The sequence below is a fragment of the Oryctolagus cuniculus genome, chromosome 19 (genome assembly GCF_964237555.1).
Source record: "Oryctolagus cuniculus chromosome 19, mOryCun1.1, whole genome shotgun sequence".
Taxonomy (NCBI): domain Eukaryota; kingdom Metazoa; phylum Chordata; class Mammalia; order Lagomorpha; family Leporidae; genus Oryctolagus; species Oryctolagus cuniculus.
The window spans coordinates 39,746,473-39,870,385 of NC_091450.1; the positions used below are offsets into that span (position 1 = coordinate 39,746,473).

General features: G+C 56.1%; 5 protein-coding genes, 2 long non-coding RNA genes and 1 pseudogene across 17 annotated transcripts; 3 read left to right on the top strand and 5 right to left on the bottom strand.

Annotated features, from left to right (window-relative positions):
- Nucleotides 1–11,793: 11,793 nt before the first annotated feature.
- LOC100343106 (RB-associated KRAB zinc finger protein) lies at nucleotides 11,794–26,348 on the bottom strand. 5 transcript variants are annotated; one of them, XM_070064345.1, is made up of 8 exons: nucleotides 26,274–26,348; nucleotides 25,993–26,055; nucleotides 25,671–25,710; nucleotides 23,480–23,606; nucleotides 23,299–23,394; nucleotides 12,456–20,405; nucleotides 12,209–12,362; nucleotides 11,794–12,121 (listed from the first exon to the last, which is right to left on the bottom strand). In XM_070064345.1, exons 3-6 carry the CDS (start codon nucleotides 25,683–25,685, stop codon nucleotides 18,697–18,699), a joined length of 1,947 nt encoding a protein of 648 aa, XP_069920446.1. In that variant the 5' UTR covers nucleotides 25,686–25,710; nucleotides 25,993–26,055; nucleotides 26,274–26,348; the 3' UTR covers nucleotides 11,794–12,121; nucleotides 12,209–12,362; nucleotides 12,456–18,696. The 5 variants fall into 5 exon arrangements, with proteins under 5 accessions (XP_069920446.1, XP_069920448.1, XP_008249477.1 ...); XM_070064347.1 differs by having other exon boundaries at nucleotides 25,989–26,055; nucleotides 26,274–26,336; XM_008251255.4 differs by lacking the exon at nucleotides 25,993–26,055 and having other exon boundaries at nucleotides 26,274–26,343.
- Nucleotides 26,349–31,226: 4,878 nt separating this feature from the next.
- LOC100343361 (speedy protein E4) lies at nucleotides 31,227–36,113 on the bottom strand. Of its 2 annotated transcripts, none has more exons than XM_002723093.5 (7): nucleotides 35,861–36,113; nucleotides 35,269–35,550; nucleotides 34,791–34,849; nucleotides 34,451–34,536; nucleotides 33,309–33,477; nucleotides 33,118–33,213; nucleotides 31,227–32,128 (listed from the first exon to the last, which is right to left on the bottom strand). In XM_002723093.5, the coding sequence occupies exons 1-6, from the start codon at nucleotides 35,967–35,969 to the stop codon at nucleotides 33,154–33,156; spliced, it is 765 nt and encodes a 254-aa protein (XP_002723139.2). In that variant the 5' UTR covers nucleotides 35,970–36,113; the 3' UTR covers nucleotides 31,227–32,128; nucleotides 33,118–33,153. The 2 variants fall into 2 exon arrangements, with proteins under 2 accessions (XP_002723139.2, XP_051695019.2); XM_051839059.2 differs by lacking the exon at nucleotides 31,227–32,128 and adding an exon at nucleotides 32,163–32,824.
- An 11,814-nt stretch (nucleotides 36,114–47,927) lies between these two features.
- On the top strand, nucleotides 47,928–61,465 carry ZNF12 (zinc finger protein 12). Of its 6 annotated transcripts, none has more exons than XM_051839052.2 (5): nucleotides 47,928–48,051; nucleotides 48,930–48,995; nucleotides 51,849–51,975; nucleotides 52,176–52,271; nucleotides 57,558–61,465. In XM_051839052.2, exons 1-5 carry the CDS (start codon nucleotides 47,938–47,940, stop codon nucleotides 59,408–59,410), a joined length of 2,256 nt encoding a protein of 751 aa, XP_051695012.1. In that variant the 5' UTR covers nucleotides 47,928–47,937; the 3' UTR covers nucleotides 59,411–61,465. The 6 variants fall into 6 exon arrangements, with proteins under 6 accessions (XP_051695012.1, XP_051695014.1, XP_069920442.1 ...); XM_051839054.2 differs by having other exon boundaries at nucleotides 52,176–52,268; XM_070064341.1 differs by having other exon boundaries at nucleotides 47,970–48,094.
- On the bottom strand, nucleotides 59,473–68,854 carry LOC138846976 (uncharacterized). The gene is made up of 2 exons (XR_011384528.1): nucleotides 67,340–68,854; nucleotides 59,473–62,002 (listed from the first exon to the last, which is right to left on the bottom strand). It is a non-coding gene; the product is annotated as an uncharacterized lncRNA (long non-coding RNA).
- A 1,895-nt stretch (nucleotides 68,855–70,749) lies between these two features.
- LOC100343865 (zinc finger protein 33B) lies at nucleotides 70,750–93,095 on the bottom strand. The gene is given in 7 exon segments (XM_051839049.2): nucleotides 70,750–74,082; nucleotides 76,095–77,041; nucleotides 77,043–79,672; nucleotides 84,025–84,120; nucleotides 84,354–84,495; nucleotides 91,994–92,134; nucleotides 92,616–93,095. Coding segments are annotated over 6 exon segments (3,147 nt in total). The 5' UTR covers nucleotides 92,679–93,095; the 3' UTR covers nucleotides 70,750–74,082; nucleotides 76,095–76,966.
- On the top strand, nucleotides 73,738–74,858 carry LOC103345910 (melanoma-associated antigen B1-like; annotated as a pseudogene).
- A 7,689-nt stretch (nucleotides 93,096–100,784) lies between the features above and the next one.
- ZNF316 (zinc finger protein 316) lies at nucleotides 100,785–117,626 on the bottom strand. The gene is made up of 7 exons (XM_051839050.2): nucleotides 117,471–117,626; nucleotides 114,507–114,649; nucleotides 113,880–114,148; nucleotides 113,568–113,680; nucleotides 112,756–112,882; nucleotides 112,227–112,340; nucleotides 100,785–104,460 (listed from the first exon to the last, which is right to left on the bottom strand). Exons 3-7 carry the CDS (start codon nucleotides 114,118–114,120, stop codon nucleotides 102,146–102,148), a joined length of 2,910 nt encoding a protein of 969 aa, XP_051695010.2. The 5' UTR covers nucleotides 114,121–114,148; nucleotides 114,507–114,649; nucleotides 117,471–117,626; the 3' UTR covers nucleotides 100,785–102,145.
- A 341-nt stretch (nucleotides 117,627–117,967) lies between these two features.
- Nucleotides 117,968–119,727, top strand: LOC138846978 (uncharacterized). The gene is made up of 2 exons (XR_011384529.1): nucleotides 117,968–119,052; nucleotides 119,350–119,727. It is a non-coding gene; the product is annotated as an uncharacterized lncRNA (long non-coding RNA).
- The last annotated feature ends 4,186 nt before the right edge of the window (nucleotides 119,728–123,913 follow it).

Genomic DNA, 123,913 nt, shown 5'->3' on the forward strand with positions numbered 1-123,913 from the left:
GCTCCTGGCTCCTGGCTTTGGATCTGTGCAGCTCTGGCCATTGTGGCCAATTGGGGAGTGAACTGGCGGATGGAAGACCTCTCTCTCTCTCTCTCTCTCTCTCTCTCTCTTTGCCTCTCCTCTCCCTGTGTAACTCTTTCAAATAAATAAATAAATCTTTCAAAAACAAATGAGTTTCAGACAGAAACCTCCCCATCAAGTGCCAACAGTGTAAAAATGCCGCGGCACCGCGGCTCACTAGGCTAATCCTCCGCCTTGCGGCACCGGCACACCGGGTTCTAGTCCCAGTCAGGGCGCCGGATTCTGTCCCGGTTACCCCTCTTCCAGGCCAGCTCTCTGCTGTGGCCCGGGAGTGCAGTGGAGGATGGCCCAAGTCCTTGGGCCCTGCACCCCATGGGAGACCAGGAGAAGCACCTGGCTCCTGCCTTCGGATCAGCGTGGTGCGCTGGCCGCGGCAGCCATTGGAGGGTGAACCAACGGCAAAGGGAGACCTTTCTCTCTGTCTCTCTCTCTCACTGCCCACTCTGCCTGTCAAAAAAAAAAAAAATATAGGGTAACTAGAAAAGCCTTTAAGGACCAAACATTATCCCCACAGGAAGTTATAGCTAATGGACCGGGAAATACGTACTGGACCACAGGCAAAAAAAGACAATTACAACTCTCACGAGGGATCAACTAACGTTTCTGTAAACTCAGGTGGAAACACGTACGGGACCAGGATCACCACCGCGCCCCAACCCGGACCCCTCAGCCGTCACCAGCTTCGTATAAACCATTACTGCCCTCGGATGGATTCCTCACAAGTACTGGGCGTTCCGCGAGTGTTCTGGACGACGGTCCTACCGCAGACGTTGACTGCGACACCACCGACACTGACACTGACTTAAATAATAACTACCTCCAGCACAGGACGCCAGCTTGCCTGTCCAACCCCGTAAAACCAGTTTCAAGGTTCATCAACACCGTCCTCCTTACGGTGCACCTAACCTGCCTGATTTTTACCACTGCCATCCTGTTTGGACGTTCTACTTCTTGTGGACAGCACATAGACAGCAGCGACTGGCAGACAAAGCTCATCACCAACGACACCTTCTGTTTGATTGAAGCCTTCAAAGAATCACAACCAATGGGAATGAATACCCAGACTGTAATCTCAACACACCCGTACTGATAGATGATAGAGCCACAGAGCCCAGACGGCGTTACACAGATTCCAGCCATCACCCTTCACATCAGATCAATTCCTGATCAGATACCAACCCAAGAATGTACAGAGCCAAGAGTGTATGGAAACAGATGAACAGATACAGATGCAATCCTTATGGATCAAACAGATAGCAATGATACAAACCAAGACACAGACGAAAACTATGATCAATGACAAAACTGACACTGAAGATTTAGTCCAGAAGAATATCTATGCACTAATAACTTCCTCGAGGACCTATTCCCACAATTAAGTGTTCACCAGCTCACTGATTTACACCAACTTGTGGCACAGTTAGTGAGGAAACCTGTGGACAAGATGATGGAGACGCAGTGTAATGGAAAACTAGTCAATCCCTTCGCCCTTGGCCCTGCCTTTCCGTCTACACTCCTAACTTCTGCTCAGGCCGCCGCACCTCCAACCGTAATACCTCACCCCATGGCAAAAGTCACAGGCTGGACCTACTTAGACAACACTACTCACGTGGCCGGACACTTTGATCATCTACAGCATCCCAAAAATATCTGCTACGGCATGAATAGCTTCTATGCCAAATATGTCTTCCGCTTCCATGTAAGCAAAAAATGTTCATACAGCCAGTGCGAAGAACACTACAAAGCAGATAAAAGACATAGTGTCTGGCACTCTACACATTTCCATATAACAAATGACCCACTGGTGGTAACTTCAGCCGACCCACATAGATGTCAAGAATCAGAAATATGGAGACAACTTACAGCATCCAGAGCGACATACCCGTCCTACGGGCAGCTATTAGGACGTGACGCAATATGAATATTACAGGGAAATGAAACCCACGGAAGTGCCACACAGATAGCCAGACTCTAGAAAGACATCATGGAGACCGATCGACAAGATACAGTGACACAACATGGCCAGTTCCATCGCCAAAACGCCATGAACTTGAAGTTCTCTCAGCCTGGAAGCAATTCTGGTACCAACCAGAGGTGGGGCACAACGAGGACTATGAGGACTATCCAATATCAGAACATAAACCAAGAGGAGGAAGAGGAGGAATCTACTCCTTCCACCCCTCCAACAACAGAGAACGTCAAGGTCCAAGGATGCCGGCGACACACCCTAGATTCACACACCAGGATCCCAACAGACCTGAAACCATTCCTGCACAGCCTTCCACGCCCACAAGATGTCAGAACAATGCACACAATGTGAACACCACAATCTCGTGTGTGGTAGATTTTCCAAACCTGCCACATTATGGAAAACTTAATATAAAAAATCATAGTAACAGCTGGGGCCTGACAGTAGCAAATATCTCACAGCCAGTGTAGAAGACTCATGGCAAATTACCGCACCAGGAACCGAATTTTGGACACACCCATTGGCACTAACGGAAACCATCCCACAAATCAGCAAACAAAGCTGTATTACGGACTAGATGCTAAGCAAATATATTAATGTACACAGATCACTGATGCCTGCTTTTTGGGGCTGGGTATACCAGGAATCATTAATAATCACCAGAACACCACAGATTGGATGCCATCCACTGCTGTTACTTGTTTCACAAACGAACATCCAATTGACAAAGATTCATAGCTGTAATCTCCAATATGTTAAATAGACAAACTACTTTGGACAAAACAATAAAATGGATTAACAAACACAGTATATATACAATCAAAGATAATAACATAGCTCTAAGTTACAAAATTGCAAAAAAATCACTAATTTTACATTTAATTCAACAAGACTTTGGAGAGCCAACTCCTCATATGTAGAACAACTAGAAATTAATATTAATAGTTTCACAGTCTTCTGGTTCCATAGGACAAGGGATCGATTCATCAAGGCTACAAAACCGAATTCTAAAACAGATGGGTTAAGCAGACTAGATACGTTTGGAAGATCATTCCCCGTTACAGATTCACTGACCGTCCATGGAGCCAGATCAGGTTACCAGACAGACACAGAGTGCCGACCACAAGGTAACTTCTTCGTCTGCGATGATACACTACATCAGAACTTACCCACGCTGGCCCTTCACATCCCACTGGATATAAAACCACACCCAGCCAAGTGCAGAAATGGATCATCTGTTACAACACGTGAAACTAACATCAAAGACTACAAAATCCCAAAGGTTCAGACAAGACACGTACAGCTAGTAAAATGTTCAGCCGAGAACCAAATCTCTCCTTGCAAACATACGATATCATCTAGAACACACAGATAACAAGGACTTGGACTTTTGGATAACACAGGGACAATGATTCCAAAGTTTCCTAACACAGGACATTTCAACACCACCATATTCCTTCCCGCTCCTACTGCCCCGTTATGGAAAATGGACATTGATGGACATGATGATCAAAGAAACTTCTCAGCCACACATTATCAGTAGGACATTGGCAAAGCTCCACCACCAAACGATTCGGATCTTCCCAATCTCCTTCGGAAAGTGTGATGTTAAACAGGGATCACGCACTACGGAAAGAGGCGACTTGAATTCAACACATACGTTAGTACTAAATGCACATTACAAACCAGACCACATAGCAACTCGATCGTCGGAGAATCACCAGTGATACCTCCCGGCTTCAACATTCCACTCACAGTCATCATGAATCCAAGTAACCAAAATAAAAACACCCTTTCCACTAAAGACATTAATCCTACAGGAAAACATAAATTACTGCCAAGAAGGACTCATAACTACCCCAATTCTACCACAAAAATTTAACAAACCACAAAGGCGATTCCTGGGAACCCACTAATGGCTCACCACAGGAGGCCTGGCTCTCGGAGAAATAGCAAATACGGCAAAAATTGAAGAAATCAGAACAGAGATACCGAAAGTCACAAAGGCACAACACGATCAAACAGTAGCAATCAGTGCACTATCCACTTCACTGGGCACAGTAACAACATTAATCAATAATCTGGAAACACAACACGAAATGCGCAGAGATGCTGTTAAGACGATGTGTGAAAACCAAGAGAAGATGAATGAAAAAAAAATCAATGCACGATGAACCATTGGGCACAGACCACCAGCCTACAATTACAACACCTCATGGACCAAGCAACCGGAGAAATTACGCAAATTTGCAGAACGGGAACAGCAGGACGTCAACGCCACAATTTCCGGCAAAAATAATACCAACCAACCAATCAGCATTGACAGCAAATGTATACGAGCCTTCCATGCGTGCCAAGTTCCCGTGAATAACCAATCTGAAATTTCCACTATCCTCACGTCAAGAAAAATAAGAGGACCAGCAGGCAGTCTAGGGACAGAACAGCTGTGGCCGTCCATACAAGAACACTAGAACATACTGAACCTGACCATATGTTTGACCTGCTCCAATACAAGAACTCCAAGCAAGTAAGGTCAACACAGGTCAACTTATAATAAGTTCAACCCTTTTTTTTTTTTTTTGTAATCAAAATCATTTTATCCTGATCGGGTCCGAGTACATCAAACAAATCGTTAAGCTGAGTTAGATAATTATGTTACGTATGCCCGGCTGACTTAAATGCGATGGGTCTACAGGACGTCTGTGTACAAGGTGTAGGGTTGTTACAGCAATTACAAGCGTGCTGTAGGATGTGTTGCCATACTGGACCAGGTATCCACACGGGCCTTGCTAGGTGGGTAACTTGCTGAACTGTTAAACTGCTAACTGATGAGCCAGCAAAAGCAGCTATGAGGTAGTTGGCTCAGACAAGGTGGTACCGCACTCCTTCAGCCCACACAATGTGTGAAACCCTGAGTCCAGGGGATGGACCGTAAGGAGCCGAATTAAACAGCTTCACCATCACATTAACAAGAAATAACGCAGGAGCTAAGCTGACCGCAGGAGATCCGCGTGCACCTGGTAAGAACCACCCGTGGCCTGCACACAGAACACCGAGGGGCCTATTTGCCAAAACTCAGGGGGGCCCTTGCCGAGTCTGACACGCTGTCTCTCTCTGTCACGTTGGCGCCAGATGTTGCTGTGGATTTGTCTGAGAGGAGGAGCGTGATGGGGCCAAGAGGCGCTGAGTCACCCCGGGAGTCCGGTGAAAGCAGGCCAGAGGCGAGCAGCCCGCAGACTCATTTATTTCAGCTGCTACAGCTGCTTATATAGCCAAGGCAGCCAATCCGGTCAAGGGGCAGTCTATGCCCTAACCAATCACAGCCTGTTGCCAGGCGGTTTCCGAAGCCATCCAATCACAGCCTGTTGCCAGGCAGGCTCCATTGTCATGTGGTTTCTGAAGCCGTCCAATCACAGCCTGTTGCCAGGCAGTTTCCGTTGCAAGCAGCCATATCCGCATGGCCTTCTCATTCCACCACACCCCGCTGGGGGCCGCATCGGCCCTACGCTGACCACCAGAAGTGCAAATAAACTGCAGGCTGGAGAGGCCCGGGGGGCTCTGCACAGACTCTCCTGAGAGAGCAGCGGAGCAAAAGCCCAGGGTGACCCCCGCACTCAGACCTCCCCGGGAGAGTTCCCCCAGCCAGCCCAGCACCTGCCCGACGCCCAGGCTCTGCTCCCGCTGCCTGCCTCCTTCGGCTCAGAGGCACCACCCGTGCGGACTGGGAGCATCCGCCCTCTGGGGCTTGCCCGGAGGAGCACCGGAGGGACCGTGGGAACTGTGGCTTAGGATCATCTCAGCTCCGGCCTTTGCGGTCCTTTGGGAGTGAACCAGCGGGTGGAAGACTTTCTCTCTCTCTGGCTCTACTTCTCCCTGTAACTCTTTCAAATAAATAAAATAAATCTTGGGGCCAGCACAATAGCACACTAGGTTAATCCTCCACCTGCGGCGCCAGCATCCCATATGGGCGCCCAGTTCTAGTCCCAGTTGCTCCTCTTCCAGTCCAGCTCTCTGCTGTGGCCCGGGAGTGCAGTGGAGGATGGCCCAAGTGCTTGGGCCCTGCACCCCATGGGAGACCAGGAGGGAGCACCTGGCTCCTGGCTTCGGATCGTCGCAGTGCACCGGCCGTAATGACCATTTGGGGGGTGAACCAACGGAAAAGGAAGACCTTCCTCTCCCTCTAACTCTACCTGTCAAATAAAAATAAATAAATAAAATCTTAAAAAAGAGAGAGAGACAGGTCTGCTCTCGCCATGCTGACTCAACACAGTACTGGAGTTCTCAGCGCAATCAGGCAAGGAAAGGATGGGCCCCTGGATTGCAAAGAAGTCGCAGTGTCTCTACTTGCAGATGACACGACTTCCTACGCAGGAAAACCTCAGCACTGCACCCAAACACTGTTGGAACTGATACATTCAGTAGATCTGCAGCATACAAATTAACGCACAAAAAAGCAGTAGCATTATAGAAGTTTCTTATTTGAAAGGCAGAGAGAGAGAGAGAGAGAGAGAGAGAGATGTTATCCATCTGGGGGTTCACTCCCAGTATGCCCACAACAAGCCTGGGTGGGTCAAGTCCAAGCCAGGAGCCAGGCTCACCTGAGTCTCCCGCACAGGTGGAGCCACCATCTGCCATCTGCCGTCTTCCCGGCCGCAGCTGGCTCAGAAGAGGAGGAGCCAGGACTCAAACACGGTGAAACGCTACACGGCCGTGTGCCACAGCGCCTTCCGCGGCATCAGTGTTTTCGTAGACCAATAGCAAACTTGCTGGGCAAGCCATCAAGAGAGCAATGCCCTGGGGCCAGCCTTGTGGCCTGATAGATTAAGCCTCCGCCTGCAGCGCCGGCATCCCATATGGGCACCGGATCTAGTCCCGGCTGCTCCACCTCCAATCCAGCTCCCTGCTAATGCGCCTGGGAAGGCAGCAGAGGATGGCCCAAGTGCTTGGGCCCCTGCACCCACGTGGGAGACCCAGAGGAAGCTCCCGGCTCTGGCCTCGTCCAGCCCTGGCCATTGGAGCCATTTGGGGAGTGAACCAGCAGATGCAAGATCTCTGTTTCTCTGTGTAACTATTGCACATAAATAAATCTTCAAAACAAACAAACAAGAAAGAAAGGAGTCCCATTCTCAACAGCAATAAACGAACATTAATCAAGTGCCCAGGGGTGTAAAAGGCAGAACAGATGAGAGACTCGACACAAACACTGACACTAGCTCTCACAGAGAAGCCAGTTCATGTTTGTGGAAGGGAAGAATTAGCATCGCTACGACGTCCCCGCTACCCAAAGTGAGCTGCAGAGTCAAGGCGGCCCTCAGCCGATCCGTGAGATTCTGTCACAGAATCAAACAGCTGCAAGATCCAAGCGGAACCCAAAGAGCCGCTCACCAGCCAGAGCGACCCTGAGCGAGGACGGCACAGCTGGAGGCGTCACAGCGCCCAGCTTCAGAACACACCACCAGCTGCGGTCACCCCACAGCGCGGCACCAGAGCCCCACGGGGCCAGCGCAGAGCCCAGAAACCCCCCCAGGAAAGGGCAGGGGAACCCGGATCCGCAGACCCCGCTCCCTCCCGCACAGAAAACTCAATGCAGAACGGATCCAAGGCCTAAATGGAAGACCCCAAACCATGAAAGTACTAGAAGAAAATGTGGTGGGGCCGGCGCCGTGGCTCACTAGGCTAACTCTCCACCTAGCGGCGCCAGCACACCGGGTTCTAGTCCCGGTTGGGGCACCAGTTCTGTCCCAGTTGCTCCTCTTCCAGGCCAGCTCTCTGCTGTGGCCAGGGAGTGCAGAGGAGGACGGCCCAAGTGCTTGGGCCCTACACCCACAAGGGGGACCAGGAGGAAGCACCTGGCTCCTGCCTTCGGATCAGCACTGTGCGCCAGCCATAGCAGCCATTTGGGAGGTGAACCAATGGAAGGAAGACCTTTCTCTGTCTCTCTCACTAACTCTGCCTCCAAAAAAAAAAAAAAAAAAAAGCAAAAAAACACCATGATGGAAACACGTCAAGACATTAATCCAGATGAAGACTTGTGGGCGTAAAACCCCGAAAGCCAGGGAACAAACAAACGGGATTCTAGCAAAAACAAAACAAAACAAAACAAAAAAACAACTCTCATATAGCAAAGGACAAAGAAACAACACACAGAATGAGAGACAACACTTGCACACTATTCATGTGACAAAGGACTAACACCTTGAATATATAAGGAACTCAAGCCAACAGAAAAACAATTTGAAAAAAGCTGGCACATGATCATTCAAATGGCCAATAAATATATGAAAAAATGGTCGAAGTTATTTATCACCAGGGAAACTCAGTCAATACCGCAATGAGATATCATCTCATCCCAGTTACAAGGGCTCTGACCCAGGGGCTGGTGCTGTAGCATAGTAGGCTAAGCCTCCACATCCCATATGGGCGCCAGTTCTAGTCCCTGCTCCTCCACTTCCAATCCAGCTCTCTGCTATGGCCTGGGAAAGCAGTGGAAGATGGCCCAGGTGCTTAGGCCCCTGCACTCACATGGGAGACCTGGAGGAGGCTCCTGGCTCCTGGCTTTGGTGCCGCCCAGGCCCAGCCATTATGGCTATTTGGGGAGTGAACCAGTGGATGGAAAAATCCTTCTCTCCTTCTCTCTGTATCTCCGCCTTTCAAATAAATAAATAGATATTTAAAAAAAAAAAAGGCAAAGAAAGGCTATGACCCAAAACAGCAAGTGCTGGTGAGCACACCGAGGACCAGAGCTCTCCAACACTGCTGATGGGAATCCGGATTACGGCAGCCGTCATGGGACATGCCACCGAGGATCCTCCACAGCTAGAAATGGAACTGCCCTGCGACCCGGCAGCCCCACTTCTGGGATACATTCAAAGGCAATGGAACCATCAAAACTACACCTGCACTCCCGGGTGAGTGGCAGTGCCAGTCCCAAGAGCCAGGACATAGGACCAGCCACCAAAGCCTCCACTGACGGAGCACACAGCTGTGGGACATGCGTGGAGATTTACGCTGCCCTGAGAAAGAAATCCCATCACCTGCAGCAGTGTGGACGTAACTGCAGGACATCGTGTCAGGTGACACAAGCCAGGCACAGACTAATACCCCACGTTCTCATTCCTGGAGGCGTAAAGCAAGTCGGTTCACGGTCCAGGGAACAGTGGTTACTGGAGACGAGGAAGGGGAGGCAGGGAGGGAGAGGGGCGAGGCGACGGGCACAGATGGGGGCATTCGTTCTGGTGCTCTTCAAGATATTTGATAGGCAGAGTTACAGAGAGAGGGAGAAACAGAGAGAGAGGCCCTCCGTCTGCTGGTTCGCTCCCCAGATGGCCGCAATGGCTGGAGCAGAGCCGATCTGAAGCCAGGAGCCAGGGACACTAACCGGCATCCGCAGGGATGCTGGTGCCACAGGCAGGGGCGTAACCTACCACGCCGCAGTGACGGCCCCTGGTTCTGGTGCTCTGTAACACCACACGATACACACAGCCCCACAACAACGTATATTTCGAAACAACTGCAGCCCACAGTGTGCCCACAGAGACTCCCCGATTGGACCATTACGTTACAGTAACTGTGCCCCCTAAGTGGGTACACCTCCTGTGGGGAACTCCCTGGTGATGCCTCCCTCCTCTCCCTGGGGACACAGGCAGGCGTCCTGGACAGTGGAGCAGGACACCGACTAGGAGGCTGGTACAACACCCGTGTGCCAGGGGTGCAGAGGGCCCCGAGCCCAGTCCTGCCACATAGGGTGGGCGTCCGCCTGTTGGCAGAAGGAGCTGCCCTGTTTGAGTGGGTGATTCCATCAGCCTGATGTCACTGAGGCCACCAAAGAGCAGTCTGAGCTTGGCTCTGGCTCCAGGGACAGGGACAGGGACAGGGTAGCCGCCCGTCTCCTCCAGCCGTGGGTCCTGCTGCCCGGGCACCCTGCTCTGCCAGCAGCCACCACAGCCCACATGCTCACCATGAGGTCCGTCCAGTCCACCGTCACCAGCTCTACTGTGGTGCAGCTCAGCCCCCACCCATTCCTCTACGTCCCTGCCTGCGCCTTGTCCACCACCTCACCTGCCCAAGGCCATGGCCCCCGGGGTCAGTGCCTCTGGCCCCACCTAGGGTGACAGACAGCAACCCTTGCAGGTTGGGGGTCCCCAACAACCCAATGCCTGTGGTCCGGGGGCTCCATCTCCGAACAGAGCTGCCCGATTGATCCATTTCTCCCTTTGCTGTCGAGCTGGGTGCCCCCAGCTGGGAGCCAGCCACCACTCACACTGTGAGTGCCAGCTTCCACACAGTCAGCCTCCCGCACTCTGGGGCCCGCCTCCCACCAGCAGAAGCCACTGTGGAAAAGCTGGGGTCCCAGGGCAGGAGCATAGCTCACATGGCGGACCCCCAACCCCACCCCTGCACCCTGGTTCTGAAAGCCACTGGCCAGGACCTTCCAGTATGGGGAAAGGCCAGGCGACCCGAGGCCACGGGGAGTCCGTCCTTGGCGCACCCCGGAACCCAGGCGAACGAGCTGTCCGTGTGGCGCAGCCTGGCCCCAGACCTGGGCACGCCCCAGGCTCTGAGCAGCCACCGGGAGTCCCTTGTCTGACCCACGTCCAGCTTCCGTGGACAGGCCGCCTCTGCCTAGGCAAACTCACATGGGAGACTTGGATGGAATTCCTGGTTCTTGGCTTCTGCTGGGCTGACACGCGCTTGCCGATGGACATTGGGGCTACTTCTCCACTTTGTCATTCCGAGTTCCTGACCAGGCCTGCAGGGGCCTGTGCCGACACTTCCCTCCCGGAAGCTCCCAGGGGTGAGGTGCCTGTGGCAGGTCCCACGAGTTGTAAAGCAGGCTCGTTATTTTAGTCGATCCTGGGGTGGGCAATATGATGCCGCACTGGGGGTAAGGCCCACGTGGGAAACCCGTGTCCTGGGTTCGAGGGCCTGCTCCCTTCGAATGCACCCTGGGAGGACAGTGGTCACGGCTTGCACAGGTGGGTCCCAGCCACTCGCGTGGGAGACACAGGAGGAGTTCCGGGCTCCTGGCTTCCGCCTCGCCTGCCCCTGGCTGTTGCAGAGATTTGGAAGGTGAACCAGGGAGTGGATGGGAAAATCTCTTGCTCTCTTTCAAATAAAAATAAATCTAGGGGCTGGTGCTGCGCGTAACATGTCAAGCTGCTGCCTGCAGTGCCAGCCTCCTGGCTGCTCCACTTCCGACCCAGCTTTCTGCTGTGGCCTGGGAGAGCAGCGGAAGATGGCCCAGGTCCTTGGGACCCTGCACCTGTGTGGGAGACCCAGAAAAAGCTCCTGGCTCCTGATCAGCCCAGCTCTGACCACTGCAGCCATTTGGGGAGTGAACCAGTGGATGGAAGACCTCTCTCTCTCTCTCTCTCTCTCTCTGCCTTTTTGTAGCTCTTTCAAATAAATAAATCTTTTTTAGAAAAATAAATTTGACACAGTGGCATGGGCAGGAGGCTCAGGTGGGGAGGGGGCAGGGGAGAGCAGGGAGGCTCTGGCTGAGTCCAACCCCCCACCCCCCCACTGCCCTCTGAGGTCAGAGGGGCCAGGGCCCAGGCTGCAGCGTCTGGGGGTGACAAGGGCACGAGCAGTGCTGGGGATGTCCCACAGGGGCTTGGGGGACCGAGCCAGTGCTCAGCAGACAGAGCCGGTGCCTGGATGGGAACTCGGCGACCAGGGGGCAACGTCGGGGGCCTCAGGGCCAGGCCCACGGCTGGGGGCGCCCAGCAGACAGCACCGCCAGCTCTAAAGAAATAACTTTATTTCCGAAGGGCGCGGGGGTGGGGTCTGGCGAGGGCACACCTGTCCCCTGCCAGGGCGGCGGCGTCCACCCCACCCCTGCGGCAGAGCGGGTGGGCCAGGGAAGTAAGAGAAGCGGGTCTTGGGAGCGGGATGGGGGTAGACCCGGGCGTCCCCGCCTCGGGCGAGGGTCCCAGGAGCCTGTCGCGGTGGCCGAGGGTCTCCATGGCGCTCAGGGCGCGCCGCCGCCTCACGAGCCTGGGAGACAGCCGGAGCCCGGGGCCGGGTGTGCTTCAGCCGGCAGCCCTCGGTTGCCGCCGGCCGGGGCTCCTTCTGCCGAGAGACCGGTGCGGCTTCGTCCCCGCGGGAAAGGCGGCCCCCGGCCCCTGGACTCCCCCGCCCGTCTTCTGCGTCCCTGACCTCCGTGCCCCCCCAGGGGCTGCAGGCCCGGGAGGCGGTCCCGCGAGGCGGCGTCCAGCAGCGGGGCGGCCTGCGCCGAAGGGCCGCGGGCGGCCGAGAGCAGCAGCAGCAGCAGCAGCACGAGCGGGGGCACCATGGCCGGCGGGGGGCGCGGCTGGCGAGGAGGGTGCGGTCAGAGGCCCCGCTCAGCCCCCCACCCTCTCGATCGCGCCCCCGCCAGCCGCCTGGCCCGCCCGCCCGTCCTCACTTCCGAGCCGCCCCACAGCCCGCTCAACGGCTTCTGGCTCCCCAGGGACGGTTGGATTCAGACGGTTGCGGCCCCGGGAGCTGCCCGGGAACTGGACCGCTAACTCCGAGAGCTCGGCCACGCCCCCTCTGGCCACGCCCCCGCTCCCGAGCCACGCCCCGCGCACTGTTACGTCTCAACGAACCCCTAGCGCAATGGCCACGCCCTGAGCACAGGCCACGCCCACCAGGGGGGACGCTCCAGTCATAGACCACGCCCCCCCTCCGCGGAAAGGGCCACGCCTTGTCGAGCCAGGCCCTGCGGCCCCGGCCCCGCCTGGCCCGGTTGCAGCACCCACGCGCACCTCAGCCCACGGAGACTTGGGGTGCCCGGCTCCCACGTGCTCCCTGCCCTCGGCCAGGGCGCCTTGCTCATCGGCCACGGGCTGACCCATTCCACTCTAACCTCATCACCGCTTTTCTCTTATTTCTACGGAACACCATCCATACTCTTCCTGCGAGGGTGTTTGCTCAGTACCGAGCGTCTGCTTTGCGGTTTCTTCGTTTAGCTGCTGTTTTTGGCGGGAAGACGCGGGGTTGATCGGGCCTGCGGCCGCTGGACAATCTGCTTCAGAGCGGGTTCCCCCACATCCCGCCTCCCGAGAGAGGCAGAGACAGCTCCCATTTGCTGCTCCACTCTCCGAGACTCTGTGATGGCTGGGGTGGGAGCCAGGGCCTAAGCCAGGAGCTGGGAACCGATCAGGACCCCCGGGGGTGGCAGGAGCTGTCACCGCTGCCTGCACAGCCAGAGGCCAGAGTCGGCAGCTGGGGCGGGGCTGGCAGCCGGGTTCTCTGACAGGTGTGGGTGGCCCCGCCCCGCCCCATGTGATCACCCAGAAAACCTTCGAGATCCTTTGCTGTAGACTTAGCTTTTGCAGCCAGGACCCTCCCAGCCCAGGACCCCCCCAGCCCAGGACCCCCCCAGCCCAGGACCCCAGTCAATGAGGGGAAACAGAATCAGAAGGGATGTTTTCAAAGTTTTTTCCTAATGCCCTTTGAGAACTCTGCGAAGTCCCCTCCCTGGGGGGCCGCGCTCCTGTGCCACTGGGCCACCCGGGGCCAGGTGTGGAGGGCAGGCGGCCCTGGGGAGCCCCACAGGACAGTCACATGGTGTCCTCCCGGCCCGGTCCAGCAGGGGCAGCGGTCTGACGGGGGTCTGTCTTCCCTCCTGTGAAAGGACCGCTTCCACAGCGGGACGAGGGACTGCCTCTGCCATCTTTGTGGCCTCCCGCATCCCAGCCCGAGGGACCACTGACGTCCCGCCCAGGTGCTGCTCTGAGGGCTGGGTTTCCCCGTGCCTGGGCGGCCTGGGGATGGAACGAGGCAGGAACGTGGGGATCGCCTAGCCTGGGACACACGAGTCTTGCATCAGCATCTGGCCATGGTTAGAAGGCATCACTAAGTTGTATGGACTCCTCGTGGAGCCGTGGTAAATGGGGGAGGGGGGAGTGGAGGGTGGCCAGCAGCCAAGGTCACCACGACCTGAGCTGGCCCTTGATGCTGGTGAAGGAATCGCCCTTGGCTGTGAGCTCGGTGGCTGTACCCCAGGAGCCAGGAGAACACAAAGCTACAGCCCATGGAATCCCACCTCCCTCCTCCCCCACCTGCTGGCCCCGCGGCACCGATCACCCTTCAAGCCGAGCCACCGAGCAAAGCGACAATGGAGGGCATGTGGCACCTGTGCCGTCACAGCTGCACCTGGTCTTTGCTGCACGCCGGAAGCTCAGCGCCAACCCCCCCACCCGGTTCTTTACCAAGTTGGAGTTACCTGTTCTTTTCCCCACCCACGTTTGTGCTGTGGAAATTTGACCTTGCTGAAAGGCCTAGCTGAGCACTTTTAAAATACAATTTTGCTCCAAACCAAACTCGCCGTGTTTTCTTTGCCACCTACAGTTAGCGCATCCTGAGCGGAGAAAGCGGAGAAGCGCCGAGCAGACGGGAAACATTGCCCGTCCGCTTCTTTACTCATGAGGCAGCTCAGAGCCGCTCGTCTGCGCCCAAGAGCGGGATGGTGGGACGTGGCGCCGGGGCCAACCTCCTCCAGCACAGGACGTTAAATGGACATCCTGTGGCATATGAGGACCCGGTGTAGGAAGTCGCTCACTGTGCTGTGAAGGGGCTGTGTCTCCTGCACACAACCACGAGCTCGAGGGGGCACGTCCATGTCCACGTCCACGTCCACCACCAGCACGGCCGGGTGCCAGGCAGTTAGCTGTTCCTAAGCTTTTTATGACACGCAGGCAAGGAACACATTAGGGGCTCAGCTCAGCACGCGGGTGGCTACCAGCACCAGCACTAGCTGGGCTGCACTTGGGCCATCCTTACACACACGTACGCACACGCGGTCACACGGCGCTCCCCATCCTGCTTCCTGTTGCTGACAGCAGCAGCACCGCGCAGAGTTCATTCTCCTGGCTGTATGACACTCTAAAAATTCACCTTTTTTCTTCCTTCTCCCGTGCACGCCCTAGCCTAGTCCTGGATTTTGCAGCTTCCTGCTCTGAGTGTCCTGGTGTTTCCCGTGGTGGACACACGCGTGCATCTCCACTACATCTGGGCATACACGGGCTCAGCTCCCCGGACAGTTTTCTTGTTGGGCAGTCCCAGCCATGCCGTTGGATCTTGTTGCTTAAACCCTTGCCAAACTCGATGCTCGGTTACTCAGCTTAACTCTATCAGAGGATGGGTAGAACTGAAACACTGCCTTCAATCGGGAGTCCCCCAATCACTGATATCCTTTGTTGTGAAGGGGATAGCCAACTCCATTGCCCATGCCCCCTCCTTGTTGATTGGCAGGTGTTGTTCATGTACCACAGGCCAGAGGCCAGAAAACTATTGGCTGCATGCAAAATGCAGACTGCCACCTGTGCCTAGGCGCCAGCCACCGCGGGCGACAGCGGGGCTTCCCTGCTCGCGCACTGCAGCGAGCGGCTTTTGCCCCACGACAGCCAAAGCTGAGCCCTGCGGCACACGGAGCCCCCAGTACGGACCATCCAGCCCTCACCAAGCAGTCGTCTACACTGAACGCTGCAGCCACGTCCATGAACTGCAAGTCTCCTCCCCTTCAGTGGGTTCCTGTTACATTCGATTGTTTTATGGTTCAGGGCTCTGCAGGCCTGGTTCAAGCAGCCTGTCCACAGGGGTTACAGAGCTTCCTAACGCTCCTTTGTTTTCTGTATCTGCGTTCGGCTGACTTCCCCACTAACTTAAGCAGCTCCATTACAAAGCCCACTTATCACAAACAGCACTGTTTCGCTCCCGCACTTGCTGACTGCACACACGGGGCTCTCCCGGGGACCCCTATTCTGTCCCACGCTCGTGTACCTTCCCACCACTGCCACAGCCTACTGATGGCCTTACCACGTGTCTGAGAACGCAAACTCTGTGGCTGTGTCCGTTCTACAAGAACATCGCTCCTCTTTGGAATGTTGAGACGAGTTTTAGGATTAGCTTGTAAATTCCCATTAAAGGATTCAGTGGGATCTTGAGATTGCATGGATTATATCGATTAATCCAGGGGAAAACGACATTTTAGCTAGCCCTCTGCTTTGTAATTTTTCTGGATACAGTTCCTAGAAATATTTTCTTCCCAGACACTTGAGGATGTTTGTAAATGTTATTGCTCTGAAAAAGTCACATCTCCTATTTTTTGTTTTTGCTGATTAAAAAAAAAAAAAAAAGGTTGCAGAGTGGCCGTGTGTGCAGGCATCTGCTAAATTCACGCACCAAGTCTCATTCTCTGTGTAGTCCTCAGAATAGGCTACCGCCAAAGGGTGTCCGATGCAAAGACTTTCCTCTCTCCCAGTCTCGTGCCCTTTGTCTTCCTGGCCGTCCTTCGGCTCCGTGCCGCACCCAGTGAGCCGAGCAGGTTGGCCTTGCCTGTGTCGTCTCTGGGGGATCACTCTCAACACTCCATTAATTCGACACTGTTCGTGCGGCTTGCTGCTCTGTGATTAATAAGGAGTTCCCTGTCATTTTTCAAGCTCATAAAAGGACTTCATTTTGCCACACAAACTTCCTGCCCATTGGACTTCTTTTCTCTCCATAGCTTATCTATGACCGACTTTTGAGTATTTAACTGCCCATGCATTCGCGGGGTTAAGACCCCTCTGATCCCTGCTTTGTCCTTTTCTAGAACAAACCTGTTTTGTTTTGGCCAGGATTGGGTCAAGGCCATCACAGACAAGCTGCAGTCATGTCGCCTTGTCCAGTTTCAGTTATGTGTGGTCAACTGTGCTGTGGTACAGTGGGTGAAGCCTCTACGTGCAATGCCAGTCTCCCACATGGGTCCCAGTTCGAGTCCCAGTTGCTCCACTTCCGATCCAGCTTCCTACTGACTTGACTGAGAACGCAGCAGAAGACCCCTGCACCCACCTGGGAGACCAGGAAGAAGCCCCTGGCTCCTGGCCCTGGCCTGACCCAGCCCTGGCTGATGTAGCCATTTAGGGAGTGAACCAGTGGATGGAAGATTGGTCTCTCACCTTCTCTTTCTGCTTTTCAAATACATCAATCTTTTTTAAATATAGAACTTAAAAACAAAACTGCACACCCTTCTGAGTAGCAGGGTGAAGCTGGGCCCACCCCACCAGGGGCATGAAGCCTCAGGGGCGCGGCATGTCCACGCTACGCCTGCTGCCTACCTACCAGCCACAGGGGCGCCATCTTGGTCATCAGATGGACCATGGAGGCTCTGTACAAGTACAGTCCAGTGGCTGGCGCTGGGGTGCAGCGGGTAAAGCCACAGACTGCAGTATCAGCATCCCATACGGGTGCTCCATCTCCCATCCAGCTCCCTGCTAATGCACCTGGAAAAGCACCAGTGACGGCCCAAGTCCCTCGGCCCCTGCAGCCATGTGAGACTGGAAGCAGCTCCTAGCTTCGGCTTGGCACACCCTAGCTGTTGTGAGCACTTGGGGACAAACCAGTGGATGGATGATCTCTCTGCCTCTCATTCTCTAATTCTACCTTTCAACTAAGTCAACCTTGGGGAAAAAAAGAAAGCTCAGTACCACCCATGGCTCAGGCGTCCCTCAGGGGTGTGGGATGTGCCCCACCAGGGTAAGGCAGGCGACGATTGCATTTGCAGGAAGACTGGAACTGGGGATACCGCCTGGGCCTCGTCGTGATTCACCAGCTCTGTGTTGTGAGAAGAAATGGTCAGTGTCCAAGCTCTCCCGGCAGGAACTGAGAAGCGAGGCGCAGAGTCTTCTAGAAACGGACTAGTGCGTTCCAAAATACCGGGGAGAAGGGGCAAAGAACAGAATAGCTTGGCATTTATAGAAAATAAAACTGCGCGTGACATCTCCAAGTTGTGTAATGCTGGCACTTTGTAGGCTCAAGCCTACGGTTTAAAAACAAGCGTGGGTGAGAGTTGGGGGCAGCTTGGAGAGTGTAAATAGTACACCTGTTCTCTTTCATCGAAACAGACGTACACAATTCCAAATTATGCTGTTTATCAAAATAGTATTTTTAACTTTTTAAAAATCTGTTTTTTGCTCAGGTGAAGTTTACACTTCACAGAAACCACTGCCTCGACTGATAAGTCATCCACTCAAAATCCACTTGGCACCTTCCTACCTAGACAATTATGTTTCACTATTTATCAACCCCTACCTCAGCACGAACCCGTTAGTGCCTGTTGCCCCCAGCAGTCGAGCAAGAATACTGCCTCTCCACAAATCACTCGAACCCTAACTTGCAGCGAATTGCATAGTTACAGTGAGACTGCACTCAAGGACGTGGGAAGGGCCGTAACCACCCAGCGCCCCACGGCTTCGGAACAAAGGCTTAGTGACCGTGACAGCTCTGCGCTCCCCTGTGCCTGTCCCACGTCATGTCAGAAATATGGCTTTTAGCATGAACGTGGCCCAGACAATATCCTCTGCACATTCATCAAACGGACAGACCTGGCCTGGAGTCCCTGATACAGAAATACAATCGGAATCCAAAATAAATATTAAATATCTATAGATCTTCTTTCCTGTATAAACTGTCTCGTGTCCAGCGAGCCGAGGCATTCGCGGCGCGCTCTGTGCAAGGCCGGACCAAGGCGAACCCGGCTCGCGGACACTGCTCCCCCGGGGACCCTGCTGGACGTCACGTCCCACTGCGTTCTCCGTGCAAGGCCGGACCGAGGGAAACCCAGTGCAGGGCGCCACTCCCCCGGGACCCGGACCCTGCTGGACCCCGCGTGGGTGCCGCCTTCACAGGCCTCCCGCGGCAAGCCCGCTCGCACTCCCGCGCCCGTGGATCCGCCGATGGCTGTTGAAGGCAGAGCGGTGGTGGAACCGCTTCCCGCACTCGCCGCACGCGTAGGGCTTCTCGCCCGAGTGCGTGCGGTAGTGCACGGTGAGGTAGGACTTCTGCGAGAAGACCTTGCCGCACGCGCTGCACTCGTACGGCTTCTCGCCCGAGTGGCTGCGGTAGTGCACCGTGAGGTTGGACATGCGAGAGAAGACCTTGCCGCAGGCGCTGCACGCGTACGGCTTCTCGCCCGAGTGGATGCGGTGGTGGATGGTGAGGTAGGACTTCTGCGAGAAGAACTTGCCGCACTGGTGGCACTCGAAGGGCTTCTCGCCCGTGTGCACGCGCTGGTGCCGGAAGAGCGAGGAGTTGTGCGAGAAGCTCTTGCCGCACTCGCGGCACCCGTACGGCTTCTCCTCCACGCGCGCCCCGCGGAGCGCGCCGCCGCACGCCGGCTCGGAGCAGGGCCGCCCGCACGCGCCGCACTCGGGCGCCCGGCCCTCGGCGTGCAGCTTCTGGTGCCTGAGGAAGGCCGAGCTCAGGTTGAAGGTCTTGCCGCACTCGGCGCACGCGTACGGCTTCTCCTCCAGGTGGCTGCGGTAGTGGATGGTGAGGTAGGACACGCGCGAGAAGCGCTTGCCGCACTCGCTGCACGTGTACGGCTTCTCGCCCGTGTGCGTGCGCTGGTGCGTGATGAGCGTGGACTTGCGGTAGTAGGCCTTGCCGCACTGCTCGCACTGGTACAGCTTCTCGCCCGTGTGCGTGCGCTGGTGGTCGCTGAGCGCCGACCTGCGGGAGAAGGACTTGCCGCACTCGCCGCACGGGTAGGGCCGCTCCCCCGAGTGGTTGCGCAGGTGCAGCGTGAGGTGCGTCTTCTGGCAGAAGGTCCTGCCGCACTGGCTGCAGGCGTAGGGCTTCTCCCCTGAGTGCGTGCGCAGGTGCTGCGTGAGGTGCAGCTTCTGGCAGAAGGTCCTGCCGCACTCCGCGCACTTGTAGGGCTTCTCCTGCAGGTGCGACCGGCGGTGCACCGTGAGCGTGCCCTTCTGGCTGAAGCGCTTGCCGCACACGCCGCACGCGTACGGCTTCTCGCCCGTGTGCGCCCGCTGGTGGATGATGAACTTGGACTTCTTGCAGAAGGACTTCCCGCACTCGGCGCACTCGAAGGGCTTCCCCTCTGCCGGCGCCCGCGGGAACGCGCCGAAGCCGCGCACGCCGAGCAGGTCCGCGCCGGCGCCGGCGCCGCCCCACGCGCCCACCTTCTCCACCGCGCACGCCCTCCCGTGCGTCAGGAACACGGCGTCACCGTCCAGGGCTCCCAAGTACTCGAAGGGCTTCTCCAAGAGGCCAGCTGCCTGCAGGACGCGGTCGTCCTCGGGCGCACTGGCGGCCCAGGGCGCGCCGCCGCCGGCACATGCACTCTCACGGCCCTCGCATGCGCCCGAGCGCGCTCCCGCATAGCGGCCATCACTGCTGATTAATTCCGAAGCAGACGTGAAGTCCTCTCCGCAGGAGACACGCTCGCGGCCCGCCACACTCGAGGGGGCCGGGTCGCTGCTTCCGCCGGGAGCCCCGCCAGCCGCGTTCTCCGCCTCTCTGGGCAGCCGCGCGCTGCGGGCGCCCCCCGCCGCTCGGACTCTCTCTGCCGGGGCACCAGCCTTCCAGGCCTCTTCTACAAAGAAAAAAATGAAATGACCTCGTGAGCCTGGAAGCACGCACGCCGAGGGCAGACCCAGGTGAGGCCAGGCTCCGCCGGCACGGAGAGGCTGGGCCGAGACCCGGCAGCAGGGGAAGGGGGACGCGAACTCGCACCGCACACAAACACCCTTGTTAACAGACAGGCGCAGGAGTGTGCGGAGGAGGGAGGTACGGCTCACTGCGCTGCAAAGCCTGCTGAAACGCACGGGCATCTTCCTGGATGTCCTGGGGGCCTCTCACAGGTCACCTCCACCAGGGCCAGGCAGCTCTGCGGGCCACGCCTACAGCAAGGGCTCCCCCCCACCCCCAGCCCAGACCTTCCCACAGTCCTGGTCTCCCTCTGGGCGTAAACCCAACTGCAGGCCCCTCGTCCTCCTGCTCAGACCCTCGCCCACGCCCCCGGGGGAGAGAAACAGGCGCACACACACACACACACACACACACAACGGAGAAGCAGAGCAGACCGGGCGATGCACAGGGCCAGGTGGTGGAGGGGCGGCGGCCATATTTCGTGCTGGGGCCGGCCGGTTCTGCAGCTCCCACCTGCACCAGGTCGCCCGGCGTCTAGGAGCCTGAAGGCGGGGCAGCTCCAGCACTCTTCACGGCTTCCCCACGCCACGGCACCACCCGTCTGCAGTGGGTCCCAGGGAAGAACCAGCTACAGTGTGGATGCCCATTCGCTGACCGCACGAGACTTTCCACTCCGAAATGACACCTCCTACACCCAGCCCGAGCCCATCACAGCGCCCTCACTCACCTTCAACACCAAGAGCACCGCCCTGCCGGGAGCTATCAAACACCCAGCGCCGCCCCCGCGACCTGAGCCTCTCCCACCTGGACCCTGGGTCACCGCCCGCTGCTCGCACCCACTGACCCCCAGTGCAATGCCGGCGGTGCCGACACGTGGGACCACCAGCACAAGCAGGATGCTCACAGTACTGCCCTCGCAGACCTGGACCACTGGCCCTGGAAGCTGACAGCCAGCCTTGCTGACGGGCGGCTTTGCACCGCTGAGCAACCTTCCCGGGTCCCCGACACTCTCCCCTCCACTCCAGCACGGCTCTAACACATGGGGGTATAACACACATTAGGCACAAATGCCCAGGGAGGGTGACTGCGCCAGGCCCTCATCTCCCGACTGACCCACGCGCCAGGAAGGTTCCTGCCCGCCCCAAGTCTCTCCGAGTACACGCGAGAACAGCAGCTCCCCTCACGAACCACACAGGTGCTCGGGGCTCCCAGCTCTCCCCGTCCCTGTCCCTCACCCCAAGGCTCGCCACCCGTGCCTCCTCGGCAGAGAACACGGCCGTCTCCGCTGAGCTGGCTCCCCGGTGACAAGCCCACAGCAGCCCGCCCCATTCCACTCCGCCGGATCACAGAGGAGTCTCGGCGCGGAGCCCCGCCCTGGCCCCGCAGTCACCGGGCAGACAGGGACAGAGGCGGTGGACAGTGAGGGCAACAGCCGGGAGCAGACACTTCCGCGCTCAAGTAGAAAGGCCAAGGTTCTGAAGATCTGTTACACGGGAATCTATTACACGCTGGAACACGGGCGAGGTGGTGAGTTACGTGTGTTTATTTTAAATTTTCCTTTAGGTTTTTCTTGGAGAGGCACCGACCAGAGACCTCCCATGTACTGGCTCACTCCCCAAACGCCTCCAACAGCCAAAGCCAGGAGCCCCGAACACCCAGGGCTCCCCCAAGGGCGGCAGGGACCCCAGAACCTGAGCCACCTCCTGCTGCCTCCTGGGAGCTCCTTCACAAGTGAGCGGCCAGGACGGGAACCGGGCACCCCGGTGTGTGACACGAGTGTCGCAAGCGACAACGTGACTGCTGTGTCACACGCCAGCTCCAGCTGCACTTTTTTTTTTTTTAACCACATTTTAAGCCAAACAACTGGATGAAAGGGCAGGAGGGGGGCACGTGCTCCCTGGGCACCCAAAGTGCACACGAAGCAGGGGCGGTGATCACCCAGGGGGACCAGAGGGAGGGGGACGCGAGCCTGAGGAAACAGGGGCCTCGTCGCCAGGCCTGGAAGCCACAGAACAGTCGGGCTCATCGTGGCCACAGCAGGCCACCGAGCACCAAACCTGGCAGTGTGCAGACCGGAGTCTCACACCGATGGCAGGAGAGGGAGATCACGTGGACAACCTGTGAGGCCTTCACACAGACACAATCTGGGAGGAGACCGGCACAGGCGGATGCGGGGAGACGGCAGGCCCACAGGCACCGAGAGAGACACGGGAGCGGGCCGTCCCCGTGCCGCCACCAAACAGCCCGCAGACCACAGGCGAGAGGGGTGGGGGTGCTCTGAAGTCCGCAGCAAGCCCCCGGCGGTTCAGCCACCGCCTGCCACGCCAGCATCCCCTATCCGAGCAACGGTTCGAGTCCCGGCTGCTCTGCTGCGGATCCGGCTCCTGCCGATGCAGCTCGGAAGACAGCACACGCCTCAAGAGCGTGGCCCTGCCACCCTGTGGGAGGCCCGGACGGAGTTCCTGGCTCCTCATGCTGGCCTGATCCAGCCATCTGGGGAGTGAACCAGGAGCTGGAAGATTTCTGTCTTTCCCTCCCTTTTAAACAAAATAGGGGCCGCTGCTGTGGCACAGCGAGTTTACGCCCTGGCCTGAAGCACCAGCATCCCATATGGGCGCGGGTTCGAGATCCAGGTGCTCCACTTCCGATCTAGCTCTCTGCTATGGCTGAAAACAAAGCAAGTCTCTGGCAACAGCATGAACAGGTCAAGGACTGAACGGGTCCCCGGCACTGCTAAGAACGGAAAATCCCCACCGCTGTAAACTGCGGAGGGACGTGGGAAGGCATGGCCCAGGCGTCCCGCTTGTCCCTCCAGCCCAAGCACCCCAGGGACTCACCAGCACGGCTCCGACACGGCAGCTCGCCTTCCGGCACCCACGGCTCCTCCCCCTGCTCCAACTTCACGATCACGCGTGGTTTGGAGATGTCACCGCCTGTTTGCGAGAAGCGGAGGCCTTGGGTCAGGGTGCCTAAGACGGCGCTGCCCTCCACCCACACAGTCCCCGGCCGCATCCTCACCCACGGCCACGAGGTGGCTGTAGTTCTCCAGCATCACCTCCCGGTACGTCCGCCTCTGCGCCGGCTCCAGCTGCCGCCACTCCTCCTGCGTGAAGCCCACGGCCACGTCCTTGAACGACACCGGCCCCTGCAATGGCACCGAGGTGGGAAGCGGGGGATGGGGAGAGGTGCATGGGGACAGGACGTGGCCACGCTCGGTGGGTGGGCAGCCGTCCACACTGTCCCGATTCGTGTTACAGAGGGCGAAGGGGAACAGGCACCCTGCCAGCAAGAACTCCGCCTCGGCGCTCTTCCCGGTGCCGGACACAGACGGACAAAGCCGCCGGCGCTCCAGCCTGGTGACCGGACAGAAGCTGCGAGCCGGGCAGAGTCCGACGGGAACGCCCGCAGGTGGTAGTGCAGTGACGTGCAGGGGGGAAATGTGTTCAGGGAGACATGAGTCTGCCGGCAGACCAGCCTCACAGACTCGGGTAACCTAACTCCCGGCAGAGGAGCCGCGGGTTCCCCAGTGCCAAGGCTGGAAGGCGACGCCAAGGCCCCCGGCCACCACCCTGGCCATGGCACCACAGCCTGGCACACAGGAGGTGCACAACTGGAACCTCTGTGATGAGGGTGCCCGCAGGAAGCACCTGTCCAGGACAAGCAGTAGACAAGGTGGGGAGCCAGGACACAGGTGCACCCAGGCTGCACCAGGACATGCAGTCAACGGCATCCGTATTGGACATGGGCTTTTTTTTAAAAAAAAAAAAAAAAAAGCTTTTATTTATTTATTTGTGATGCAGAGTTCAAGAGAAAAGGGGGAGGAGAGAGGGAGAGAGAGGGAGAGAGAGGGAGAGAGAGGGAGAGAGAGGGAGAGAGAGGGGGAGAGAGGGGGAGAGAGGGGGAGAGAGGGGGAGGAAGAGAAAGGGAGAAAGAGGGGAAGAGAGGGAGGGAGAGGGAGGGGGAGGGAGGGGGAGGGAGGGGGAGGGAGGGGGAGGGAAAGAGGGAGGGGGAGAGAATGAGGTCTTTCACCCGCTGGTTCACTCCCTAAATGGCCACAACAGCCGGAGCTGTGCCGATCTGAAGCCAGGACCTTCCTCTGGGTCTCCCACGCAGGTGCAGAGCCAAGCGCTTGGCCATCTTCTACTGCTTTCCTGGGCCATCTGCTCCTAGTTTTGGCCGGGCCCCACCCTGGGTGTCACAGGCACATGGAGGGTGTGAACGCAGGGATGGGAGCTCGCTCGCTCGCTTCAAACACATCAAATAAATGAATAAATGTAAATTTAAAAGGAGACACATAGAGATGGGTTTCCTTCAAAGTCAAGAAGCTCCCTGAACCCCACAGGAACGTGAGACCAGCAGGGGTCAGAGCAGGTCCCTGAGGTGCCGGAAGACCCGCGCTCAGCTGACCACAGCCGAATCACCAGTCCAGGGAAGCGCAAGAACCGAGGCCGAGAGCCGGAACACGGGCAAGCCGCGGGAGGACGCCCCTTCAGGTCACCTGCCGTGCAGCCCAAGCACACAGCCAACACGGTCACTGTGGCCTGGGAAGACAGTAGAAGATGGCCCAAGTCCTTGGGCCCCTGCACCCACATGGGAGACCCAAAGAGGCTCCTGGCTCCTGGATCGGTGCAGCTCCAGCCGTTACAGCCAACTGGGGAGTGAACCAGCAGGTGGAAGACTTCTCTCTGTCTCTACCTCTAACTTTTTCAAAAAAATAAATAAAATTTTTTAAAAAAAGGTAAACATTAAAAAAAAGTCTGCTTAGATCACGGTATTTCAGTCCCTGAAAATTCTCTGCGCCGGCTTCTCCGGGGCCGCAGGCTCTGTGTCACACAACGCAGAGCCACGTGTGACAAGGACACACCGTCTGTCGCTGTTCAAGACCATCAGCTATTCCAGCGGCTGCGGCCAACAGAGGCGTCCGAGCCCTGGACGTCTTGTTACAGCTGACCAAGAGCAACAGCGCCCCTTCCCGCGGCCAACGCTCGCGCGGGACTGTGGTTGCCCATCGGAGGCAGGGCTGCAGCCCGGGCCCTAAGGCACCGCCCCACCCACGTCCACGTCCACGCCCCCGCCCCTGCACCCGCCCTGACCAAGCTCCCCAGCCCCCGGGAGCTGCATTTTTAAGTGATGCTGTCTTTGTAAACCAGGGCGCCCTATAGCACCCACAACGACGCACGCCAAGACACGCAGGAAGTGGGCGGCTCACCTGCGCCGTGTTCATCTTGCGCAGCTTGCAGCCGGTGAGCCTGGGGGAGGAGAGGCCGGCGCTGAGCTCAGGGGTCATGCACAGGCAGCCCTCTCCCGCCCAGAGAGGGGAAGCCGCACCGGGAGACGCACAGACCCTCACCATCGGGCGCGAACCCACACGGACTTTCCCAAACAGGTGCAAACGTTAAATACGAGTGGCAAAGGCGGTGCTGCCCGGCCCACGGGCCCTCCACCCGGCACCAGGCAGGTGCAGGTGCAGGTGCAGCCCGCCCCGGAAGCGACCCCCCCCCCGGCCCCGGGACCCCCGCGCCCTCACCTACCCCGCCGGGGGCTCCGCGGGCGGGCGCTGTCGTCGCAGGCGCGCTGCGGGGCCCGGTCTGAGCCTACGGGACAAATTCGAGCGGGGCGTCGCTCCCGGGGCCCAACCTGCCTCTCCTGGGTGCACCGTCCCGCGGGGCCTCGGGCTCCCGGGTCCCGCCGCCCCTTTGCCCGCCCGGCCCCGCGGGCTCCAGGGCTCGCGCTCCGAGGTGCCCGCCGCAGCCTCCGCCCCGCGCCCGCCCGGCCAGCCCCCCACCCCGCAGGCTCGGCGACTGTCGCCCACCGGAGGCCAAACTGAGCAGCAGTGCGAGAAGCGACTCAGGGACGGACAGGAAGCGAGGGCAGCGCGGCGGCGGCGCGCATGCGTGGACACGCACACGGCGGGAGGGGGGCTGCGCGTGCGCAGGAGGTCACCGGAAGCTGCCTCCCTGGGCCCGCCCCCGGGTCCTAAGGCGAGTCCCCGGCCTCTATTTCCCATAAATCTGTGTGCCACTGGCTTTAGGGAACGTCGTAAATGTGTCTACCCGGTGTAGCCGTTAGGGCTGCCCGGCGCTGTGAGTAATGGCCGCCTTGAACTCTGAACTCAAAGTGCTCCTTAGTAAGGGCACGTCTCTACGGGAGCTTCCAGCCTGTGTCTGGCTTCACGCAGCATCTCCCCTGGTTGCGTCTTGACCCAGTGATGTTTACAAAAATCTAAAAATGGAGACCCCTACATACATGGTGTCTGCGTCAAGTTCCTGGCTGAATGTGGCTACAGCTGGGGACGACGTCGTCATGGGGGAACTGGGTCTGGGGTGCACGGAAGCGCCGTGCTCTGCCACAGCGATTTCCTGTGAGCGCATAGCCAAATAAACCACGGGGCTTCCGTGGCCTCCGTGGCCTCCCATGTGCCGTGGCCTCCAGTGCCTCCCGTGGTTTCTAGTGGCCTCCAGTGGCCTCTATGGCCACCTGTGACCCTCCCATGGCCTCCCATGGACTCCAGTGCCTCCTGTGGTTTCTAGTGGCCTCCATGGCCTCTATGGCCTCCTGTGACCCTCCCATGGTCTCCCCCATGGCCTCCAGTGGCCTCTGTGGCCTCCCATGTGCCATGGATTCCAGTGTCACCTGTAGACTCAAGTGGACTACCATGGTCTCCACTACGGCCTCCAGTGGCCTCCGTGGCCTTCTGTGACATCCCTATGGTTTCTCAGTGGCCTCCCATAGACTCCAATGCCTCTGGTAGTTTCTAGTGGCCTCCATGGCTGCCTGTGACCCTCCCATGGTCTCCCCATGGCCTTCACTGGACTCCAGCATCTCCTGTGGTTTCTAGTGGCCTCCATGGCTGCCTGTGACCCTCCCATGGCCCCCAGTGGCCTCCAGTGGACTCCATGGCCACCTGTGACCCTCCCGTGGCCTCCATGTCCACCTGTGACCCTCCCATGGCCCCCAGTGGCCTCCAGTGGACTCCATGGCAGCCTGTGACCCTCCCATGGCCTCCAGTGGACTCCAGTGCCCTCCATGGCTGCATGTGACCCTCCCATGGCCTCCAGTGGCCTCCATGGCTGCCTGTGACCCTCCCATGGCCTCCAGTGGACTCCAGTGGACTCCATGTCCACCTGTGACCCTCCCAAGGCCCCAAGTGGACTCCATGGCCACCTGTGACCCTCCCATGGCCCCCAGTGACCTCCAGTGGCCTCCGTAGCCACCTGTGACCCTCCCATGGCCTCCAGTGGACTCCAGTGGCCTCCATGGCTGCCTGTGACCCTCCCATGGCCTCTAGTGGCCTCCATGGCTGCCTGTGACCCTCCCATGGCCTCCAGTGGACTCCAGTGCCCTCCATGGCCGCCTGTGACCCTCCCATGGCCCCCAGTGACCTCCAGTGGCCTCTGTAGCCACTTGTGACCCTCCCATGGCCTCCAGTGGCCTCCATGGCTGCCTGTGACCCTCCTGTGGCCTCCAGTGGACTCCAATGGCCTCCGTGGCCCTGGCATCCCTCCCTTTTTCAGCTGACCAGTCTCTTCCTCCCGGCTCCGGTAGCTTCATCACCTACTCCTCGGCTGGGCCAGTCCTCAGCCCAGGCTTCTCGCCTTCTCTCCCCACTCTCCCCTGTGCCTGTGGCCTGGCCGCCTGCTTCCTCGCCTGCTGTTGCCTGCGTCCTGGGTCCGGGCTGACCCTTCCCATTCATCTCTTCCTCCCCTCAGCTGCCCTTCTTCCCCCCACCTGCCCTGTGAGACCCAGAGCTTCCCAGGTGCCCTTGAGTTGTTTGCAAGCCTTGCCCACTGTCCATTTCTAGCTGGTTCCTAATCCCTGTGCGCTCTCAGTCCCTCCCCTTCATCCTGCTTCCCAGTGCTGATGCTGTGCCCTTTTTTTTTAAGATTTATTTATTTACTTGAAAGTCAGAGATACAGAGAGAGAGAGAGAGAGAGAGAGAGAGAGAGAGAGAGAGGTCTTCCATCCACTGGTTCACTCCCCAGATGGCTGCAATGGCCAGAGCTGTGGTGATCCAAAGCCAGGAGCCAGGAGCTTCTTCTGGGTCTCCCACATGGGTGCAGGGGCCTGAGGACTTGGGCCATCCTCTACTGCTTTCCCAGGCCACAGCAGAGAGCTGGATTGGAAGTGGAGCAGACGGGACTTGAACCGGTGCACATATGGGATGCCAACACTGCAGGCAGAGGCCCCACCTGCTACGCCACAGCACCTTAGTCTGTGTTCCTATGCCAGGAGGGAGCCAGATATTGGAGGGGGAGGGGAAGGGGAGGAGAGGAAGAGGAGGAGCGAGAGGGGAAGGGAGAGAGGGAGGAAACAGGGCCAGTGTTGTGGGGCAGAGGACGAGGCCGTGGTGTGAGGACGGCGTCCTGCACAGGAGCACCAGTTGGAGTCCCGGCTGACCCAGCTAACGTGTCTGGGAAGGCGGCAGAGTGGCCCACATACCCAGCCCCTCCCGCCAACATGGGAGCCGGGGATGAAGCTCCCGGCCCCCGTCTGTGGCCTGACTCAGACTGGCTGTGGCAGTCATCTGGGGGGCAAACCAGCGGATGGAAGATCCTCTTCTCTCTCTGTCTCTCCCTCTCTCTCTCTCTCGTTCTGCTTTTCAAACAAATAAACCTTCGAGAAAAGGAAAAGGGGTTTATTTAGCCCCCATTTCTGGAGATCCAAAAGCGTGGCCCTGGTGGTTTTGTCGTGGTTGGGTGGGACACTGCAGAGAAGTGGGAAGGAAGCCAGCCTCGTGCTGAAGGCGCCAGCCCCGGGACAGCCTTGCTCTCTAGGAACCCCGAGAGCCGCTCACCCCTGGAGACCAGCGACCCTCCGCAGGGGTTCCCCCTCCCAAACTTCCATCACCCAACACGGCCACGCTGGGGACCAAGCCTGGGAACCCCCGGGGGTGACGCACTCAAACCACGTCCACACCCCAGCCGGCCTTCCGCGTGGATGCTCGGGGCCCCGGCAGCCCTGTGGCTCCTCTGGGTCTGTCGTCGGCAGCTCTTCCACTCATCCACTGCTCTCCCTGGGTCAGAGCTGCGCCCTCCCGGCCAGACGCTTCCCATCACAGGCTGCTCCCGGGCCCCGGGTTGGGCTAGATGTCATTTCTGGTTCCTGCAGGGGAGGAACCAGGGGACCCGGCGGGGAGGCCAGCCCCAATAGAAAGAGCAGCCGCGTGGCTAGACGGTGACAGCCCAAACGCGATCCGGGAATGGGTAGGGCCAGAGACTGAGTTCAAGTTCGTGGGCAATGGCTGCATCATCATGGAACCCTGATAAAAGGAATCTGACCCTGGCCGAGCGTCCCCAGGACACAGGAACTCCACGCTGGACTGTGTCTTCCTTGGGCTGGGCCTGACCCATGTCCTCTTCTGCTAGGATACAATGGCCGTGTTAGGTGCCGTGCGAGTTGTTCTACAGAATCCGCAAACCTGAGGGGGGGTGGGGCGCCCCCTTTGGAGGCGGTGGATCAGGAACCTGCCACCTGGGAGCCTGCACCTGCCGTTGGCATCTGACCGCCACCTAGGGGGGGCCTGTGGCCATCGTCCGGGACACGTGACCTAACTCCGGATGGCTGGCGGCAGAACCATATTGCAGAGCTTGTCCCCTGCCCGCCTCCCTGCTTTTTTTTTTTTTTTTTTTTTTAGATTTATTTATATAAAAGGTAGAACAAGAGAGATCTTCTATCCTTCACTCCCCAGATGGTTGCAACAGCCAGGGTTGGCCCAGGCCAAAGCCAGGATTCTAGAATTCCATCCAGGTCGCCCAGGCGGGTGGGCGGGCTCTCGGGTATCTGTCTGGTGCGTTCGCAGGAAGCTAGGTTGGAAGCAGAGCAGTTAGGACTCAAACCAGCACAGCACCGGGGCTGGTTGGCTTCTGCCCGTTGCTCCGCTGGGCCGCCTGTCCCAGCCCTTGACCCTGGCTCTCACTCTTCTCCCTCGCCCAGCCGTATCTCATCAGTGAGCCCACGGCCCCGTTGTTTGCCCCTCTTTAGTTCTGTTTGCTTCTGGCTGATGCTTTGCTTCTCGCTGCTCCCCCCTCCCCACTTCTCTGATTCTCCCAAGATCCTTTGCTCCAGGAATTCAGCATCCACGCCACGCAGCCTCAGCTCCTCCTGTTGTCTCGTTTTGCCCAGAGACCGCTCCAGCACCCTGGCTCCTGTTTCACCACGCGTTGTCAATTCTCCTTCTACTTTACAAAGCTGGAGTCCCGGATCGTGGAAAGGCCTTTGGGATTCGAACATCAGTCGGCCTGTGGGACCACGCCCTGGCCCTTGGACCGCACCTAGGAATCCACCTCCCGCCCAGCCACCTTGGCTTTATCCAGAGCACTTCGGTTCTCTAAGCCCTCGTGCGGTTTTCCCTCCTCAACCTCTCCCCCTGCTTTCTTTCTTTAAGAACGTAGCATAGGCTGTGCCCCCTCTTCTACCACTTTTTCTGCATGAAAAACAACTCAGAGTTATTCCTCGGAGTGAATCAATGTGGTCCGAGAACCACAACCTCAATAGGCATCAAGACCGTCTGGCAGGGGCCGGCTCTGCCTGTGGCCGTCAGCATCCCATTTGGGCAGCGGTTTGAGTCCCGGCCGCTCCACTTCCGATCCAGCTCTCTGCTATGGCCTGGGAGATCCAGGGAGAAGCTCCTGGCTCCTGGCTCCGGATCGGCTCAGCTCCAGCTGTTGTGGCCATTTGGGGAGTGAACCAGAGGATGGACAGAAGACCCCCTCCCTCTCTCTCTGTCTGTCTCTCTCTGTGACTCTACCTCTCAAATAAATAATCGTTTTTTTTTTTTTTAAAGAAAAAGATAATCTGACAGCAGACAAGTGATCGGGATGAAAATGGTCACACACGCCGTGAGGAAGACTCCGTTTTTATTACATTTTCCCCAAGAGATACACTGTGCCTTCCTCCTCAAAATTTGTAACCCACGTCCTCTTTCAGGTTACAAGGCGAGTTAAATATGACAACCGAATTCTTACAATTCAATAACAAAGACTACATCTCCACTAAAAAAATCATTCAAAACTTTGGCTGCATTATTATTGAGCTATAGGTAGATTCTGTAGGTATAAAAGATTAAAAAAAAACTCTTAAAATGAACAAAAATTATATTTATGTAATTATAAGTTATAACAGCATCAGAAAACCGTATAGGGGCAGTATGTCTTCAGAACTATGACTACTTCAAAGCTACTAACAATATAAAGTTTATAATAACTCTATGGCCAACGTTTTAAAAATAAATACAATGTATAGACTCTTATTAAGCACTCTATTACAATCTTATGGCTCTAATTTAATATTTTAAATGTAATTATCTTCCAATATGAGCCCACATGGTCTGCCATCAAGTGGCTTTAGCCTGTGGCGATCTCAAATAATTAGAAAAACAAATGAAACAGGGCCTCGGGCTGCTACCTCAGGGAGATCTGAACTCAGCAACGGGGAAGTGGAGGGGGTGTCTCAGGCAGGAGGGAGCTGGATGGAAAACCCTGGCTTCTCACTGTCCCACAGACCCCCGGGAGTGCCCAGTGCCCCCAGGAGCAGCTCGTGGTAAGTCCGACTCCTAGAAGAGTCTGGGTTTCTCAGGACGTCTGCACAGCAGCCTCCTGTCTTCCTCTCCCACGATGTCGTTGGTGTCTTGCTTCTTGCTGAGTGACCGCCTCCCCGAGGCCCTCGGGTCTGGAAGCAGAGACGAGGCTGGACGTGACTCACACTCACCTGGCCCTTCCTTCGAAACCTGTTCGGGAGCCGTCCTCGCCCCCGACCCCAGCCATCTCTGACCGTGCCCCAGGCCAGGCCCAGCAGGCCCCGCGGCAGAGCTAGGGCCCGAGGCGGCTTGCAATGTCCCGGACCAGGAGACCGGGTGCCCGGTCCCTAATCCTACATCGAAAGCTGAGCCGCACCGCTTGGTCCCCAACTTAGGTGACCACACAAGGTATAAAGCCCATCTCTGCTTGACCCCGCCCCGCCCACACAGATCACTCCAGTGAGTCAGGGTGAGCAGCCACACCGCACTTCCTATCCTGACCTTCCCTCATTCTGGCAAATTCCGTGACCATATGAGCACTTCGAAAAGTTGGCGGAAAGATGCGGTTCACTACGTTTATTGGGAGCCCTCGCTTCCGGAGACCCGGGCACAGCTTGCTCCGCCGTGTGCATTTTGCCACGGACTTTTTGCAGCCCCTGAGGAAGCTGGGGTGTCACCGAGGTACAGTTGTGCCGGAAGGGACACTGCTCCAGACGGGCACCCGCTGAGGGCTCAGCTGCACGTTGGAAGGCTCCGGAGTTACTATCCTCCAGCGCTGGACGTGCAAACCGCCCCCTCTAACAATGTCCCCGCTGTTGCAGCGAAATCTCTGTGCTTGGCGCCCGAGGCTGGCCCGGAGTTTTAAAGAGAACAAGAAAACCTCCGAGGGGAACTGGACGTGTGTAGCTAAGGGCTCCCCGCTTCGCCCAGAGCCAGCTGCTTTGGGTTCTAAGCCAGCGCCCCTGCTCCCGCGTGTCACCAAGGCTGCGTCCCTGTCCGGCTGTCACTCTGCAGTGGCCAGGCTTGGGGGGGAGGGCCGGCTTCTCTCACAGTGAGCACAGGGCCGGGGGGCAGGTTCCCCCCCAGGTGGAGGGCGCCCCCAGAGCCCCGTGCCAGCCGCAGGGCCCCCAGACACACTTACCCTCTGCCCAGTGGCCTCTGGCCTCGGCGCGGCACTTTAGGGAATGAGGGTGCGATCTCGCCTCCACACCCACAGCTCCGGGTCGTAGGCCTGGATCTGGAAAGAAAGAGAGCCCCTGAGAGTCCCCTCCCTGCCGGTGCCCGGCCCCGCCCCTCTGCTCTGGGCCCCGCCCTGGCCACGCCCGCACCCACCTCCTCGCACTCCTCACGGGTGACCCTCGTCTGCCAGCCCATGGAGCAGATGAACTGGAGCCGCAGTTTATGAAAGAGCGGACGCTGGGCGCGGCTCTGCCCGTACAGGAAGGCAAAGATGGCCTGCTTGGAGGCCTGGTTGTCCTCCTCCATGTCGCTGGCCACGTAGCTGCGGAAGGAACCCTAGCTCTCAGTGGAGGCCACTGAAGGGCGGGGGCTGCCCCTGACCGAGGGGTGATGAGGAGGCTGCTCCCGCCACGCCCTCGGCACCTCGTCCCCCTTCACCTTGCTAAGGTGCACACCTGCCTCCCCCCACCACATCCTGGGCCGAGGCAGACCCTGGTTTATTCTGGGTTCACTCTGCAGCCCCACAGCTGCTCCGGGGCTGGGCGCGGCCCAGTGCACTGGCTCAGCAGGCACCTGTCAGTCACCGGAGTCCTCTGGCACACAGGACGGACCCCACAGCGTGGGTGACTGACAACCGGAAGCCATCCTGACCGCCTCTCAGGCTCACATGGGCGGGGAAGAGGATGGCACCGAGCTTCTTAAGGTGGCGCTGGCCTCGTGACCAGCAGCCGCCTCCCACCGTGCCCAACAGCACCGGGGCCCCGCAAGTGGGGAGACAAGAAACCGCCAGCCCTGTGAACACAGCTGGCAGCAGCAGGAAGGCTCTGGGGTTCGAGTTGACTCTGAGGACCAAGGTGTGCAGGGGCCCGGATGGAAAACCAGACACACACACGTGCAGGACTGGCCTTGAAGGGAGGAAGGGGGTGCCGGGGGCTCAGAGGTTTGGCGGCAGAGAGACGCGGTCACATCCGGGCTGGAGGGAGAGGGACTGAGCCGTGGGGAAGGGGCCCTGGGCCTGGGGCGGTGCTTGGGGGTGTGTGTGGGGCTGGTGTTGGGGGCGGGGCGGGGTCCCAGGGACAGGGGGCCTGGAGTGTGCTCTCTCTCCCTCCTCCCAGGACAGTGTGTTTCCTCTTATTCTCTGTAGCTTTTTAAATTTTTTTTCTTAAATTTACTTATTTTCATTTTACTGGAGAGGCAGAGAGACAGTACTCATCCACCTGCCGCCAACCCCTCCCCGAATGCCCGCGAGGGCCAGGGCCGGGCCAGGCCGAGAGGCGGGGAAGCCGGCTACTCACAGAGCGATGAAGAAATGGAGGCGCTGGTACTGCCAGGAGAAGAGGCCGGCCCGGCTGAAGTAGGCCACGACCATGGCCAGCAGGTACTGCCGGAGAGGGGAAGAGGGAGAGAGGGGAGTGACCGTCATGGCCTGAGGTGAGACCCAAGGCTGCCACCCAGCTCGCCAGGGTCACCTGGGGCTGGGGCTTCCCCAGAGCTGGGGGCCAGGGCCCAGGGCCTTGAGCAGAGGCCGGGGCTGCCGTGGGCTCTGAGGGGCGGGGATGTGGGAGGTGGGGGTTCCGGCTGCAGACGTCCAAGGCCCTGCCTCCCACGCCGGGCCGCCCGTCCCAGCCACCTCACCTTGTCAGACACCCTCAGGTTTTTGTCCCAGGCCAGGAACCGCTTCACCACAGGGTCCTCTGTGAAGGGAGGGCAGGTGTGTTAGGTGGAGAAGCGGGGTGCGGGTGCTGGGGAGTGGTGGGGCCATGCTCCACCTGGGAGAACCCGGGTGAGGCGAGAGGAGTGCTGGGTGCAGGCTCAGGGCGCAGGCACCAGGCGTGAGGGCCCCGCGGGGGGCCCCCCCAGTGTGCGCCCGTGGTCCCGGCATCCCCGGTCCAGGAGACCCATACGCGTCCAAGGGGCTGGCCGGACCCAGGGGTTCTCCCCCTGGGGGCAGCCCCTTCCCGAGCCCAGCCGGGGCCAACAAGGACCAGCTCTAGGCCCTCCAGGGAGGGTCAGCTCACGGAATACCAGCTTTTTTTTTTTTTTTCCCCTCGCTATTGGAAAAGCGTGGCTACTGCGAGTTCTCTCTGCACGGCCCCCAGGGGTCCCTCCCTACCTAGCAGCCTGGCGAAGACCGCGTGGTGCTCGGGCAGCACCGGCGACGCACGCCGTCTCTTCAGCCTCATCTTGAGCCCACAGAGCCACTCCACGCCCCAGGTCTCCGGGGGCCCGGGGGCCGGCCCTGGCAGCAGCAGGGAGGCCAGGCGCCCCTGCAGCACCGGCATCAGCTCGCCCTCCGAATCCAGCGCCTCAGCCGACTCCGGGAAGGCTGCCGACCACGCTCTCTTTCCGTTGCAAGCAGGACTCTGCGGCCCGGAGCTGGGATCCACCCATGGGGCTGCGTGAAGAAGCCAGGCGCCGGAGTGAGGCCACTGTCGCGGCCTCCCCAGCCTCTGGCCTCTCGCCCTCGTTCACCTTGCCACGTGCCCTCTGCCCGCCCACTCCTGCCCCTGCCTCGGCCTTGGACCGCAGCCCCCAGTCCCCGTTCCTTGCTCTGCTGTGGGTGCCCCCTCCGCCCCCTCCGCCCCCTCCGCCCCCGGCCTCCTGCCTCCTCTTCCTCTCCCTCCACCCTACTCGGCTCTCCTGCCTTCTGTGCCCCCCTCCCCTCCAGGGAACCCCCTCCAATTCCCACTCGCTCCCCGCCTCACCTGATGGTCCTGGGGCCTCATGGTCTAACACCACCTCCGGGGGGCACCCCAAGGAGCTGGGCTGGGGGCTCTGGGCCTCGGCCTGGACGTGTGGTTCACAACCGGCCATGACTTTCTCAAGTGTGCTGTTGCCTCTCACGGCCCCCCGACCCTTCCCCTGGAATCCGGCTGAACCCAGCTCTCGGAAGATGCTGCCCTCCACGGCTGCCGAGCGCCCACGGAGTGTGGCTCTGCCAATCGGCGAGGGCGGAAGCCTCTGATGTCACCAGCCATTCCGACCTGGCGACAGGTTGGAGGGAGAATGGTGTAACTGCCATATTGATGTGACACTCGTCCTGGAGATCCATTCTCGCTGGCCGCTGACCCAGCCTCCGACCGTTGTCCACAAGTACGCGCCGGGGCTCGGGGACCCCCTGCCCTCTCCCCAGCAGGTGCCGGGGTCTCTCCGGTCTCCGCGTGACACATGGGGGACTCTTCCTCTCTCTGTACACTCCCGTGGCAGATGCAGGGTTAAGAGGAAGTGCTGAGACCTCACAAGGACGAGACGGATATGGACCAGAGAGCTTGGGGCACGGCCTGCCAGAGGGGGCAGCTGGTTCAAAACACTCAACCTGATGAGGCTGTGCCGCTGGAGCGCCGTTACGCCCGGCACCGAGCACTTCGGGCAAGTGAATCTTCCGCCCTCAGACATCTCTGAGCTGGAGAGATATTCCGAGGGCCTAGGATCAGAGCAAACCATCCCTGCACACACACACACACACACACGTACGCTTCCTGCAGTGTCTACAACGCCTCTCCTAGCGCCCACTTCTCAATTGTAGTTAAGAATCTCAAGGCCACACAGCACAGGTGGGGGTGCATCTGTCACCCCGCCCCACCGACGTCACTGCCCCAATGTACCCGGCCAATAAAACACCTTCCGTGCGGAGAGACCAAACGGCACAGGCTCCCACTGGAGACAGACGGGGGGTCTCCCAGGCTCTCGTAGCCTGGGTGTCTGAGTCTGGCTTCCCCCTTCTTTTAAAAATCGCCAGGAAACAGACATAATATCCAGGGCCTCTCCCCCTGTGGAGCCACCTGGCGCCTATTTTTTGTGTTGGGCTCATTTTGCTTAGGACAACGTCCCCGAGCGTCCTCCACCTCGCGGCCTGTGTTTCTTAAGGCTGAGTGGCACCCTGCTAGATGGAGACGCGGCAACTGGTTTGCCTGTTCACCTGCTCGTGGCAATGGGGCTGGCACCACGTCTCAGCCTTAAGTCTCGCTTTTGATCTGCTGCTGGGGTTTGGTGAGGAAAAGCGCCCCTGTAGGGCCAGTGCTGTGGCTCAGTGGGCTGCACTGCCAACGGCAGCCCTGGCATCCCACCCACGTGCTGGCTCCAGTCCCGTCTCTTCCACTTCCGATCCAGCTCCCTGCTGACGGCCTGGGCAAGCCGTGGAGGATGGCAGTGCCTGGGCACTGGGAGGGCTCATAAAGGAAGCAGAGGGACAAGGGCGGGAGCAACGGGAGGTGGAGCGAGCTCGGGGCCTGCGGGGCAGGACTGCAGCCCGAGCCTGAGGGGCTCCTCTGGCCCACGGCTCCCCAGCCCCAGTGCTGATACACAGTCGCGGTGCTGATCCTCAGTCCCGGTGCTGATCTTCAGTCCTGGTGTTGATGCACAGTCCTGGTGCTGATGCAAAGTCGTGGTGGTGATGCACAGTCCTGGTGCTGATGCACAGTCCCGGTGCTGATGCACAGTCGTGGTGCTGATCCTCAGTCCCGGTGCTGATCTTCAGTCCTGGTGCTGATTCTCAGTCCTGGTGTTGATGCACAGTCCTGGTGCTGATGCAAAGTCGTGGTGGTGATGCACAGTCCTGGTGCTGATGCACAGTCGTGGTGCTGATGCACAGTCATGGTGCTGATCCACAGTCCCGGTGGTGCTGATGCACAGTCCTGGTGCTGATGCACAGTCCCGGTGCTGATCCTCAGTCCTCATGCTGATCTGTGGTTGTGGTGCTGATCCTCAGTCCTGGTGCTGATGCACAGTCATGGTGCTGATGCACAGTCCTGGTGCTGATGCACAGTCATGGTGCTGATGCACAGTCCTCATGCTGATCTGTGGTTGTGGTGCTGATCCTCAGTCCTGGTGCTGATGCACAGTCGTGGTGCTGATTCTCAGTCCCAGTGCCCACATGCCTGGGTCCAGTCCAGGTCCTGGCCCGCAGCCTTCCCTGCGCTCCACCAGGGTCCACTCATTCTGACGTTTCTGCTGCCTTCCTCTGGGAGGCGTGGTCTCTGTGTCTTGAGGGGACCCTCCCCTTCTGCACCTCCAAACACGGCCCGAGACCCTGCGAGGAGGAAGGGTGTGAGGCACGGTAGGTGCTCTGTGGGGGGCACAGTGGAGAGGTCCTGGGCGCCAAGCCCAAACTCCTGGCCCGTGGTTCTTCCCTGGAGCAACCCTGGGTCTTCAGTCTCCCATCCTCCCTCCCCTCGCCCCCCAAGATGCTCCTGGTGGATCCCCAAATCAGGTTACAGACAGCGTCTCCCCCAGCGTGCCTGCTGACGCTCTCAGCCCTGGCCCCTCATTTCTGGGCCCCCTTCGGCTGTCCCATTTTCTCGGCTGAGGAAGGGCAGTGGGCCCCGGCATCCCCGTCTCAGGTGTGCAGGATGGGAGCTGGGAGCCGCAGGGCAGGAGCTGGGGTCGTCCAGCCGCTGCGACGCCGACAGTCAGCTCCCATGCCACGCTGCCCTGGTCAGCCCGCACACCCCCGACCTCGGCGAACGGGAGAAAACCGAGACCGGGACGCGGGAGAGGGAAAGCAGTGGTTGTGTCGCCAGCTGGCCGTTCCCCTCCCGTTCCCCCTGCAGGAGCGCTCTAAGACCTTTCCCAGCCGGCACCGCGGCTCACTGGGCTAATCCTCCGCCTAGCGGCGCCGGCACACCGGGTTCTAGTCCCGGTCGGGGCGCCGGATTCTGTCCCGGTTGCCCCTCTTCCAGGCCAGCTCTCTGCTGTGGCCCGGGAGGGCAGTGGAGGATGGCCCAAGTGCTTGGGCCCTGCACCCCATGGGAGACCAGGAGAAGCACCTGGCTCCTGGCTTCGGATCAGCGCGGTGCGCCGGCCACAGCAGTCCGAAGCCAGGAGTTTCCTTCGGGTCTCACACGTGGGTTCAGGGACCCAAGGACTTGGGCCACCTTCTACTGCTTTCCCAGGCCACAGCAGAGAGCTGGATTGCAAGTGGAGCAGCTGGGACTAGAACTGGTGCCCATATGGGATGCCGGCGCTTCAGGCCAGGGCGTTAACCCACTGCGCCACAGCACTGGTCCCGAGACAGGGTCTTTCTTTAACAAACAATTGTTTTATCACCCACATGGGAGACCCAGATGGAGAGGAGACAGTGTGTTTACAGAGGGCATGGGAATCCAACATGGCTGCCGTTCTCATGGAAAGACGACGCGGGGACGCAGAGACAGAGCAAAGAGACGCTGGGGTGAGACGCTGGGGTGAGACGGCGACCGGTGAGCCAAGGACGGATTCTCTGCCATGCCCTCAGAAGGGGCCAGACTGAACTCAGGCCGTTGGCTGACTGTCCAGGACAGTGCAGCGGTCACCCCAGGGGCTAATCTGCCATTGCAGCCTAGGAAACCAACCTGCCTGCATTTTGCATGAGAAAGATCCAGGTTGGACAAATGCCTCCTCCTGGCGTCTGGCTGTCTTCCTCCTCTTCCAGGAAGCCCGGGGCACTGGGACCGATCAGAAGCAGGGGCTGTCTCTTCCATCCGCGCTGGCGCCGCATCCTGGCCATCCCAGATGTGTGAGTGCTGCAAACTGGTTAGGGCACTTGAAGAAAGGAACCACGCGTAAGATCTTAAGACCTGGAACCCCATCGGGGTCTCTCACATGGTGGCAGGGATCCAACTACCTGAGCCATCTTCACTGCCTCCCAGGGTCCCCACGGGCAGGAAGCTAAAGGATCCACGCTTAATGGCGCCGGTTATCTATATGAAATTGGCACATCGTGGAGAACGAGGCGAGAGTTCAAGCGTGGGCAAAGCCTCTTTAAGGACGTGGTCAAAACATAACTGTGCAGAGATCTGAACACAATAAAGAAACACACACACACAAATGTCACCAGAAGTTAAAACGATAGACGGTAAACTAGAAAAAATCCTTGTATCTCATACGAAAGAGAAATTCTGCTGCATATGCAATGACCTTAATGGCCCGGAGGTAAAAGGTGGGGACTGTCTCTGGCTGTGGGGGAGTAACAGGGTCGGGGCTTCCTACCCTGGCTTCAGCAAGTTTAGAAAGTGGGGAAAACACACTTGGACTCCTGAGACAAAGGCCAGTCCTGACAGGGCCCAGCTCATTGCTGGAAGAGGAGTGTCGCGGCCACTGGCCAGGAGGGGAGTCCTGGGGAGCCGGCAGGTTCCTCCAGCAGAAGGGACAGTGTAGAGTGGCCACGGAGGCACGGCAGCTGGAAGCCACAGGCAGAGGACAGGCGGAGCAGGTGCAGCTGGGTGTGGTCAGTGCCCGGTGCGCGGCAAGCATGGGGCTGGGGCCCAGGCACGCCCTCTCCACGCGCCCCTGTCCAGGAAAAGCACCGGGAGACATGCCCCCTGGAGGGGGGAGGTGCTGTCACTCACTTTAATTGAGTAGGCAGGAGCTCAGGTGGTGTGGGCAGCAAGGACTGGGAGGACCCTTCCTGACCACACAGGGCACCCAACAGCCTCTCTGTTTATGGGCTCTTCGCACGGCCACAGGCGGCAGAACCACAGGGAACCAAGGCTGGGCTGGGTGCCCATTCACCAGCACAATCCCGTATGTACCACTGAGGCAGCAGCGTCTACACAGCCACGGCGTCTACACAGCCACGGCACAGTCCCCTGATGGATGAGGCTACGTGGACCAGCGTGGCAATTTAACCCAAGGCAGTGCCACTGTCTTCATCACCATCACTTTTCCAATTTTATTTGAAAGGTAGATAGAGACAGAGACAGCGACAGAGAGAGATCTTCCATGCACTGCTTTTCTGTTCAAATGCCTACAACAGCCAAGCCAGGAACTCAATCCAGGTCCCCCGTGTGGATGGCAGGGACCCAGACACTTCAGCTATCGCTGCTGCCTCCCCTGGTGGGTGCCAGCAGGAAGCTCGAATCGGGAGCGGAGCTGGGACATGAACCCAGGCACTTCAGTATGGACGGCTCCAGGCGGCCCAGGCAGCGTGTTAAGGACTGTGGCAAGCGCCTGCCCCGCCCGTCACGGGGATCCCCGCACTGGTATCGTGACAGTGTCCTACAGAGGCGTGAGACTTCCGCGAGCGAAGTTATGGAAGAAAACCCCCAAATTTTCAACCCAAGCATGCACTAGGACTCTGAGCGCTAAAATTCTCTCTCTCTCTCTCTATCGCTCGCTCGCTTGCTCATTGTAGCTATCTTTTCCAGCCACCTGCTAAACAAACAGTAAATCTCAGTGCATTGAAAGGAAACTTGGTTGTAATCTGTGTATGCCTATGACGCTGGCATCCGGGTGCTGGTTTGAGTCCCGGCTGCTCCATTTCCAGCCTGGCTCTCTGCTGTGGCCTGGGAAAGCAGTGGAGGATGAACCAAGTGCTTGGGCCCCTGTACCCACGTGGGAGACCCAGAAGAAGCTCCTGGCTCCACATTGGCCCACCTGTTGCAGCCATATGGGGAGTGAACCAGCAGATAGAAGATCTCTCTCTCTCTCTCTCTCTCTCTCTCTCTCTCTCTCTCTCTCCCTTTCTAATAAAATAAATCTTTAAAAAAAAAAAGAGAGAGAAGAAGATTTGCTTAGGAAAACTCTGGCTCCTGGCAGTGGGTGCAAGGTTTGTCCCCGAAGGCTCCCGTGCCGGAGGCTTGGTGGCGGCATGGAGGCGGGGGCCTGGGAGGAGGTGAGTGGGTCCTGGGGCTCCGGCTGATCTGGAGGCGTGGGGGAGGGGGAGCTGCTCTAAGACCAGGAGCGCCCTCTGCGTGTGGCCAGCTCCCTCCCTGCTTCTCTGCCACTGGTGGGGGGGAAGGGGGGGCAGGCCAGCACGCTGGGGCCAGGCTGCTGGGACCCTTCAGCCATGAGAATCCCAAGCCAAAGAAACCTTGTTCCTTTTCTTGCCTTTTTTTTTTTTTAAGATTTATTTATTTATTTGAAAAGCAGAGTCGGGGGGAGCTGTTCCATTGCCTGCTTCACTCCTCAAATGTCTGCGACAACCAAGGCTGGGCAGGCAGCAGCCAGGGGCCTGGGACGCAGGGGCCCAAGTACCCGGGCCATCGCCTGCTGCCTCCCAGGGTGCACAGCAGCAGGAGGCCAGAGGCAGGACTTGAACCCAGGCCCTCTGATGGCTGCACCTTCCCCTCTGCACCAGGACCTGCGTGGAGTTCCCGGCTCCCGACTTTGGCCTGGCCCAGTGCTGGCCGTTGCAGAAATCCAGGGACTGAATCAGCAGATGGAAGACCTCTCTCTATCTGTTTCTCTTTCTCTTTCAAAGAAAATGAAAATAAATACATTTTAAAAATGGCTAATTCATGAAAAAACTATATCGTATAAAGCAAGTAGTTAAAGCAAGACAACTTGCTTACTGGAAGTCCGTTTTACACCTTTGATTCTTTAAAAACTTTTTTTTTTTTTTTGACAGGCAGAGTGGACAGTGAGAGAGAGAGACAGAGAGAAAGGTCTTCCTTTGCCGTTGGTTCACCCTCCAATGGCCACTGCGGCCAGCGCGCTGTGGCCGGCGCACCGCGCTGATCCGATGGCAGGAGCCAGGTGCTTCTCCTGGTCTCCCATGGGGTGCAGGGCCCAAGCACTTGGGCCATCCTCCACTGCACGCCCTGGCCTCAGCAGAGAGCTGGCCTGGAAGAGGGGCAACCAGGACAGAATCCGGCACCCCGACCGGGACTAGAACCCGGTGTGCCGGCGCCACAAGGCGGAGGATTACCTATTGAGCCGCGGCGCCGGCTAAAAACTTTTTAAATTAATTTTTATTCATGGGGCTGGTGCTGTGGCACATTAGGCTGGGCCTCTGCTTGTGGTGCCGGCATCTGACATGGGCGCTGGTTCAAGTCCCGGCTGCTCCACTTCTGATCCAGCTCTCTGCTGTGGCCTGGGAAAGCAGTAGAAGATGGCCCAAGTCCTTGGGCCCCTGCACCCACATAGGAGACCCAGAAGAAGCTCCTGGCTCCTGGCTCCTGGCTTCGGATCGGCCCAGCGCTGGCTACTGCAGCCATTTCAGGAGTGAACCAACGGATGGAAGACCTCTCTCTGTCTGTTACTCTGCCTCTCAAATAAATGCATAAAAATATTTTAAAACATCTTTTTTATTTGAGAGTCAAAGAGAGACAGACGGACAGAGTGAGCTTTGCCATCCCACTGGGTCTCCCCCGATGCCCACAACGGCCGAGGCTGAGCTCAGCGGCAGTCGGGAGCCAGACCTCCCCGCTGGAGACGGCAGAGCCAAGCACCTGAGCCATTCCCACGGCCTCCCAGGCTTTGGGCCGGCAGAGGGCTGCAGTCGGGAGCTGTGGGTGATCCTGTGAGACGGCCTGCCCTGCCCACGCAGGAGCCAGAGCAGGGGATGGAACTCCCGTACTCCAACCCGGAACGATGTAGGCATCTTATCCGCGAGGCAAAACGCCTGCTCCTTCACCTCACGCGTAACCAGGTTAGCAACTGGAGCCCTGCGCAAGCAGCTACGCGCAGGCCATGTCTGCCCCTCTCATCGTGAGTGTTCAGACACTCAGCATTTCTTTTTCAGCCAAATAAACAATGTGGCATTTCTGCGGGTTCCTCCTTTACAAAGCACAGTGGAGATGGATCGCCCACCTGCTGTTTCTCTTTGTTTCTTGTTAAGATTTATTTGTTTATTTGAAAGGCAGAGAGATACAGAGAGAGGGAGAGACAGAGAGAGAGGTCTTCCAACCACTGGAATAGTGGCCACAGCCAGAGCTGGGCTGATCCGAAGCCAGGAGCGTCCTCCAGGTCTCCCACGCGGGTGCAGGGGCCCAAGGACTTGGGCCATCTTCCACTGCTTTCCCAGGTCACAGCAGGGAGCTGGATGGGAAGTGGAGCAGCCAGGGCTCAAACTGGCGCCCACATGGGATGCTGGCACGCAGGCGGAGGCTTAGCTCACTATGCCAACGTGGCTGATGCAGTATGGGCAGGAGGAACAGGTGACTAAAGAGAAATAAAACAAAATTTTATAGTGGTCACAGATCATGACAGGTCCATTTCCCCGGCATTCTTTAAATCTCACTACAGTCTGTGTCTGCCTGTTGGCCGAGCAAGCCCAACGGGTTCTGATAACAGAAGTTTTGATGCGTTTTTCCCAAACCCACTTGAAGTCGCGGGAGCTAAGATGGACGCCATCCATGGATGTGAAGTGTTAGCAGCGTAACAGTGCGCTCCCATAGGGAAACGTGGCAAGGTGCGCTAACGACCCCCTGGATTGCTAACTAACACTAACGGAGAGGGAACTTCTGCCGTGAGAACCGGAGGAAGAACCAGCGACCAACGCTGCTGCGGGACGTGAGGTTCAAGATAAAATCCAGTGTGTGTGTGTGTGTGTGGGGGGGTGTTTGGTGACGTGGTTGTGACACTGCTTGGACACTGATATCGGATCAGAGCGCCCGGTTCCTCCGTGCTTCCAGTCCAGCTCCCTGCTAATGCACCCGGAAGGCCGAAGAGGATGGCCCAAATCCTTGGGTCCCTGCAACCCCCGTGGGAGACCTGGATGGAGTCCCTGGCTCCCGGATTCAGCCTGGCCCAGCCCAAGCTGTCGTGGGTATGTGGGGCGTGAACTCTCCCCCTCGCCCTCCCACCCATCCTCCTCCTCCCTCTCTCTGTGTTACTCTGCCTTTCAAATCAATCTGAGAGGAGAGAGAGAGAGAGAGAGAGAGAGAGAGAGAGAGAGAGAGGATCAATGGCTCACGCCGATGTACATCCCGTATCGGAGTGTCTGGTTCCGGTCCGGCTGCTTCCAATGCACGGGGGGGGCGGGGGGAGGGCAGCAGGCAACGGTTCAAGTGCTTGGGTCCCTGCCACCCACATGGGAGACCCAGGTGCAGCTCCTGGTTCCTGCGGGAGATTTGTGGAGTGAAGCAGTGGACGGAAAAATCTCTGTGTGTGTGTGTGTGTCTTGTCTCTCTGGACTTCAAATAAAATGAAAACAAAAAAAGTCTTAATTATTTAAAAAAATCAAGTAAAACTACGTGTTATGAATTACGACAAGCACAGAAGTATTTGACCCTGAATGAGCAGCTCGCGGGCACAACTCCACAAAGGAATGTGTTACCACGCACGCGAGGTGCAGCTCGGACCGAAGTTGGAAAACGGACACAGTAGAAAAATGTAACAGCGAGTGAAAGAACATAAAACAAAAGCTCTATAATAACGGAGGGTGTAGGCTCCTTGCAAGCAGGACACAAAACCAACGCAGGGACGGAAACTAGCATCGCGAGGAGACACCATGTCACGTGCGTGAGGACCGCTCGTGCTAGCCACGCGGGGAGACCACAACTCCCGGGCAGGCCAGGGGGGCCACGTAACGCACCGTGGCCGCTCTGTGATGGCCTCCGATTCCCGAGTGATCCGGCGACTCTGCCCCTGGCTGGACACACACTACCACAGAGAAGGAACTCGAACAATCAAGCGTCCGCAAACCAAGAGGTGAAAACAGCGCCAAGGACCATCAAGCGGAGTGGGAACCCAGCACGCAGGACACGCATAGCTGGCTGCTGGCTGGCACACGCCGGTGTGCGTCCCTCTGCACGCATGCACACGTGTCAGCCCCACACGCACCCAGAGAGCTTGAGGCCCAGAGAGCTTCGCAGGTGCACACTAATAACTGACAGCTGCCAGACAAGCCCGGGGGTCCGGACAGGGCCCTTGCTCTCCCCCAGGGAGAAGCCGGGAAGCACGGAGCCCAGTTTGCTTGCTTTCCCTGTGGCTCCCGTTCGCCTGACCCCCGGCGGGCCCCGTTCCAGCTCCTGTGGAAGGACCCAGGCCCCACAGCGTCCAGCGTCCTGTGGTGGGGGGCGGCTGGCTCAGGGAGGCTCCTGCTCCCCCCATGCAGGGGGCAGCGCGGGTGCTGGGTCTGGAGAGGGCGACGCCAGTCAGCACCGACCAGGAACCGGAACCACGCGTCTCTGCGGACGGACGAGGAGAGTGGATTTCAGAGGCCCCACAGACGCCCACCCCACCGTGGAAGGTGCCCTGCTGGGTGCCCTGGAGCCTGACTTTGCCCCTGTGGTTAAGAGCGTATCCCAGGCCGGCGCTGTGGCTCACTAGGCTAATCCTCCACCTAGCAGCGCCGGCACACCGGGTTCTAGTCCCGGTCGGGGCGCCGGATTCTGTCCCGGTTGCCCCTCTTCCAGGCCAGCTCTCTGCTGTGGCCAGGGAGTGCAGTGGAGGATGGCCCAGGTGCTTGGGCCCTGCACCCCATGGGAGACCAGGAGAAGCACCTGGCTCCTGCCATCGGATCAGCGTGGTGCACCGGCTGCGGCGGCCATTGGAGGGTGAACCAACGGTAAAGGAAGACCTTTCTCTCTGTCTCTCTCTCTCACTGTCCACTCTGCCTGTCAAAAAAAAAAAAAAAAAAAAAAAAGTATCCCTCTCAGGCGCGTGGGCTCACACGGTTCTGCGCTGTGCTTTCTTGCACAAGTCCTCTTGGTTTGGACGTGCAGTTATGACCTAGGTGGGCTTCTGATTTGCATATTTTTATGAGTGCAGCTTTATGTCGAGACAGATGGCGCTCTTCACGTCCAGTCTGCATTTCTAGTTTTTGCTTGCTTTTATCATCTTCTTGGTCATCGTTTTCATTGTATGGATTAAAAATAAATTTAAAAAGAGATTAGCCGGTCCTTGTTACCAGAAGGTAGAGAGTTTTTCTCCACTTCCTTGGCATAGCGGCATAGCTGCAATGCTGGCATCCCATATAGACGCCGGTTCGAGTCCCGGCTGCTCCTCTTCTGATCCAGCTCCCTGCTAATGCACCTGGGAAAGCTGTGGAAGATGGCCCAGGTGCTTGGGCCCCTGCACCCACGTGGGAGACCTGGAAGAAGCTCCTGGCTTCGGATCAACACAGCCCAGCCATTGTGGCCATCTGGGGAGTGCACCAGCGGATGGAGGACCTCTCTCTTTCTCTCTCTCTCTCTCTCTCTCAAATAAATAAATCTTGAAAACAAGATTTTTTTCCTCGAAAAAACGTCTATGCCCTTTCAGTGTGCGCCTAAATCTTCAAGAAGGCACTGCAGCTCAGCTGGGTCCCTCAAGGAGCTCAGAGCCAAGTCTCTGCATGCAAACCCCCGCTGTCCCCCACCCCCGCTGCCTGGGCACTTGTCTGCGAGCTGAAGCTCCCCGCGGGACGCGGGGGTGGCCCACGACCTGCTTCCCCTCTGTGTGCAGGTCACTCCCTCCTGGGATGGCCAGCTGCATGGCCAGCTGACTGTGGGCAGCCTGCGTCGGGTCCCTCCGCCTGGGCCACCCCGGGAGGCCTTGACCAGCGTTCCCCAGAAGACCTGGTTCATTTTCTGCATTCGTGGAGCAGGATTTTTTTTCTCCCCACCGGCTTTTTAGAAACAAGCGGGGTAGGACGCTGTGGGGGTCATCTCACCCCCCTACACACACACAGGTAAGGGGTGAGGGTGACGGGCCAGGTTGGCGGGGGCTGAGCGCGTGTTGTCCCATATGCGCGACTCGTGTCCCCGGGGCGAGGCTGGCGCGCCCACACCCACACCGAGCGCCCTCGCTCCAGCCTCGTCCCGGGGAACCCGCCGCACCCTCTTCTTCGCTTCCGGCGGTAGCAGTCTCCTCTCTAACCCCGAGGGTCTCAGGGCCAGGACAGGGTGGAGCCCCGGGACCCTGCACGCGGCGCGCACTTGGCCCTACGAGGGAGGGCAAGCAACCGCGAAACCGAGGTCAGGGCTCCCTCCGGGCGGCCGTGCCTCCCAACGCGGCTCTTCGCCGCTAGATGAGGTACGACATTTGTTAGACAGCCCCTAAACCGGGTGGCGCGCGGACTGATGGGAAACGGAGTCCAGGTCCTCGTCCTGGGGCCCGCGGTGGGCCCAGGGACGCGACTTCCGGTGAACTCCTGCGCATGTGCAGCTGGCCGTGTGTGCGTGTTCGCGCAGGCGCACTGCCGCCGCACTGCTCTCGCTTCCTGTCCGTTCCTGGGTCACCGCTCGCCCCAGTTCCCAGGCTTTGGCCTCCGGTGGGCGACAATCGCGGAGCCTGCGGGGTTGGGGGCTGAGCGGGTGGGCGCGGGGCTGTGCCGGCCAGGGCTGTGGGGCGCCGGGCGGAGGCTCCGGCGGGCACCTCGGAGCTCGCGGGGCCGGGCCCGGGGGTCCGGGCGGGCAGAGGGGCGGCGGGACCAGGGAGCCCGAGGCCCCGCGGGGCGGTGCGCCCCAGGGAGGCAGCGTAGGCCCCGGGAGCGACGCCCCGCTGGAAGCTGCCCCTCGGGAGAGCCGCGGCCTCGGGCCCCGCAGCGCGCCTGCGACGACAGCGCCCGCCCGCGGAGCCCCCGGCGGGGTAGGTGAGGGCGCGGGGGCCGTCCCCGCCAGTGCGGGCAGGGGGCGGGTCGCTTCCAGCGCGGACGCGGGGGCGGGCTGCACCTGCTGGGCGCTCGGCGGAGGACCCCGAGGCCTGGCTAGCAGGGGGAGCCGGGGCCTCCCCTCCTGCAGCTCCTCCCCCCACCCACTGCGGTCCTCGACATCGCTCCGCGCCGGTCCGCGCCTGGGTCCCCGCGGTCACCGCTGGCCGGCGAGCGCTGTGGCTCGCGCGTTGGTTGGTTCGGAGATTTCTCCGTAGCAGACCCTGTTCAGCAGCGTGTGCTCGGTGCAGACTTGTGTCTGTCGCTGACCGTACGAGTTAATTCAGAGCAGTTAGAATGGCAGGAACACAGGCGGGCGCTGCGGCGCGGCGTGGTTGCCATCCCATGGTCACTGTCTCCGTGGGATCCGTCCCCTGGCGCCGCCCGCGCGTGACTGGCACCCCTCCTGTGCACTGAGGCCCCAGGGGCGGTCCTTTGTGGAGCGTTGGGGATCCTGCCTGGACGGCCCTGCTAACCTCATCCCTGCCTGCCTTCCGCAGGTCCGCCCGCCCTGCCTCAGCCCTGCACGGTTTCCCGGGAAGCAGCAGAAAATGAGCAAATCCCTGGTGAGTGTCCTGCGAGCCGCAGACCCTAGGAGACGGAGCGGGGTTCGGACTTGAGAGTGGGGGAAGTGGAAACAGATATGCGATCTGCTCAGACAGGAGCGCCCCTCTGTTCGGGGGTGGGCGGCGTGGTCCGTACAGGGTTCTTGGAGCCAGCGCGCGAGTGTCTCAGAGCAGGCGTGGGCACTGCGGTCAGCTGAGTGACACTGCCCCGAGCAGGGGCGTCCTTGCCTTCTCTGGTGTGACGGAACAGGTCCCTCGTGTCCGCGAGGACCCAGGCTGCAGTTTCCCTGGTGACTACAGCGTCGCTGTCCATACAGACCCTGTTCCTCCGCTCCATCCAGGGATCGGTGCTGTCCCTGCTGCTCCCCGAACCCGTGGCAGAGGCTGCCGGGGACCTAGGCACGCACCCCGTGGGCGCACTGGGGCTGGCGCTAGTCCCGGCCCTGGCCTGCTGGGTGGAGCCTCCCCTCTCGGTTTCTGGGACGCTCTCCCTGCAGTGCTGAATGGATGGTTCTTCCGCCTTCTCCGTGTGTGTCTTTCACCCTTGGCTCATGACCTTTTTAACTTTGAAAAAAAATTACGTATTTGAGAGACAGAGCTCCCATCGGTTGGTTCAAGAACCCGGGCTGGGCCATGCCTAAGCTGGGAACCAGGAACGCAGTCAAGGTCTCCCACCTGACAGCAGGACTTGAGCCTCACCGCCGTCCCCCAGGGGACGCATCAGCAGGCGGCTGGAATCGGAGTGGAGCCAGGACTGGAGCCCAGACAATCCAGGAAGCAGGGTGGCATCCCGGCTGCCATCTTGGCTGCTAGGAAAGTGCCTGCCCCTCACAACCCTTCTCAGGCCTTTTGCACTGGGAGCCACTGGCTGTGTTCTGCGCTGGGTCTCCTATGGAGATGAGACCCTTGGCACAATGTCTATATTCGGGCCACCTCTGTGGTCAGTGGGGTAAGCCGTGGCCTGCAGCACCAGCATCCCACATGGTGCCAGTTTGAGTCCCGGCTGCTCCACTTCTAATCCAGCTCCCTGTTAATGCGCCTGGGAAAGCAGCAGAGGATGGCCCAAGTCCCTGGGTCCCTGCACCCACTTAGAAGACCCGGAAGAGGCTCCTGGCTTCAGCCTGGCCCAGCCCTGGTCTTTGCAGCCATTTGGGGAGTGAACCAGCAGACGGAAGATCTCTCTCTGTCCTCTTCCTGCCTCTGCCTTTCAAGTCAGTAATGGTTAAAAAGAAAGAACAGAGCGTGTCTGTGTTCTCAGGAAGATGGCTGAGGAGCCCTTGGTGGGAAAGTCTCAACTATAACTATAAGCAGATTGTAGAAGATCCGTGGAAGAGGGGGGTGTGCTGTTTCTAAGTGTGCTTTGGTGAAGAGCGTGTCCCTGGAGTATTTTTAACACGAGAGATTCTAGTTTCAAATTGAGATTGTGCTGGGTTCACCTGCTGCAGCCATAGATGGAGTGGTGGCTTTACTGCACGTGACCGTGTCTGCATCCACTCCTGACGGTGCCGCTCTGTCTCAAGCTGTCCGTTACGTGCTGTGCAGACTGTGGGACACGCCTGTGGAGTAGCTGAAAGCAGGCTCACTTTTGTAATGCATGAGGGCGTTGTGGTCCCTCCGCAGGGCACAGCAGCACAGTGTGGGAGCACCCAGGCCCGCTGCTGGTTATCGGGAGGACAGTCGTGCTGGGGATGCCAGGGCCTCCAGAAGCTGTCCTGTTGCTCCTCGAGACGGCCTTGGGGGGGCCGGGGGGGGGGCTGCCCGGGGCAGGCCCTCTTCTCCAGCACGGGGCCATCGCAGGCTGTGTTCCTGACCACCTCAGCCCACCCAGGCTGGCCATGCCGACACTGGGAACCAGAGGAGAGCCGTGCGGCGCCTGGGAGAGTCCCACCAGCAGGCTCCACAGATAAAACCTCGAATCTGAAGTCCTTCCGACCACTCCCACCTCCACCTTCCGTTGAAATCATCAGAACCTTTTTGCTTTGCTTTCTGTAATCCTTTCTTTTTAATTGCTTGAAACGTAGTCACATTACCTGTGTGTCCTGACGTGGAAAGTGGTGAGGGGCACAGTAGGTATCACTGATAAGCATGTATTGTATGTCCAAAAAACCAAGGTCAGCGCGCTCCGTGGGCTCGCCTGCTTAATTCCGATACTCTGCCCTGGCACAGACCGGCCTCGGGTTTAAGTCTGAGGGGGACAGTTGCAGTGTCCGGAGTGAGCATTGCCAATGCGCCAGTTGATGCAAGAGGTGCAGCTTGTGCAGGTCGGGGTTCTGCCCTGCTCAGGGGCTCGGCGTCTCCAGGGGCAGCAGCTGGGAAGGAAGGGCCCTGAGGGTCCCAGCTGTGCCGTCGTCACATGGCAGGCTGGGGGCCTGCCCGCCACGAGACAGACCCGGTCATGGGTGCCTGGCCTGCTCAGAGCTTTGGTGCTTGTGGCAAGTCCTGCAGACCGGCTCCAGGAGGGACAGGTTGGAGCAGCAGCTGAGTCCCAGATATACTGACTTGGAGGCCTGGGCCCGTGGTAGCTGTCTGGGAGGTGTTGGTATAGAAGAGGGAAATGCAGGTGGCCACAAAGCCAGGTGGGCTCACCATCAAAGCAGCAAGAGAGCCCAGGCAAGACAGGCAGACTGCGCACCAGCACCCTCCAGCTTCAGCCCGACAGGCGGGGAAGCCAGTGGAGGGGACTGAGCAAGAGTGGACGCAAAGTGGAGAGTGTTCAGAGGAGCAGGCTGCGCCTGGAGCCATGCGCGGCAACACAAAACAAGTCATACAAGGCCACTGTCCCACGAGCGTGGCCACGTCCTGTCCCCGTGCGTCTCTCCCCGTCCCCCGCTTCCCACCTCGGTGCCGTTGCAGGGGCCGGTGTCGTTCAAGGACGTGGCCGTGGGCTTCACGCAGGAGGAGTGGCGGCAGCTGGAGCCGGCGCAGAGGCGGACGTACCGGGAGGTGATGCTGGAGAACTACAGCCACCTGGTGGCCGTGGGTGAGGACGCCACCTTCTCGATGCTAAATACGTGGGGTTTCCCTCGCACTCACAACTTCACTGAGGTTCCGGTGGGCACCAGGCAGTGCTTTTGGTCTTGACCTTCCTAGTGGAAGGTTCCAATTTTGCTAAAGCACAAACAGCGCACCCTCCAAGAAGCCAAAGCGGCCAGCTCAAGTTCTCTCGTTTCTCATTCACAGGCTGTCACTTCATCAAACCGGATGTCATCACCAAGTTGGAGCGAGGAGAAGAGCCATGGATAGAAGGAGGGTTCCTGCCGCAGGGCTGTGCAGGTGGTCAGTGCGTGGACAGGGTTCCTGCCGCAGGGCTGTGGGGGTGGTCAGTGCGTGGACAGGGTTCCTGCCGCAGGGCTGTGCGGGTGGTCAGTGCGTGGACAGGGTTCCTGCCGCAGGGCTGTGCGGGTGGTCAGTGCGTGGACAGGGTTCCTGCCGCAGGGCTGTGCGGGTGGTCAGTGCGTGGACCGGGTTCCTGCCGCAGGGCTGTGCGGGTGGTCAGTGCGTGGACAGGGTTCCTGCCGCAGGGCTGTGCGGGTGGTCAGTGCGTGGACAGGGTTCCTGCCGCAGGGCTGTGCGGGTGGTCAGTGCGTGGACAGGGTTCCTGCCGCAGGGCTGTGCAGGTGTGTAGTGGAGACGCTGAGGGGCCTGGGAACGTGGTGCTTTCCGGAACGCTGTGACGGCCTCTGACCCTGAGACCCTGACGAGGGCGACGAGGATGGCTTTGGCACCTGAACCTCCCTCCAGAGACGTCGTCCTCCCCATCACGAGAGCTGTCCTGGAGCTTTGCCGGGCTGTGCACTCCCCAGAACCCACACCTGCTTCCCCCGAAACCTCAGTTCCCGTGCTCTTCCCTCGCGTGGTCAGTAATTCTGTACCGCAGATTCCTTCGGTTCTTAGGTGTCAGAGACCTGCCACTAAGACATTAACTTCCGTGATTCTTACCACCTTCCATTTCTCTTGTCTGCTGTGAAATGCTTGACTTGATCTGCCTCCTCTTCCACTGTTTGCCTCTTCCTTCAATCGCTGACCCTGCCTGACCTGAGCTCAGGGAGCCCCTTCCCCTTTGCTGACATCCAGCCCTTCCCACGTCTGGTGACAGCTCAAGCAGTGCTCCCTCTTTCCAAGTGGTCCTTTCTTCTTGTCTTTTATTTGAGGGCTAAGCAAGGCCAGAGCCAGGAGCCCAGAGCTGCTCTGGGTCTCCCACGTGGGTGCGGCCCTAACCACTGGGGCCATCCTCTGCTGCTTTCCCAGGCTCACGAGCAGGCAGCTGGATTGGAAGTGGAGCAGCTGAGTCTTGAAGTGGTGCATGTGTGGGATGCCGGTATCCCCTGCTGTGCCACAGTGCCGGCCCCCATTTCTGTTCTATGCCCCATGCTCAGGTGCTCAGTAGGAGTCACAGGGAAACGTTTGGTTTCTTTACCGTCCCGTGCCGTCCACATGCTGTCTGCTGTGACTTCCTCCCTCGGAGTTTCTCAGAAAGCTCCTGCAGCCTCAAGTCTGTTGGGATTTTGTTCGTTTATTTGAGTGGCAGAAACATGCGAGCTCCTATCTACTGATCCCCAACAGCCAGGGGCTGGACTGCGGCAGCTGGAGATGCACTGCAGGTCTCCCACGTGGGTGGCAGGAGCCCGCTTACTCGAGCCATCATTGGAGCCTCCCAGGGTCTTCATTAGCAGCAAACAAACTGGAGTCAGACTCTGGGGCTGAGTATCAGACCCAAACACTGCAGTGTGGGACACGGCAGCCTTTTTTCCTTGAAGGTTTATTTATTTATTTATTTATTTGAAAGCATTGTATAAAGTGGGAGAGACAGAGACAGAGAGAGATCTTCCATCCGCTGCGTTTCACTCCCCAGATAACTGTAATGGCTGGAGCAGGGCTAGGCCAAAGCCAGGAGCTTCTTCCTGGTGTCCCATGTCAGTGCAGAGGCCCAAGGACTTGGGCTGTCTTCTGCGTTCCCAGGCCATTAGCAGGAAGCTGGATCAGAAGTGGAGCAGCCGAGACTTGAGCCGGCACACGGGATGCTGGCAGCTCGGGTGGCATCTTGACCCTAGGCCAAACGCCTGCCACCATTCTGCGGCCTATGCCTGGTCTAGTATTCTCTCTGATAGCTTCTCTGATTCTGACGTCTGAAAACTGAGGACGAACGCCTCACGTGGCAGGCAGGCTCCTGTCCTCTCTCCCCTGATGAGCTTTCACTCTGGAATCACTAAAGCAGCTGCCTCTCCGCAGGCGTGACTGCGCTCTGGGCATCGCTGGGTTCTGTTCTGTGTGAAGTGCCTTAATTTCTCCTCTGTCTTCTCGGCTGCCCTGGACTTGATGCAGGCAGGAGGAGTTTTCTGGCATGGCTGGATTGCCGTGGATTCCAGTGTGTCTGTCACTGGCTTCACAGGGGTTCACGGTGGCCTCCCCGGGTTACGTAGGATCTTGTCCTTTAAGGATCGCCACCATCCTGGCCCTGCGATGCCTGAAAATGTAATTTTTGGCCCACGCTTCTCATGCCTTCTCTTCCTGTGGTTGCTGTCCCGCCCGCCTTCCCGCCCACGGGGTGGGGCTTGCTCCCGGAGGGCAGTGCTCCAGCTGAGCTCGGTCAGCTCCTCCCTGTCGTTACTCAGCCCCCGGAGGGTAGTGCTCCAGCTGAGCTCGGTCAGCTCCTCCCTGTCCTTACTCAGCCCCCGGAGGGCAGTGCTCCAGCTGAGCTCGGTCAGCTCCTCCCTGTCCTTACTCAGCCCCCGGAGGGCAGTGCTCCAGCTGAGCTCGGTCAGCTCCTCCCTGTCCTTACTCAGCCCCCGGAGGGCAGTGCTCCAGCTGAGCTCCGTCAGCTCCTCCCTGTTGCTACTCAGCGTCAGTCCCCCGATGCCTTTAGAATAGCTTGTCTGGTCCGTCCTCTGTCACTTGGTAGGATGCAGGTTTTCAAGAGCATATTCTCCTCCCTTGATGTATATGCCACGTAGAGCACGCGTTCACGTCTAATTATCTGCGGTGCCAGGTAGATGACAGAATGTTCTCGGCTATCCATTTAGAAGTAATTTATGGGCAGTTTTTTTTTTTTTTTTTTTTTTTAACTGCATCCCTATATACTTTCCAAGTGCTAGAGAAATGTCCCTGTGACTCAGATTAAGGACAGGTGCTCTGATTTCTGTTCAAGGCTTTGAAGGAAATAGCTTCTACAGTCAGACTTTCTAGAGATGGGTTTTGGTTAAGAGCAGAGTGCACGCGGTACTCAGTGTTTACATGCGCTGATGTCCCACCACCAGGCTGAATCACTTTGTGCTAAAATGACTGTATGGACAGTAATTATTTTCAACTGTGGGGGTAATGTTGCTAATTGAATTAAAGAATTGGGAAATGTATTTTTAAAGCATGCTCCTTTTGAAGGGCAGTTTTGAATAGTGATGGCAGGAAACCATGCTGTGAAATGAGCAGAGACTTGTGAGTGCCAGGGCCCTGGGGCCTTTATTAGGTACCACAGGGCCCTCAGCAAACGGTGGTGGTGCCTGAGGTTCCGCGTGTCTCTGCCACCTGTGCGAGACAAGGGACAGCGGCAAGTGCTGCTCCACCTGCTCCAGCACTAGTCCCTCTTTGGAGACGTGTTAGGATGAGCCACCTTGTTCAACAAGCAGCTTGATTTTCCTACAGCCGAGTATTCTTGGGAGCCCACGGTCAGTCCTAGCTTGGCGTCACCTTGTGAATCCAGGTGGTAAAAATTACTGTGTTATCAGACTTCTTTTTCTTATTTTATTTGTTGGTGTTTTGCCATGGATTCAGAGTAACTAGGTTTTGGAGACTAAAGTTGGCATGATTCAATTAATGTGGCTGGCAGTGAATACAGGTTTATCCAAAATTTCTAAGATAAGTAAAAATGTCACTGTTTCAGAAGCAGGTTGAGGTATCTGATTCTTAAGGCTGGCACACTAAATGGGACTCAGGAGTGGGAAGCACCTTCCGAATCAGGGGGTGGCACCGTCAGGGACAGGACTGATTTAAGGAAATGGGAAGAATCACTGCTAAACTTCCCAGGAAGGTATTGTGGGCCAAGCACTGCTCTGAGCACTGGAACCTACAACAACCCGAGGTGGGTGCTGGCACCTGCATTTGATTACAGAGGGCTGAGAAGTGGCTTGCCTCATCTCCTCCCCAGAATTCACGCTACATTGTCCAAATAGGAACAAGAGCCATTTCACACTCAGAATGAATTCAGCATTCAATCCCAACATCATTAACCTGTGTGAGAAAGGTTCGGCCAGTTCTGTGCGCAGCAGGTTAAGCCGCTACTGTCAACACCTGCACTGAATGCCTGTTGAAGTCCCAGCTGCTCCACTTCTGAGCCAGCTCCCTCCAATGTCCTGGGAAGGCAGGGGATAATGACCCAGGTGTCTGGCCCGGCCACCCCGTGGGAGACAGGATGGAATTCCTGGTTTCCTCCTGACCCAGACCTGACTTTCGTGTCCATATGGGGTATGAACCAGGAATGGTGGTATCTCTCTTCTCTCCTTATTACTGTGTCTTTTAAATAAATAAAATTTTTAAGAAGTTAAAAAGAATATGTAAGAGATCTCTAACTCTGGGAAGGACTGTGTACTCTGTGGACTGTTCTGTACTTCCTGTTGGACACACTGGTTCCTGCACACTCCTTCCACTGAAGCAGAGCTAGGGCTCTTCCTCTAATTATGAGGAAATGTAGGTTACTGTGTGAGACAGGAAAAAAAGTAAAACAGTTTGCAGGAAATGCACACTGGTGAAAATCCTACCCTAAAAAATCTTAGTCTAAGGTGATAACTTCTTAGATGGCAATCCAGTTCTTCCAATTAGATACGAAATAAGGTATAAAGTGCCGGTCTGACTCTGGAATGCACCCTACTTGGGTGTATCTTTCTTTTTTCTCTTTTTTTTTTTTTTTTTTTTTTGACAGGCAGAGTGGACAGTGAGAGAGAGAGACAGAGAGAAAGGTCTTCCTTTGCCGTTGGTTCACCCTCCAATGGCCGCCGCGGCCGGTGCGCTGCGGCCAGCACACCGCGCTGATCCGATGGCAGGAGCCAGGAGCCAGGTGCTTTTTCCTGGTCTCCCATGGGGTGCAGGGCCCAAGCACCTGGGCCATCCTCCACTGCACTCCCTGGCCACAGCAGAGAGCTGGCCTGGAAGAGGGGCAACCGGGACAGAATCCGGCGCCCCAACCGGGACTAGAGCCCGGTGTGCCGGCGCCGCTAGGCGGAGGATTAGCCTAGTGAGCCGCGGTGCCGGCCTCATCTCTCCCTTTTAGCCAACATCTTTGGTCAACCGGTCGTTGCTTCATGTTTGTATTTTGCCTTCTATGCCCTATTTTGAACAAAGTATTATAAAGTAGTAAAGAGTAAAGGTACTTGGCTTTTTGTCAGTCTGTTTCTGCTTTCCTCACCATTGGAGGAGTGTGTGTGTGTGTGTGTGTGTGTGTGATTCTGAACAAAAAGAATGAGGGGAAGAGTACACTTGGAATGATTTTCATCTGCCCCTGAAGCTATGCTATAGCCTACAATAAGCTGCTGTGTAGGGAGATAACAATATTTGTTTCATTTTGCCTTTTTCTAGATGAAGTCTGGCAGGCTGCTGGTCTGATAGAGACAGTCCAGGAAGGCGAAGACCAATGTTCAAGGCCAAGTGTGTTCACCAGCAGCAGAGCCCTGGCTGGGGACGGGGGTCGTGTTCCTGGTAAGACTGCCGAAGCGGAAGTGCAGCCTGTTTCTTCACGAAGTGTGGCCTCCGACTGTGACGCGTGTGACAGGAGTCTAACGTGCATCTCAGAATTTATCAGTAGTGACGGCAGCTATGCAAGGATGAAGCCTGACGAATGCAGTGGGTGTGGGAAATCAGTCCTCCACATTAAGCAAGAGAGAACTCCGTCAGGAGGTGAATCCTGTGATTTTAACCAGAATGGGGAAGGCTGCACTCTAAATGAAGAAAGTATTTGCCAGAAAGTTCGTGTTTTGGAGAAACCCTTTGAATACACTGAAAGCCAGAAAGCCTTCCAGAAGGATCCAGCGTTTGTTAATCACGTGGCAGAGAGGCCCTACAGCTGGGGTGAACCTGAGATGGCCTTTCTCCAAATCCCAGACCTCAGCGTGCATCAGAGCGCTCATCTGGAGATGAAGCCCTATGAATGCCGTGAGTGCGGAAAATCTTTCTGTAAAAAGTCAAAATTTGTTATCCATCAGAGGACTCACACAGGAGAGAAACCTTACAAGTGTAACCAGTGTGGGAAGTCCTTCTGCCAGAAGGGAACCCTGACTGTACACCAGAGAACACATACGGGGGAGAAGCCTTACGAATGCAACGAATGCGGGAAGAACTTCTACCAGAAGCTGCACCTCATTCAGCATCTGAGGACACACTCGGGGGAGAAGCCCTACGAATGCAGCTACTGTGGGAAGGCCTTCTGCCAGAAGACGCACCTCACACAGCACCAGAGGACGCATTCAGGAGAGAGACCCTATGTGTGTCACGACTGCGGGAAAACCTTCTCCCAGAAGTCAGCGCTGAACGATCACCAGAAAATCCACACAGGCGTGAAACTCTACAAGTGCAGCGAGTGTGGGAAATGCTTCTGCCGCAAGTCCACCCTCACGACTCACCTGAGGACACACACGGGCGAGAAGCCCTATGAGTGCAACGAGTGTGGGAAGTTCTTCTCTCGCTTGTCCTATCTCACTGTGCACTACAGGACCCATTCAGGAGAGAAACCCTACGAATGTAATGACTGTGGGAAAACCTTCTACCTAAACTCAGCCCTCATGAGACATCAGAGAGTACACACCGGAGAGAAGCCCTATGAATGTAATGAGTGTGGCAAGTTGTTCTCCCAGCTCTCATACCTCACCATACACCACAGAACCCACTCAGGAGTGAAACCCTACGAATGCAGTGAATGTGGAAAAACCTTCTACCAGAATTCAGCCCTCTGCAGACATCGGAGAATACACAGAGGAGAGAAGCCCTACGAATGTTACGTATGTGGGAAATTCTTCTCCCAGATGTCCTACCTCACCATTCATCATAGAATTCATTCAGGAGAGAAACCCTATGAATGCAGTGAATGTGGGAAAACCTTCTGCCAGAATTCAGCGCTCAACAGACACCAGAGAACACATACAGGAGAAAAAGCCTACGAATGTTACGAGTGTGGGAAATGCTTCTCTCAGATGTCCTATCTCACTATCCATCACCGGATTCATTCAGGAGAGAAACCTTTTGAATGTAACGAGTGTGGGAAAGCCTTCTCACGGATGTCCTACCTCACTGTGCATTACAGAACTCACTCAGGAGAGAAACCCTATGAATGTACTGAGTGTGGCAAAAAATTCTACCACAAGTCAGCATTCAACAGCCATCAGAGGATTCACAGAAGAGCGAACGTGAACGTCATTGACGTGGCAAGGCTTCTCTGACGTCAGAGAACCCTTTCCCTGAAATGAGTAAGAACTGCTGCCTGAAGACAAACAGCATTGCACAGTCCACTCTCCAGGCCTGTGGGTTCCACACCCATGAATGCAACCAACCAAAAATAGAAAGCAAAAAGACTTCCATTTGTACTGGGCACATAAAGATGTTTTCCTTGTCATTATTCCCTGAGCAGTACAGTATAAAAGCTGTTTCCATAGCATTTACATTGTATTAGATACTGAAAGTGAGAGATGATTTAAATATATGGGAGGATTCTGCAACTTACATGCCATTATCAGCCAAGGGACTTGAGGTCTGTGGGTCTGCAGTCCACGGGGGATTGTGGAGCCAATCCCCATGGATGCCAAGTGGTGATGCCCGTGGACAGCTCACTCAGATGCGAGCTTCATCAGTCTCCCCTGTAAGCCCACAGGGTGGGGACTGCCCGACTCATTGACACTAGGTTATTATTTAGAAATATTTTGAATGCATATCCATTTCACCTTAGGTTTAAATTCCTTTCCATACCAGGGAATTCATAACAACAGGAAATCTTTCAGTTTAACTTTCACATAGTCTTTTTGGAAACTGTTAATAGCTAAGAGACATGTTTCTGATACAGCAAATGTTTTATAAAAACAGCTGAAAAACAAAAAGGATACCCGCTGTGAATACGTATACTCTTGGTGTAAATAGAAGCGTAAAGTGATCAGGAGTGCCACTTAGAGCATTAAGATCGCATGTAAACAGTTTGCAAGGGCATTTCTGTTTGTCTCTTAGTGTCTTACAGGTATTTAGGTTCAGTTTGAATCATGTTTGAAAAAGCACTGTATCCTTACTGCTTTGTAATACATCTGGTAAGATCCATTCTAAATAGCAGCACCATGTTAATATCTTACTAGGCATTGCCACTGAGGTCGCACTTGATAGCTATAAAGTACGCTTTTCCTTGTACTCTTTCCTGGCGTTTATCTGCATCTGATCATTGTTATTGAAGTGTAGCATCCATAAAGAAGCCAGTGTTTTTATAACGTTTTCAACTGTGTGTGAGTCAGCAAGAGGGGTAGAAATCTGTGTGTAAAATAGGTAGAAAACTGCACAGATACTTCTGAGTTGAGCAGAAGTCTCCTGGGGTGAGAGTTCACTCTGTACTAAACACAAGTACTTACAAGAGTTCCATCGTTGCTCCCTTACTGTGTTTTGTTTTAATGCTTACATGCAGAGCACAGGTGCTGTGAAACAGTTTGACTGTATTTCTGTTTGACACGTGCTGTGTGCAGACATTCCGCTCTGCTGCTTTCCGTGACCAGATGAATTGAGAACATGCTACTGAGGCTTTGGGGCGGCCCCTGAGGAGACTCCCCCAGTTCCTCCACCTTACTCCTTGCTGGCAGAGTTGGTGAGCCCTGTCCCTTCACGGGTGTGGTTAGTTTCCATCGGTAACGGTAAGCCTGGTTGCCTGCACTTGGTTTAGCCTGGTCCTAGGGCCCAGTTCCAGACTCAGAAATAAAGGGGATACTGGACATGTTATTTCCAGAAAAGTTGCTCAGAGGACCACGGAGGAAGTGGAGTCTCGCGTGAGCGTCGCTCCTCTGGATGAGGGATCTGGGCATGTCCTTCATCAGTGGATTCTCGTTCAGGCATGGCCTCACAGAAGGACTGCAGGAACCTAGGACCTGAGTGTCATCAAGCCACCAGATACCAGCCAGCCTGTGCTGGTCCACCCCCGCCTGCTGCTGTGGTGAGACGAAGCTGCTTTTTGACCCAAGCTGATTTAGGATGCTTTGTTACTAATCACTGAAGACATCAACGATGCAGCTATGCTTTGTAGGAGTTACGCATTTCAGAAGTGGATTCTAAAGAAGTCATTTATTTTGAAGTGTCAATACAGAGATTTATCTTATTTTCTGTAAATGTTTATGTAAACTGAGCATTAGAAATCAACTTAAATGTGTGCACTTCCTCTGTCATCATTGACCTGTGAAATAACCTTTGAACCTGACATAAGGTGTACCTCCCTTTTCTAACACATGCAATAAATTTTGAGGTAATTTATATTATTCCTGGATCACTGTTGCAGTATTAATTGTCAGTATATGAGGTGAAGCGAGTACCTAATTTTGTTTCCTTCCAAGTGATTACCTTATCGCCTGTATCATTTGAGTAGTTCACCTCTTAGCTGAATGCCATGATTGCCCTGTGTTTAAATCACACCCGGCTCCTGGTTGTGTTTCTCCTTATTTTGAATATGCTGAAGTATGCTGTGAAACAGGAGTAAACAGTCTGGTAGATCGTATGTGTGTATGTAGGAACCAGAAATACATAGTATGTTTGTCAAAATGAGATCCACAGAGGTTTCCCGCACTGGTGTGATAGCTTAATTACACAATATACATTCCAAGTAAAATGAAACGATGTTAACAGTGGGACCGCAACCTACCTGAAGTCAAAGACTCACCCTTTCTCCCTTCTACCCTTGCAGTGTGCCTGCCTGTGCTGTCCAGTCAGGCTGTCCCGGTAAGAGTGTGCAAGTCACATGACTGCTGCCTGGTTCATCAGCAGCTCTGTAGAATGCCTTTGGTTAGGAAAGATGACACCTACAAGGAAATGCATTTTTAAATTATGTTGATGTAGTCTTATGACATAGATTGCTACATAAAAATAAATTGCTCTTGCCGAGGTGAACTGAAACCAGTGAGCTAGTGTGGGCCTGGCTGGCTTGCACAGCCCAGATCTGGAGATGTCATGAAGGCCATAGCAGTGCGGGAATCCACAGAACTAAAGACATGGGCTGGGGGATATAAAGTGGGCTACTTAATGGGCAAGGTAGTGGCACACACATACTGAGGAAACTCCCACTCACTTTTTCCAGAATCTTTCTCCCTGTACTGTTGCTGTCCACTGTGTATCATAGTCATGTGGCACAGTGGTATATAGGCACTGCCTGTGATATGCCGGCATCCCATATGGGTGCCAGTGTGAGTTCCAGCTGCTCCACTTCCAACCCAGCTCCCTGCTAATGTGCCTGGGAAAGCAGCAGAGGATGGCCCAAGAACTCGGGCCCCTGTAGAATACATGGAAGATCCAGAGAAGTTCCTGGTTCCTGGTTTTGGCCCAGCCCAGCCCAGCCCTGGTCATTGTGGCCTTCAGGGGAGTGAACCAGTGGATAGAAGATCAGTCTATACACATAACTGACTTCAAATAAGTATTTTAAAAATCAATTTAAAAATTTTAAGTAAGCTTATCATAATTAACAATCGTAACAAATAATGTTAGTGTTTTTAAACGTATTGGTAAAAGCACTAGTCAAATCCCTAATAGGATATGTGATGCTTTAAGATTTATTTATTTGGGGGCTGGCTCCATGGCGCAGTGGGTTAATCCTTTGCCTGCAGTGCTGGCATTCCATATGGACGTCGGTTTGAATCCCAGCTGCCCCTTTTCTGATCCAGCTCTCTGCTATGGCCTGGAAAGCAGTAGAAGATGGCCCAAGTGCTTGGGTCCCTGCACCCATGTGGGAGACTGGGAAGAAGCTCCTGGCTCCTGGCTTTGGATCGGCGCAGCTCTGGCTATTGGCAGCCATCTGAGGAGTGAACCAACAGAAGGAAGACCTTTCTCTCTGTCTCTCCCTCTTGATACCTATAACTCTACCTGTCAAATAAATAAAATCTTTTTTTAAAAAAAAGATTTATCTCTTTGAAAGGCAGAGTTACAGAAACAGGGGGAAAGACAGAAATCTTTCATCTGCTAGTTCACTGTCCAAATGGCTCCAACAGCAGGAGCTGGGCCAGGCCAAAACCAGGAGCCAGCAACTTCTCTGGTTCTCCCATGTGAGTGCAGGGGCCCAAGCACCTGGGCCATCTTCTACTGCTTTCCCAGGCGCATTAGCAGGTAACTAGGTCATAAGTGAAGCAGTCAGGACTTGAACTCGTTCCCATATGGGAAGCTAGTGCTGCAGGCCAGGAGCCAGGAGCTTCTTCCAGGTCTCCCACATGGGTGCAGGGGCCCAAGCACTTGGACCATCTTCCATCGCTTCCCCAGGCCATACCAGAGAGCTGGATTGGAAGAGGATCAGCCAGGACTAGAACCCGTGCCCATATGGGATGCTGGCACCGCAGGCAGAGGATTAACCTACTGCACCACCGCGCTGGCCCCAATACTTTTATCTTTAAAGATGTGCCCAGATCTTGGTTTCTAAAGCCTATTCCCCACCAAAAGACCCTTGTACATAAAGAGCTTGTGTCAAGGCTGAACAAGAAAATACAGGCACACAGGGCATCTGGAATGGTAGACACAGAAGTGCACAAAACTGACAGGTCGTCACGTCAGAAATGGTGCTGCGGGTAAATTAGGATTCATTTCCCCAGCAGAAGCGGGCCATGAGAGCTGACAGGATCGAGCTCCGGGATGTGAGCCTTAGATCCCCAGGAGAGGGCTTGGTGAGGAAGTGAGGGCAGCAGCTGTATGAGCTGCCCACCTCCACCTCCTGTTGCCTGCACCTGGACGAGCACGGCAGGTACAGGGTGCTGAGGGCAGGGGTAGGAAGTGCAGCTGTGGGCTGCACCGGTTGGCTGCTGTCGTGGGACTGGTGCAGGAGTCCCCTGTGTTTGCTAGACAGAGCAGTCACTGGCCTCGCGTGGCTTCCCAGGAAGCTTGTGTCCAGGGCATTTAAAAGTGCAGCTATGGGCTACAGCAGCCTCGGGAAGAGAATAACGGAGATGGCAGCAGACAACCCCAAACCTGGAAAGGGCGGAAGAGACATGGGGGATACGGGTTTTTCAATGCTTTCATGTTTGCCAGGAGGTCTGCATGTCCAGAGTGGGCCAGGCTCAGGAAGCGCCCGTGCTCCCCCTCGAACCCGCCCTCATGCTCCCCGTGAGCGGAGTTAACGGCTGAGGCGGCGTTCGGCGCAGCCTGCTGAGCAGGGAGGAAGCCCCTACGCAGCCAGTTAGGAAAGATGGAGAGCACGTTTTTATCTCCTGTACCAGCTAGAGTGGATGATCACAGCCCCACATTCCTGTGTTGAAAACCTTCCCCTGAAGGGATGGCATTAGAAATGGAGGCCTTGGGGTGGTGACCTGGTCTCGAAGGTGGGGCCCTCACGCGTGGGATTAGTGCCCTTAGAAAAGGAGCCCCCCGAGAACTCTCCCTCCCCTTCTGCCAGAGGACACAGCAGGAAGCCAGTGGTCCCCACCCAGAACAGGGCTCTCCTCTGGACGCAGCTGCTCACCCCTTGGCCTTCAGGACCTTAAGTAGTGAGTTTCTGGGGGCCACCGCCTACAGTGCCAGCATCCCATGTGGGCACTGGTTCAGGTCCTGGCTGCTCTACTTCCAGTCCGGCTCTCTGCTGTGGCCTGGGAAAGCAGTAGAGGATGGCCCAGGTTCTTGGGCCCCTGCACCCGCGTGGGAGACCTGGAAGAGGCTCCAGGCTCCTGACTCCTGGCTTTGGATCAGCACAGCTCTGGCAGGTGTGGCCGGTTGGGAGTGAACCAGCAGATGGAAGACCTGTCTTTCTGCCTCTCCTTCTCTCTCGCGTAACTCTTTCAAATAAATAAATTAAAAATTAAAAAAAAAAAAGTTCTGCTGTTTACGAGCGGCTAACAGCAGCCAGAACTGACAAAGACAGAAGTGCGGGTGTGGCCCTCAGGCCCACAGCTGCAGGCTGCGCTCCACGAACACGTCTGTACATGTTGTATGTGCGGTGTTCCTCTACAGCAGTGTTTTTAAACCTGTTTTCCTACTTCAACCCTAAATAATAAATGCACTTCACTTTGCCTCCCAAGGTAATGCACACACACTCGTTCGTTCAACGTCTTGCTGAGCACTCGCCATATACCAAGCTGTTTCAGGAGCTGGGGACAGAGCACCAAGCAGGATGGACCCAAGTCCCTGCCCTCGCAGGAGGAGACACGGAGTGGAGCACACAGTGTGGCAGAAAAGGGCCAGGACAGCTGCCGGAGGGGGCGGGTCCATTCTACACAGGGCCACCAAGCAGGCTCCTCTGAAGGGGGACACTGGGCAAGGAACCAGATGAGGTGCGGAGTGAGCTGCGGGGCGTCTGGAGGAAAGAGCACCCGACGTAGTTCAGGGAACAGCACACATACTCATGCTGCACCAGGGATTTCCCACTCTAAACTATTTCCTTTAAAAATAAAAAAAAAGTATCCCCATTTAGTGGATTAATTTCACCATCTGGCTTGGTGAGTCACCAAGCCCTGCACGTTGAGAGCAATGTTCTTGGGAAGGGTGTGGGCAGTACTGGGGGAGGAACCTTACAAATCTGCAGCTGTTCCAGCTCAGAACACCTGGCCAAGAGGACTCTCAGGAGGCCAGTGCACTGTGCACACACCCTGCCCCGAGCCAAGGTGTGGGAGTTCTCTGGGATCCCTTTTCTGAGGGCACCGCCTCGGGACCTGATCACCTCCCAAAGCACCCGCTTCCAAATACCAGCACAGGAGGATGAGGGTTTCGACATATAAATTTGGGGTGGGGGGACAAGAACATTCAGCCCATTATAATATCCATCAAAAAGAGAGCCAAAACAAATGGCTACACATTAATAAGATGGAATATCATACAACTGGAAATAAACTGGAATAAAATATTTTAGTATCAATAAACATCAAAAGCATACTTTGAGGTTAAGAACTAGGTACCAGGCCGGCGCCGTGGCTCACTAGGCTAATCCTCCGCCTTGCAGCGCTGGCACACCGGGTTCTAGTCCCGGTCGGGGTGCCGGATTCTGTCCCGGTTGCCCCTCTTCCAGGCCAGCTCTCTGCTGTGGCCAGGGAGTACAGTGGAGGATGGCCCAGGTGCTTGGGCCCTGCACCCCATGGGAGACCAGGAGAAGCACCTGGCTCCTGCCATCAGATCAGTGTGGTGCGCTGGCCGCAGCGGCCATTGGAGGGTGAACCAACAGCAAAAGGAAGACCTTTCTCTGGCCATTGTGGCCATTTAGGGATTGGACCAGCGGATGGAAGACCTCTCTCTGCCTCTGTCTCTAATTCTTTCAAAAAAAAAAATCTTAAAAAAAAAGGCACAGCCTGACTGAGTGCGTGTGGGCAGACACACATGGCTGTCCACATTCGTCCACACACACACCACGCTGCACACAGTGCCCTGCCCCACCTGAAACACTCCCGGCAGCAGAAACTTCGCCCCTGTCCAAGGGGAAGATCTTCCCTGTGGCTGAGGACACTCACTTCACGTCCAAGGGCTGGCAAACTCGGGCCTTCCAGAGCCTCCACCTCACCCACGGCCACTGAGGACCTCATGCGGTCACTGGGCCCACACACTTAACTCTGGGTCCAAATAGGGCTCCGCAGAAAACAGAACCCCATTCCCCAGCATCCTACCTGCTTCCTAGGACAGAAGACAGGACTGATCTGGAGTCTGGAGGCCGTTCAGGACCTGAAGAGTGCCAAGAGTCCCATCGGAGCAGTCGCTGCTTCTTGGGATGTGACAAGCCCGTCCTCACAGTGTGCCTGTGACTACGTACCCAGCACTCCGACTCCACAAGGCTGTTCTGGGACTTGTTGAATCCTGGGTCCCAGGAGGGGGGCGGGGGGCAGGTGAGGGTGCCATGGAAAAGTGCAATGGAGGGTCTGCTTAGGAAGCCCGAGTGGTACCTGGAGGAAACGGATGGGGCTCCAGGACCCACAAGGCCAGGGTGGGAGGCGTGCACAGCCACACCTGGCCACCTGCCCTTCACCCTCCAGGGTCTTTCCCTCAGAAATCCCTGCAGGTAGATTAGTCATTTAGTCAGCTAGCTCAACAATGCAGTCAGTAGAGGTTGTAGGGGCAGCTAGTCACGGCCTCATTCAGTCCTGTCACCGGCTGCTTGGGCCAAAGGGCACTTGATGGAGAAGTGGAATCAGCTACGACATGGCTGACCAGCCACCCGCTGGGGCGAGAGCAGAAAACAGGCAACTCACGGCTACTTTTCCAAGCAGAGGCTGTTGTCTGCCAGTCCCCCGCGGCAAGGGGTTGAGTGGGGCTGCCATCACTTGCTGGGTTATGTGGCAGAGAAGCCAGTGTGTCCTTGGCGTCCTCTCCTTCTCCCTTAACGAGCAAATCAGCTTTGCAAGCCTCACAGTGGACAACTCTGAAGACACAGGTGGAAATGAACAGAAGGCCAAGGAAGCCACTCTGAGCGAGAGCACTGATTGTGGATTTTGTATCACACATCTGTTCCATTTACCTTTACCTTTGTTACTGGAAGACTCAAACAACAGAGGAGGCAAACAGTGAATGCTCCCAACCTCTACCAAGAAAAAAAATCCCCTCATTTCACCCGGAAGCTATTCAGTAAGCAAGTGGGTGCAAAACCATCCCCTTCCACGGCATTCAGGTGAGGCCAAGAGCTAGAAAGGCGACAACCAGAGAGGTGGTGGCAGACACGGACCCCGGAATGGCCCTCAATACGTGAGGACTATGAAAGCAGCCAATGGCTAATCCCAGGGAGGGTGGGGCACTGCAGACTGAGCCTCCAGTCTCTGGTCACCAGAGGAAGGACCAAGCAAACTGGATGGAGTGGGCCCCCCTCAGTTGGCAGTTAATTGAGACTAAATTCCACCCAATTCCAAGGCTTTGGAGAACAAGGCCTGGCAAGTGCATTCCAAGGGTCATTTCTAAGAACTAACAAGAGAAAAATGAGGTTTAAAATGGGCATTTGGCCTAGCAATTAAGACAGGTGCTAGAGTGCCTGGGTTTAGTATCTGACTTTGGCTTCTTGCTAATGAATGCCCTTGGGAGGCAGCAGTAATGGCTCAAGTACTTGGGTACCCATCACCCATGTGGGAGGCCCAGATCATGGTCCCAACTCCTGGCTTCATCCTGGTCCAGTCCTGGACATTGCAGGCATGTAGGGAGTGAACTAGCAGACGGGAAAGCTCTCTCAAATTGTGCTCTTCAACACAAGGAAAAACATCATAAAACTTTTAAAACATGATCTTTGGAATAATTCTAAAGTGGTTCAGAACTACTTTAAAACAGAACAAAAATGAGAGAGAATTAAGAGTACATACAAGCTATGAGACAGCACCTAACACTGTGAAGAAGACCAAAAATAACCAAACTGTTGGCAACTACAAGGGCAGCAGGGTCTTCTAGGATGGTCTCCTACCAGAAAATCCTACGACTGTCCTTGGTCTCTCAGAAACCAAACGTCCCTTCCTGGAAGAACCAAGCTGGGAGAGGACAAGTGGGAGATGGGTGCACAGTAATGGCCAACCTTGGGGACAGAGATGTTTTTCTAGAAGGGTGTACGAAGAGCACTGAACCCACAAAAGCCAAAGCCACTACAGTCATTTACTACAAGATAAAGACGACAGCCATCCTCCTTTCTCTGCTAGGGATATGCTCCAAGACCCCTGCTGAATGCTTGGAACAAGATCACACCAAACCCTGTATTTTCACCACACTATACCTATGACAAAGCTTAATTTACAAACTAGGCACAGTAATTAACAATAAAAAAACTATAATAATATACTATAATGTGTTATTTAAAATCTAAAATTTTTCTGGAATTTTCCATTTAATATTTTCAGATTGCTGTTACATGAAACTGCAGAAAGCAAAACCACAGATAGAAGATAAAAATGGATTCATTAAATGGTTTAAACACAACTAGCAGTTCCTTGGGAAAATAAAGATTAGAGCCTTACATCACACCAAACCTTGGAAAAAAATAAAAAGGGAAATGTCAATGAGTAATTCATTTTTTTTAACATTTAACGTATTACTAAACCAATCCACTAGTCACTCCCCCACCTAAACACGTCCAGCTTGTCCAGACATTTGTGACACCTTCAGCCTGAAGGTTCAAATGACAGTAACTTTGATGTAGGAAAACGGCGTGTCATCTCAAGTAATTTCTTATAGACCCAGCTTGATTCTTCTTCACTGTCTCCTCCTGGAGTTGTGCCTGATTTCATTACCAGTTTTCATCCAAACCCATTAGGGAATGGGTGGTTTTACTTTCAGGTTTTGGACAGGAATCTCTCAATCCTGAAAGTCTCGTGAGAAGACACCTAGGAAGAATGTCTAGCAAACTCACCGTGATGGCAGAGAAAAGAAGAAAGCCATTTAATTTTTTTAAAAGGAGTGGTATGTAAACAGAGTAATATATGAGTATGTCCCTGAATTGTGTTCCCTTCAAACAAGGCGTGACGTCATTTCTTCATACATGAAGATTAGAGGACAGAGTAGCCAATCAACCATCTTCTTGCCCCAAGACTGCCATATCAACACTTTTTAGGAAGATGTATCCCTCCTCAAAGTCAGGATGCCTTACAGTGCCCAGCCACAGAGCAGCCTCAACTCCAGCAGGCTTAAGCAGTGAGAAAAGTCAAGGACTTCAAGTCTTCGAGACAGAGCAGCACCCGGGCCAGCTCTGCACTGTCAGTGCCAACCGTTTCCACCACAGCTTGCCAGGCTCAGCCTTCCACACCCAAGTCCCAAGATGCAACCAGTGGGAAAACTCAGATGACCAGTGCCATTCTGACCGTGTCTGCTGATCAATGTGGAAACCTCTCCCCAAACAGAATACTTCATTAGCCACCCTACGGCTGGCGCTGGGCCACAGCCAAGGGCAAACCCTGGGTAAGGAAGGGAACACCAGGCCTCATGAAGGCGCTGCAGCATGAAGGCACAGAGAGCAGGCTGCCAAGCTGCTGCAAGGAAGTCCAGGTGAAAGGGGAGAAGGAATCAGGGCCCCACATGGGTCACCCATATGCAAGGAATTCCTGGGTTCCCGTCACTTGGGCTTCACACTGCCACTGCAGCACAGTGAGCTACACCAGCAGTGTTTCTACACAATACACTATTTTCATTGTGAGAGTGTAACAAACACTCTTTGCAATTCATTAACACAAGATTGTATTAGTAATGGAGTATCTTCTTATGTTCTGCACATGTTCTTATTAACCTGGCTAAATCCTAGATTTCAATAGAACATTTTTTTAAAAGGCATTGTTGGCTTGCTTAATGGGCAATTAGTACATTGAGATTTAATGCTATAACGAGTACTCAAACAGTATTTTTCACTTTGTGTTTCTATGTGGGTGCAAACTGTTGAAATCTTTACTTAATGTATACTAAACTGATCTTCTGTATATATAGAAAATTGAAAATGAATCGTGATATGAATGGAAGGGGAGAGAGAGTGGGAAAGGGGAGGGTTGCGGGTGGGAGGGAAGTCATCGGGGGGTGGGGGGAAGCCAATGTAGTCCATAAGCTGTACTTTGGAAATCTATATTCATTAAATAAAAGTTAAAAAAAGGGCAATTAGTAACAAGGGGCATAATTTTCGTACATACCAAGAAACAGTAAGATAGTGGTATGGTATTTCCTCATTTTATTACAGAATTTCTCAAAAAGATATCTTTTTAAAAAGTGAACTATCACTAAGTTCAACACTTGCTACAATTCTGCCATTTTTGCTTCTTCTTATGTATGCATTTTCCCAAAACCACTTCGAAGCTGCAAATATGAAAACTCAAGATTCAGCCCGTGTGTCCTAGAAAGGCACTAACATTTATAACTTCAATAAACAAACTTAAGTAACCCTAGTTATCTAATACTGTCTAATATCCATTACTTTTTCAAATTCCTCCAACTGCCCCCAAAATATGTATATATCGATGTCTTTTTGAGCCATGTATATTTTATATTCAATCAAGGTTCAGGCTAGCTTTTCATTTTAAAAACAATGACAGGAGCTGGTGCTGTGGCACTGTGGGTTGGAGCCCCGGCCTGCAGTGCAAGCCTCCCATATGGGTACCAGTTCAAGTCCCAGCTGCTCCAATTCTGATCCAGCTCTCTGCTGATGTGCCTGGGAAGATAGCGGAGGATGGCCCACCCGTGTGGGAGACCTAGAGGAGGCTCCTGGCTCCTGATTTTGGATCAGCTCAGCTCCAGCCATTTGGGGAGTAAGCTGGTAAACAGAAGAGCTCTCCTTCTCTCTGTGTCTACCTCTCTTTCCCTGTAACTCTGTCAAATAAACAAAATAAATCTTTAAAAAAAAATAAAAACAACACTGACTTTTAGAAGAGACAGGCCAGTTGTTATGTAAATATCCTACATCCTAGTTTTGTCTGATTTGCTTTCCCAAATGTATTTGTTGCTCTACTGTATTTTCTGAAAATTAAGTGAAGTCAGAACACTTGATTAGGTTCATATGAAATAACTTGGCAGGAACGCTTAACCGTGCAACAAACTATTCTGTACTGCATCTCAAAAGGCACATAATGTCACTACCACTAAGAATGCTACATTGATCACATAGGTAAACAGTGGGGTCAATCATTTATAAAGGTAGCCCTTAAATTACAGGAAAATATCTGTGGGTGATACTGTGGCACTACATGAGTATCGTGCTTCTGTTTCACCTAATGGCTTTAGCATACATTAATGAGTCTTGTCTAAATGCAGTTTTTTTTTTTTTTAAAGATTTTATTTGAGAGGCAGAGTTACAGAGAAAGACAGATAGACACAGAGGTCTTTCATCCACTGGTTCACTCCTGAAATGGCCTCAAGGGCCAGAGCTGAGCTAACCCGAAGCCAGGAGCTTCTTCCAGGTTTCCAGATCCTCTACTGCTTTCCCAGGACATAGCAGAGAGCTGGATAGGAAGAGCAGCAGCCAGGACAGGAACCAGTGCCCACACGGGATGCCAGCAGAGGCTTAGCCCACTATGCCACTGTGTTGGCCCCAGCAGTGATTTGTCAAATTTTATCACTCTTTCCACACGTATTAGCAGGCACTGCAACAGCTTCCACAAGGAGAGTTGGACTTCTCCTACTAAAAGAACAGGGTGGAGCAAGAGTTATGCTGCAGTGGGTTAAGCCATCACTTGAGACACCTGCGTCCCATACTGGAATGCGTGGCTCAAGTCCCGGCTACTCCGTGCCTCTGATCCACCTTCCTGCTAATGCACCTGGAGGGCTCTGTAACTTGGGTTATACTAGAGACCAACATAGACCTGGCTCCAACGTGGCCTAGCTCTGGCTGTTTTTGGCATTTGGGGAGTGAACCAGCAGATGGAAACTCTTTCTCACCCTCTGCCTTTCAAATAAATTTAAACTTAAAAAAAAAATCAGTAAAAACCTTATTCTCTCCACTCAACCAGTGTAAGGAATCTGTGCAAGATTTGCCTCCCAAGTTGAAATTACTGTAGGCCCTCTTTTTTGCATCATTGTGGACTCAGATTTTGGTTTATTCAAAATAGTACAATCGGATAGTCATTATTTTATTATTAAATCACCTCAAATTTGGCCAACTTTGAAGCCTCTTTCAACTCTGTGTCCACTCACACATCACCCTTCTTTGGCTTCTGGTCCAGAGGCCCCAGGCTCACTTCGGTCACTTCACAACCTAGATCAGCTATTTCACCAAGGAGTTACTGAAAATGTAGGAGAGGCTGGCACTATGGTGAAGCGGGTAAAGCCACCACCTGCAGTGCCAGCATCCCATATGGGCACTGGTTTGAGTCCTGGCTGCTCCACTTCCAATTCAGCTCCTTGCTAATGCGCCTGGCAAAGCAGCAACAGCAGCAGATGGCCCAAGTGCTTGGCCCCTGCACCCGTGTGGGAGACCCAGAGGAAGCTCCTGGCTCCTGGCTTCAGATCAGCACAGCTCTAGTCACTGAAGCAATCTGGGGAGTGAACCAGAGGATTGACAACCTCTCTCTCACTCTCTGTAACTCTAATAAATAAATAAATTTAAAAAAAAAAGAAAATGTAGGAGACTGAATATGCTTATCATTACGGGGGTGCTGTTTCTAGGCCCTCTCAGTGAACAGACCAGGAAATCTATACATATTTTAAATAATGATATTTCAATTCATATTTATCATTATGGAGAACTGGACCTGAATAATTTTTACAGTCACCGCTTAAACTGAGAATTTTAGGTTCCTAGTTAATTGCAAATTTCTTTTTGTTTATCCTACTTGACAAAACAGCTTCAAAATCACAGCAATATTACTAACATAGAAGTTAATGAGTGACTTCTAACAAATTTTTTTGTCCTGAGAAACATCCCACTGAGGATGTAGTCATAACACTATGTCCAAAAGTCAACTGAAAGAATTACCTTTTCTGTGTGATTGTTATTTTTTAACTTCAATTTCAAAACCTGCTTTTTGGCCCCAAAGGATATTGGGGAGGAGACCCAGCCATGAAACGTGTGGCTGCTAGAAAGCTGAAGCGATGTCACAAGTCTTACCAGTTTTGGAGCACCCAGCCACGTGGGACCAGAGAAGTCCACACTTAATTTCTGGGGCTATCTATCAGGTGCCTTCCTTGCCAGCTCCTCTGCCTACTCTCCCACATGTGGCTGACTGTGGCCATGTCTCAGGAACAGAAGAGTGAGTTTGGTGCTCCTGAGAAGGACCAGAAGACTCTCAGTATGACCTACCATTCCATGGCTGCCCAGGCCTTTGTAGCAGAGGAAGAGAGAGCCTCTTTCTCTGCTCCTTCAGGTCCTGTTAGTGTGGGTGCTCTCCTAGGCTCTCCTGTACCTTGCAGTTCCCAAATACCTCTGGGATGTCCATCCTCTAGCTCCCCAGTTGCAGGTGTTTCTGATCCAAGCTCTGATGTAGTTGTGGAAGATGGGACTAATATAATCTTCAAGGAGGCAGCTTCTGTTCAGACCTCAGTCATAGATCCACTGTCCCTGGAGATAAATCAGTTTGTGAAGTTCTTTCTTGAGAAATATAGAAAACAAGAGACCATTACACAGGCAGGCATGCTGAAGGTTGTCAACAAAAAGTATAAGGAGCATTTCCCAGAAATCTTCAGGAGAACTTCAGAGCATGTTGAACTGGTCTTTGGCCTTTACTTGAAGGTAGATAAATGCAATAGTCACTCCTATGTCCTTGTCAGCAAGCTAAGCCTCTCCACTGAGGGTAGGCTGAGTGGTATGAGGGAATTTCCTAAGACGGGACTAGTGATGACACTCCTGGGCGTGATCTTTATGAAGGGCAACCGTGTCACAGAGAAGGAGATGTGGGAGTTTTGAATGCACTGGGGATATATGCTGGGAGGAGGCACTTAATCTTTGGGGAGCCCTGGAAGCTCATCACCAAAGATTTGGTGCATGAACAGTACCTGGAGTACCGTCAGGTTTTGAATACTGATCCTCCAACTTATGGTTTCTCTGGGGTCCCAGAGCCCATGGTGAAACTAGCAAGATGAAAGTCCTTGAGTTTTTGGTCAAGATCAATGATACTGTCCCTCACTGCTTTCGTCGTCTCTATGATGAGGCTTTAAGAGATGAGCAAGTGAGAGCAGTAGAAGAAGCTGCACATAGGACTATAGTTGTTGCCAGCTCGAGGGTAAGTTCTCAAGTGAAGTACCCCAGATCCTCCCACATCTAAATAGACTGAGGTAGATTTTTCATTTTGTTTGAAGAGGGTAATCAAATCTCTAAGTGGTGCAAACTAGTGAAGGGAGGAGGCAAAATATATATATATATATATATATATATGGTCTGTTTTTTCCTGTGTTACGTAAATAACTTGAAGTTATATTTCTTCTGTTATTTTTCAAATGTTACCCCTTTTAATTGAGAACTTATATTGATTCACAATCTAAGTTTCTTAATGTCATGGATCACAACTTATTGCTGTTTGTCATGTTTAAGACTACATTTTGGTGTTTTTGAATAAGTTAAAAAGCCTTAAGATTATGTTTCTTTGTTTTTGTAAGATACAGTAACAAAGCAGTGGGATAGGAATGTTCCTGAAAATGTGAAAGGACTACACAATGATAATATTGAGAAAAAACTAAAATGATATGTAAGATGGTAAATTTTTTACTTGCCTTATTCCACTGAATATTTCATTAGTGTGAATAAAAAATATCCAGTTAAAAAAAAAACCTGCTTTTCTTTTAATATGTAAAATAATTCAAAGTCAAAACTTCCTAAAAAGTATTCAAGGCTGCTTTGCTTCCATTCCTAGTCAGATCACCAAGTATGTTCCCGTCTCCACAGATTTTCACTTTCTGGTATGTATTTTATAATTCTAGGTTGTACTTTGTAGTTTACTCTTATTTGCATAAGTATGCAAAATATAAACTTAGTTCCCTAAATTCTTACACAAAATGTAACACACTATATACTCTGTTTCTCTCATTAAACACTGTATTCTGGCACAGTACGTCAAGTTTGTCAAACAAACACATCACCTATGTATATTGTACTATTAAGATACAAAGAGGGGCCAGAGCTGTGGCATAGTGGGTAAAGCCGTTGCCTGCAGTGCCGGCATCCCATATGGGTAATGGTTCGAGACCTGGCTGCTCCACTTCCGATTCAGCTCTGCTATGGCCTGGGAAAGCAGCAGAAGATGGTCCAAGTCCTTGGGATCCTCTAGCCACATGGGACACCTTTAAGAGGCTTCTGGCTTCGGACTGGCCCAGATCAGGCAATTGAAGCCATTTGGGAAGTAAACCAGCGGATGGAAGATCTCTCTCTCTCCACCTGCCTCTCTGCAACTCTGCCTTTCAAATAAATATTTTTAAAAAATAAAAAGAAACACTGGTGGCATTTAGTGTGGAAAAATATGCCATAAGTTATTAAGCTATGGAGATATAAGTCCTGCAAACTATGCTGAGTTCCATTATACAAATCAAACCTACACAACATACGTGAGTTGCCTCCTAACACACAGAACCCCAGCTTACTTCAGGTGCTCTTCAAGTGCCTGTCAGCTTCCTGCTGCAACTTGCTTTTCAAAAGGTTCATCTTGAGTCGTATTGTCAAAGTTTGGTACCACATCTGAAACACAAGCTCTAGTATTATATATCTCCTGATTCTTTGCTTATGTAAGATTTTTTTCAAGAAAGCTTTCAAGCATATAAACACTTATATCAATTATTTATATCAAACATTTATATCAATTACGTGGTGTACAGTAACCTGTCCCCTTATAAATGCTTTAATACTGCCTTTCCCCCATGATTTTTCTGATAAATGAATCTTATTTGATGGTGGATACTATCAAATGTAGCAGGATGGGGGCCAGCACTGAGGTACAGCGAGTTAACGCCCTGAAGCGTTGGCATCCCATATAGGCGCCGGTTCGAGTCCCGTCTGCTCTACTTCCACTCTGGCTCTCTGTTATGGCCTGGGAAAACAGAAGATGACCCAAATCCTTGGGCCCCTGTACCCACATGGGAGACCCAGAAGAAGCTCCTAGCTCCTGATCGGCGCAGCTCCAGCCAATGTGGCCAATTGGGGAGTGTACCATCGGATGGAAGACCTCTCTCTCTCTCTGCCTCTCCTGTGTAACTCTTTCAAATAAATAAATAAATCCTTCAAAAAAATGTAGCAGGATTTTCTCAGGGCCCTCTCCCCACATGAATTCTGATATTTGCATCCTGAGTCCTCTAATTCCAACAACTTGCATTTTTCTGATGCCAATTTACACCAAAATGGTTCTCACACAATTACATTCATAAAGTATCTCCTGTGACTTCTCTGTGGTATGACAAAATTTGACTTGACACCAGACTATCCCCATCTGTAACGATTTATGGTATTACTCGTGTATGAATTATCTGATGACTAGAGAGAGCTGACTTTGTGGAGAAAGTTTTCCAGCATTCAGTACATTCATGGGGTTTCTCCCCTGTGTGTGTCCACTGATGTGATTTGAGGGCTGACTTCTTACAAAAGGACTTCCCACACCTATTACAATCATATGGCTTCTCTCCTGTGTGAGTCCTCTGATGACTGATGAGATTTGACTTCACATAAAACGTCTTTCCACATTCACTACACCCAAAGGGGTTTTTCCCTGTGTGAGTTCTCTGATGCACAGTGAGGTGTGACTTCATACAGAAGGATTTGTCACATTCATTACACTTATAAGGCTTTTCTTCTGTGTGAGTTCTCTGGTGTATGGTTAAGGCTGACCTGTAGCAGAAGGATTTCCCACACTTCGTGCATTCATGGGGTTTCTCCCCAGTGTGTGTTCTCTGATGTTCAATGAGGTGAGACTTTTGGAAGAAGGTTTTCTTGCATTCTTTACATTCATAGGGCTTCTCACCTGTATGTGTTCGCTGATGTTTGGTGAGGTGAGATTTCTGGAAGAAGGCCTTCCCACATTCTTTACATCCATAGGGTTTCTCCCCTGTGTGTATTCTTTGATGCTGACTGAGGGCTGACTTCATATAGAAGGATTTCCCACACTCATTACATTTATAGGGCTTCTCACCTGTGTGAGTTCTCTGATGTACAGTTAGGGTTGATTTATGACGAAAGGTTTTATGACATTCAAAACATTCATAGGGTTTCTCTTTTGAATGTGTTCTCTGATGATCAGTGAGGTTTGATTTCATAGAAAAAGCTTTTCCACACTCATTACAAACATGGGGTTTCTTTCCAGTGTGATTTCTTTGATGAATATTGAGAAGTGATTTCACATAGAATGACTTCTCACATTCATTACATTTAAAGGGTTTCTCTCCAGTGTGAGTTCTCTGATGTATAACTAGAGTTGATTTCATATGGAAGGACTTCCCACACTCATTACATTCATGTGGCTTCTCTCCTGTGTGAGTCCTCTGATGTTTGGTGAGGGCTGACTTCTTATAGAAAGACTTCTCGCATTCATTGCATCCATAGGGTTTCTCCCCTGTGTGAGTCCTCTGATGCACAACAAGGTCTGATTTCATAGAGAACGACTTGCCACACTCACTACATTCATAGGGTTTTTCCCCTGTGTGAATTTTCTGATGTTTAGTGAGATTCAACTTCACACACAAAGATTTCCCACATTCATTACAGTCATATGGTTTTTTCCCTGTGTGAGTTACCTGATGTATAATTAGGGCTGATTTATAGCAAAAGGATTTCCCACACTCGGTGCATTTATGGGGTTTCTCTTCTTTATGCTTCCCCTGATGCACATTTAGGGCTGACTTGTAGTAGAAGGATTTTCCACACTCCTTACATTCATAAGGTTTCTCCCCTGTGTGTGTTCTCTGATGGTCAGCAAACTGTGACCTCTGGAAGAAAGTTTTCCCACACTCATTACATTTGAAAGGTTTTTCCCCTGTGTGTGTTTTTTGGTGTTTAGTTAGGTTTGATTTCACACAGAAGGATTTCCCACATTCTTTACATTCATAAGGTTTCTCCCCTGTGTGAGTTCTCTGATGGTGATTGAAGTTTGATTGTGCATAGAAAGATTTTCCACACTCATTACACTGATAGGGTTTCTCTCCTGTGTGAATTCTTTGGTGGACTCGTAGGGCTGAGCTATGACGGAAATGTTTCTCACACTCATCACATATGTGATGCTTCTTTCCTGACTGTGTTCTTTGGTGATCCATGAGGACTGTCTTCACAGGGGCTTTAACACATTCCTTATGTCCTCTGGGTTTTTTTCCTAGTGGATTTCTCTGAGAATCACTCATTTGTGATTCCTGAGAGGTTTTCTCACATTTATCACTTTCACACAGCTTCTCTCTTGTGTGTGTCCTCTGATGCTGAGTGAGAAGAGACTTCTGGCAAAAAGATTTTTCACAATGACTACATTCAAAGGCTTTTTCTCTTGTATCAGTCCTAAGAGGCTGAGTGAGGTCTGACTCCTTGACAACATTCTCATTTTCATTAGATTCATGGGTTTTCTCCCCCATGTTGACTTTCTGATGTCTAAGGAGGTTTGAATTCTCCCATTCATTAACTTCAGAGAGATTCTTCCTTGTGTGAGAATCCTGCTGGACTTTGGGAGTCGACCTCTCACAGGCATTCTCCGCAGGTTTCTTACAACCACAGGATGTCTCCTCTCCTTGAATCATCCTACTAGTGGCTTTGGCCACCTCCTCAGGGAAGGCTTCTGCACTTTCATTATCTTCCAAAGATGGTTCCAAACCTTGAACTCCCTGTTGCTTAGTAAGTTCCCTATTATGACATAGAGATTTCCCATTTTGACAATATTCATCAGGCTTCTTCCTGTGATGAGTCTTTTCTTGATAATCAAGAGGCAACACCACCCCACATTCACTAATTTCATCAGAGTTCTTACTTGAATAATTCTTATTGTTAATACTTGATCCTGAAATGTATTTCAAATTCATTCCAGATGAGTCATACTGACAAGGTGTTTTTCTTGAAGAAACTGGGTTTGTGTCCAGATTAAGTGTTTTCCCCAAACCATTCTCTCTCTCAGCCAGCGAGGCGTTGAGTGAAGCACACCACAAATGTTTATCTAGGTTTTCCTGGCTTCTCTTTATCAGGTCATTTAACTTCTGGACTTCTAGAAATGAGAAAAATTAAATATGCTTTTAAAAATATTAACACATTTTTTATATGATTAATTTTTATCACTGATTCTCTATTTTCAGGCCTAGGCCCTTGGTGTGAAATCCCTACATATGTGTATCTCTTCTTGTTTTCGAAAAAATAAAACTGAAAAGCACCTGCTACAGTGGAAAAGGGAAAGGAAAACTAGCAATCAACACACATATATTTGATATTTCAAAAACACGACCTTCAAAACTGAAAAGAGAAGGGGAAATTAAGCATATGGAACAAAGAACTGAGGGCAAAGTATGACTGGGAAACTCACACAATGGAGTAAGCTACAAACACAAAGAGTAATGAAAAGATAAGTTAGAAGACAAGGAGATGTTTAGGAGAAACATTTGTAGGATAAAACAAATTATATTTACATGCCAACAGAAAAATTTATATTGTTTATTCAAGGCAGTTTTAGAAAAATTAAAAGAAAGAATCTTCTGAATTATTCATTCCCAAACACAAGTCGCAAGTCTGACAGATTCCCTATACCCAGCTGCCTGTTTCCCAGTTTTGAACTACTAAAATCAGATATTCTCCAAGAAATGCTCTCTCTCATCTTTTTTCGATCTATGCCCCCTAAATTCCATTTTCTTAAAAACTAGAAAGCAATCACTATATACATTTCATTAAGGCAACTTTGGGGGGGCCGGTGTTATGGCATAGTAAGTTAAGTTGCCACCTGCAATACTGACTAACATCACCTATGAGCACAGTTTGAGTCCTGACTGTTCTACTTCCAATCCAGTTCTCTGCTGAAGCACCCGGAAAAGAAGCTGACTCAAGTACCTGGGCTGCCATTATCCATGTGGGAGACCTGGGTGGAGTTCCAGGCTCTTGGCTTCAGCCTGGCCAGCTTTGGCCATTCTGGCCTTTGGGGGAGTAAACCAGCATATGGAAGATCTCTCTCTCTCTTTCAAATAAATAAATATATTTTTAAAGACTTATTCTATTTATTTGAAAGGCACAGAGACAGAAAGAGAAGAAGAGACAGAAAGATCTTCCATCCACTGGCTTACTCCTCAAATGGCTATAATGGCCAGGGTTGGGCCAGGCTGAAGCCAAGAGCCAGAAGCTTCTGCTAGTTCTCCCACATGTATGCAGGGTGCAAGGACTTGGGCCATCTTCCAATGTTTTATCATGCACACTAGCATGGAGCAGCCAGGACTCAAATTGGAGCCCATATGAAATCCCAGTGTCACGGGTGGCCGCTTTACACACTATGCCACAACACCAGCCCCAGGACTTTTCATTTAATATATCTTACAATTTCATTTATCTCTTCCAACTGCAATCTGTGCTAACATGTTTTATTGTCTCTCTAGTTGCCTTTGAACTGTATCTCCAATTGTATATCTTTTTTTTTTTTTTTTTTTTTTTTTTTTTTTTGACAGGCAGAGTGGATAGCGAGAGAGAGACAGAGAGAAAGGTCTTCCCCTTGCTGTTGGTTCACCCTCCAATGGCCGCCACAGCTGGCACTCTGCCGGCCGGCACATCACGCTGATCCGAAGGCAGGAGCCAGGCGCCTCTCCTGGTCTCCCATGGGGTGCAGGGCCCAAGCACTTGGGCCATCCTCCACTGCCTTCCCGGGCCACAGCAGAGAGCTGGCCTGGAAGAGGGGCAACTGGGACAGAATCCGGCGCCCCAACCAGGACTAGAACCCGGTGTGCCGGCGCCGCAAGGTGGAGGATTAGCCTAGTAAGTGCAGCGCTGGACTCTCCAGTTGTATATCTCTGCAAAGATATATCATTGCTGGTCTTCAAGAAGATTATACCAGGAACTTAGAAACTTTTATTCAAAATAGAGTAGACTGCAATGTCCATCTATCTACCCTATTAATCAGAATTTAAAGGAATGTGTAGGTCTATTTACTTAGAAAATACTTTCTGAATAAAAATGTTAGTACTGGAGCTGGCACTGTGGCATAGTAGGCTAAATTTCCGCCTGCGGTGCCAGCATCCCATATGGACACTGGTTCATGTCCCAGCTGCTCCTCTCTGATCCAGCTCTCTGCTTATGGCCTGGGAAAGCAGTGGAAGATGGCCCAAGTGCTTGGGCCCCTGCACCCATGTGGGAGACTCAAAGAAATATCCTGGCTCCTGGCTTCAAATTGGCCCAACTCTGGCCATCACAGCATTTGGGAAGTGAACCAGCAAATGGATGACCTTTCAGTTTCTCCCATTCTCTGTCTGTAATTCTACCTCTCAAATAAATAAAACCTTTACCAAAAAAAAGTCAGTACTACTAGGTGAGCATATCAACTACATGTCACACATGAAAAGAAGAATAAAAATGCAGACTCTGTAGTTGGGGACCAACACCTCTAGTAACAACCATATGCTCAGACGGTTTACTGCAAACAACCACATCAATTTCTTTTAACTCAGCCATCAAGTGAAAAGAAAATGCTAAAAAGGAGAGATTGATGTCAGCTAGAGCAATTAAGTAGCATTTCAAAACAGGTAAAAATTACAAACACAAATTACATGTCAAAATAAGCCAAAAAGGCCTAGTACTGTGGTGCAGTGGATTAAGTTGCTGCTGGTGATGCTGGCATCCCACATGGGAGTGCCGGTTCAAGACCCAGCTGCGCTACTTCTGATCCAGCTTCACGCTAATGCACCTGGGAAGGCAAAGGAAGACAGCCCAAGTACTTGGACCCCTGGACCCCTAACATCCATGTGTGAGACCAGGATAGAATTTCTGGCTCCTACTTTCAGCCTGGCTCAGATCTGGCTGTTGTGACCATTTGGGAAATCAACCAGCAGATAGAAGATTTTGCTCTGCCTTTCAAATTAATAAAATCTTAGGGGCTGGTGCCATGGCACACTAGGTTAATACTCTTCCTGCAGTGCCAGCATTCCATATGGGCACCAGGTTCTGGTCCTGGTTGCTCCTCTTCCAGTCCAGCTCTCTGCGGTGGCCCAGGACAACAGTGGAGGATGGCCCAGGTGCTTGGGCCCCTGCACCCACATGGGAGACCAAGAGGAGGCATCTGGCTCCTGGCTTCAGATCAGCGTAGCTCCAGCTGTTGCGGCCATTTTGGGAGGGTGAACCACCGGATGGAGGACCTTTCTCTCTGTCTCTCTCTCTCACTGTCTATGACTCTGTCAAATAAATAAATAAAAAATCATTTAAAAAACTACATACTCTGAGCACCTTTTATTTTAGATAGAGAAATCTCTCGTCCACTTGTTCAGTCCCCAAATGCCTGCATTGACCCAAGGCCAGGAAATGGACCAGGCTGGGAGCCAGAAACTCAATCAAGTCTCCTGGTGAGGCTGGCAGGAGCTCAACTACTTGAGCCATCCACTACTGCCTCCCACGGTCTACATTAACAGGAAGCTGGAATCAGGAAGCAGAGCCGGCATTGAACCCAGGTACTGTAATGTGGGATGTGCGGCATCTCAATCAGCATCTGCATTCCTGGACTGCCTTTTAAAAGAGCACACCCAGGGGTGGGCAGCAGGGTGCCGTATGTGACGCTGACGTCTGAGATGCCTGCGTCCCACAGTAAAGTGCTAGTTCAAGTTCCAGCTGCTCTACTTCCAATCCAGCTTCCTGCTAACGCATCACAGGAGGCATACCGGCTCAGGTGCTTGAGTCTCTGCCACGCACATGGGAGACCTGGATGGAGCTCAAGTCACCTGGTTCTGCAGTGGAACAGCCTGGCTATTGTGGACACTGGGGGAGTGAACCAACAGATCCAAGATCTCTCTCTCTCTGCCTTTCAAACTGATGATAAACTTTTTTTTTAAAGACACACCCCACTTCCTGTCTCTTTTTAAATAGCCTATTTTAACTTTCTTCATCATCTCGTCACTGCTGGGCATGTAAACTTACTTAGTACCTGCAGCTTGAGTGCTCAGGGCCACTGTTCTGCTCACCATCATATCCCCAACATCAAGGACCTGAGAGACACCAGTAGCCCTGCAGTGAATGTCTGCAGAATTAACTAATCCCGGAGGCAGACAACAAAAAACAAACACTTCATGAAAATGGAGAGGAAATGAATGCTAGAGAGACTAGAACAAAGGTGTCAAATGAAGCAGAGGTCCTGGGTAGAAGAATGGTGAACTTCCCTAACAATTAAGCAGAAAGAAAGCAGCTGAAGCTATGAGTGACAGACGCAAGACTAATTCAGGTTACCCAAGACATCCGGCTGGCTTGCTGCTCTGAGTTATTGCCAAAGGTCTAAGGTCCTCACACAGAAGTTACAGAGATCATCTGAAGGTTCACACCCTTGAGCCAACCCATCTGGGGCCTGACGTCCACTGGCTTCCTTATTTTGCCAGGTAATCACCAACTCACTTGAATAAGCCCAGCCTGCAAATCCTGCATCTAACGTCCATGGCTCTTCTCCTTGCTCTAACTTGAAGATCACATCTGGTTTGGTGATGCAGCATCCTGTGAACAAAATAGAGCGTGAGACTGCCGATGCACACTGAGATAGGACAGCACAGCTTCCGGAGTCCCACAGGTGCCTGATGGAACCTCCTGTTAGAGATGCAAACATGTTCTACACACCATCTCCGACCCCAGAGAGGTATACATTCAACTCCATAAAGGCCCTACAAATCGTAGCAGCTACAAACTAGGAAACACACACCGCTAGGCGCTAAGCAGAGAAAACGCCTCACCCACGGCGACCAGGTGGCTGTAGTTCTCCAGCATCACATCGCGGTACAGGGTCCTCTGAGCACCATCCAGTTGCAGCCACTCCTCCTGGGTGAAGTTCACGGTCACGTCCTTGAAGGACACGGATCCCTGGGCAATACACTCCTGTTCAATCCACCAATCAGCATCAGGCAACATGAAAGAGACATGGGAAACAATTCTAAGAGTTTACCATAAAGGATAGGTAGGTTGCCTATTGTGTATCTTATTCTGTGTTTTGCTGTGTGAAATTAAGAGATCACATGATAGAGATACCTGATTTATTAATTCAAACAAAGAGAAAGTTCTTACCATACATCTGAAACTGCCCTAGTTTAGCAGGAATACCAAACTTTTTTTTTTAAATGTATTTATTTTATTTGAAAGTCAGAGTTACAGAGAGAGTGGAGAGGTGTGTGTGTGGGGGGGTCTTCCATCCGCTGGTTCCCTCCCCAATTGACCACAATGACCAGAGCTGCGCCAATCTGAAACCAGGAGCCAGGAGCTTCCTCCAGGTCTCCCACGCAGGTGCAGGGGCCCAAGGACTTGGGCCATCCTCTACTGCCTTCCCGGACCACAGCAGAGAGCTGGATAGGAAGAGAAGCAACCGGGACTAGAACCGGCGCCCATATGGGATAACGGTGCTTCAGGCCAGGGTGTTAACCCGCTGCGCCACAGCACCAGCTCCAGGAATACCAAACTTAATACCATTGTTATCTACCTTTAAGGAGCTTACATTTTAGTAAGGAGATATATATCATGCATTTATCCTGTACTAAGACATTATGATAGCTATGCTAGAATCATTTACAGTCGGTGTAAAATAATGGTAGAAAATACAGTTCTAATTCATATTAGGTCAGATTTCATTGAATAGAACATTGTATATTATATATATATATATATATATATATATGTCTTCATTAATGTGGACAATTACTTGAGCAAGGATAAAGAGGCATAAAAACCACAGAGCACACAGGAGACTGGTGAAAGGCTGTGACAAGACAGAGCTGCAGCAGTATTCTGCAAGATTTTTCAGCCATCTGGACTTATTCTCCCAGCTTAGCAGTCTCCAAAATACGTCATCATCCTAGCAATACGGTCTTGAACAGCTCCAACTGACTTACTTTTAACTATATACATTTTACCAATTCACATAATAAGCTTAATTTATCTTTTTTCCAGATTAAGGATTAAATGTAGGGACCGGCATTGTAGCCCAGTGGGTAAAGCCGCAACCTGCAGTGCCAGCATCCCCTATGGGCACTGGTTCAAGTCCCAGCTGCTCCTCTTTCAATCCAGCTCTCTGGTGTGGCCTGGGAAAGCAGTAGAAGATTGCCTAAGTGCTTGAGCCCCTGTATCCACATGGGAGCTCCTGGCTCCTGGCTTTGGATTGGCGCAGCTCCAGCCATTGTGGCCATTTGGGGAGTGAACCAGCAGATGGAAGACCTCTCTCTCTGCCTCTGCCTCTCTGTAACTCTGCCTTTCAAATAAATAAATCTTAATTAAAAAAAAACAAAACAGATTAAATGTAGCAACCTACTGTTGACTCCTCTCAGGGCACTGGAGTACCCTGTGTCCTCCCTGGGAGGGGCGGCAGGTGTCACCATGAGGGGCCAACAAGCCATGCACACAATCCCCAGGGCTCACACACGCCTTTGCATTCTGGGAGAAATGCTCTCGACTGTGGTGCTGACCAGAACTTCCCACTGTGACGAAATGTTCCACATCAGCACAGCAGGAAGCCACCAGCCACCCACGGATCGTGGGCACTTGAACTGTGGGAGGGATGACTGACGAAATTTTTAAAATCTTAATTTGCTTATAGTTCATGTGAACATAATTTAAACAGCCACACATAACTATGTGTTACCACATGCACAAAAACACAGAAACATGAAGATTATGAGAAAAAGGAAAGATTTTTAAAAAACCACTCAATTGAAATTTCTAGAAATAATACTGAAACAAAAAAGGAATTATAGCACATGAGGGACCTCAGGAGAAAAAATGAAATTATCAGTTAAACCAAAAGATAGAGCGATAAAAACTACCCAAAACGCAGCCCACAGGGAAGGAGAAGGAAGAGACGGGGCGCATCACTGACTGAGCTGTGGGACAACATCAGGTGGGCTGAGATCACTGAAGACGGGGCTAGGGGCATACAGAAAAAATATTTGAAGAAATTACGCCCAAAATTGTTTCCAAATTTAATGAAAATTGTAAATCCAAAAAGAAGTTCATAGAACCCTAAGGAGAATAAACATAAATAAAACCACACTAACACAGCATTCATAAAAACACTGCTGAAAATCAGTGACAAAGAGAAGACTCTTGGACACAGCCAGGAAAAATAAGGTCTAGTCCACACACAGAAACTAAGACGAGAACGCTGAGGCTGTTTCCCATCAGAAACAGAACGCTACACAACAGCAAAGCCACAGGAAGTGCTGAAGGAGAAAACCCTGCAAACCAAGATTTAAATATACAGGAAAAAAAAACAAACTCAGAGAATTCACTGCCACCACATTTGTGGCTTTACCCACTCACCAGAGCACCGGCCCCGCCTCCACTTCTGATCCAACTTCCTGCTTATACCCCTGGCAGGCAGCAGATAATGGCCCAAGCATTTAGGTTCCTGCTACCCATGGGGAGATACAGGAGTTCCCGGCTCCTGGCTTTAGACTGGTCTGGCCAGCTGTTGCAGGCATTTGTGGAGTAAGCCAGCAGATGGAGGATATCTCTGTCTGTCTAGTCCTCTCTCCCTGTCACTCAGTTTTTCAAATAAATAAAATTATTTATTTAAAAAAAAGAGTATGCAAACCTAAATTAACTTTTTTAAAAAAGCCAATAGTGGAGGCCACATTGTGAGACAGTGGATTGATTCACTACCTGTGACACCAGCATTCATATGAGCACAGGTTCGAGTCCCAGCTGCTCCACTTCCTACTCAGCTCCCTGCTGATGCACCTGGGAAAGCAGCAAAAGATGGCCCAAGCGCTGGGGCCCCTGCCACTCACATGGAGACCTGGATGCAGCTCCAGGCTCCTGGCTCTTGCACTCACATGGTATACCAGTGTCGGGCACCACAGGCAACAACTTAACCCGCTGCACCATGATGCCAGCCCCTGTTACCCAGATTAAGAGAATTCAAAACAAAAACACTTTCCAGGAAAGAGGGAACAGAGGGGTCAATCAGTAGGTAGACTTGGTAACAGAGACTCCGGACACAGGAACCAAAAACTAACAGACTGAAAACAAAACTGGGGGCCAGCACTGTGGCATAATAGGTAAAGCTGCCACCTGCAGTGCCAGCATCCCATACAGACACTGGTTCAAGTCCTGGCTGCTCCACTTCCGATCCACCTCTCTGTTATATCCTAGGAAAGCAGCAGAAGATGGCTCAGGTGCTTGGGCCCCTGCACCCACATGAGATACCTGGAAGAAGCTCTTGGCTCCTGGCTTCGGATCAGCTCAGCTCTGGCCATTGTGGTCATTTGTGGAGTGAACCAGTGATGGAAGACCTCTCTCTCTGTCTCTAACTCTCTCTGTAACTCTGTCTTTCAAATAAATTAAATAAACCTTTAAAAAGGGGGGGGGGGCGGCAGGGCTGTGGCGCAGCAGGCTAATGCCCTGTTGTGGGGCGCTGGCATCCCATATGGGCACCGGTTCTGGTCCCCGCTGCTCCTCTTCCGATTTAGCTCTCTGCTATGGCCTGGGAAAGCAGTATAAGATGGCCTTAGTCCTTGGGACCCTGCACCCGCATAGGAGACCCGGAGGAAGCTCTTGGCTCCTGGCTTCGGATCGGCACAGCACTGGAGGTTGAGGCCATCTGGGGAGTGAACCAGCAGATGGAAGACCTCTCTCTCTCTCTCTCTCTCTGCCTCTCTGTAACTCTGCCTTTCAAATAAATAAATAAATCTTTAAAAAAAAAAAAAAAAGGGAAAAGAAAATTCCACAATTAACTCTCCTTCCACCCATGGAAACTAGAAACAGACTCAATTAAACCGGCCAGCACCGCGGCTCACTAGGCTAATCCTCCGCCTAGTGGCGCCGGCACACCGGGTTCTAGTCCCGGTCGGGGCGCCGGATTCTGTCCTGGTTGCCCCTCTTCCAGGCCAGCCCTCTGCTGTGGCCAGGGAGTGCAGTGGAGGATGGCCCAGGTGCTTGGGCCCTGCACCCCATGGGAGACCAGGAAAAGCACCTGGCTCCTGGCTCCTGGCTCCTGGCTCCTGGCATCGGATCAGCGCGGTGCGCCGGCCGCAGCGCGCCGGCCGCAGCGCGCCGGCCGCGGTGGCCATTGGAGGGTGAACCAACGGCAAAGGAAGACCTTTCTCTCTGTCTCTCTCTCTCACTGTCCACTCTGCCTGTCAAAAAAAAATAATAATAAAAAATAAAAAATAAAAAAAAAATAAACCTAAGTACTCAGAAGAAAATAGAGAACAGAAAACAGACAGGGGCCGGTGCTGTGGTGCAGTGGGTTAAAGCCCTGGCCTGAAGCACCAGCATCCCATGTGGGCGCTGGTTCAAGTCCCAGCTGCTCCACTTCCGATTCAGCTCTCTGCTGTGGCCTGGGAAAGCAATGGAAGATGGCCCAAGTCCCTGGGCCCGTGCACCCATGTAGGAGACCCGGAAGAAGCTCCTGGCTCCTGGCTTCGGATCGGTGCAGCTCCGGCCGTTGTGGCCATCTGGAGAGTGAACCAGCAGATTTAAGACCTCTCTCCCTGTCTCGACCTCTCTCCGTAACTCTTTCAAATAAATAATTCTTAAAAAAAAAGACAAGAATTGTTTATACAAATATAACAAAATATTAAAACAAAAAGATAAGACAATGTCTTGAAAGACACAGACAGATCACTAAAGAAGAAAGAATCTGAGTACCTTTCAAAGAAACTGAATGTGTAGTTAATCAACGTCACACAAAGAAAGCTGCAGGCCCAGACGGTTTCTTACTTTTGAGGGGAAAGAAAAGTATGTTTTTAAAATTTTATTTGAAAGGCAAAGAGAGAGAGAGAGACAGAGATCATCCATCCACTGGTTCACTCTCCAAATGCCTGTAATGGTCAGGGCTGCACCAGATCAATACCAAAGCCAGGAGCTCCACCGAGGTCTCCCACGTGGGTGGCAGAGACCCAAGCACCTGGGCCACCGCCCACTGCATTCGCAGGGACGTTAGCAGGCAGCTGCCTCGGAAGCAGAGGAGCCAGGACCCCGGCACAGGACGTGAGCATCCCACGCAGCAGCTGAACTCACTGTGCCACTGAGCTGTATCAGGACCCAACATTCGAGCCTGCAGACAGTGGGCTGAGATGTGAATGGACAGACACCTGTACCCCAGTGCTCAGAACACATCAGTCACAACGGCCGAGATGGAACCAACTCCAACGCCCCCAACAGAAGAACAGGTCAACAAACTGTGGCACACAGAGTGCACACACACAAAAACTACTCAGCCACAAAACGGAACAAAGCGCTAGTACGTGCCACGGTCTGGAAGAAGCTTCAGAACACTGCGTTTAGTGAAAGGCAGCAGACGTGAGAGGACAAATACCTCATGATGCCACTTACATAAAACATCCAGTGTAGGGGAATCCCTAGAGAAAGAAAGTGTTTTAGAGGTTACCAGGAGCTGGAGTGAGGATACAGTAGTTACACTACATGGGCACAGAGGTTTTGTTTTGTTTTTTAATTTTTATTACTTAGGCCGGCGCTGTGGCTCACTAGGCTAATCCTCCACCTGTGGCGCCAGCTCCCCGGATTCTAGTCCCGGTTGGTGTGCCGGTTCTGTCCTGGTTGCTCCTCCCCGGGTTCTAGTCCCAGTCGGGGCACCGGATTCTGTCCTGGTTGCCCCTCTTCCAGGCCAGCTCTCTGCTGTGGCCAGGGAGTGCAGTGGAGGATGGCCCAAGTGCATGGGCCCTGCACCCGCATGGGAGACCAGGAGAAGCACCTGGCTCCTGGCTTCGGATCGGCGCAGCGTGCCGGCCGTAGCAGCCATTTGGGGGGTGAATCAGTGGAAGGAAGACCTTTCTCTTTCTCTCTCTCTCTGTCTAACTCTGCCTGTCAAAAAAAAATTTTATTTACTTAGTTATTTGAAAGGCAGACAAAAAGAGACAGTGATGTCCTACCTGCTGGTTCACTTCCTAATGCCTACCATAGCTGGGATTCAGCCAGCTGGAAGCCAGAAACCAGGAACTCAATCCAGGTCACCCATGTGGGTGGCAGGGACCCATGGACTTGAGCAATCATTCGCCGCCTCCCCAGGTGCACATCAGCAGGAAGCTGGAATTGGGAATGAAGTTGGAACTGGAAACAAAGCCAGACTCGGATCTGGGATGCAGGCATCGCAAACATCACCTTAACCACTGCACCACCCACCCACCCTAGGTATGCAGATTTTGTCAGAGGTGATAAAAAATGTCTTGGAATAAGACAACTGTGAATCTAATGAATTCCACTGAATTATACATTTTTTTTTTTGACAGGCAGAGTGGACAGTGAGAAAGGTCTTCCTTTTGCCATTGGTTCACCCTCCAATGGCCGCCACGGCCGGTGCACCACGCTGATCCGAAGGCAGGAGCCAGGTGCTTCTCCTGGTCTCCCGTGGGGTGCAGGGCCCAAGCACCTGGGCCATCCTCCACTGCACTCCCTGGCCACAGCAGAGAGCTGGCCTGGAAGAGGGGCAACCGGGACAGAATCCGGCGCCCTGACTGGGACTAGAACCCGGTGTGCCAGCGCCGCTAGGTGGAGGATTAGCCTATTGAGCCGCGGTGCCGGCTTTGAATTATACATTTAAAAACGACTAAAATGGCAACATTTATGTTACATATATTTTACCACAGTCTAAAAAAAAAAAAAGGGAAGAATTCAGAAACACTTGCCAAAGAAAACAAGCCTGAACCATCTGCTGCGTAGCCGACGGCCAGTTGAGGCAAAGCTGAAGTACACACAGCTTGTTTCTTTCAATCTCCCGAACGAACAGCTTCGGAAACGGCAGAGGCATTAGACAGCTCTCCGCGCGTCGAGTCCTACCGTCCACTGTCAACGAGGGACATGGACATCGCCACGAGCTCCTCACTCCAGGAAGCCCTGCAGACCCCAGCGCCAGCAGCTCTGCGTGTGGGAGTAACGGGCTGCATTCCTGTCTCAAGGCCAGCAGATAGGGGCGGAGGAGGCCGCGGCTCACCCTTGCTGACCCCTGTGACTGCAGGGCCACGCGTCCTGCTCTCAGCCACAGCCACTCACCCCGTTTGCCCGCGAGTGGCTGCTTCTACATTCCTAAAAGTTATCTGAAAGGCAGAGAGAAAGAGACAGACACACAGACACGAGAGGGAGAGTTCCCAGCCTGCTGCTTCACTCCCTGTATGCCTGCAACCGCTGGGCTGGGACACAGTCTGGGCGTCCCACCTGGGTGGCAGGGACCCAACTGCTTGAGCCAGAGTCACCATTAGTGGGAGCTGGAATCAGAATCGGAACCGGGACTGGAACGCATGCGCTCTGATGTGGGGTGTAGATGTCCCAACCGGTACGTCGCCATGTCACACTCTGTCAAGTGGCTCATGTGAGCGCCTTGAAAAGCCTTGAAATCCCCTAGAAGACAAAACGGGGAGTAAAGAAAGCTTACCCGGGACTCGTTCATTCTCTGATGTCCCCCTAAAAGTACAGAACGTGAAAAGCAGACAAGCGGCAGGTGGCCGGCTCTGTCCCTTGGGGCCCCGCTGACCGCTGGGCCGCCCTCCAGACGATTTCGCTGAGAAGAGCAATTCTGGAGGAGAAGGAAAGAGGCACAGAATGAGAGGCCGGGCTGGCCCTGGCCCCGCACCTGCTGAGTCTCCTAACAACTGCCAGCGGCGACCCTGCAACAGGCTCTCAGGCAGCCTAAAGGCGCGGGCTCCTTATGGAAACTGCGTAAAAACAGAGCTGATAGCCACTCGGGCCGCCGCAGCCTCCGTCCAGCGGGCAGGCGGGGGGCACTGGGCGGCCCACGTCCTGCACAGCGCTAGGAAGGGAGCGAGCGCCGAGGGCCGGGCCTGCTGTCCCGAGACAGACGAAGGGGCAGAGCTCCGCAGCCGGCCACCCCCGGGCCCGCCAGCGAGGGGGCAACCTCGGGCCCGGGGCTCTTCCCCGACCTCCGAGGGGCCTCAGGTCCCGCTGTGCGGCGGGGGCGGGGGGCTTCCGGGAGAGACCCGGGCCCGCTCCCCGAGCCCCCTCCTCTCCTCAGCGCGCAGCCGCGGGGACAGACTCACTTCAGCCCGAAGCTTGCTCGGAGCCCGCAGTTCCCGGGAGGCCGGGCTGCGGCGTCCACACATCGGACAAGGCCCCCCGGGAACGGTGCGGGTCCGCCCCGAGCCCCCCAGCACCTCGGACCCCGGGCGCACGCGCCTCGGCCCAGGACCCCGCGCGAGGCGCCACGCCGGGGAGGTGGGGAGCACGGAGACCCCGGCGGCGACTCCCCGCCTGCACCAGGCAGAGCCTCGGCGCCCCGCGTCCCTCGCCACAGTGTCCGCGGCAGCACGCGCGACCCCACGCGCGACCGTGCTAGAGTACGCCTCGACCACCCAGGAGGCCCCGCTGAGGAGGAGGCGCGCCTCCGCAGAGGGCCCGGCCGCGCGCGCTGCTTGCCCGGAGCCTCCGCCCGCGTGAGGAGGCGGGGCCTGGACGGCGGGGCACGCCCACCGCCGTAGCCCCGCCCCTTCTCGTCACGCCCCTTCCCAAGCGCTCCAGGCGCCCTCACCCACGGCGCAGCCCTAAGACCCCCGACCCCTCCCCGGTGTGTCCATTTCCTGCCGCGCATCTGGGGTCTCCGCGCAGCGGGGCAGTTAGTAAAGCGCATGAAAAATAGTAACTAAATTAGGGCAGCCCAGCTGTTTTATAAAAAAATGTGAATGAAACGGGTGGACGCTGTGGCATCCAGGGTTAAGCCGCTGCCTGCAGCGCTGACGTCCCATTGGGAGGCCAGTTCGAGTCCCGGCTGCTCTACTTCCGATCGGATTCCCTGGAAGATGGTGCAGGTGCTTGGGCCCCTGCATCCACGTGGGAGACCCTGATGGAGCTCCTGGCTCCTGGCTTGGGCCTGGCACAGCTATGACCACCTGGACAGTGAACTTGTGGATCAAAGATCTCAATCTCTCTCTCTGTATCTCTCTGTAACTCTGCCTTTTTTTTTTTTTTTTTTTTTTTTTTTTTTTTTTTTTGACAGGCAGAGTGGACAGTGAGAGAGAGAAAGACAGAGAAAGGTCTTCCTTTTGCTGTTGGTTCACCCTCCAATGGCTGCCACAGCTGGCACACCACGCTGATCCGATGGCAGGAGCCAGGTGTTTCTCCTGGTCTCCCATGGGGTGCAGGGCCCAAGCACTTGGGCCATTCTCCACTGCCCTCCCGGGCCACAGCAGAGAGCTGGAAGAGGGGTAACTGGGACAGAATCGGCGCCCCAACCAGGACTAGAACCCGGTGTGCTGGCGCCGCAGGTGGAGGATTAGCCTATTGAGCCACGGCGCCGGCCTTCTGCCTTTCAAATAAATAAATCTTTTTTTAAAAAAAAAGTGATTGAAAAAGAAACAAAGGGGAGGGGGGCAGAATTTAAAAAGCAGTACCTGAACATCAAAGGTGAATCTAAACCCACAGAAGCCACGAGAAGAGGCAGGCCCTGACACAGAATTTCCCCACAGAGGAAAAAGGGAATGGCCCTCGGGTGGAAAATTCTGGATTTTGTTCCCTCTGAAAGCCCTGACTCAGACTACGGAACTGACCGCTCGACTGGAGCTGGTAACCTTCGAAACCAAATGTTGCAAGTTCTAAATGAGAGAGAAGGGATGAACCGTTCCCATCTTGCAGCTACGATCCCCTAGGGTGCTCATGTCCCAGCCAGAGAGACATCCCAACATGCATGTGTCCCCGACACAGCACACGCCACCGTCAGTGAGGCAGGGTGGAGTCCCAGGGAGCTTAGGGCACAAGAGGCCATGTGGGGCCGGCGCCGCGGCTCACTAGGCTCATCCTCCGCCTTGCGGCACCGGCACACCGGGTTCTAGTCCCGGTCGGGGAGCCGCATTCTGTCCCGGTTTCCCCTCTTCCAGGCCAGCTCTCTGCTGTGGCCAGGGAGTGCAGTGGAGGATGGCCCAAGTGCTTGGGCCCTGCACCCCATGGGAGACCAGGAGAAGCACCTGGCTCCTGCCATCGGATCAGTGCGGTGTGCCGGCCGCAGCGGCCATTGGAGGGTGAACCAACAGCAAAGGAAGACCTTTCTCTCTGTCTCTCTCTCTCACTGTCCACTCTGCCCGTCAAAAAAAAAAAAAAAAAAAAAAAAAAAAAAAAAAAAAAAACAAGAGGCCGTGTGAATGGCAGCACAGGGAGGAGGCGTCCGGCCCAGCAGCTGAGGTGCTGCTTGGGCACCTGCTCCCAGATCTCCTGCTAATGGGCACCCTGGAGGCGGCAGGTGGTGGCTGAAGTACTTGAGTCCCTACCGCCTACTTGGGAGAGCTGGATTAAGCTTTGTGCTCCTGGCTGCAGCCTGACCCAGCCCTGGCTCTTGTGAGTATTTGGGGAGTAAACCAGCAGGTGAAAGACAGCATCTGTCTGTTTCTCTGCCTTCCAGATAAAATGAAAATAAATTTTTAAAAATGTCAAGTGACGGCCGGCGCCGTGGCTCACTAGGCTAATCCTCCACCTGCGGCACCGGTACTACGGGTTCTAGTCCTGGTCGGGGCGCCGGTTCTGTCCCAGTTACCCCTCTTCCAGTCCAGCTCTCTGCTGTGGCCAGGGAGTACAGTGGAGGATGGCCCAAGTGCTTGGGCCCTGCACCCCATGGGAGACCAGGAGAAGCACCTGGCTCCTGCCATCGGATCAGTGCGGTGTGCCGGCCGCAGCGGCCATTGGAGGGTGAACCAACAGCAAAGGAAGACCTTTCTCTCTGTCTCTTCTCTCTCACTGTCCACTCTGCCCGTCAAAAAAAAAAAAAAAAAAAAACAAGAGGCCGTGTGAATGGCAGCACAGGGAGGAGGCGTCCGGCCCAGCAGCTGAGGTGCTGCTTGGGCACCTGCTCCCAGATCTCCTGCTAATGGGCACCCTGGAGGCGGCAGGTGGTGGCTGAAGTACTTGAGTCCCTACCGCCTACTTGGGAGAGCTGGATTAAGCTTTGTGCTCCTGGCTGCAGCCTGACCCAGCCCTGGCTCTTGTGAGTATTTGGGGAGTAAACCAGCAGGTGAAAGACAGCATCTGTCTGTTTCTCTGCCTTCCAGATAAAATGAAAATAAATTTTTAAAAATGTCAAGTGACGGCCGGCGCCGTGGCTCACTAGGCTAATCCTCCACCTGCGGCACCGGTACTACGGGTTCTAGTCCTGGTCGGGGCGCCGGTTCTGTCCCAGTTACCCCTCTTCCAGTCCAGCTCTCTGCTGTGGCCAGGGAGTACAGTGGAGGATGGCCCAAGTGCTTGGGCCCTGCACCCCATGGGAGACCAGGAGAAGCACCTGGCTCCTGCCATCAGATGAGCACGGTGCACCGGCCGTGGCGGCCATTGGAGGGTGAACCAATGGAAGGAAGACCTTTCTCTCTGTCTCTCTCTCTCACTGTCTAACTCTGCCTGTCAAAAAAAAAAAAATTTTTTTTTTTCAAGTGACACCACATTGAACGTGATCCAGAAACCCCAACAGGACAAAGGATCTAGTATCTCCAATAAAGAAATTCCAGGGTAATTATAAGAGATTTAAAAGACATCAACAGATCGCAATGTGTGGGTCTTATCTGTCCTAATTTAAACAACAGGTTGAAGCGAACATTAACACACATCCATCCTTAAGAGACAGGGACATAAGAACATTGAAGACTCAGCGATACCAAACAATTAGTTAGTCATTTTAAGTGCAAAATGGTGTTGTTTTATGTTTCTTTAAGAATGTTTACTAGGGCCAGCATGGTGGCACAGCAGAGCAGGCCACTGTTTGTAGTGCGTGTGCCCCTATCCGGGTCAAGTCCCCACTGCTCCACTTCTGATCCTGGGAAAGCAGTGGGAGATGGCCCAAGTGCTGGGACCCCTGCCACCCACGTGGGAAGCCTGGTTTTTGAGTTCCTGGCTCCTGGCTTCGGCCTGGCCCAGCCCTGGCTGTTGCAGCCATTTGGGAAGTGAACCAGCAATGGAAGATCTCTCTCTCCCTGTCTCTCTGTTGCTCTTGCAACTCAATTAAAAAAAAAATTAAACTCTACTTTTTTTTTTTTTTTCCACAGGCAGAGTGGACAGTGAGAGAGAGAGACAGAGAGAAAGGTCTTCCTTTGCCGTTGGTTCACCCTCCAATGGCCGCCGCCGCCGTGCTGTGGCCAGTGCACTGCGTTGATCCAATGGCAGGAGCCAGGTGCTTCTCCTGGTCTCCCATGGGGTGCAGGGCCCAAGCACTTGGGCCATCCTCCACTGCACTCCCTGGCCACAGCAGAGAGCTGGCCTGGAAGAGGGGCAACCAGGACAGAATCTGGCGCCCTGACCGGGACTAGAACCCGGTGTGCCGGCGCCGCTAGGCAGAGGATTAGCCTAGTGAGCTGCGGCGTCGGCCCCAACATCCAGTTCTTAAATATTTATTTATTTATTTATGAGAGAGAGAGAGAGAATCTTCCATCTGATGTCTCACTTTCTAAATGCCCACAACTGCCAAGGCTGGGCTAGGCCAAGGCCAGGAGCCAGAAACTCCATCCAGGTTGCCCCTGTGTTGTTGGCGGGGACCCAAGTACTTGGGCCATCATCTGTTGCCTTCCCAGGTGCATTAGCAGGGAGCTGGATCAGAAGTGGAGGAACCGGGATGCAAGCCAGCACTCCAGTTACGGGATGCAAGCGTCCCACGTGGTGCCTTGCCCCGCGGTGCCACAACGCCTGCCCCAGTCCTTATTTTGCACATGCAGTGTCTTCATGAGTCTCGGAAGAAGCTAATTTTTAAACCTCTGAAGTCCTCTTCCATTTCCTCTGCCACTTTTGGTGGCTTCCGTCGAGTGTCAGGTGGGTTCCGGTGGATCCTCTTCCGTGGAGTAGGAGGAAGGAGCGGCACTCTCGGGGCGGGTGTGTGTGTGTGGGTGTGTGTGTGGCCATTCTGCTGAAGGAACCCTCAAATCCCACATGAAGGCAACACGCATCTAAGCATGACAGATTGCCACAAGGGACACGCACACCCCACATGGAGTCCCAGCTCTGCTCCCAAATCCAGCTTCCTGCTAATGCACACCCTGGAAAGGCGGCAGGTGACAACAGCTCAAGTATTTGGGTCCTTGCCACCCACATGGGAGACCCAGATGGAGTTGCTGGTTCCTGACCCCGGCTTTAGCTTGGCCCAGCCCTGGTCATTGCGGGCATTTAGAAATTGAACCTGGGGCCGGTACTGTGGTGTAGCCTGTAAAGCCACCATCTGCAATGCCGGTATCCCAAATGGGTGGCAGTTTGGGTCCCAGCTACTCTATTTCCTGTCCAGCTCTCTGCTATGGCCTGGGAAAGCAGTAGAAGATGGCTCAAGTCCTTGGGCCCTGGCACCCGCATGGGAGACCCGGAAGAAGCTCCTGGCTCCTAGCTTCAGATTGGCACAGTTCCAGCTGTTGCGGCCATCTGGGGAGTGAACCAGCCGTGGAAGATCTCTCTCTCTCTCTCCTTCTCCCTCTGTATAACTCTTTCAATAAATAAATAAATCTTTTTAAAAAAAAAAAAGAAAAAAAAGAAAGTGAACCAGTGGATGGAAGATCTCTGTCTCTAAATCTTTCAAATAAAATGGAAATAGGTAATAAAAGCTAAAAACAGTGGCCAGGAAATTCTTTGACATTCCTTTGCCCTGAGAGGTGAGGATCTCTGTCCCTCTTTTTGACTACCAGGGGAATCTACAAGAATTCAAACCGTGGCTCTCACAGCACGTGAGAGCCGCCGTGGGCTGAGATAGCATCAAGTGAGCAGAATGAAAAATGCAGTAAAGTGTTGGTTTACTAAATGTGTGTCTGTGCACACTCCCACACACATACCCCAGGTCACAGGAACATAAAATGGACCTCTCTCCACGGGTGCCCAGTGGGACGCACTCCAAGCCGATGAGTTAGAGGACTGGAACGCTTTATCGGGCTGGGCCATGGAGGCCATTAACATGCCACCAACCCGGCCACGCTGCAGAACCCACAGTGGGTACTCCGCCCAGGGGAAGGGCGCAGGGATTTTGCTGAATTCATGAACAAAACATGTGACTTCCTGCCAGCCCCTGATCTGATTGAGGGCCCACTGGGAGCTGTGGCAGGACAAAAAAATAACTTAATTCCATGTTAAAAAGACACAGAAATGCAAGCCACTCACCTGTGCAAGGTGAAGAACAAAGCAAAGGTTAAAACAGCAGCCGAGGGAGTGCGTTTTGGTCCGGCAGGAGGACACTGGTTAAGGCAGCTCCATCCGGTAGCAAAGTATCTGGGTTCAGTTCCTGGCTCCGGTTCCCGACTCCAGCTTCCTGCTCATATTAGACCCAGGGAGGCAGCAGGGATGGCTCAAGTACTTGAGTTCCTGCTGCCCACGTGGGAGACCCAGATGGAGTTCCTGGCTCCAGCCTGCGGGCATCTGAGGAAGGAGTCAGCAAGGAGAGCACACTTTCTCCGTGCCTCTCAAATAATTTTAAAAATTTAAAATAATATGTATGGGGCCGGTGCTGTGGCATAGTAGGCTAAGCCTCCACCTGCAGGACCAGCGTCCCATATGGGCACCAGTTTGTGTTCCAGATGCTCCTCTTCCAATCCAGCTCTCTGCTTAGGGCTTGGGAGAGCAGTGGAAGATGGCCCAAGTGCTTGGACCCCTGCACGCACGTGGGAGACCTGGAAGAAGCCCCTGCCATTGCAGCCATCTGGGGAGTGAACCAGAGGATGGAAGCTCATGCTCTCTCGCACTCTCTCTGTCTCTCCCTCTAAGTCTGCCTTTCTTTTTTTTAAAATACACTTCCTCAGCTGGTGTGCATAGGGAAGTTTTTTTTTTTTAAGATTTATTTTATTTATTTGAAAGAGTTACAGAGAGAGGTAAAGACAGAGAGAGAGGTCTTCCATCCACTGGTTCACTCCCCAGATGGCCACAACAGCTGGAGCTGCGCCAATCCAAAGCCAGGAGCCAGGAGCTTCTTCTGGGTCTCCCACATGGGCACAGGGTCCCAAGGACTTGGCCATCTTCTGCTGCTTTTCCAGGTCATAGCAGAGAGCTGGATTGAAAGAGGAGCAGCCAGGACTAGAACTGGCACCCTTATGGGATGCTGGTGCTTCAGGCCAGTGTGTTAACCCACTGCACCACAGCGCCGGCCCCTCTAAGTCTGCCTTTTAAATATAATAAACCTTTATAAAGGCGTCTGCGCCCACAGAGCTGTGCCGGGCAGTCGGTGTGGGAGGACTCTGTAGGTGGTCAAGGTGGACAGGACTGCTTTGTAACAGTGGAAGGTCCACAACTGGCCTGCCTATCACAGCCAGGAAAAAAATAATGAGCAAAGATCACAAAGCTTCATTTAACAAGTACAACCAAAGGGTTGCAAAACACTATATTCCACATGTAGCCGACCACTGAACAAAGAGAAGGGAATGTGTGCAGAGATGTGAAAAGACAGAGAAAGGAATCAGAGAGGGAAGAGAGAAAAATGACCATGAAAAAGGTCGGAGGAGGGGAGCCAGGTGTGCAGGGCCGGGTGCCCTCTGGGTGCTGCACCCAGTGGGTCACATTCCACAGCTCACCGGGCAATGCACCCACTCTCTTTGTATGACTCTAGGATGGGTGCCCCCACCACCACCAAAATAAGCCAGTATTCAGCTGGGCAACCAACCGTGAGCTCTCCCTGAGGATCTTGCAGCTTTCCTGAGTGGCCAGGGGGACCCCCCCCCAAGGCCTTACCCAGGTCTTGGTGTCTGCCGGCTGCTGCAGAGCCTGGTGGCTTTGTTTTAAACGGAAACACTGGGCTGCCCTGTTCTGATGCCTCCGAATCAGCCCCTGAGAAGACAACTCGCTCTCTTGTCCACTGTTGCCACCCTATAGGGAAGGCCATGCCAGAACACAAAAAGCCAATAAACCAGTGTAGAGGCGGATGTTTGGCGGCCCTGGTATTGCAGCAGGCAGGCCCTTGGGTAGACCCACATGGTGTTGGGGCCTCAGAGGCCCAAGACTGTGCCTGGACCACCTGGCAGGTGACCCAGTCCCTCTCAGAGCACGGCAAGGTTGGCCTAAACGCAGTGCTGCCCGAGTAGGAGAACGGGCGACAACGTGGGGAGCTGAGAGGTGGGCAGACTCAGGACGCACAGGGGGCCACCTCCTCGTCGGCTGTCCTAGGACCAGTCTAGTTCTAGAAAATTCCTACCGCATCTGCAGAAAGGGAGGTGGGCCTGAGGCCTTGTGCAGCCTCCTGGTGAGGGTGGGTGGGGAGGGACGGCAACAGGACAGAGCCACACGAGAGCTCGCTTCTCCACTCTTTATTAAAGCTAGGTCCTGCCCACAGCTGCAGGCAGGGCAGCCGCGGCTGGGACCGCCCAGGCCCCTCCAGCCCACGGCCCTTCGAGGTTCACAGGGTCCAAGGAGAGGAGAAACCTGGCGGGGAGAGAAGCCGCGGCAGGGCCCTCCTCACCACCCTGCCCCACGACCTCACCAGCTGGGCTAAGTCTTACCACCACCACCCTGGCCCTCCTCCCACCCACCAACGGTCCACACCGAGCCTCCTACCCCACCCCAGCCCCCAGCAGCCTGGCTGTGGGCCCAGCCCCCGAGGCCATGTCTACGCTAAACAGAACTAGGGTCTACAAGGGAATGCAGTTAGGTTTCCCAGCCCCACTCGCATTGGCCCAAAAGATGTGACGCAAGGGACCCCCCGCGAATCAGGATTCAGCTGTCCAGTCCAGAGGGTGCGGGGGCGGGGAGAGGGAATACACACAGCTGGGTGCCTGCTGTATCACCGAACCCCGGGGCTCAGTCCCCACCGCTGCACAAACCGCCCCCACCCCTGACGACCGTACGAGGGGGATCTGAACGCAAATGCAGCAAGAGTTCAAGGAACCCGCTGCCCTCTCGGAAGGCAGGGAAGATCCTTCCTCCAACCTCAGCTGCTGTACCCTGAAGGACTCTGGGAGTGGCCGGGCAGGGCCGGGCGCACCCACCTGCTGCTCTGGGCGCCCGGTGGTATCTGGGTAGGCCGCGTCCGGCTGCCGGGGACGGGAGGCCCAGGGGACTCGGAGGACGCTGAGGCTTGACCAGCTAGCGCCCGGCTGACCTGGGCGCAGAAGCAGGGTGTGGGGGCCCCCCAGGGATGCCTGCGACTGCCTGCCCCTGCATGGGCTTGGATTCTGGCTTCCTTTTCCTCCTCCCGCTCTCTTCAGGGAACCCGAGATGGAAACAAGCGTCCACCAGTAACGGCCACGATAAACGCCTTCCCTCGCGCCTCTCTTCCGCCAGGGCAAGGGGGCCCCTTCCTCCGGAAACCTGCCAGGCTTCCCCTCGCCACACAGTCACGCACTCTCTGGACTGCCCCGGCCTCCCCTGCCCCGCCACAGTCGCACACTCGTCAGTCACTTGTTCCGCGGGCCGCCCAAGCCGGCGTTCAGTACAATAAATAGTGCCGCCTGCCCCCGCGCACGTGGGGCGGCCCCAGCCGTGAGAAATCCCCGCGGCCGTGGGGCGGGGGCAGGAGCTGAAGGAAGGCACCGCACCCAGCACCGGGACCCTCAGCCTCCCGAGGCCAAGGGAGCCAGGCGCCAGTGCGCAGCGGCCTGCACCCGAGCTGCCCCGGTGACCCTTGTGGACTGCGCTCCCGACGGCCTCGGGCTCCTCACAGGACGCGTTCCTCGTAGGTGCCCGACGGCCCCGCGAACGCAGGCGAGGGCTCCGAACCGAAGCTCGTGCCACCCGCGAACTCCAGCAGGGCGCTGCCACGCTCCCCTGACCCACTGCTCACGCCCGTACCGGGAGGCGCCTTGGCGGGAGCCTCGGCCTTGGGCGCGGGAGCCGTCGCCGCCTGCCCAGGCGCGCCTGCCGCGCCGCGGTGCGTCTTCATGTGGGTGAGCAGGTGGGAGCTCTGCGAGAAGCGGCGGCCACAGTTGGCGCAGGCGTAGGGCCGCTCGCCCGTGTGCGTGCGCTGGTGCGTCACCAGCACCGAGCGCTGCGAGAAGCGCTTGCCGCACTCGGGGCACGGGAAGGGCCGCTCGCCGGTGTGGCCGCGCCGGTGCTTGGCCAGGTTGGAGCGCTGCGCGAAGCCACGGCCGCAGTCGGCGCAACGGAAGGGCTTCTCGCCCGTGTGCGTGCGCCGGTGCCGCTTGAAGTCCGAGCTGTGGCCAAAGCCCTTGCCGCAGTCGGGGCAGCGGTGCGGCTTCTCCTCGGCGTGCGCCCACTGGTGCCGCGTCAGTGCCGCGCTCTGCCCAAAGCGGCGTCCGCACTCGCCGCACGCATAGGGCCGCTCCCCGGTGTGCGCACGCCCGTGCGCCGTCAAGTGCGCGCGGCGGCTGAAGCCTGCGCCGCACACCCCGCACACGAAGGGCTTCTCGCCGGTGTGGCCGCGCACGTGCGCCGCCAGGTGCGAGCCGCGGGCGAAGCGCGCACCGCACTCGGGGCACGGGAAGGGCCGCTCGCCCGTGTGGGTGCGCCGGTGGCGCGCCAGGTGGGAGCCGTACACGAAGCTCTTGCCACAGTCTGCGCAGCGGTGCGGCCGCTCGCCCGCGTGGTAGCGCTGGTGCTTGGCCAGCGCGGCTCGGCGCCCGAACGTCTTGCCGCAGTCCGAGCAGATCCACGGACTCTCCTCCTCCGCCAGCGCGGCGGGCGCGGGCTCGGACAGCAGTCCCCCGACCGCGGGCCCGAACGCACGCAGGCCACTGCCAACGCTCCCGGCCCCGGCTCCGCCGAAGGGGTCGCAGGCCAGCCCCGCGCCCTCCACCAGGGAGAGGGGGCCCCCAAGGGGTCCCGGCATGGGACGCCCGTCGGCCGGAACCCGCTCCCCGAAGTTTGGGAGGCCCAGGATCGGGAAGCCGTCCGGGTGGAGCCAGGACTTGGGGTGCACAGGGAAGTGGAAGCCAAGTGGGTGCGAGGAAGGGCCTTCGCCCTCACCCAGGCCATTGCCCAGGTTGGGGAACCGCCTGTCCCGCTCGCGGTCCTCCTTGCTCATGGGGGTGGGCGTCTCCTCCGCCTCTCTGGCCTCAGCCTCCCGCTCTCCTTCCGCCTCAGCAGCCTCGGGCTCCTCAGACCCCTCGGGCCTGGCCTCGGCTTCCCTGGGACCCGCCGTGGCTGTGGTTTCACGGGGCTCCCGCCGAGGGCCTTCGCCGCCGGGCTCGGCACAGCCGCCACCACGCCGGTGGCGCTGGAAGTCGGCGCGCAGGCGGAAGGCCTGGCCGCAGTCCGGGCAGCAGTGCGGCCGGTCAGCTGTGTGCACCGCCTGGTGTCGCGCGAGCGCCGAGCTCTGGCTGAAGCTGCGGCCGCAGTGCGGGCACGGGTAGGGCCGCTCGCCCGTGTGCGTGCGCTGGTGCGTTACCAAGTAGGAGCGGCGCCCGAAGCCCGCGCCGCAGAAGGCGCAGCGGTAGGGCCGCTCGCCGGTGTGGATGCGCCGGTGCGTGACCAGGTGCGACTTGTAGACGAAGCGCTTGCCACAGTCCGGGCACGGGAAGGGCTTCTCGCCGGTGTGCGTGCGCTGGTGGATGGCCAGATGCGAGCGGTACACGAAGCCCTTGCCACACTCGTCGCAGCCGAAAGGCTTGACGGCGGCGTGGTAGCGCTGGTGCTTGGCCAGCCGCGACCGGTGCGGGAACACCTTGCCGCACACGTCGCACGTGGTCTCCGGCCTACCGGCCTGGGCTGCCACCGCTGCCGGGAACGCCCAGGGTGCCAACAGGTTCGCGCCGGGGTCCCGGCCAGCCAGGAAAGGCTTAGCTTCCGACCCCTCAGCCAGGACACCCACGTCGCCGGGGTCAGGCCCCCACCTCTCGGGAGTCTGCGCCGAATCCGAGTCATCCGGACCCCAAGTCCCAGGCACGTCCCCCACGCCATAGGCCGCTGACCACAGCCCCGGGGGCTCGTTCTCCTCCTCAGCCACCTCCGCCAGGAAGTCCTCATCATCTTCCTCCTCGTGGTCCTCCATGTCGTCGGCCCAGAACCAGGCTCCTGGAGGCAACAAAGGCAGGCCAGAACGAAGGTCAGCGACGCTCTGGCTGGCTCGGGGGACCTCCGCCCAAGGCCGCACGGGCACCTCCATTCGCGCGAGCGGGGCTGCGCAGGCCCGCAGCCACCCTAACTAACCGAGGCCTGCCCTTTTCTTCTAGGACTGGCCCCTAACACCTGTTCCAGGTCACCAGCTCCCGGGGGACAGCTTGTCTGGGGGTCTGGCTGAGACCCAGGTCTAAGGCTCCATCAGGGTCGGGTGACCAGGAAGAGGGGCGGGGCCAGAAGCCTGTTAGTCTCCAGAGGACCCCGCCTCTCCCACCAGCTTAGCACAGCCTTGCCTGCGACCCAGAACCTGCTTTTATGAGCCCGGGAGCCTCGCTCGGCCTCCCTCCCGCTCTCCGCAGCAGTCAGGGGCTCCCTCTTACATGCACAGGGGAGGTGGAAGGCTGGCCTGGCCAGGGGCTGACGCTGCCACTGATCTGGCCAGGCTCCAGTGCTGTGCCCCAGGTTTCCGACCCCTTCTCTGGCTTTCTCCCTAAGCTGCCACCAGCATGGCCCTTCTGTCCCACCGTGCTGAGTGTGGGTGAGCTGGGAGCACCTTCCCCGAACGAAAGGCCAAGCCCCTGAGTCTCAGCCTTCCTGTCCACCCTGGCCTCTCCCTTCTGCCCCCCCAAGGGGGCTGTGTGGGCAGCACAGACATGGGATCCACCCACAGACCTGCCATCTTGACACTCAAGTGCTGCTGACGGGGCAGGCACTTACACAGAGAAAGCACCTGCGCTCTGGCCACCTCAGAACCCCAGCACCCAGAGATCCAAGCTCTCACAACAGGGACGGGGCTCTCCCCTCCACTCCAGTCCTCTGGCTGCATGAGCTTGGACCACCTTCAAGGGAGGGCTGGCTCCCAGGGCCCAGCACCACACGCTGCCGGGCGGCTGGGCCCCACACACAGCCCACGTCCTGACATTCTACGTGGGCGCCTGGAGGCACGCACCGACACAGTGCAGTGCCCAGGGAAGCGAAGCCACACACACAGCTACGCAGCCTGACTCGCGCTGGGAGGAAGATACGTGCTGTGTAAGAGGGTAAGAAAGTGAGTCGTGCTATTTTTTAAATTATTTTATTTGAAAGGCAGAGAGAGATTGAGCAGGCTTCACTCCCCAAATGGCTGTGATGACGGGCTGGGTTGGACCAAAGCCAGGAGTCAGGAACTCCATCCAGGTCTCCCGAGACCTCCGCACTGGGGCCCTGTCCACTGCTTGCCCAGGCTCATTAGCAGGAAGCTGGACTAGAAGCAGGGCAGCTGGGGCATTCCAATATGGGATGCTGGTGTCGTAAGCAGTGGCGTAACCCGCTGTGCCACCAGGCCAGCCCTTTTCACAGTGTGTGATACCTTCTGGGTGCTCATCCCTTTACTAATTACCTTTAAATAAAAAGCTCCCCATCGGGGCAGGCCTTGTGGCGCAGTGGACTGAGCCACGCTCGGGACATTCACGTCCATAGCAGAGCACCTGGCTCAAGTCCTGGGTGCTTGGGCTCCCTGCTAACCCACACCCTGGGAGGCAGCAGAGGATGGTGCAGGTCCCTGAGTCCCCCCCACCCACATGGGGGCCGGGGCGGAGCTCCTGGCTTCAGCCCTGGCTGTTGCATGCATCTGGGAAGGAAACTAGCAGATAAAAGCACAGTCTTTCTCCCTACCTTTATCATTTTGCCTTTCAAATAAGAAATAATAATAATAATAAAAAGTCTCTAGAGGCTGGCACTGTGGTGTAGCTGGCTAAGGCACCCCCTGCAGTGCTGGCACCCCCCCCCCCATATGGACACCAGTTCGAGTCCCAGCTGCTCCACTTCTGATCCAGCTCCCTGCTAATGTTCCTGGGAAAGCAGCAGAGGATGGCCCAAGTGCTTGGGTCCCTGCCACCCACATGGGAGACTCAGCAGTAACTCCAGGCTCCTGGCTTTGGTCTGGCCCAGATCCAGCCATTGCGGCCATTTGGAAAGTAAACCAGGGGATAAAAGATCTCTCCCCCTTCCTCCCTCCCCCGCCCCGTAACTGCCTTTCAAATCAATAAATCATTAAAAAAAAAAAACCCAACTTTTTAAAAACACTCGCTTCTTTACTAAGCTGAGTTACCGCAAGCGCTGCCTACAGCTGCAATGAGTGATGGGAAGCGCTGTGGCCCTCGAGTGGCAGGGAGGCCTGGGTCCTCCTCACTGGATGCCCGTCTGCTCCATACCAACTCCCCCGCCCCTCATCCGGGAGGCTGGGCTGATGATCAAAGGATTTTCCTTGGCCTGGATGAGCCCTGAGGAGACCCTCGGGCAGGGGCATTCACAGCACGGAGCAGGTGGGCTTCTCCAGTGGGGCAGGTGACTCCGTGCTCCTCAGGGCCGGGCCAAGGGCTGGGCCGCAGCAGCTGGGTCATCACTCTCAGAGGCCTGCCACCAGGTAGCCTCGGATGTAGGTGGGGTTTGAGAGGGTGGGAAAGGTCACCCCAGCCCCACCCCACCCTTGAGGGCTGTGTAGCGTGGACCAGTCTGAGAGACCTGGGGGACCTCAGCCGCTAGTTCTGGAGCACAAGTGGCCGCTTGTCCCACAAGGAGAATAAGTGTGGGGCGGGGCCCCCAGGATACTGGGTGGGGCACCCTGGTCCCTGGACAGTCAGACCAGATCCCAGAAAAGACCCCAGGGGAGATGAGCGTGCCGAGGCCAGGCCTGGCTTGTCCCCTGCAGCCAAAGTGGCCCACCACTACCAGCTGTTCCGCGGATGGCATTCCCAGGGGCGATGTCGTTTTAGACCTAAAATGAGAACTCATCAGCTCCACCCTTCAGACCCAGCCAAGGGCAGCCAGGACACTGGACAGGAGGGGCAAAAAGCAAACGGACAGTGGGCCAGTGGCTCAAACTCAACTGTCACGCCACGCTTCGGGGTGCAGGGAGGCAGGCTTTGGGTGGGAGCTGGAATTCAGCCCCCTGTGCCCAGCATCTGCTTCAAGGACTTGGCCTTAGCAACAGTCAGCCAGGCCTCCAGGAAGATCCTGCAGGCCCCAGGGAGTTACAGATACAAGGCAGCAGCAGGACCAGGGCTCCCAGCTCTGCCTGCAGAGGGGAAACCTGGGCTTCGCCACAAGGTCACTGTCACAGCCTGTGTCCGAGTCAGGCACAGGGAGACCCTGGTACGACACGCGGTTCTGATCTGCTATGGAGGAGTCGGGGGGAGGCAGAGTCCAAACAAACAAGGTGCCAAGTACGTGGATTAAACCCTCGGGAGCGAGGGCAGGCACAGGGGGCAGCGGTTCAGACACAACTAGGACGCCCAGATCCCACATCGGAGCACGAAGGCTCCAGTCCTGGCTCCGCTCCGACCCCAGCTTCCTGCTGATGTGCACCCTGAGAGGCAGCAGGTGACGGCTCAGGTACGTGGGCCACTGCCACCCACGTGGGAGATCCGGATGGAGTTCCGGGCTCCTGGCTTCAGCCTGGCCCAGCCCTGGCTGTTGTGGGCACCTGAGGCGTGAACCCGTGGACGGAAGCTCTCTGTCTCAGCTTTCCAAATCAATAACAATTTTGGACAAGAAAAACCAGAAAACCCTCAGGGCCACAGGTGTCTCCGGGAAGACTGCTTCGGCTGTCCTCCGCGGATGCCGACGCCGTCTCAGCCCCTCTGATGGGAGCAGGGCTGCACAGGCAGGGGCTCCCCCAAACCCGCGTGCCCAGTGGGCTCTGTGCAGCCCTGCAAGGACGGCCTGGGCCGGGCCCTCCGCCGCTTCTCCCTCAGCTTCCGCGCGAGGGCGCCCAATGCTACGAGCCCACTGGGGCCCAAACCCCACTCCCACCGCTCTCTGGACGTGGGACCTTGTCTACCTCCAGTGTCCCCAGCTGGAAGGCGGGTTTCTAACCACGTGGGATCCCTTCGTGCCGGTGCTGCCTGGACTCAGTAGCCAATGATCGCTGTCATCACCAGGACCGGGTGCCGCCCACTGGGCCCCCGCAGTCTCCGAGGCCAGCCCAGCGCCCAGCTGGGGACCCCGGGTGCTCCCTGCTTCTCATCCCTCAAACGCTAGGCCACGCCCTTCCCTAGGCCACACCCCTTCCCACCGTCAGGCCCAACCGCTCACCAGAGACGGCCCTGGGGCAGGTGGGTTCTGTTCTGGAGGCCACCTCTGTGCCCAGGAAGGGGCGGGGTGGGGGAGGGCGTACCCCAGCTCACACCAGGGTCTCCTGGTTGCCAGCAGCTGATGCAGAATCGAGGCTCGGTGTGGGGCGGGGCAGGGGTAGAGGCACCGATGCACAGGGACCTCCGAATACAAGGTGGTGCCCGCAGCCCGGAAGTCGCCACGAAGGTGGACAGGGCTGTGGGAGGGGCCCTCTGCAGACCGGTTCCACTCCAGCTGGTGGCCCCAATGGCCCAGCACCCAGCCACCTCCTGCGAGTGCCCTGCCTGTGGGTGGGGCCCATGGCATTCCCTTGGGGTGGCTACGCGATGCTCAGCCCACCGGGACACAGCCCGGGAACTGTGCTGCCGCCATCTACAACGCCTGAGCACCCTCCACCTGCTTGGCAGTCGGAGCTCTGAGTCTGCCCAGCCCCAGGTGCAGGCTCTGAAGTCCGTTCTCAGTGTAGAGTCCACACCCGTCCCCAGGCCTCCCCAGGGAATTTCCTCCTTCCACACAGAAACTCCAGATGGGCTGAGAGCCCCTTCCCCCACGGGGAAGTCACCGAGAGACCAAGTATACAAGGGAGCCACGCCCAAATCCACCGGCTTCAGTGGCCGTCCCTTCCCGCCAGGTGGGCAGGGCTGTGTGAAGGACCTGCCTCTTGTCACTGGCAGTCACCTCCGAAGGGCCTCCTCTGTGTGCTGTGCGGTGAACACCACCCACTGACCACGCAGGAAGGAGAGTCCAGGACCCGCCCCGCCACATGCACCCACCCACCTGTCAGTCCTCACCCCACTGCTCTGCCACATAAGGCTTCCCCCTCCCCTCCCAAGCACAAGGACGATTCAGGACCCAAACGCCCTGTCCCGGGCCAGGATGAGAAGAGGAGGACCTGGTGACATACAAGGTCCCCTCTGGGCACGGCACAGCGAAGGGGCGCCTCGGGCTGTCTGTGAGAGCCAGGGCAGCAGGCTGGTGCCAGCCGCTCCCGAGCAGCCGTCGCCCCATTCCTGGCTGGGCTGGCTACTGACCGGCGGGGCCTCACGCCCTTGACTAAGCGGGCTGGACCCCGAGCGTCCTCTACTTTCAGAAGAGCGGCAGCAGGCGAGCGGGAGTCGCAGTGCGGCACCAGGCTCCTCCTGCCCGCACAGCCTGGTGCGCCATGCGGGAGCAGAGCGAACATGACCCGTGCCTGCTCTTACAGAGCGCAACTCTGCTGGGGGCAAGGGCAGGAGCCCAGGAGGCAACCGCGGAGGCCGGCTCCCTTCTGGCTGCAGCGAGAGCGGCAGATGCCGTGACTATCCTGGAGTGACCACACGCAGGCTGCAGCTCCTGAAGTCAAGACAGAGAATGCGTGACTCCACGGAGACCCAGGACCTGAGCCGCCCACGGAGACCCAGGACCTGAGCAGGCCGCAGGGGGGGCACACCCATCCCCAGCAGAGCGCGAGCAAGCACAAAGGCCCTGAGGCAGGTGGGAGGGAGGAGGTGAGAGGGGCCTCACATAAGGAAGCCCCTCCAGGGCAAGGCGGCTGACAGCGCAGGGGTACCTGGCCATGGGCCTGACAGCCTGATGCCAGACCGGGCCGTGGGGCGGGAAGGGCAGGGACACGGGCTGCTCTGGCACGCAGCAGGGGGCGGCGGGGATGTCAAGGACGCAGCCAGGAAGACAAGACCAGGGCTGGGCTGGGCGCACAAGGAGGGACGCGGCACTTAAAGCCCTGGCCAGGAGCTGGAGGCGAGCAGTGAGCAGAGATCAACCTGGGGCGGGACTGGCCAGGGGCACTCACAAGGAGCAGAGACCCTGCCATCCCAGCCAGCTAAGGAGGGGGAGGGTCGCAGCAGTGAGCGGGGAACAAGCACCAGTGGGCCAGGGGCAGCAAGGGGCTGCCGGGGGCATCCAGGAGGCGCTGGCAGCTGAGTGGCGGAATGCGGCTGAGTCGGTCATCAGGGAGTGCGAGGCAGGGATACCCCTGCATGTAGCGAGGCTACCCCACCAGCCTCGGCACAGTGCACGCCTGTCCCCCAGCCCCTGTATACTCATGGGCCTCAGCTGAACAGAAAGGAACGCACAGACACAGGGCGCAGTGGGGGAGGGGCCTCGCAGCCAAGGACGCCCCAGGGGCTCGCATGGCTCCAGCTGCCCCAGCCTCTGCAGCTGCATCCCCTTCCAGCACACCCCCGAGTCTCTGCCTGCTCCGGGTGCACGCCAGCCTCGCCAGCCCCAAGACTGTGACTGGCACAGGGGAAGCCCAGCTGGGGGCGCAGGGCCAGCTGGCCCCTCAGGGAGCTCGCAGTCCCCAGCCAGACGCAGCAGGCCCGTGGCACTGCCTCGGGCTCAGCTCCAGGACACCCCACGAGGCGTGGAAAACAGGCAGGGCTCGACCACACAGCAGGAGCTCGGCCGGCCGAGACCCAGGTCCCCCTCCCCCTGGCTTCCCTGGGTGAGCCCACTACAAACAGGGCGTACCTCCTGAGGTGCTCTGAGAAACATCACCGGCACCCCAGCCTCACCTGGAGGCGGCATCAGCGTCTCTGGCCCCTAAGAGCCCTCCCGCTCCAAACACTCCGAGGGGGTCCCTGAGCCTGTGGCGCACCGGGCAGCGCCGAGCGACTCGAGACCAAGGCCTGCAGCCGGCCCACGGGCTGCACCCCCATTCCTCCTACTCCAGGTCATAAAGGGGGGCTCAGACTTAACAGCGAGCCCCAAAGCCCCCAGAGAAACTCACCCCAGATGCCTCTGTACACATCACTCCCAAACCTCTTCTCCAGAAAGCCCCCACCTGCCCACAGGTCAGAGGCTTGCCCCGGGGCCTCCTGGGGAGCGCAGAGGAGACTGAGAGGGCCCAAGGGCTGCAGGAGCCGAGGACTGGCTCAGAGGGCGCACACGCTCCGCCACCGCACAGCTCGGGCCCCTGCGGCCTCGCCCTGGCTCTAAGCCACAAGTGGACAACCGGCCCTCCCCCCACAAAAAGAACCCCCGACTTCACAGTGGGGACGGACAATCATTTTTAGGGTCCTCTGAGAATCTCTCAGCCACAGGCTTCTACAGAGCCAGGCCCAAGAGGAGCTACAAGGTGAAGGCCGGGCTTAGCACCGATGGCCGGCCTGTCTGCACCACTGGGCCTGTGCCCCAGTCTGCCAGCACTGAGACTGTGACAGGCAGCACGTGGAGGGACAGGACCCGTGTCTGCAGAGAGCCCAGGTGGAGGCCACAGTCTGACAGCTGCTCCAAGAAACCATTGGCACAAACCCCACAAAATTGCATCTCGAGGCCGGCGCAGTGGCACAGCTGGTAAAGCTGCCGCCTGTGCAGCCGGCATCCCATAGGGGCGCCGGTTCAGGTCCCAGCTGCTCCACTTCCAATCCAGCTCCCTGCTAATGCACCTGGGGAAAGCAGGAGATGGCCCAAGTGCCTGGGCCCCTTTCATCCACGTGGGAGACATGGAAGAAGCTCCTGGCTCCTGGCTCTCGATTAGCTCAGCTCTGGCCATTTGGGGAGTGAATCGGGGATGGAAGATCTCTGTCTCTGTCTCTCTCTCTCCCCCTGCAGCTCTGCCTTTCAAATACATAAATAAATTCTTTAAAAAACATCCTTCGCATGCTCACCTGTGTAGACGCCAGTGACGATGTCTCCCTCGTCAGGCCGGGGGCTATCTGGGACCCACGGTTCTTCCCCTTGCTCCAGCCGAAAGATCAGATCCGGCTTGGGGATGGGGTAGCCTGCCCGGAGGAAGAGCAGCAGCAGCTGCTGGGCGGCCGTCACAGCGGACCCCTGCTGTCCCCACCCGTGCCTGCTTCCTCTCCTCTCCCACCCTTCCCGGGGCCAGCCCCCCTCACCTGGCCCCTCCCCGGGAGCCTGCGCCCTCCTGCCAAGCCCCTCCCCACACCTTCACCGGAGGGAGGCTCACGCCTCACCTCCCTCCTCACCCTGGAGGCTTCTGGAGACTGCACAGCACCCAGACCAGAGCTGGACCGGCAGCTCCACGGACGTGCCCACCTGGCTCTGGGCGTGGCCGGGCCACATGGGGCCCACCCTGAAAGTAGGGAGGTCCCAGGTCCCCTCTGGGAGTGGGCTAGCTCTAGCACCCACCCTCTCTAAGACCCTGGGGCCCCCGGTGGCCCCTGCACCCCTTACCCAGGGACACCAGGATCCCATAGTTCTCCTGCATGACCTCCTGGTAGAGGCCCCGCTGACTTGCGTCCAGCCTCGCCCACTCCTCGAGGGAGAAGTACACAGCCACATCCTCAAAGGTCACCAGCCCCTGGAAACACAGAAGCCAACACTGCCCTCAGCCGCCCCAGGGGCGCAGGCACAGTCAGTGAGGACACGCGGAGACCCTGCAACGCCCCGTGCCCCATTAGCAAACGGTCTACACGTGGCCAATGGGACTGGGGGCTTCAGGCCCGGCCACAGCCCCGGAGGCAGGGGCTTGGGCTGAGGGAGCGTGGACAGCCCAGCTCGTCCAAGGCCAGGTCGGGAGACAACAAGGCCCAAGCCTGTACCCCTCCTGCTCCTCAGTGTGGCCCAGGCAAGTGCCACAGCCAACGCAGCAGCAGGAGGGCCCCCTCCCGGGTGGACGGTGCCATTGATGAACTCCCTGGGGGCACAGAAGCCCGATCTGACCGGGCAGCAGCAGGCAGGCCCTGGGGAGCAGCCTGGCCCGGGGGGGAGCTGGGCCTCTGACTTCACTGTACACAGTGCAGCTGAGTGGCCAGCAGCCACGAGCATCAGGACAACCCAGGGGCCTTGGCAGGGTCAGCCCCAGGAAAGCAGAGCCTGACCCTGGGCCTGGGGCTTCCCGCAGCCCATCCCGACTCAGAGCCCGGCCTGGCCCGAGGATGCCAGTGCCGACTGCCCACACAGGCCTCCGCGACGGCAGGGGCCGAGGCTCCATGGGGAATCCCTGCCCAGACTACCTGAGCGCCAAACAAGGAAGAGCGGTTCACCTGAGACTCGGCTGTCGGGAAACCATCCTCGTCATCCTCCTCCTCCTCCTCCTCCTCTTCGTCCTCCAGGTCCTCATCCCCAGGAGCCGCTGGACCCCGGGGGGCCTGCAGGGCTGAGGGGAAAGATCTCTCAGGGGCAGCTGCCCGCCAGCACCCAGCCTAGCCAGCCAGCCAGCAGGGCCAGGGCTCCAGGGTGCTGCCTCATTTCAAAACCGGGGCCCTGGTGCCCAGCCAGCTCCGTCGGCCTGGCCTGGCCATGTCCCAGCCAGGTTCCCCTCACTTCCTCCCGGGGGGGCTGGCTCCTTTTCTTACCCTCCCCCTGAAGAACTGAGGACCTGGCATCACCACCACGGCCAGGCTGCTCTCGGTTGCCCGCTGCCGAGCTCCGCTCCTCTGCCAGCACCTCCTCCACGTCCTCCTCGTCCTCCTCTTCCTCGTCCTCTTCCTCGTCCTCGTCCTCCTCCTCCTCCTGGTCAGGATGGCACTCCGCCCCGTCCTCTGCCCTCTGCAGCTGGGCGGCTGGGGCTTCGGGAGTGGTGTGAAGGGCGGCCATCGTCCTGGGGTGCGAGCCTGCGCTTGGCCTGAAACACACGGGCCTGGTGATGGGGTGCTGATGGGTGCTGCCGGCGACACAGGGCCCCCCAGTGGCTCCCATGGGCTTGGGAGGGAGGCAGGACTCATCCTGCCACCTGGGACTGAAGACCCTGGGGCTGAGGCAGGGCGGGGGGCTCTTCCCACCTCCACACCGAGAGCCCATCCCCATGTGCCCTGGGACGTGGCCTCAGCTCTCTCGCCTCACGCCTGGGAGGAGCTGTTCTCTCTGGGGTGCGTGGGGTATGAATCCCCAAGTCTCCATCCTCAAGGGGCGGCACTGAGTCTGAGCGACACAGCGGCCAGGGCTGGCACGGCCCACTCGGTCCAGAGAACAGAGATGCTTACCCAGGCCTCAACACACATGGACCAGGGCGAAGGGCTCCTGGGAGGCCTCAGGCTGGCGGCATTTGGGAAGCTCAGCGCGGGATGGGGAGGCTTCAAGACGAGGGTCTCTTGAGGTCAAAGATGAGACCAGAGCAGGTTCCTTCCTGCCAGACAGGGCGAGAAGAGGCCATGAGCGGGCAGCTCCCTCCCGTCTGCTCTGGGCCCCTGCTCAGTTCAGGGCACGCGGGGAAAGCTCAGCAGGTCACGGGACCCTGGCTCCCTGCCATACCAGCACAGGTGGCACAACTTTACCTGTGGTGATCAGAGGACCCTAAGGGCTGAAGTGAAGCCCCAGGGGCTCCCAGGGTCCCACGCGCCAACCACAGGGACTCAGAGGGGGACCCAGCCACCCTGCTGGCCAGCCCAGGGCCCAGGGCTGTGGACCCAAGTGGGATGGGCACGTGCAGGCCTGGGGCCGCCTCCTCCCTGCCAGCTACACAGCCTTCCCCTGCCCCGTGGAGTTGCTGATGGGTCTGCTTCTGAGGCTCTGGAGGGCCGTCCCCAGCACCCACCTCGCCAGTGTCTCAGACCTGAACGAGCCCATTTCCAAAGCCAGCCAAGCCCACCCCAGAATCCTGGGGCTGCAGGTGCGAACCCTGGAGCCCCGCAGCCAGCCTGGCTCCCCAGAGGCCTCCCTCCCTCCCCAGCCGCCACAGCTCTCCGGTGAGTGCAGATGCCTGCCGGACAGAAGCAGCTCCGGTGCCGCCCGAGCCGCCTCCAAGCCCCGGCTTTGTCGCTTGTGCCTCCGGCTGCACGTTCATGCCGAGCCCAGCTGTCTCCTGCCTGGCCACCACCTGGGGCAGCAGCAACTTCAGACTCCCACAGGCCAAGCTGCCATCCGGGAAGACCCGACAGAAGAGTGTCATGGCGGCGGCTCCCTGCCTGTCCTACCCCAGGACCTTTTTTTTTTTTTTTTTTTTGACAGGCAGAGTGGACAGTGAGAGAGAGAGACAGAGAGAAAGGTCTTCCTTTGCCGTTGGTTCACCCTCCAATGGCCGCCCCGGCCAGCGCGCCGCGGCCGGCGCACTGCGCTGACCCGATGGCAGGAGCCAGGAGCCAGGTGCTTTTCCTGGTCTCCCATGGGGTGCAGGGCCCAAGCACCTGGGCCATCCTCCACTGCACTCCCTGGCCACAGCAGAGAGCTGGCCTGGAAGAGGGGCAACCGGGACAGAATCCGGCGCCCCGACCGGGACTAGAACCCGGTGTGCCGCCGCCGCAAGGCGGAGGATTAGCCTAGTGAGCCGCGGCGCCGGCCCTACCCCAGGACCTTTGCTCATGCCATTCTCCCTCCCCGGCACTCCCTCCCCTTTCTTCTTCCTTGAGGCAGCCCCTTCCCCACCCCAGCCCCTTCCCCACGGCTCCCTGTGCTGTGCGCTCACAGCACCAGAATGTTTTCTCGGATCCTTCTGGACCCTTCTCTGCTCCAGTCTGAATGCCCCCGCCAAGTAAACATGCCAACGCTTACTTTAAAAATGGCTCACCAACCCCAGTGATGGGTTACCCAGGCACCTACAGGTCACCGCAGTGGACATGAGATTTTTTTTTCCCCACTGCCGTTGACAGTCCACAACAGGCTGACCACAGCATCGAGAAGCAGTGGAGAGTCTGTGCCTCCGAAGACGACGCCGGGAAAAGTGTTCTTCCAAGCCTCCCTCTCAGCCCCCAGGGGTCACCAGAGGCCAGCAGAGTGGCACAGACCCGGGAGTCAGTAGAGAAGACCGGGAGCAGGTCAGCTCGGGCCCTGGGCCGTCTGCTGCCCGAGGCCCAACGTCCCGAGCCCCCCAGAGACCCACTTGGCTCACCACCCCTGCAGCACCAGCTGCAGGTCTGAGGCCACAGAGGTCAGGTCAGGCACGCAGCTCCGCGTACACAAAACCCTGGGTCACCATAGACGTGCATTCCTGCTGGGCCCCGGCACTCCAGGGTGTAACCCTACAGGCGCTTCCGCGGCAGTGTTTGAGAATGTCAGAAACTCAACGCAAACCCCAAGTCCAGGGAAGGCCAAGAAGTGGGGATGCAGGCGGTGGGTACACTTGTACCCAGTCCCCTCTTCCTGCGGGTGGCCACCCTGACCTCACGTCCCCCAGGGAGGCCTCCTTCCCTGACCACCACCACCCCCGCTGTCCCTCCGTGGATTTCGCTCCCCCCACCCTCCTGGGTCTGTGCCTTCCGGGATGTCCCATGGCAACCTCCTCACCACCGCCCCAGCCAGCTCCCCAGGCCTGCCAACACTTGTTGGATCCAATCAACTGCCAAGGGCTCTCCACACAGGCAGAGCTGGGGGCCCGGACCCTCCTGGTACCTCCACCAAAGGCGGCCCCTCTCCCACCCCTGCTGCCCCAGGGAGCAGCGAGGCCCCACCAACCCCAGTGATGGGTTACCCAGGCACCTCCACGCAGAAGACCCAGCAGGGCTGCCCAGCGCTGAGAAGGGACGCCTTGGACGAGACTACCCCCTCCAAGGTCACAAAGCAGGTGGTGGGGGCGCCAAGCCCAGACCCCCCCTCCCACCTCCCTCCAGGGGTTTATCGCCCTCCACCACCCACGGCGACAGCCCCTCCTGGATGGGTGTGTCCCGAGGGGCGGCCACGCTCCTGCACCTTCCCCTGCGGCCAAGGAGGAGGTGACCGACACCTCCCGGGGCGTCGCGCGTGGTCCCCGCGGCCCGCCCACTCCTCGCGGCGGGGCCGGCCCGGCCCCAGGGCTCCCAGCCCGGTGTGGACGCGCTGGCCCCGCGTAGGCGGTCCACGAGGCGCGCGGGGCGTGGGCGCCGCCTCCCAAAGCCCGGCCCGCGCGGGGCTGTGGTCCTGCCAGGCCCCGACCCCGCCGCGCGCCGCGGCCTCCCGCGCCCAGCGTCGAGGGTCGGCCGGGCCCGCCCCGCACCTGCCTCCCGCGCCGCCGCCCCGGCCACGCGCGCCCCACTCACCGCGCGCGCCGAGCAAGCCGGGCCAGGCCGGGCCGTGGCCTGCGGGCCGCTGAGGGGCCCCGCGCTACACAAAGTGACGGCCCGGGAGCTGCGCGGCGGCGGCGGCGGCGCGTGGGCACCGGAAGTGCCGCTGGCCGGCCCCGCCCCGCCCGCACCCACGGGGGGGAACTTCCGGTCACGCGGCCGAGCTGGGGGTGCTCGGGCTGGGCGGGGGTGGTCGTCTGCTCAGCCGGGACGGGGTTCCTTGGACTCTGGACCCCGCCACGACCCTGCGCCCACCCCGAGGCGTCCCGGGAGTTCAGCGGTGTCCGGGGAGAGCCTGCGGAGAGGCGGGTCCGGCTCCGGCCGCATCCCGCCCGTCCTCAGGGACCGGCCCCCGGGGCAGCGGAGGGAGATGCAGACCCCCACTGGGACCCGTGGGCGGGTCCAGCCGGCGTGTGTAGCTTGGCCGTGCCTGGGTGGGCGGTGAGGGGAGCGATCGGTCGCAGGTGAGGGTGCAGGTGCGGCCAGACGCCTGCAGCTTCGCCAGGGGCCGCCGGGGCGTGCAGGTCCCGTGCAGGTCCTGGGGGCTGAGTCGGGGGCTGGGGGGCAGCCGGGGCCTGGAGTTGCGGAGCTCGCGCTGGAGGTGGGGTCTTAGGCAGGCGTCGGACCGCGGAGGGGAAGGGCTCTGCGGGTTGAGACAGAAGTGAGGGGGTGGTGGGAACCTGTCTGCCTGCACCCCCAGGCGCGCGGCTGGGGTCTGCTGCTGAGCACCGGGCCCCCACCCTGCGTGTACCGTTGTTCTCAGCTCTTTTCTGGGGCATCCCTCTGCCTTGGACCCTCCGGACAGGGCGGCAACCCCAAGGAGGTGGCTTCACACCGGCCTGGCACACCTCCTCTCTGCCCAGAACTTGGCTGGAGCCAAGGGCTGAATCCAACCATCAGAGTAATTGTGCTTGCTTCTTGTTTCGTTTGTTGGTTGGTTTGGTTAGGATTTTATTTGAAAGAGTCACACACACACACAGAGTGAGCGAGCTTCCATCTGCTGGTTCACTCCCCAGGATTGGGCCAGGCGGAAGCCAGGAGCCAGGGACTCCCACGTGGGTGGTGGGGGTCCAAGGACTTGGGCCATCTTTGACTGCTTTTCCCAGGCACATGAGAACCGGAACCCGTATGGGATACTGGCATTGCAGACGCCGACCCCTATCTCTTACTGTTCTTATATATCTCTTAGTTAATAATTAACTTATGTTTAGAAAATTGAAAAATCAGAAGTCTACCAACACGAAGTCCTAGATGTGTAGGGCACCAGGAGGGAAGACCTGAGGAGGGACTGACCTCCGTGGGCTGTGCCATTCTCCGAGCCCACCTCCCGAGCGAGGTCCCATCTGGTCCTGGGGCTATCTATCTGAGCTTTTGAATCCTGGATTCCTAGCTTCGGCCTTTCCCCCACCCTACCTGACAGGTGCAGCAGGAAGTAACGTTCGTCACAGGTGGCTCCAAGGAAGGCCTCTGACTGAGGGGTGATTGACAGCCAGGAACAGTGCCAGCCAGGTCGATGGAAGCGACTGGAAGGTGGAGGACGGGAGATGGGGTCCAGCAGGTGGGAGTTGTGCTATGGCAGGGCCGGGCTGGGGTAAGCGCCCTGGCGTCACCTGTCTGTGCTGCCCTCTGGTCAAATCTGCCTGTAATAAGGAACGTCAGGGGGGTGGGGGTCCTCAGGGGTCGGTCTCCCAGGGCCCAGAGGCAGGTAGAGGACAACCCGAATCAGCGTCTCCACCCTGGCCTCAGAACCCCACCTGGTTGGGCGAGGACCCCGCACCACCCTAGCACCTCCCCTTGGCCTGTCCTCACCTGGTCCCTAATCCAAGACTTGATTTCTCTCCTTCCTTCTCTGCAGGGACCACCAGGCTTCCCCCACTCACCACCCCTGAGGGCCAGCTCTCCCTGCTGCTGCCCCGTGACAGGCAGAGGCCCCAAAGCCCTTGCTCAGGAGCCAAGGTCACGGCATGGCCGCAACAGGGACAAGGCTCTGCCGCCCCCGAGGTGCCCTCCCCTGCTCCACACCTGAGACTCCCAGAGCCAGGTGTGCTCAGGTGGGTCCACCACTGTTCTGAGAAAACCAAACCTCCACTGCTTGCTAGGAGGCATAGGATGCAGTCCCACTCCACCCGACTCCTCCCATCAGGTCTGCCTCCACCGGCCCATGCTGGGGTGTGGGTCTTGCCAAGGGCCTTGGATTGGCTGAGCCTCAGCACACAATCCCCCACCCCCGGCACCCCAGGCCAGTGATCACCTTTGTACCTGCTCAGGACAGTGCTGGAAGTCACCAGGGTCTGAGCCTCTGGCCACCCAAGCCCGGAGAGCTGCCAGGGGTCAGGACCGGCTGCCTTGGCTGGACCACGGCAGGGCCCCAGCCTGGCTGGCCCCTTCTCGTGGGGGAACCCAGGGTCCATGCTCACCTCTCCCCTTTTCTGCACATCCGTCTTGTGATGCTTTGGGGCAGCAGGACACTCCTGAAGGTGCGATGTGGCCAGTTTCCTGAGTGTCGTGGTCCCAGGCATGTCCTGGCCATTGACCCTCTCTGGCCACCATTTCCTGTGGCTTCTTGGGGACCAGAACTATAGCCCACCTTCCCTCCAAGGCCTGTAGCCTATTACCCCAGGATTTCTAGCCACATGTATATACACATTGCTATTCCATCATTCCCAGTAGGGCCTGTGTTCGTACATGACGCATTCCTGTGCTCCGCTAAGGCCTGAACTCACTCCCCAGTTCTCTGAAGAACTCCGGCCCTGGGGCTGGTATTGGGGTGCATACCCACCCCTGCATCAGAGTGATGGTCTGAGTCCCACCTGCTCCACTTCTGATCCAGCTCCCTGTTAGCGTGCCAGCAAAGGCAGCAGAAAATGGTCCAAGTCCCACCCATGTGGGAGACCAACATGGAGTTCCTGGCTCCTGGCTGCAGCCTGGCCCAGGCTAGGTCATTGCAGCTATTAAAGGAGTGAACCAGCAGATGGAAGCTATCTCTTTGTCACATTGCTCTTCAAACAAATATTTTTATTATGAAAAAATATAGCTCAGGGAGCTGGCACTGTGGCATAGCAGGTGAAGCAGCTGTCTGAAACCTAGCATCCCATATGGGTGCTGGTTTGAGTCCCGGCCGCTCCACTGCTAATCCAGCTCTCTGCAAATGGCCTGGGAAAAGCAGTGGACGATGGCCCAAGTGTCTGAGAACCTGCCGCCCATGTGAGAGACCTGGGTGAGGTTCCTGGCTCCCGACTTCAGCCTGGCCCAGCTCTGGCCATTGTGGCCATCTGGGGAGTGAAGCGGCAGATGGAAGATCTCGGTCTCTCCCTCTCTTTCTGTAACTCTGACTTTCAAATAAGTAAGTAAATCTTGAAAAAAGAAAAAAACTCAGGCAATCCCAGCTTTCAACTGGGGTCCCAGGCTGTGCAGGGGGAGGGGTGTCAGCAAGAAGGGGACCAGCCAGAGCAGAAGGCCCACCACAACCCAGCACAGCCCAGGGGCCAGCAGCTGAGCGTTGAAAGCTCAGACGTTGGTTATAAACAGTCATAAAGGTAGACACGAGGAGTTATCCATGGAACAGGTGGCTGGGGATGGGGTGGCACTGGGGCCACTTTGACATCAAGGATTGTGATCCAGATAATGACCAAATCCTGCCAATGGCCCTCCTCCCTGCGGGGCGTCTGATAGACAGGAAATCCAAGGAGCTTCAGGCAAGAGAACTCGGGGATACCCACACCCAGCACTGGAAGCAGACAACACCCCCTACCTCGCTTGCCAAGGGCTCCAGGCATCCTGGGGAGGGACAGAGACAGGCAGCTGGCCCTGCTGGGGACTGGGCACCTGCTGCCCAGCCGCAGGCCAGGGAATGGGAGCTTAGCAGCCCACCCCAGCCTGTGCACCCCTAGAGAGCAGGAACACAAACAGACCCCATAGTGGACACAGCCACTCCCCCCACCCCGGGGCACTGAGGGGTAGCTGACGCAGGTGGGCTGGGCCCAGAGAGAAACAGCAGCCCCTCCTGTCTCAGCTTGAGTTCCATGCTGTGTGGCCGACTGGTCTGGGGGCAGTGAGCGAGCCCCAGAGCCCTGAGTCAGGTGGGTGCAGGGCACCCTCCAAGTGCTGCCAAGGTGAGCCAGGTGGAGGTGAGCCAGGTTAAGCTGTGGAACTGGGAACTGTACACAGTTCATCAAGAACCTGGCCATCCACGCTTGTGGGAGGATGGATCCTGTGGCCTGATTCTGTGACCTCCGACACCACAGTGGGAAAAGAGAATATCTTCTGCCCACTGTCCTCCCAGAGAGAGCCCCTCCCTGGGATGCCCATGTTCCCTGGGGGGCAGTGTCCAGCCCAGCCAGCCCCAGGGCATGCTGGGAGTGAGGGCTCATTGAGGCTGCGGCATCAGGGACAGAGAGAGGAGCAGGTCACTCTCTCCAACCTGGGTGCAGTCAGAGGACAAAAGTGGCCACGTGAGAGACCCCCAACGCAACAGGTTAAGCCTCTGCCTGCAACCCCAGTATTCCATAGCAGAGCAGAGGTCAGTCCCGGCGGCTCTGCTTCTGATCCAGCTGCCTGCTAATGCTCCTGGGGAAGCAGCAGAGGACGGCCCAAGTGCTTAGATCCCTGCCACCCACGTGGGAAGCCCTGATGGAGTTCCTGGCTCCTGGATTCAGCCTGGCCCAGCCTGGGTCGTTGTAGCCATTTGGGGAGTGAGCCAGAGGATGGAAGATCTGTTTCTCTCTCTCTTTCAAATAAGAATCAAGCATTAAAAAAAAAAAAACCCAGTGTGGATCGGTTATTATAAAAAAATTTTTTTTAAAGGGGCCACACAGGTCCTTGCAACCAACTGCAGGGAAGCAGGCGTGGGTGGGGTTGGGCCTGCATGAGGGGCTAAGGACAGGAGTTCTCTCTCTGCTGGCCTGGAGTTCAGCCTCTTCCTCTCCCCAGCTCAGCTGCAACCTCTGAGCTCCCCTGCCCCCGTTGGCACTGCCCAGTGACAGCAGACGTCCTGTCCAGTCGGTTCAGCCGGAATCCGCACCCTCAATATCTGATCCAGTCCTGTCTCCCCCGGCCTGAGATACCTGGCCTGCCTTCACCGAGAATCCTGCTGGGTCTGCTTAACCAGAACCCCCCCACACACACTTAGTATTCTTCCAGCCACTAAACACCCACCCCCACCTACGTGGCTATAAATGCCCATTTGTCCATGTTGTGTCCATAGCAAGCCCAGTTCTCCATGGAACCGTCGCAATAGCTGCTGGATAAAACCTGCTTTTGCACCTGTCTGCTTCTGATTTTCTTTATGGTGGCATGCAGCCGAGGGGCGGGGAAATGGGTCTGCACCCTTCTGTGCTAGGCTCCTTGGCCAGTTCCTGGCGTGGGAGCTCGGCAGGAGCCCAGGAGGGCTTCATGCAGGGGGCAAGGGCTGAGTAGGTCCTAAGAGCTGAGTGGGAATGAGCTCTACCCAGCCGAGAGGCCAGTCCCTGGGGGCAGCATGTGCGGGGGTGGATCTGGGCCGATGCTCCCACCGGGGCCATCCTGGGCCTCACAGAATCCCTCGTGCCCCCCGATGCTCTCTCCTGCCACAGCCCGTTCCCTGTCGGGGAGCCACAGGCGGCTGAGGTGTAGACGAGCATCCCAGCAGGTGCCAGGCAGGTAGGCAGGCCAGGAACCAGGACGGGGGCTCCTGCTGAGTTCTGCTGTATGAATATACCTCTCTACCCCGCCTGGCTCCATCTCCGAAAGACTGGTTGTCTAAAAAAAAAAAAAAGGCAGAAAATCATTTTCTATTCCTGCCACTGAGTGCTAGGACTGGGCTGGCGCTGGGACTTAGTTTATAACTGAGATGTGGCAGAAGTGACCTTACACACCTGCCAAGGCTGGACCACAGAAGGAGAGTTGCTTCCTCAGCCCCTCTTCTGAGAGGTGCCCAGGCCACACGGAGAGGGGAGCCCCACTGAGCTCCCTGGTGACCACCAGAGTCATCTATGATGAACAGATGTCACTGTACACCGGGTCCTCAGGGGACACAGCCCCAGCTAATGTCACATGGAGCCGAGGAACCACCAAGCTGGACCTGGGCAACGTGCAGACCCGTGAGAACACAGTACCTGTTGTTTTAAGCCGGGGTTTGGGGGGTAGCTCCTTACACAGCCATAGTCAGCTGAAACAGAAGGCACTGGGGGGCTGGCGCTGTGGCATAGTGGGCTAAGCCTCCACCTGCAGCTCCAGCACCCTATATGGGCTCCAGTTCAAGTCCCACTGCTCCACCTCTGATCCAGCTCTCTGCTATGGCCTGGGAAAGCAGTAGAAGATGGCCCAAGTGCTTGGGCCCCTGCACCTGTGTGGGAGACCGGGAGGGAAGAAGCTCCTGGCTTTGGATCGGCCCAACTCTGGCCGTTGTGGCCATTTAGGGACTGAATCAGCAGGTGGAAGAC

Bases quoted from the DNA above. Each gene is read 5' to 3' on its own strand.
- LOC100343106 (XM_070064344.1), bottom strand. From the start codon at position 23,652: ATGCACCTCTCCCCATCCCCCGCTTCCCACCTCGGTGCCATTGCAGGG. The intron at 23,395-23,483 runs GTGGGTGAGGAT...TCTCGCAAACAG, and splicing joins ACTACAGCCACCTCGTGGCC to GCGGTGACATCTCCAAACCA. The intron at 20,406-23,298 runs GTGAGTCCCTGG...TTTTCTTTGTAG, and splicing joins GCCGTGTCGGAGCCGTGCTG to AAGAGGCCTGGAAGGCTGGT.
- LOC100343361 (XM_002723093.5), bottom strand. From the start codon at position 35,969: ATGGCCGGTTGTGAACCACACGTCCAGGCCGAGGCCCAGAGCCCCCAG. The intron at 35,551-35,860 runs GTGAGGCGGGGA...TTCTTCACGCAG, and splicing joins TGAGGCCCCAGGACCATCAG to CCCCATGGGTGGATCCCAGC. The intron at 33,478-34,450 runs GTGAGTAGCCGG...TTCCTTCCGCAG, and splicing joins CTCCATTTCTTCATCGCTCT to CTACGTGGCCAGCGACATGG.
- ZNF316 (XM_051839050.2), bottom strand. From the start codon at position 114,120: ATGGCCGCCCTTCACACCACTCCCGAAGCCCCAGCCGCCCAGCTGCAG. The intron at 113,681-113,879 runs GTAAGAAAAGGA...CTTTCCCCTCAG, and splicing joins CTCAGTTCTTCAGGGGGAGG to CCCTGCAGGCCCCCCGGGGT. The intron at 104,461-112,226 runs GTGAGCATGCGA...TGTTGCCTCCAG, and splicing joins CGTCACTGGCGTCTACACAG to GAGCCTGGTTCTGGGCCGAC.
- ZNF12 (XM_051839052.2), top strand. From the start codon at position 47,938: ATGTGCAGCTGGCCGTGTGTGCGTGTTCGCGCAGGCGCACTGCCGCCG. The intron at 48,052-48,929 runs GTGGGCGACAAT...TGCCTTCCGCAG, and splicing joins TTCCCAGGCTTTGGCCTCCG to GTCCGCCCGCCCTGCCTCAG. The intron at 48,996-51,848 runs GTGAGTGTCCTG...GTGCCGTTGCAG, and splicing joins AGAAAATGAGCAAATCCCTG to GGGCCGGTGTCGTTCAAGGA.